Here is a 144179-nt window from a genome sequence, read left to right as displayed (position 1 = left end):
AGCACCCCTCCTGTATCAAGTGCTGAATCTTGGGCCTTGCCCGTCAAAAATATTTCTTTAATCTCATTCAAATTTACATCTTCAAACTATTTGGCCTTAATCTCCTCTATAAAAGTGGGTCTTAGATCAACATTGGCCATCACCCCACCCTTCTCTGAGATGCCTAGCCTTATGAATCTGGCCTCCAAGGCCTGAATCTCCCTAGTCAGGGGCCTTTTGCAAGCTCCAAAACAGACTAAATTGCCTTGCTAATCGATTTCTAGCTTAATGCATCTGCTACCACATTAGCCTTACCTGGATGATACTGGATGGTGACATCATAGTCCATGAGCAACTCCATCCACCTCCTCTACCTCAAATTCAATTCTTTTTTGGTGAACACATGTTGCAAACTGTAGTGGTCAGTAAACATCTCACACTTGATGCCATAAATATAATGCCTCCAAATTTTTAGGGCAAACACGACTGCTATCAACTTCAAGTCATGAGTCGAGTAGTTCTTCTCATGCACTTTCAACTGCCACGAAACATAGGCTACAACATTCTTAACCTGTATCAACATATCTTTGTCCTTCCACTCGAATGATACCTCCTTTTTAGTCAGTCTGGTAAAGTGAGTATCGGTAGAAGCAAAGTTCTTCATGAACCGACGATAATAATTGACAAGTCCCACAAAACTCTTAACTTTAATCACGGAACTAGGACAAGCCCAATTCTTAGCTGCTTCAATCTTTTGTGGGTCTACCATTACCCCTTACTTTGGAACAATGTGGCCCAAAAAGGCAACTGAAAGGAACCAGAATTCACACTTAGAGAGTTTTGCATACAACTTCTGCTTTCTCAAAACACCTATCACATTACAAAGATGATTGACATGTTCTTGTTCACTTCTTGAATATAGTAAGATATCATCTATGAACATAATAACAAACGAATCTATGAATGGATTGAACACACCATTCATCAAACTCATGAAGGTTGCAGGTACATTGGTCAATCCAAAAGACATCACCAAAAATTAATAGTGCCCGTACCTGATTCTAAAAGTTGTTTTAGGCACATCCTCAGGCCTAATATTTAATTGATGGTACCCATACCTAAGATCAATCTTTGAAAAGACTGATGCACCTTGCAACTGATCAAAAAGATCATCAATACGCGGCAAAGGATATTTATTCTGGATGGCAACCTTATTCAGTTATCGATAGTCGATGCACATTTTTATTCTACCATCCTTTTTCTTAACGAACAACACTAGAGCACCTCACAGAGAAACATTGGGATGGATGAATCCCTTATCAAAGATTTCTTGGAATTGAGACTTAAGCTCTATCAAATCTGTCGGAGCCATACGATAGGGAGGAATAGAAATTAGATGAGTGCCTGTCTCTATGTCAATGCAGAAATCTATGTCTCTGTTAGGAGGCATACCATGCAAGTCTGAAGGAACACTTCTAGGAACTCGCGCACAACTGGAATAGACTCAATAGAGAGAGACTCTATATCAACATGTTGAATATGGGTTAATAGGCCAAACAACCCTACTCTATTATTTTTCTAGCCTGAAGAAAAGATATGACCTTAGCTGGCTTAGGCTTGTACACCCTTTCCCACTGTAAACTTTCCCTACCCAGGATCTCTAGAGCCACAATTATTTCATTAAAATTAAGTACAGCTAAATAGGGGGACAACCAAGTCATGCCTAAGATTGCATCAAAATCGATGATGTCTAAAATCACTAAGTCTAAGTCTCGAATCTTATAAACATCACAAAACAAGCACGATAAACATGAGTGACTATGACAACTCTCCAACAGGGGTCAAAACATGGATAGGGGCATCAAGTATATCATACAATTCATCAAAATCCAAAGCATATTTCATGGAAATATATGAATAAGTAGAGCCCTGATCAAATAAAATAGTAGCCATCCAGTCACATACAAGAATAGTACATGTGATTAATGCGTTAGATACCTTTAACTCGGTCTTACTCAAGAATGCATAAAACTGAGCCCGATAATCTTGATGGGCCACCTCCCTGCCTGGCTGTGCTACACCTCGACCTACACTACCATTACTTAACCCCCACGACCTCTCTGGCTTCTTTCTCGTCCACTATATGGACATCCTCTACTATTGCCTCCCCCGACCATGGGTACTACTGCTCTGGACTGCTGAAATTATCCCGCGGGGGTGAGGACATTCTCTCCTTATATGTCCCTGCTCTCTAATATTGAACCAGTTGTGATCAAAAGATAGCCTACTACCTAGAATGATGCTCCTTGACCCTCAAGAGCCGGATACTATTATGGAGTACCTGAAAAACTACCAGTAGAAGTAGGCAGAGCTGACTAAATTAGCAGGGCTACAATTACCGGCCTACATGACCCTCTAGAATAGGATCCCTGAAAATTTCTTGTGCTCTTGGGCTTCTTAGACAAAGCCTTCCCTTGCCCATCTCGCCTCACATCCTCTACCTTTTTCATAAAATCAGTGACTTTGTTTAAAACTCCTGCCTAACGAAGTCATGTAAACTGACAACACCTGTAATTTAGGGTTTAACCCTTTTACAAAAAAACTTATTCTTTCTTCCTATGTAGTTACCAACTGAGTAGCATACTTGGACAATGCATGAAATTTGGCTTCATAAGCAGCCACCGACATACCACTCTATTCCAAGGCTATAAACTCATCCTTTTTGAGGGCCTTTAAGGTGCATGGAACATATTTCTCTAGAATAAGGCATGGAACTCGACCCAAGTAAGTGGGGGAAACATTGGCGAGTGACACTCCATATTAGCCCTCTACCGCTGCTTGGCATCGCCCTGCAGCTAGAGAGTCACAAATTTTACCCATGCTGATGTACAATGTACAGCTTGTGCAACCTTTCATAGCAATCAAGGATGAACTCATATGCATCCTCATTTTCAGAACCATGGAAAACTAGGGACTTAAGATTCAGGAGCTTGGTGAGCATGTCATGTTCTATGCCGTTCATGACTGGACCCATGCTAGGTCTGAAAAAGGTATCAATACCTACCACCTTATCTACCAAAGGGGCAGCCGCAGCAAATGAACGAGGAACAGGGGCTGGTGCAGCAAGTATAATGGGAATGGTTCCAGTACCAGTTAGCCCACTCAGAAAGGCCATGATCTGTTTCACTAGTATTGGGTACAGAGGGGGAAGACCGGTAGCCCCAACTTGGGTGTTCTCTACCTATTCAGTGTTTTCCTCCTCCTCCCGAGTCTCTCTGTTCTCTTCTAACTCATCCTAGGGTGTGGGAGGGACCTCTCCTTCAGGTACTTCCTCAACTGGAGCCTAAACTCTAGCAGGCGCTACTCCCCCTAGGCCTTTGCCATGCCTCCCTCTTCTGCCTCTACCCCGACCACATCCTCGTATGGCTGGCTCTTCCTCTGGCTCAACTAGATCCATGGGCCGAACAATATTATAGTGGGTATTAACCATCTGCGGACAAGGGAATAAAAGCTGTTAGATACCAATTTGGATCACCAGATACCAATTGAAATCAAGTCATAGCACAAATGAAAGAAGATAGAGAAACTTTTCCTAAAGTTTTGTAGCCTCTTGAAAAAAAGTACAAACGTCTTTGTACCATTTCACAAGACTCTACTAGACTAGTTTAGGTATGATGAGATCAATGAACCTAGGGCTTTGATACCAACTTTATCATGACCCCGATTCATCGTGATTGGAACCTACACTAACCCTCCAGTGGGAGAACCAATTATACAGCCTAAAAGACAATCACAGACAAGATATAATGAATTTAAAGATACGATAGTAGCTTAAATACAAATAATATGGCTAAGTTCCCATAAATTTAGCTAGAATCCAGTCAATAAACTTAAAATATATGGAAAATTATTTTAGGAATTGAAAGTCAATCGTACCAAAACTCTAAACAACTAACAGGTCTAGAAAGGGGACACAACTCCGAAAGAAAACATAACCATAGTGTCTGAAAGTCTAAGTCCCAAAAGAGAGAGACTAGGAATAAAGAGAGACCACCACAGCGTGAAATAAATACCTCACCCTTGAACTTGAACATTATCACTCCTCTAAGCAAGGTCTCTCCGCAGTCGGATGAATATGCCCTGTACTCAACAAAGACAGAGCAAGTATAGTATCAGTACACAAAATCAATGGTGTACTGGTAGGATCACACAGCTAGCCAGTAAGCGAGTCATGTACAAGTAAACCCAATATAATAAGCACATATATACAGAATAACTTAACCATTTTCATCTCAAACAGTACTCAACAAGATCACATTTCATCAATCACAATATCATGAAATTTTACATAAGGGCCCTCTCATAGGACCTGCAAACACTTAATTTATGTTGGAATGTGACACCTGATCTAAATTATATATTTAAACGTGACACCCAATTCAATTATGTATCGGAATGTGACACCCGATCCAAACATACAAAGAATTCACAAATTACCAATAATAGTCAATATTATATCACCAAGAACAGGTCCATCAAAAAACAGGCTAGTATTGATTATTTCACATATTTCATAGAATGTTTCCCTATTCATATACACATATGCATACAATGAAGTAATTTAGAAAGTACATGAAACACATACGAAAAATAAAACCATCACCTACCTCGAATTCAAGCGTCAACAACTCTAAGGTGTAGGAGCTTTCACTTTCCGGATTCATTCCGCTTGTTCTTCGCCTAAAGAAAGTAAATACAAACAAATGATCAATATAATGGTTTAATTTACTCGAATTATATTATAATTCCCTTTTTATACCAATCCAATCCTAAACCCCACCTAGATCTAATTTTCACCATTATCCATAGGCAAAAACCCTCTCACGATGATCATCCATCACAGTTTATGGGTTCTAGAAATTGAATTATGAGTTTAGGGAGTATAAGTCTTACCTTTGGAGTGAGAATCCGTGGAAATGTGATCACAAAATTCCTATGGTCGCCTGCTAATGTCTTAAGAACAATTTTTGTAGAAGCATACCATTTCTAGGGTTTTTTCCGACTTAAGTCGCGATTGTCCCACTCTAGCGGGATAATCTTGCTTTGGTGGCCTTGCCCTAGAGATACTAATTCCGCTTGGGAGGGATATGAAGAGGCAGAGAGGTCGGAAATTAAGTACGAAACTCCTATTCCATAACTCACCCTCATCTCATGACATCTTAAATCATACCCTTCATGCCAAAACAAATTCTGGAGTTTTACTCACCCAAAGTAATTTCGTGGAGCCGCAAATGCTCTATATCATCATGATATTAGCTAACTACATCAGATTATCGATTCGATCCCCCATCCATCACAAGGTCACTCTAGACCTCACCTGACTCAGAATTCATCTAAGTCTGGCTAAGCTAAAAAAAATTGAAGTTTCTACCCAAAGTTTTCTGGCCCAATTTTTTTCCCATTGGCCTATCCATAACGACGGAGATAGGTCATTACACTAGGATAATCGGATAATGAATAGGGGATTTAATCTATATTTTGATTGATTTAGTTGATATCTTAGATGATCGGGGCATGTATGGCTTTACAGAATCGTATTCATGCAAGTAAAACTCTCAAAATTGAACTTGGCGGGAAAGGTGTATGTCAAAATTCCTGAAATGAGGGTATGTAGTGACATGGGAGACCTTGATACTATTAACAAGATATCTGTTTCCACATATCCCGCCAAATCGGGATGGTCTCGCTATGGCGGGACAGTCGTGACTTAATACGAGGTAATACCCTAGAAATAATATTTTCTGCATAAAGTTTTTCTTAAGAGTTAAGAGGTGACCCAAGGCACTTTTTAATCATTTTTCCACAAATTCTCGCGCCAAAGACTAATTTGTATTTCGATTCCTATAGCTTAGAATCATGGTTAGTGATCATTAGGAGAGGGTTTTGGCGTGAAATTAATGGTGGAAAAAGCCTTAGTTAGGCATTATGATCATGGGTTTGGCCAAGGGTTGTAAATTTGTTATAGTTCAAGTGAATTGGGCCATTTTATTGATCTTTTTCATTGCATGTGACTGTTTTTAGACCAAGAACAAGTCAAACCAAACCAGAAAGGAAAAGTACCAACAGTTTAGAGTTTCCAAACGCTTGGTTTCGTGGTAGGTAATGATTTTGTCTTCCCGTATGTGTTATATGTGCTTCCTAAGTGCTCCACTGTATGCATGTGTATATATGAATAGGTAAATATGAAATGAACTATGTGAAATGACTGCTTACTGTCTATGTCATGCAATGAACCCATTCTTAGTAGATATGACTGTTAAACTATTCACTGTGATTGTGGTTGATCATGTATGCTTGGATCGGGTATCACGTTCCGACACGTAATTGGATAGGGTTCCATATTCCGACACATATATAGGATAGGGTGTCATATTTTGATACATATATTAGACCGCGTGTCACATTTCGACACACCAATAGGCGTTTGTATGTCCCATGAGAGGACCCTTTTATTGAAATTGCATGATAAATGGGGACTGTTAATGTGTGAGTATGCTTAATTACTGGTTATGATATGATTAGTGTTAAGGTGCTCTTTATTAATGTGTTTATTGTGTTGTAATTACTTGTTCATGTCTCGCTTACTGGCTAGCAGCATGATCTTACCAGTACACCATTGTTTTGTGTACTGATACTGCACTTGCTCTGTCTTTGTTGAGTATAGGAAATCTTCAGGCGAATGTCGAGAGACCTTGCATAGAAGACCGTTAGTTTCCAGAGTTCAAGGGCGAGCCAATTCTTTCAGGCTACCATGGACTCTTCTATATCTTGGTCTTTCATTCAAGACTTAGACTTTGAAACATTTATTATTTTTATGACTTTCGAGGTTGTATTAGACTTGTTATTTCTTAGAAGTTTTAGTACATCGACTTTCAGGTTTTAGGTGTTAATTTTTGCATATTTGGGTTGTTGACTAGATCTTTTTGAGTTTATAGGAACTCAGTCTTATTTCATTATTTAAACCTGTTTTCACAATTTTAATTTGTTTATCTCTTGCGATGACTGTTAGTTTGAGATGAAATAATGATTTTCCCACCGGAGGGATAGTGTGGGTATCAATCACGGCGGATCAGGATCGTGGCATGAAACTGTGCTCTTAATTTAACAATTTTGAGAAAACAACCTTACAAAAACTAATTTGTGATTTTGCATAGTTTCATAATTTGAAACTGTACTCTTAATTTAACAAATTTGAGAAAACAACCTTACAAAATTAATTTGTAAGTTGACAACAAAGCACATGTGACCATCCCGTATATGAACTATCATATAGTTGCAAATGGTCCACAGGCAGGTGAACAGACTCATATTCACCTTTTTATATGTTTCAAAACCTCATGGAATACAATCTCAACCACAACTGATTCAATGATCATTTTATCATGATATATTTTTATAAACTCAGTAAATAACCATTAACCCAATAACCAATAGTAATATATCAATAACATTTTTTCGATTCGATTTATCGATCGGTTCGATTTGTACACCCATAACTATCAATTAACCCCTCACCTGTAGTGGCGGATACATGATATCTCATAAATAATGTCAATATTAAAGAAATGACTAGTAAGTAAATTATTATACCAAAATCATATTAATAAAATGTGATTTAAATACATTAATTCAATTACTGTTGAAGTCGTAAAAAAAGCAAAAAAAAACAAAAAACAAACTTATCTTTCAAAGCATTGAAGTGTTTTTTTGAATTAGGATTCACATTTACCAATTTGTCATCCATTTTATATACTCAAATTTCCCCAAATCCCTGATTAAGTGTGTGACGGTTGTCTTTTTTTAGATATCAATGGCACAGATTTTTAAGTGATCACATGCCTTAATCACGATTAAAAGGATATATTATCATTTAAGTCTATTCAATTTTACCTAAAAAATCATCTCAAAATCTTTTTTGCACTACAGTAAATCATTTTTGTTTTTCATACATAACTTGTTCTTCCATTCACAAAAAAAATAAAAAATTCTTAGACTAAATTTCAGCCAATTCAGAATCAACACTGAATAATTTGTTTATGAAGAGGAACATTGTAAATTATAAATATAATTTCCAAAATTTAGATATTTAAAGGTATTGAAAATGTGTTGCCACACTTAAACATTTTGTAAATATGTTGTCACTCTTAAACAATTAGCCAAAAAGAAAGAACAAAAAAGTTTTTTAGTTGGAAGTTTCGGGAATGAGACAAGGAGGACATTTTATGCAACAATTTAGGGAATAGCGACCCACTCTAAGAAGAAAGGAAACTTCATTGTACCATATGACATGATAGGTTTAATTCGAAGATGTGTTAATAATATATCACGTTTGGTCATGATTTGGAATCATCATATGAATTATATGAGATAAAATTGATGTTTTGTTTGAAAATGTAATTTGAATTTTTATGTTGTATTTTTTATTTTTAAACATTAAAAAACTCATAAATTGTGAACACTTTTAAAATTATTCTAATTTTTTATACAATCTTACCGAGCAAAATTTTATAACAAAAGTATAATATATTCTCACAAAGTTATTCTAAAAAAATACAATATTTATTATCGAATTTTAATTAATTCAATAAAAAATAAAATTAAACATGAATTGTAATATACTATTTTTTAGTTTAAGCCATTTTTAATCAATATCATTAATAAATATATCATCATGTTCATATTTCGTGAATATTTTAGCCTTTTCTCCGGTTGATTTGTCGAAAAGTACATTCGAATTAGTTTTTGTTTTTGGTGGGGAGGACCATTTTGGTATTTTGTATTATTTTGAGACCTCTAAAGAACTTGTTGGACTTTTTGGCTTATATGTTTGTTGCTTGATTTAAATCAATTCAAAATAATGTTGTAAATATTACTTTCTTCATTTCAATTTAAGTCAACAATAATAACATATTCAGTGAAATTTTACAAGTGGATCTGGAGAGGGTAGGATATACGCAGACCTTACCACTACCTGTAACGCCTTGAAATTTTTCATGTCAAGACCCGAACCATTCATCATAGCCGTATAGGCTTGAACCCAACGACTACTAATTTCATATATGAGTTGGGATAAATTCTTAAGTATTTGAAGTGTATTATATGTGTTTAGGGGTCATAAGGGACCTCTAACACCAAGCCAACTCCAAAGAACTTCCACCGGCTAAATTTTCGTACGAGTCCGGAATAAGGTCAACTTCAAACGACCATATACCCGAAACTAGCCTTAGTAGTTTGGGTGCTGGCGCGGCACGCCAGCTATCGCGCCAGCAGGGTTTTTAGCTCGTTTTCCATATTTTAAGGTCATTTTAGTCTCTTCTTGTGTTTTAAACCAAAGTGAGGTCGTTTTGGGGACTAAATTGACCCTATCTAAAGATCCTAAACCTTCTAACTCTCTCATTTTCTCACAATTAGACTAAAACACTAAATCCTCTCCTCTTAAAGTTCTCCCAAGGGTTTCAAGAAGAAAATCTAGGGTTCCATTCAAGGTTCTTCAAGTCTCCATTACTCTCAAGCTTGCATTTGGGAATTTGTTCTCCAAGGTATGTAGGTTTTCATCCATGGGTTCTTCCACCCATGGAGCCCAAATGTTTTCTCAACTATGTATATCAATTTTAAATGATAAAATCTTATGGTATTTTACATGATGGTTCCAAATGCATAGATTATGGTATATTTTAAGTTATTTACTCCTATTGATATATATGTATATTGACTCTTAATTTCAAGTGATGAGTTGTTTTTATGAATTTTCATACTATGATTCCAAATTTATAAATTCTTGGATATTTGAAGTTTATTTACCTATATTGACTTATGTTGATTTTTATTTACATGAAATAGATTATTTATCAATGTTCTTATATGAAGGTTTGAAAGGTAGTTTTAAAGTGCATATGGTGAGTTGTTTTAAAGATGGTTGATTAGATGCATTCATATCATTCTCACGCATACAAGTATCCTTTAAATGTATTTGAAGGTCTCTTTTTGAAATGAACCCTCCTAGTTTCCTATAATAAAGTAAAGTTGAAATGAAGTTTGACTCCAATGAATGTTATGAAGTAAATGTTTACTAAGGGGAGTCTTTATGAAATGTTTGATTGATAAAAGGGCTTATTAGCCAAAGAATGGATTCAAAGTGAAAGGATAATTCTCACATAGTTGAATCAAATGAAATATTTAATGAGCTATTCCACCGACAATGATTTTATGTCTAAAGTTATACAATGCTTATGTTATTATGATATTTAAATGTTATTCTGTGGGATTGACCTAGCACCGAATGTAGCATGTAGATGGGGACTTGACCTAAGGGGTCCTTAAGTAAAGTCTCATGATGCATTAACTATGCGCTAACATAGGAGCCCTTGTAGGCTATTTAGGCTAGTGGATCCACAATAAGCCAATAACGTTAAAGTTAAAGAATGCTAAAGTTGACGGAAATCTACCCGGCAAGTAGTCTCCCCGTGCCAACTTAGGGGGTTATGTTGGATTCCATATAATATCTCTTATGGTCTTAAATGTCAGTTAAGGTCACTTCCCCACAAAATGAATGTTTTAAGGTTCCTTATGATGATGTCTAATGCATGCACGCATTATGCACATTGCTTATTCATATTCCTCTTATGTTCTTCACTTCGTAGCATATTCACACACTTAGTACATTCAAAGTACTAACGCATACTTTTGCCTACATGATATCACCATGTAGGGACCGACGTCTCTCCCCAACCTCCTCCTTGAGGATAGCTCAGGTCGATTGAAGGTTACTTGTGGTGAGTTCCCATGTTTCGGGAACAACCTTCTTTATATTCTAAGCTCGTGTTTTGTAAAACATTAAAACTTTTATGAAGACATTTCTTGATACTATTTTGAGGGTGAGCTAGGGACATGTCTTAGCCCCCGCCAAGTCTATTAGTAGAGGTATGTTGGGTCATGAATGGAAAATGTTTTTAAATTGCTAAGGGCTATTGTTCCACGATATTTCCCTTAGTCCCGGTTTCCTTTTTATTTATTTACTTTCCGCTTGTTATTGTATGCCATTACTAATGAAATGCTTAACGAATGCTAAGAGTCTTGGGTGAGGTACTTCTGAGTGTCTCATTCGCCATGTCACATCTAGACCCTAGGCTCAGGTCGTGACAAACATGGTATTAGAGCATGAGGTTTTGAATTGGTCCTCAGAGTCCAACATACCGCGTCAAATAGGGTCTTGTTCATGTTTGTGAAGTCTGCCACAATTATGAATAGGAAACTATGAGACGTTTAGGAAAGTTTTTCACTTCTTTCAAATTCATGTCGTGCCCTAGAGTGTCCTAAGCCTTCCTCTGACTAACGACCTATTTTGTGTTTCCTTAGATGATGCCTCGTGGAAGACCACCTCGAAGGGAAAGGGCACCATCTCGAAGGGCAAGGGTTGACGATGAGGACCAACCTCCTCCTGTTCGGGATATCCCACAGCATGAGGAATGGGTAACCCATGCCGAGTTCTGAAACATCATCAGATTGTTGGCTTAAGATTTGGCCAACCAATGGCATCAATGTGTCCCTCCTTCCCAAGTGCACAATCCGGCCATTAGGATTCGGGAGTTTTAAAGAATGAATCCGCCCAATTTTGATGGTTCTAAGCTAGATGAGGACCCTATGGAGTTCATTGAGGTGGTATATTGGATTGTGGCAATCTCGGGTGTTCCATCAAATGAAAAGGCTGAACTAGCGGCCTATCAATTCAAAGGTGTGGCTCGAGTGTGGCACGAGCAATGGGTTATGGAGAGGGGTGAGGATGTAGGGCCGATTGAATAGGAAGAGTTCAAAGGTGATTTCTTAGATTATTTCTTTCCATTGGAGTTAAGGGAGGCCAAGGTCCAAGAGTTAATCAACCTCCGACAAGGAAGCATGAGTGTGAGGGAATATGCCCTCAAATTTACAAGGTTGTCCAAGTATGCTCCCTTCATGGTCTCCGACTCCTGGGCAAGGATGAGTAAGTTTATTTTCGGTGTTTCAAGCTTGGTGTCCAAAAAGTGCAAAACGGCCATGTTGGTCAAGAAGATGAACATCTCCCGATTAATGACTTATGCCGAACAAATCGAAGAAAAGAAGTTGAGGGAAAGGTCTAGAGGGTTCAAAAAGGTTAGAGTGGATGGTGGAGGGTTCAACCCTCCAAGGTCCGGCTATGGTGGTATTAGCAAGGGCCAAGGTGGCCAATGGTTCGTAGGACAAGGTTCGAAAAATGCTCCCCCTTCCAAATTCAACAAAGACAAAGGTCCTAACTTAATGGTCCCAAGAGATAACATTGGTACCCAAGCTTTTCCCTCATGTAGGAAGTATGGGAAGACCCACAAAGGGGAGTGTTTGGCAGGCTCAAACGCATGCTTCAAATGTGGCAAGCCGGGTCATCATGCTCGGGATTGTAGAAGTGGTGGTAGGACTCAAGGCCAAGTTGCTCATGGCCAACAATTTCAAGGAGGTGGACAAGGCACCAACCATTTCTATGCATTGCATCGGAGGCAAGAGGTTGAGGAAGCACCAAATGTTGTTACCGGTATGTTAAAGGTCTTTACTTTTGATGTATATGCATTATTGGATCCCGGTGCAAACTTTTCATTTGTTACCCCATTCTTAGCAAATAGGTTTGATGTGTCACTTGAAATGTTATTAGAGTCTTATTTGGTGTCTACCCCCGTGGGTGAATTGGTTATTGCTAAAAAGGTCTATAGGGGTTGTCCCGTGTCTATTTTTCATAAAGTTATTCTTTGTGATCTCATTGAGCTTGATATGATAGATTTTGATGTAATCCTTGGGATGGATTGGTTACATACATCTTATGCTTCCATAGATTGTAGGACTCGTCGAGTCAAGTTCCAATTTCCTAAGGAGTCCGTTATTGAATGGGAGGGCCATGATTCGGTGGTAAAGGGTAGGTTCATTTCTTATCTTAAGGCTCGAAAAATGATTTCTAAGGGTTGTATTTACCACATTGTGAGGGTGAGGGATGTCGACTCCGAAAGTCCTCCTCTTGAGTCGGTTCCCATAGTCAATGAGTTCTCCGATGTCTTTCCTGATGACCTTCCCGGTGTCCCTCCCAAAAGGGAAGTTGATTTTGGTATCGATCTCCTCCCCGATACCAAACCTATCTCTATTCCTCCTTATCGGATGACCCCGGCAGAATTGAAAGAGTTGAAGGAACAATTAAAGGACTTGTTAGAAAAGGGGTTCATAAGGCCCAGTATTTCACCATGGGGTGCTCCTGTGCTATTTGTAAGTAATAAGGATGGGTCGCTTCAAATGTGCATAGAATACCGGCAATTGAATAAGGTAACTATTAAGAACAAGTACCCAAATCCTAGAATAGATGACTTGTTCGATCAATTGCAAAGGGCAAGTCACTTCTCTAAGATCGACCTTCGGTCCGGCTATTACCAACTAAAGGTGAGAGAGTGTGATATTCCCAAAACGGCCTTTCGAATAAGGTATGGTCACTTCGAGTTTGTGGTGATGAGTTTTGGGTTGACGAATGCGCCGATGGTTTTTATGGACCTAATGAATAGAGTGTTCAAGCCCTACCTTGATACTTTTGTTGTAGTCTTTATTGACGATATTTTGATTTACTCTCGAGGTGAGTAAGAACATAAGTATCACTTGAGGGTTGTACTTCAAACGTTGAGGGATAGACAATTGTTTACAAAATTTAGTAAGTGTGATTTTTTGTTGAAGGAGGTGGCATTTCTTGGTCACGTAGTGTCCGGTGACGGAATCAAGGTTGATCCTAAGAAAATAGAGGTTGTGAAGAATTGGCCTAGACCGTTGTCTCCTTCGGACATTAGGAGCATCTTGGGTCTAGCCGGGTATTATAGAAGGTTCGTCGAAGGGTTTTCTTCCATCTTATCTCCTATGAAGAAACTGACCCAAAAGAAAGCAAAATTCATATAGACGGATGAGTGTGAAAAGAGTTTCCAAACCTTGAAAGATCGACTTACCTCCTCTCCTATTTTGACTCTACCAAAGGGATTAAAAGGGTTTGTGGTTTATTATGATGCTTCAAAAATTAGTTTGGGTTGTGTCTTAATGCAAAATGGCAAGGTCATGGCCTATGCTTCTAGGCAATTGAAGGTGCATGAGCGTAACTACCCTACCCATGATCTTGAATTGGCGTTCGTTGTTTTTGCTTTGAAGATTTGACGGCATTACCTCTATGGGGTGCATGTGGATGTGTATACCGATCATAAAAGTCTTCAATATGTTATCACCCAAAAGGACCTTAATCTAAGACAAAGGAGGTGGCTAGAACTCCTCAAAGACTATGACATGAGTGTGCATTATCATCCGGGTAAAGCCAATGTGGTTGCCGATGCACTTAGTAGAGTGTCTATGGGAAGTGTGGCCCATGTTGATAAAGGGAAGAGGGATTTGGTGAAAGATGTTCACCGGTTGGCTAGATTAGGAGTGAAGTTGTGTGGTACCGATAATGGTGGCATGGTTGTTCAAAATGGGTCCGAATCCTCTTTGGTGGTGATGTTAAGTCAACTCAAGATCTTGACCTGATGTTTGTTGAATTAAAGAAGTTGGTGAAGGAAAAGAAGGTAGGGGTCTTTTTCCAAGGGGGTAGGGTGCTATACTACCAAGGTCGATTATCTGTTCCAGATGTGGATGACATAAGGAGCTTGATTTTGAAGGAGATCCATAATTCTTCATACTCCATTCATCCCGGTTCAACGAAAATATACCGAGACATAAAAGAATTCTATTGGTGGGGTAGAATGAAGAAGGACATAGCAAGGTTTGTGTCTGAATGTTCGAATTGCCAACAAGTGAAGGCCGAACATCAAAGGCCGGGTGGCCTAGCCCAAGACATTGAAATTCCTACTTGGAAGTGGGAAGATGTGAGTATGGATTTTGTAGTCGGTTTGCCTCATACCCAGAAGCGTCATTATTCGATTTGGGTAATTGTTGATAGAATGACTAAGTCGGTTCACTTTCTACCGGTTAAGACTTCCTATAGTGCCGAAGACTATGCCAAGTTGTATATTCGGGAGTTGGTGAGGTTGCATGGTGTGTCGTTGTCCATTATTTTGGATTGTGGTACCCAATTCACTTCTCACTTTTGGAGATCATTTCAAAAGGGCCTCGGTACTAAGGTAAAGTTGAGCACCGCATTCCATCCTCAAACTGATAGACAAGCTGAAAGGACAATTCAAACACTAGAGGATATGTTAAGGGCTTGTGTGTTGGCGTTTAAAGGAAATTGGGATGATCATCTACCGCTCATCAAGTTTGCCTATAATAATAGTTACCACTCAAGTATTGAGATGGCGCCATTTGAAATTTTGTATGGAAGATGATGTAGATTCCTGGTTGGTTGGTTCGAAGTAGATGTGATGACCTTGTTGGGACCCGATTTGGTACTTGATGCTTTAGAGAAGGTGAAGCTCATTAGAGAAAGGTTGAAGATGTCTCAAAGTCGTCAAAAATCATATTCCGACACTAGAAGAAGGGATCTTGAGTTTAATATGGATGATTGGGTGTATTTGAAGGTTTCACCCATGAAGGGTGTGGTTCGATTTGGTAAGAAAGGAAAATTGAGCCCTAGGTATGTAGGGCCGCATAAAATCTTAAGGCGTGTTGGCAAAGTTGCTTATGAGTTGGAGTTACCATTGGAAATGGCCATGGTTCACCCAGTATTCCATGTCTCTATGTTGAGAAAATGTGTGGGTGATCCTAATTCTATTATTCCTTTGGAAGTAGCGAATGTTGAAGAAAACTTGACCTATGAAGAGGTCCCGGTTGAAATTTTGGACCGGCAAATTAAGAGGTTGAGGAACAAAGAGGTTGCATCTGTTAAAGTCCTTTGGGAGAATCAACAAGTTGAAAGTGCTACATGGGAAGCGGAAACGGATATGATGAAACGTTATCCTCACCTTTTCCATTCTACTCAAGTCTAAGGTACTAAGTTACTCACACTCAATGTTTAAGACTCCTATGTTTCGGTTCTTTTAAGTCCTCATATGCATGCACATTCATGAAGTTTAATTTTAAAGTTATGTTTTATGCTTAAATTTAATGAATTCATGTTTGATGCATTACAAGTGTTATTGTATATATGTTTGGATGCTAGTCCTCATGCCACATTCCCCTCTATACTAATGAATCTCATTCGAGGACGAATGTTCCCAAGGGGGAGATATTGTAACGCCTTGAAAATTTACATGTCAAGAACCGAACCATTCTTCATAGCCGTATAGGCTTGAACCCGACAACTACTAATTGAATATATGAGTTGGGTTAAATTCCTAAGTATTGGAAGTGTATTATATGTGTTTAGGGGTCATAAGGGACCTCTAACACCAAGCCAAGTCCAAAGAACTTCCACCGGCTAAGTTTTTGTACGAGTCCGAAATAAGGTCAACTTAAAACGACCATATCTCCTAGAATATAACGAATTGGGTGGACTATGAACTATAAAATTAAAGTTCTTTGAGTCTTCTTTCCAGTGCCACCAAGTTTGCCTCAATCCGAGTTTGGAGCCAAAAGTTATGACCATTTTACGATAAATTATCACTACAGAAATATTTGGCCCGGCGCTGCAGTTTGGCCCGACGCTGCAGTGGCGCCCGGCGCCACTATAGCGCCCGAAACTAGCCTCAGTAGTTTGGGTGCTAGCGCGGCGCGCCAACTATCGCGCCAGTAGGGTTTTTAGCTCGTTTTCCATATTTTAAGGTCATTTTAGTCTCTTCTTGTGTTTTAAACCAAAGTGAGGTCGTTTTGGGGACTAAATTGACCCTATCTAAAGATCCTAAACTTTCTAACTCTCTTATTTTCTCACAATTAGACTAAAACACTAAATCATCTTCTCTTAAAGTTCTCCCAAGGGTTTCAAGAAGAAAATCTAGGTTTCCATTCGGGGTTCTTCAAGTCTCCATTACTCTCAAGCTTGCATTTGGGAATTTGTTCTCCAAGGTATGTGGGTTTTCATCCATGGATTCTTCCACCCATGGAGCCCAAATGTTTTCTCAACTATGTATATCAATTTTAAATGATAAAATCTTATGGTATTTTACATGATGGTTCCAAATGCATAGATTATGGTATATTTTAAGTTATTTACTAATATTGATATATATGTATATTGACTCTTAATTTCAAGTGATGAGTTGTTTTTATGGATTTTCATACTATGATTCCAAATTTATAAATTCTTGGATATTTGAAGTTTATTTACCTATATTGACTTATGTTGATTTTTATTTACATGAAATAGATAATTTATCAATGTTCTTATATGAAGGTTTGAAAGGTAGTTTTAAAGTGCATATGGTGAGTTGTTTTAAAGATGGTTGATTAGATGCATTCATATCATTCTCACGCATACAAGTATCCTTTAAATGTATTTGAAGGTCTCTTTTTGAAATGAACCCTCCTAGTTTCCTATAATAAAGTAAAGTTGAAATGAAGTTTGACTCCAATGAATGTTATGAAGTAAATGTTTACTAAGGGGAGTCTTTATGAAATGTTTGATTGATAAAAGGGCTTATTAGCCAAAGAATGGATTCAAAGTGAAAGGATAATTCTCACATAGTTGAATCAAATGAAATATTTAATGAGCTATTCCACCGACAATGATTTTATGTCTAAAGTTATACAATGCTTATGTTATTATGATATTTAAATGTTATTCTGTGGGATTGACCTAGCACCGAATGTAGCATGTAGATGGGGACTTGACCTAAGGGGTCCTTAAGTAAAGTCTCATGATGCATTAACTATGCGCTAACATAGGAGCCCTTGTAGGCTATTTAGGCTAGTGGATCCACAATAAGCCAATAACGTTAAAGTTAAAGAATGCTAAAGTTGACGGAAATCTACCCGGCAAGTAGTCTCCCCGTGCCAACTTAGGGGGTTATGTTGGATTCCATATAATATCTCTTATGGTCTTAAATGTCGGTTAAGGTGACTTCCCCACAAAATGAATGTTTTAAGGTTCCTTATGATGATGTCTAATGCATGCACGCGTTATGCACATTGCTTATTCATATTCCTCTTAGGTTCTTCACTTCGTAGCATACTCACACACTTAGTACATTCAAAGTACTAACGCATACTTTTGCCTACATGATATCACCATGTAGGGACCGACGTCTCTCCCCAACCTCCTCCTTGCGGATAGCTCGGGTCGATTGAAGGTTACTTGTGGTGAGTTCTCATGTTTCGGGAACAACCTTCTTTATATTCTAAGCTCGTGTTTTGTAAAACATTAAAACTTTTATGAAGACATTTCTTGATACTATTTTGAGGGTGATCTAGGGACATGTCTTAGCGCCCGCCAAGTCTATTAGTAGAGGTATGTTGGGTCATGAATGGAAAATGTTTTGAAATTGCTAAGGGTTATTGTTCCACGATATTTCCCTTAGTCCTGTTCCCTTTTTATTTATTTACTTTCTGCTTGTTATTGTATGTCATTACCAATAAAATGCTTAACGAATGCTAAAAGGCTTGGGTGAGGTACCTCCAGGTGTCTCATTCGCCGTGTCACGTTTAGGCCCTAGGCTCGAGTTGTGAAACTACCTCATGAAGATAAATAGATTATTTTCGAAAGACCCTCGGCTCAAAAGTCATAGCCCCAACTAAAAGAGAAAAACAATATATATAACATAACGGGAAAAAAAAGCAAAGAAAATTTACAAGACAAGAAAAATAACGATAGCAAAGTAATGTGATAATTAAAGGCAAAAACAATACTACTATAATGGCACGCCTAGACCCACAACCAACCCTAAATCGACACAAGGCAAGACATCATTCTATCCCTACTAGTCTTCTACCCTAATTCGCGACCTCCACTTCTTTTTATTTAAGGTCATGTACTCAGTGATATGGAGTAGCGTCATATCTTGTCTAATCACCTCTCCCCAATATTTTTTCTGTCTACCCCTACCCCTCCGAAAAACCCCCAAATCCAACCGCTCACACCTCCTAATTGGGGTGTTGACACCCCTCATCTGCATATGCCCAAACCATCTTAGTCTCACTTCTTTCATCTTGTATGCCACAGAGACCACTCCCACCTTCTCCCAAATGGCCTCATTCCTAATCTTATCACTCCTAGTGTGTCCACACATCCATCTCAGCATCCTCATCTCCGCAATATGCATTTTTTGAACATGAGAGTTTTTTACTGGCTAGCACTCCACTTCATATAACAATGCCGGTCTAACCACCATTCTATAGAACTTACCTTTAAGTTTAAGTTGTACTTTCTTATTACATAGGACTCTAGAGGCAAGCCTCCATTTCATCCACGCTGTCCCAATGCGATGCATGACATCCTCGTTGATGTCTCCACTGCTTTGGATGATGAATTCAATTTAAGTGTCTTACTGTTTTTTGATTTGTCTCAAAAATATTGTCTCTTTTTATATTTCGTAAGTTTTTTAATTTCAAAACATTCTACATAGGTTTAAGACTACAAAATTTAAAAGAACTACACACATCTTTAATTTAAGATGATAAGATTTAAAGATCTCCCTATAATTTAAACAAGGAGTATTATTGAAGGGCAGATGCTCATAATTCCCACCATTATGTGTCATTTTACGCCAACGTACAACTATCCTCTTGTATTAGTATAAATAATGATATGATAAGTGATTAATTATACACTTAAAGAAACTTGGAAAATACTCGAAAGAAACAAGAAATTTCTACACTCTCATCTCTTACCTCTCTATATTTATTTTGTCTATATTTCTTGGTTGTTATTATTTATAACAATTGATAATAATTGTTAGTTAAATAAATAAAGGTTAAACTAGGAAAAGTTACACATTTGTTTGGCTGGCAAAAAATAATTATATTCGCGAGTCAAATACATATAAAAATATATATACTATTATTTATAAATATATATTAATTTTAGATACCTCGCTGCACTTTTGACTTCATTATAATAATCTTTTTTGTGATTTAAGATATTATTTAAATTTTACGTAACAATTATTTTAACCCATTTATTATTAGTTAAAACTTTTATATATAATATAACTATTTTGTCTTTTCTAATAGAAACATTACACTATATGAGCATTGAGTATTACACTTTTTGGCCCAGCTTATTATTTTTACATGATGAAATGGCCTAATGTTTTAGCAAATTCCTCCGTGTTTCGCCTAAATTGCTAACTCCGTGGCCCAACTTCTAATTGATATTTTTTTGTAAACTTTACCTAAATCTCATAGTGAATAGGCCCAATTACAATGCATTCCTCGTTTTTCTTAAATTATCCGATTTTCCCTTTTTTTCAAATTTCTGATACATTACGTACTATGCGGTTACATCAGATTTTGGGTATAAAATAATTAATGTTGTTGGGTTATTTATGGGTAGTAACGTAATTCAAGCTATGATTGATTGTTTTAATCAATTAAAGTGCTAATTAAGGCAACTATTCCTTTAAAAAAAGAAACGGTTCTGAATTTAAAAGAAAACTCAAAAACAGAGCATAAGTTCTAACAAAAAATTCAATCCAAATTTAAAGTTCCATCAATCGAATCAAGATGAATATCGCGATACTACTGAGACATTTTGGAGTTTGGCAATCCGAGGTGAGTTATGAACTATACAAAAGTGATGGAATCGTAGTGGGCGACAATGTATCATACTCGTCTCTAAAAGCAGCAATATCTGCTGAACTAACCATAGATGAATCATTAAAAAATATTGAAATCCGATACATAGTTCAAGGAAACGCATCGCCAATGATGATTCATAATGATATGGGTGTTAATCTTTACATAGAGTTGAAAAAGAACGAGCCGGGATTCGTAAAGTATCCCCTATGCATAACAACATCTGATAGAAAGAGACGTGAGTTACAAACATTCAACGCTATATCTGGAGCAATTGTTTGTGTCAAACCAAATACGAATGAGTCACAAATTTTTGGTTTAGTGGAATCTGGTAATGATGCAGCTTGTTATATACTGGAATTTGATGTGACGAACTACATAACTGATACAAATGGTGCGGAAGTGAAGGAGAATCAATTGTATAAGGACAAAGCATTACTAGTTGATCTAATGGCCAAATACAAAATTGATAATGGATTCAATTTCAAAGTTAAAAGATCTGACAGTAAAAGGTATGTGGATATGCTGAGTTTGGAAATCTGATTTTGTAGAGATAATTTTCGTTGTTTAATATTCATGATACATACTGATATATACTAAGTATTATATATCAAGTAAAACATTTTAAAACTTGCTTTCAGAATGTATCAGATATATAAAAATTTCTGTGTATCTGGTACAGGGTAATATTTTTTTTACATGTCATGATACATCATAACATAATGTATACAACTAAATTCAATACCTTTTCCAGATATACTGTTGAATTTGTAGAGTTAATTTTACTGGTTTATATTCATGATACATACTGATACATACTAAGTATTATGTATCACATGTTAATATTTTTTAATTTTGCCTGACATTATACATCATAACATTATGTATATAACTTAGTTCAATACTTTTCCCAGAGGTACTGTTGAATTTGTAAAGTTAATTTTGCATTTTATATTCACGATACATACTGATACATACTAAGTATTATGTATCAAGTGCAACAGTTAAAAAACTTGTTATAGTAATGTATCAGATACATAAGAATCTTTGTGTATTTGATATATGTTAATATTTTTTAATTTTACCTGTCATGATACATCATAACATTATGTATATAACTCAGTTCAATACTTTTCCCAGATGTACTGTTGAATTTGTAAAGTTAATTTTGTATTTTATATTCACGATACGTACTAATACATACTAAGTATTATGTATCAAGTGCAACAGTTAAAAAACTATTGTAGGAATGTATCAGATACATAAGAATCTTTGTGTATCGGATACATGTTAATATTTTTTAATTTTACTTGTCATGATACATCATAACATTATGTATATAACTCAGTTCAATACTTTTCCCAGATGTACTGTTGATTTTGTAAAGTTAATTTTGTTGTTTATATTCACGATACATAGTAAGTATATCTGATACATGTTAACTTTTTTTTCTAAAATTATGCAGTTATGTGTTATATGCTATTCAGATAACTGTTGTTGGAGAATGAAAGCATCTTGTTGGAAAAAATCAGATATATTCAAAGTGAGATATTTCAATAGTGAATATTCATGTGCCTTAAGAGATAGGATTTTCAACAAAGTCCATGCTACAAAGGCTTTTTTAAATGCATTCATGATACTTAAATTGGTTAATCATAAATGAATTCATACCCCAAATGATATACAAGAGGATATTAAAGCAGCGTAGGGAATTGATATCACCTATCAACAAGCATGACGTGTAAAAGAACATGCTTTGGAGATGTTAAGGGGAAAACCTGCTGATGGATATAGACAGGTGCCTGTATACATACATATGCTAAAAACTGTATATCCAAATTCGTACATAAGTATGCACAAGTCACCAACTGATGAGTTCATGTATCTATTTATAGAGTTAAGGCCATTGATGAGGGGGTTTCAGTTTTGTTGACCTGTAGTTGTTGTTGACGGTGCTCATCTTAATGGACCTTATAAAGGTAAATTTGTATCATCTAGCACACTTGATGGGGCAGGTATTACTTTTTGTTACTGTTATATATTGAATACCATTTTATCATCTAATTTAACACATTTGCTATGATTCTGATGAATTCTAATAAATATGTTATCGCTGTTAATATTTTTTTAGGTTGCATATTGCCATTGGCGTATGGTGTTGTAGATACAAAAAATGATTCATCATGGACGTAGTTTTTCCAAAACTACAAAAATGCATTTTGTGAGAGGGACAATATATGTGTTGTATTAGATAGGAACGAAAGCATAATCAAGAGTGTAAAGATGGTATTTCCCAATGTCCCTCACTTTGCATGCATATGGCATATATGGAAAAATGTGTGTACTAACTACAAGAGGAGCAAAGCTTTACTAAGTGACCTCTTCTACTCGATGGCAAAGACATACCGAAAAGATGAATTCAAAAAATTAATGGCAAAAGTTAAAAAAATTGATCACCGGGTGACACAATATTTGAAAAATACGGATTACGAAAACTGGTCGAGAGTTTATGCAACTGTCAACAGGGGGAGAATGATGACTTCTAACATTGCAGAATGTATCAATGGATGTCTTGTTGAAGCACGAGAGCTGCCTATAATTGATATTTTGAAGCAAACAAAAATGTTATTTGGTGGTTGGAACTACAAAAATAGGGAAATAGCAGCTTATACAAAACATACTTTGGGTAGGAAATTTGAAGATATCTTGCTATCAAACACAATGAAGTGTTCGAGAATGAAGGTACACACCAGTTATGTTTTTTAAGTAGATATCTACTTGATACATATTTGTTTGATACATAGCTATATGATACATCAGTTCTGAATTTACTGATACATCAGTTCTGTATTTGATACATCAATTCTGATACATATCTGTAATAATTATTTACTGCAGGTTATTGATTCATCAAAATATCTTTATTCTATTTATGAGTCAAGTGTAAGATACATTGTGTGTCTTGAAAGAAAATATGCAATTGTGGCATGTTTCAACTAGACGAGATACCATATCCACACGCAATTGCAGTGTTGAAGAGCAAGAACCTTATAGATATGCACCCATACTGTTTTGATTACTACAAGCCAGAGGCATTGGCAAATACATATGAATTGCCAATGGTTCCAATGCCAGATAATAAAGATTGGTCTGTTCCGAAAGAAATTTTAGAAGAGATCGTCTTGCCACCAAGATACAAAAGGATGCCAGGAAGACCAAACAAAGGAAGAAAAAAGTACTCTAGTGAGAAGATAAGAACTAGCACAAATTCTTGTAGTCGTTGTGGCCATGAAGACCACAACAGAAAGACTTGTAATTTCATGCCCAAATAGAAATGATGTTTTGTTATCTCAGGATACATTCAATTTGTACTTACATCTACATATTTTTTTCAGTGTAGGATTGTATTTGATACGTATATCAATTAACCAAAATATTAATTGAATATCAATAATTGATACATGGATGGTTGGTAGTTATTTTCAAAGTAAGTTACTTGGTATTGATATAGTAATTTCGAAACTGATACGTGAGAATAGCGAATACATAACCATTCGAAGTATTAAGGGTTGATACTTTGAAGGTGGTTGTATTATTTTTCCACTGAATTGTGGTTGATACATAACATGTTATATTGATATAGTTTGTGTATGTATAAGGAGTTGTAAATGTTAATACTTGAATTTCTGATACATAATGAAGATGTATCAAACTCATTAAATCTTGAAACATTTGAATCTAATACATAAAGTAGATGTATCAAGAGCTGTAAAGGTTGATACATGAGTTTTTGATACATAAATGTATATGTATTAGAATCATTAAATCTTGAAACATTACCATCTGATACATATAGTTTGAAACATAAAGTAGATGTATCAAGAGCTGTAAAGGTTGAAACATGAGTTTCTGATACATAAATGTATATGTATCAGAATCATTAAATCTTGAAATAGTATAAACTGATATATATATATAGTATGAGCCTGTTTGGATTGACTTTAAGTTGGTCAAAACCAACTTAAAGCTCCTTTTTAGCTTTTGAACGTGTTTGTCTAATGCTAACTTTAAGCCATAAAGTTCTTAAAGTCAGCCAAAAATGAAAAGTTAGGATTCCTAACCTTTTTTTTCTAAAGTGCTTAAAGCCATTTTCTTTGACCATGTAAATTACTTTTATATCTCTTATATTTTAATTAAATTTCCAAACTATTCTTTTTTATTATTTTAACCCTAACATTCAATCACTTTCCTCATTTCTTCTTCTGCTAAAGTCCACCAAGAACAGAGACGCATAGCTATGAAGATTCCGACAGCGGAGACGAGTTTAATGCTCCCACGAGTTTGATGCTTCCACCACTGCCATTGATGAAGCTGCTGACATATTGTGAAATCTAATTTTGCTTTGGCTTCTAACAATTTTCTCTTTTGTCAATCTTGAAATTTTTGTTTCTTCCTCTGTCACTCCATAATCTCTCCATTGTATATCTCAGAAATCCCCTTTTGAGTTAAGTTAAATCTCTGCATATCTTCATATTTGAGCTTCTTGTTCCCCTTTTTTTGTTGAATGGAATGAAAAGAACTTTTGGATGTAAAGGTAAACCGTCAAAAAAAATTGCAATGTTTAGTTGATCGAGCAGAGTGGTTTGGTAGGGGTAACAGAATTATTTTAACAGCAAGAGACACGCACCTATAAATTAGTCATATTGGGGATAATGTGTATGAAGTGCAACTGTTACCTGAAAATGAAGCTCTTGAATTGTCCAGTAGGCATGCTTTTAGTGAAAAATCACCAAAAAAAGATTTTATGGAAATTTCCACATACCCACCTCAATGAACTACCCTTTATCTATCAAATATTTTCTCTGTATAGTTTCCAAGATTCAATTTTTGTCAGATATAATTGTTATTATATAAAGATATAATTTTTGTTATATAAAGAATGTTAAGGTTGTTTGATAAAATCTGTGTAAGAGGGTTCCTATTTATTTGAGTTGCTGATGTGAAGATTGTATATTACACAACATATACACAATCTATGTACATGTAATTTTCTTAAGAGGTCTATAAAGGCCATGTTTTGCTATAATTTTTAAAGTTGTTGAATAGAAGTGGTAATGGAATGTGCTTGCTTTGTTCCCCCTTGCTTGATAATTAAGCACTTGATTGAACTAAGATAATAGCCAACCAGTAAAAATAGTGTTTTGATCAATTATTGGAGGATCTGGATTACTATCTGTGGTCTCTATTAATGTTAACATTTCCCTTTTCTGGATCAATATCTAGATTAGGGACTTAAAAGTTTAAATTTTTATTAATATGCTTGATTTGACTTCTGATAGATTAGTTGTAGTTACAGTGATGCAAAATACCATTTTCGATATCTTGTATGCTTGAAGAATTTTTTGTTTGAATGCTTGTGGTGTGATATTGACCTGTACATCCTTACCCCTTTTTTTGTAAATACCTCTTGTGGCATCCTGCTAATTTGTTTCTCAATCTTTTTTATTACTGAGTTCCATATTGTGATGTTCTTAGCAGTTGCTTCTAATGTGATGTTCTTAACAGTAGTAGTAGCAGTTGCTTCCAATGGAGTGGTAATTCATGCCAAATGTCTATCCTATTATTTAATGGCAATGATTTATTTAATGTCAAATCTCCTTTCTTCAGATTGTTTACATTCAATCATGCCGGAAACTAGTAAAGCACGAAGTAATGCTAAGTGGGATGATGATGCCAATATTAAATTTATAGATTTGTGTGAAAATGAGGTTAGACAAGGACGTAGACCACACACTCATTTAAATAGAGATGAATGGAATAATGTTGTCGAAGAATTCAATAGAATCACGGGAAAAAATTACGATAAAAAACAAATGAAAAATTATTGGGATAACATGAAAAAAAATTGGATTCTTTTTAAGAAGTTGATGAGAGGGGAGACAGGTTTAGAATGGGATGCCACGAAAAATACAATTATGACAGATGATGATTGATGGGAGCGAAAAATTAAGGTACATCTCTTATATTTTAATATGTCTTTTTTTTGTTTGTATATATTAATATTCAGTCTTTAGGTCAAAGTCAATATATAACAGAAAACATTAAACAAATGATTTGGCTTACAATAATGCTAGTATACATATGTACATGAAAAATCATCCAAATTTCTCTTCATTTTCTGAGCCTCATATCCCCTTATAAAAGGATATAGAACAAAAAAATACTATAATTCTAGAGAACTACTATAATCAATCAATGGCCATTGGTGTAATCCTCTTTCTGGTAGCCTTTTTAGAAATTTATCACTGCCAATAATTTCTGGAACATTTTCCTCCTGTTTCTGCACATATGTTTTATCATCAACATTTTATTTTATCATCAACATTTATTTTGCACTATTTTTAGGAAGAGATGGGGATATGCATGAGAAGTAAAGAGCTAGTTTACCTGATTTAGGAATCTAACAACATAAGACATTAAGTATAACTAATTACTCTTGCTATATTAACATTAGTTATCTAACAAAAAGGAAGTGGTAGAACTGTCAGGGCACTCCTAAGTTGTTGATTTGGAGACTAGAATTTGGGTTGACTGCAGAACTTGAAGGATACTGCTGAGCATATCTGCTTTGTAGCTGGTTGGAGTATAGGGTATATGGAGAGGCTATGGGTATGTTTTTGTGAAGTTTCTATTTTTGGCTGTTTGATCACTTTATCAGGTTGATTTTTTGTGAATTAGATGTTGAATATCCCATAAATCTTGATTCTACTTTCTTGTTAAACTCTGATTCTTCACCATTCTGTCAGATTTTTTACTTTGGGAAGTGACTATGATGATATTAACTTGTATATCACACTATAATTTCATTGGCAAGATTTTTTGTTTTGGGAACAATAAAAGGTATTCTCTGGCAAGATTTTGTATTATTTTATTCTTTGATAAGCTGTGTGGAGAGATTTTCTTGAAAATACTATATGAGTGGGATGATTATACTGGCTTCTTCTTGTTGTTGTTGTTGTTTTATCTTTCTTTTTTCTTTCATTGTTAAATTGCTTTGTTAGTTTAAAGTAGTTTTTGATTTTTTTGTTATAGGAGGATGATCGATACAATAAGTTCAGAAAAGTAGATCTTTCACTTATATGGTATCGCTACGATGCGTTGTTTTCTGATATTGTTGCTACTGGAGAAAGAGCACATGCAGCAAATCAAAAATAAATGTCTGGCATCGGAGTAGATCTTGACGAAGAAGGAACAAATAATATTGGTGGCTATGACAAGGAACACTTGGTCAATTCTAGTGATGAAGGAAATGATGAAAGTGATGATATACAAAATGTGGAATCTATTATATTTCCTAAGTTGTCACTTAAAAGATGGGGTTCAATTGATGATACTGGAACTGGCAATCAAGTCAAAAGAAATAAGGCAAAATCTGGTGTGGCATCATTCAAAGAGGATATACACTCTTTAGTGAAGTTTATGTCTAGTAAAGACACTGCTACATCCCCTTCGGTAGATGATCCCGTCATCGATAAGTGTATGAATATGTTGGCAAATTTTTCTGATATTCCTCCTGGGAGTGGAAAGTACAACTATGTTTGCAACATATTTCTTAAGAAGGACGTACGTCAACTGTTTCTTAAGATGGAAACTGATGAAGCTCGGAAATCTTAGTTGGAGTATAACTATCAGTTACACCTGAGAAAATAGGATGATTGTATTGCTATGGTTAAATATTTTTATTGTTTAATGTTCGAACATTATAATTGTGCGTGTAAACTTTATGTATTGTTAATGTTGTGTTGAAGTTGTGGTTGTGCGTATAAACTTTATGTATTGTTAATGTTGTGTTAACATTGTGGTTGTATCCTTAGACCTTATCATTATTGTTGTTGTGTTGGCTTTTATGAATGTGGGAACTTTATGTATTGCTGTGATTGATTTTCTTTGATGGAATAGTAATTTGAGATTTACAATGTGATTTTTTGAAGATAGAAATGAGTGCACCGAAACGGTGGAGTTTCTAAAAAATCTTGAAATTTAGTTGTTGAAAAAAATTTCATTCTTTACTAATTTAAGGCATTTTCATTTTTAGTTAAATGGAGAGTTGGGATATTAGCAATGTGGTATCTCCTCATTTAAGTGATTTGTTAGATGATGAAGATCAAGAACTAGAAGAGATTCCGAGAGAGCAGAAGGAGTGGATGGCTTTATGTCATATAACAGGTAAATACATTTTGATGTATTGTGAAAGATACCTATGCAAAGAACCTTGTCGTACATCAATGCTCTCTGGAAATGAGTTTATCCAAGAGATATTACGAGGAAATGAGACTCGTTGTTATGAAAATTTCTGACTGAAGAAAGCGATGTTCATTGATCTATCCAATGACCTAACTGATAAATATGGGCTTAAACCCACTCGTGGAATGTCTATACATGAAATGTTAGGCATATTCTTGATGACTTGTGCACATGGAGTTGGAAATCGAATGATACAAGATATCTTTCAACATTCTAGAGAGACAATTCATAGACACTTTCATAGTGTTTTAAAGGCCGTTTGCAAGCTTGCAAGAGATATCATTCAACCACATCCAAATTATAATGATGGTTGAGATGCTCACAAGCCATGTAAACAAAGATATCTCCCTTTCTTTAAAGTAAGTACCCTGTTTATGATAATTTGCTATTCTGCATTATAGCTAATTTTAATTTTTTTTATAGTGCATACCCCTACTCCCCGATCAAATCCCTCTCCTCAACCAACCTGACGTATGTACACCCTTACTAGTATTGAATATATAAAAACTTTTTTTCTACCATCAAATTATCAATATATAAAATTAAATTCATTTAACTAAGATGCTTTACTAGTTATAGCTACTGGCCAACTGTATTAAATTTTATTTAACTAAAAAGTTCATGACATACTAACTAATTAACACAGAACAAAATGCACCATGCCTTATTTAAATTAGTAGTTTAAATATTAAATATTAAATAAATCAACATCACATAATTTTTCTTTGACTCAATCAATTCAATTAATACCCTACCTTCTTAATATATTTGCATCAAATTGACCAAAATATGGCATAATACTAAAAAATATCTCTTAATTTACATTCACTTCTTGTAGGACTGTATTGGATCAATTGATGGCACATATGTTAAAGCTAGATTACTGCAAGGTCAAGAGATACCATATATTAGACGTAAAGGTTATCCATCTCAGAATATTCTTGTCGTTGTTGATTTTAATATGTATTTTACATTTGCATGGGCTGGGTGGGAAAGAGCAGCTCACGATAGTCGTATATTTGCTGATGCCCTTCGTAGAGAAGATCTCAACTTTCCACATCCACGCAGAAACAAATATTATCTAGTTGATTCAGGATATTCACACATGAAAGGATACATGGCTCCATACAAAGGAAATAATGTAAGATATCACCTAGCTAAATTTCACCGCGGTGCAACTCGACAATTGCGAGAGCCAAGAGGATGTATTGAGAAATTTAACTATTTACACTCTTCTTGTAGAAATGTAGTAGAGCGCACATTTGGCGTTTGAAAAGTAAGATGGTCTATTTTGAGAGACATGTCATACTATCACATTGACACACAAAGGGACATCGTACTTCCTACTATGGCCATTCACAATTATATTAGAAAGAAATGCATTGTGGATGATGCATTCCAAACAGCCGAGAATGAGAGCTATATTCCATCGGTTGATTCTAATGATATTGGCACAACTACAAGAGCTAACAATGTAGATGTCCAAGATGTAGGAGAACAAAATAATGTCTATTGGATGGGGTTTCGTGATATGATTGCTAGTGACATTTCTAATGCTTGATGCTTGTATTTATGAATATTTTCCACTTCTTGTATTTATAGTGGAGTGGTTTCGTTTGGAAACAAAAGATACTAAAGCAACCACATTACTCCAACAAACTTCATTAGAAAGCGTAAATGAGACATGTATTTATAAAAAAATAAACCTAAATAAACATTTTATTTAAAAACATTTTATAAATTACTTAAATTAAAATTTATAAAAAAAATAACTTAAATAACTTAAATAAACATTTTATAAATTACTTAAATAAACATTTTATATAAAAAAATAACTTAAATAACTTAAATAAACATTTTATTTAGAAACATTTTATAAATTACTTTTGATTAAAATCAACTTTAGAGTTTAAATATCTTTTAAATATACTTATTAGGGTGTTAACAGCTTTAAGGGTATTTCAGTCATTTTGACAGAAAATAAGTGCTTAACAACACTTATTTGCCAAACACATCAACAACTTATTTTCAGCATAAACACTTTTATCCAAACACTCAACTGCTTATTTATAAAAATAACTTTCAGCACATAAAAGTTATAAAAACACTTCATACATAAAAGTTACTTTTTAAAGCCCATCCAAACAGGCTCTATATGTATCAGGAGCTGTAAATCATGATACATGAGATTCTAATACATAAATGCATATGTATCAGATTTATTAAATTTTGAAACATTATAATCTGATACATAAAGTATATATTTTCAGGAGATGTAAATGTTGATACATGAGATTCTAATATATAAATGTAGATGTATCAGAATAGTTAAATTTTGAAAGATTAGAATCTGATACATAAAGTAGATGTATCAGTAGCTGTAAAGGTTGATACATGAGTTTCTGATACATAAATAAATATGTATCAGAATGATAAAATCTTTAAACATTATAATCTAATACATATAGTAGATGTATCAGAAGCTGTAAATCATGGTACATGAGATTCTGATACATAAATGTATATGTATCAGATTCATTATATTTTGAAATATTAGAATTTGATACATAATCAAGATGTATCATAAGCATTGAAGATTGATAAATGAAACTCTGATAAATAAATAATATGTCTTATAAACATTCTATTTTGATACATCAGTATCTGATACATGCATATGAAAAAAGCTTAAAAGTCTGCTAAGTTGTTGAATAGAGAAAAAAAATACTATTGGTGCAAAAACAAAATTGTACATTCTACTACTACAAAATTAAAAAAAAAACTACTCGACGTCCATCGGTTCTCCTTGACTAGGAGAGATGAAATCTCTCTTAGGTTTTTTTGGATCGTCGTTTTCGCTAACATAACCATTCTTGGACTTCCGACAACCATAATTCCACAGTAGTGCACCATATCTTTCACGGAAGAATTCAGCTTGTAGTCCAGTAGTTGGAATAGAAATTCCATCACTAACATATTCGACAAAAATAGCCAGAAAAATACCACAATCCCTGCATAGAAATGAATACACAACTTTTTAAAAACAATTGACCTATGAATGATTTAAATATGAATACTTGTTAATACTCACAAGCTATCGCTTCCTTGTTGCGCAATACCTTCAACGTATTCAATTGCAAAAGGGTGATGTGATTCAAGCATATTTCCGATTGATTTATCCTTGTATGAATCAATCAATGACCAATCAGTACGTTCATTTTTCTCAAAAAACCACTATCCTGGAGATATGTAGGTAGCATTACTGTTATCTTTTGAATCTCTGGTGAAGGTTTGCTAGTTCTTCTTCTCGTTGATGAATCATACACGCATATCAACCTATGTTTCAGCACAACAACCGCAAGAACCCAATGAAAATCCCTATTGCAGTTTATTGGGATGTATACCTCATCTACCAAATGCTAGGGTAAACTGGCGGGAATTGAGAAATCTCTTATTATGTTCTTCACAGATCTCTCGTGATGAGCTATAACAGAGGCCCGTGCCATATCATCTTGTGTATAAATATTAGGTGGAATGTGATAGTATCGTGCGTGTGCAGATTCGATGAAAATTTTGAAAATACAGTTTGTTGTTGTGTATTGATACTGATTGCCAAACTGCATCTTTAATTTCTTTAGAAGGTAGTAGAATATTACATCGATATGCTGCACATTTTAAGAAATTATTAGTTATACAAAATGATACATAGTTGTTAAATAGATTAGAAACTTCTGTACTGGATGTATCTGATACATAATATTTATGTATCAGACCTTAAGTCTGACATGTAATAGATTAGAAACTTCTGTACTGGATGTATCTAATACATAGTATTTATGTATCAGACCTTGAGTCTGACATGCAACAAATTAGAAACTTCTGTACTGGATGTATCTGATACATAGTATTTATGTATTAGACCTTGTGTCTGACATGTAACAGATTAGAAATTTTTGTACTGGATGTATGTGATACATAGTATTTATGTATCAGACCTTGTGTCTGAAATGTAACATATGTTATATCAAAAAATGATTACCTTATCATTCCAGCATCTGTTCAACTGTGACATGAGGTAGAACCAGTTCTTATCTTGAGGAAATGCCAGTACAAAGTCTATTTTTTCGAACCCGAATGAAGAGAACTTGGATCTATAAAGTTCCTCCTTTGATTTCCTGAATGGAAACTTATATTAAAATGACAGAACATATATAATAAACAGCTTTTGTTGATATAAGTTGTAAATGTCATACTTACTTGTTTGGATGCGATTTTAATAGACCTTTATCAATCCATTGGGTGTATTCCCAAATAAATTCGGATGGGGGATTATAACATATGTCAAAACCTTCAAAAGGGTGTGTTTGATGGCTCACAAATGTCACTTTTTCCTTATCCTTTTTCACTCGATCCAAATTTTGTTAGATACGGCGATTGTAAGATCTTAGAAAGCAGCCTACTTCTTGGAAGAGGTGTCTTCGCATCATCTGGCAATACGTCGGGTTTTGATGGAAGAGTGGTAGGTAGCTGGCTATCACGTAGTAGACATTCATCCTAAACTACCTATTCATGACTAACAACAGTCAATGGCTTTGCAGGTAATGAAAGTCCGTATATTAGAGCATCTATCACTTTCATAGTTTCGGTCGATACCGGAGCTGAAGTATTAGATTCCTAATTTTGAAGAATTACAAAATATAATGACTTTACTATAATAAAATTTATTAAATTTAATGAATCAGATACAATTGATTCATAGTACCGATGCAGTTAGTTTGATTTTTTCTTTATCAGTTTGTTGAACATGCTCTTCATATTAATCAGTCTTATCAACAGCTTCTCTCACATCTTTCATGGCATTATTCTAAATTTAATGTATAACGTCAGTACTAAACTTATTAATATTTAATTTATCATAATAATTGATCTGATACATTACCTTTAATGTATCAGACTAAACAGTCACTTGAAAATGATTTGCTCTAGTTGGTTCCATCTGTTGTGCTGATACATCCTTTGATTGGTGTGGAATAAATGATGGTTTTGGTTCCTACAAATGTAATAATAATAATTATTTAAGAAAATGACTACTGAAATGATACATTATCTTTAATAACTTTGGTTCTGATACATTACCATCAATGTATCAGTTGAAGCATGTTGTTGAAAAGATTCTGCAACATCTGATACAATATTGTGTTCTGATAGATCATCCACCAGTTGTATCATATTGGATGGTTCTGCTTCTTGTAAATATAATGACATTTAATTATGATATATGAACATGAAACATATCAAGATCTACATGGCATCACGGGTTTAACAGGTACAATAGCTATGAAGCATCATCTTGGTAATATATTTGGTTCTGATACATTACCTTTAATGAATCAGTTGAAATATCTTGTTGAATATATTCTGCAGCATCTGATACAATGTTATGCCCAGATACATCATTCACCTTTTGTATCATGTTTGATGGTTCTGCTTTCTGTAAATATAATGACATTTACTTATGATATATGAACATGAAATATATCAAGATCTATATAGCATCACAGGTTTAGTAGGTACAATAGCTATGAAGCATCAGCTTGGTAATATATTTGGTTTTGATACATTACCTTTAATGTATCAGTTGAAACAGGTTGTTGAATATATTCTGCAGCATTTGATACATTGTTATGCCTAGATACATCATCCACCTCTTGTATCATGTTGGATGGTTCTGCTTCCTGTAAATATAATAATTATTAGAGTGATAAATACAATGATAATTGAATATCTGATAGATTAAAATGAATTATATCCAATAGTTTATAAGTATATCAAAATATAAATATCAATAATTACGTGATGTATCTACCTTAATATCTTCCTGGACATGAGATTGGACATTTGCCGAAGCGATATCAGATTTATTTACTGAAAATGATGTGCGAGTCATGTGGTGCACTATGTTGCCCATGGCTTTCAAAATATCAATGTGATTTGAATCAATTTTTTTCTCTAATCGCTTGAACTTCCGATCAACCTTAATACAATAATATGAAAAAACATAATGTATAAACTTATTAAAAGTATATTGTGTGTCTTAGTTCTTATAGTAATAACTTACGTATTTATTTAGAGACTTATTTATAGACTTATTTAATGCTTTGAATTCCACATGAATAATTTGATCCGAATGACCGAAAGATTCACCGCCTACCCCTGACTTTGCCGCAAGTTCCATAAAAGTAAAAACAGGCTTTTCTGATGGATTTGATGGTATGACATCCTTATCCATTTTAGTTGTTTCTACTTGAATGGGTTTTTTACCAGGGTAGTCTTCATTTTTTGGGGAGGAGGTGGAGAAGATGTATCAGCAGCATGACTGGATCTTTTTAATAATTCTTTAGGTGGTTTTGTTGAGAAGTCTTCAAATCCGGGGACTTTTTGAGGTTCTGTAAATTTAACCTTGGCAGTTGATGTATCAGCTTCATAATGATGTTCACTGCCAGGAATGACAAGTGATTTAATTTCATCTTGAGATTGCACAATATTGGAGCATTGATACTGCAGAAAAATTCATAAGAGGAATCATATGTATCAGAACAAATTCTATTGTATCAAAAGCAAGACTATACAGTGTATCTTAAATGTTATGTATAATGAGACAGTGTATACATGAATAATCTTTAAGTACATTTAATAAGCAGGAGATGATATGTTCATTTGCTATAATTATGAAAATAATTTCGTGAAATATACCTCATTGAAAATGGTAGACATGAAGGTCTCAAATTTTTGCTTGACGGCAACAACACGCCAATTAAGAATTTTGGGAATTCGATGGCCCACTCTTACAACAATCTCAGAAGGCACCTGGGATGCACATTCGTATATCCATGCATTCAGAGCGTATGGCATGCCGCCCAAATGATACATTTGTTTGGCATTTGAAAACTCCTGCCTAATTCCTTTTATCAATTTGGAATATGTTATTTTCCCCCATGGGTATTGCGCATACCTACCATCCTCTACCATCTTAAAATTATCAACAAAATTAGGTGAATCACCTAGTTGAGAAAAAATAAAAGTGTGGATGAAGTAGAGAATGACCATCTGAACAACGTCTTCATTTGTTTCCCATCCTCCAACCAGAAAACGCTGAACGAAACATCCTTTGTTTACCCCATTTTTTGCACTAGAGAAATATTTAGACAACAATCTACTTATTAGTGCATTTGGGTACCGAAAATCATTGATATTACCGGTACATCGTAAACTAGTAATAATAGCAAATTTCTTGATTGTGAATGTGAGTATATTACCCTGCATGTGACGAATGTGCAATTCCTCTTTATTTTTTTGCTCTACCTCAAGGTGTAAGAGACATTTGATGATTTGCCCTTGAAAATTACACTGTGGCATAACTAGATAGTGATCAAATATGGTTTGTCGAAATAATTATATAGCTTCATCGCCTATTGATGATTTGAAATCATCAATAAAATTAGTCATATATAAAGTGTCGAATCTTAGGGAGTGTGAGGGGATCTTTTTGATAATGTACTTCATTCCCTGCATTGACATTGAAACTGATTAAATATAACTTAATCTTAATACATAAACGGGAACTGGAAATAAAGATGTACATAGCTGAAGCCACATCTAGATCTCTGGAAACTGGCGACATGAACTTGAACACAACACATGCAACTATTGGACCAACCAGCTATGGATCTCCAATCATAGGTCACAATCATCCTCTGTATCTCCATCCTAATGACACTCCAAGTAGCTCTCTAATCTCCCTTCAGCTTACCGAATCTAAGAACTATGCAGTCTAGAGTAGATCCATGCGAGTTGGACTCCTAGGTAAAGGTAAACTTGGCTTTGTTGATGGTAGATTCCCTAAATCTCAGTTTGCACCTGAGTTGTTTGATATTTGGGGAAAATGCAATGCTGTAGTGTTGTCCTGGATAATGAATGTTGTTACACCTGGATTATTGAGTAGCATTGTATATGCTAGTGATGCTCATAAGGTGTGGAGTGATCTGAAAAGAGATTCGACAAAATTAATGGTGCACATGTGTTCTAACTGCATAAGGAAATTCATAGTCTCACTCAAGGAACTATGACAGTTACAAAGTACTATACTAATCTAAGAGGGTTGTGGAATGAGTTTGATTCTATCATGACATGCCTAGGGTGTTCTTGTGCTAAATCAAAAAGGTTCCAAGAGCACTTTGAATACCAGAGATTGCTTGAGTTTCTTATGGGACTAAATGAGTCATATTCAGCTGCTAGAGGTCAAATATTGATGTAGACTCCAATTCCCAGCCTAAACAAAGCTTACTCTCTGATAGTAGATCATGAAAGCCAAAGAAACCTGGCAAGTGCAGGTCATGAAAATATTACTTCTAGAATTGTTGAAAGCACTACTCTATTCAGTAAAAAGGTGGAGGTGGTCCTAATCAGGGTGGCAGCTTTGGCCATCAACCAGGAGGTGATGGTAACTCAGGAAGAGGACACTATGACAACCAATACAAGCCACCAAAATTTCAGAAACCACTTCTTGTGTGTGAGGTCTGTGGTTACAGGGGACACTCTAAGGACAGTACTTCAAAATGAAAGGCTATCCAGTTAGATGGAAGTCAAAGAAGAAGAGGGAAAACTCCATTTCCAATTCCTATGCTAATGAGGCTGAGGTTACTCAGTTTACAGGTTCACAACCTATTATTGACATACCTGCACCTACAGCCTTTTTGACACAGGATCAGTACCATCAGATCCTGCAGATGCTGGCCAAAAAAGGTGAAAATAGAGGAGAACACTTAGCTAAAGAAGCTACTGCAGGAGGTGCTCTATCTGCTTTAGTGTCTAAATATGTAGATAAAAGCTGGATAGTTGATACTGGAGCCACAAATCATATGACTTCTAAGATTGAGCTGCTAAATAATTGTCACACAGTACCACCATCTGAGAGGAGACAAGTACTTTTACCTACTGGAAATATAGTGTCAGTCTAACATATTGGTAGTACACATATTCTTGGTAATCAACTTATTGGCAATGTCCTGTTTGTCCCTGACTTCAAGTGCAATCTCCTATCTTTATCACAACTCACCAAAGACCTTAAATATATGGCAGCTTGCTTTCCTGACTTCTGTGTTTTCCAGGATCTCTTCAGCGGTCAGGTCAAGAGGATTGGTAAAGAGGATCAAGGTCTCTACATTTTGAAGGAAAGTGTTCTAAAAGTAGCGGTCAATAGTGCTACAACTCAGTCCCCAGATGTATCTCTTGCTCTCTCTCAAGGAACAGTGTCAACTCAGTTGGTAGTCCTGTCCCAGCTTCTCTATGGAATATGTGTAACGCCTTAAAAATTTCCATGTCAAGACCCGAACCATCCTTCATAGGCGTACAGGCTTGAACCCGATGACTTCTAATTTCATATATGAGTTAGGATCAATTTCTAAGTAATTGAAGTATGTTGGATGTGTTTAGGGGGTCATAAGGGATCTCTAACACCAATCCAAGTCCAAAGAATTCTCATCGACTAAGTTTTCAGAATGAGTTTGTATAAGGGTCAACTTCAAATGACCATATCTCCTGGAATATATTGAACTAGGTGGACTATGATCTACCAAATTAAAGGTCTTTGAGCCTTCTTTCCAATGCCACTAAGATTGCAATTTTTGGAGTTCGGAGTCAAAAGTTATGGCCATTTTACTACAGACTAATACTGCAGGAATTTCAAGCCTGGGCGAAATTCAGGCTTGGCGCTCCAGTGGCGCCCCACGCCACTATAGCGCCAGAAAACAGCCTCAGTAGTTTGGAACTTGGCACGACGCACCACTATCAGATGTGTAGGTTTTTAACCTATTCTGGCTTGGCGCTGCAGTGGCGCCAGCAGGGTTTTAGCCTATTTTCCGGATTTTTAAGGGGCATTTTGGCCTTTCCTTGTGTGTTACCCAAAGTGAGGTCGTTTTGCCTCATACCAAGAAGCGTCATGATTCGATTTGCATAATTGTTGATAGAATGACTAAGTCGGCTCACTTTCTACCGGTTAAAAATCCCTATAGTGCAGAAGACTATGCCAAGTTGTATATTCGGGAGTTGGTGAGGTTGCATAGGGTGCCGTTGTCCATTATTTCGGATCGTGGTACCTAATTTACTTCTCACTTTTGGAGATCATTTCAAAAGGGCCTCGGTACTAAAGTAAAGTTGAGCACCGCATTCCATCCTCAAACAGATAGACAAGTTGAAAGGATAATTCAAACACTAGATGATATGTTAAGGGCTTGCGTTTTGGAGTTTAAAGCGAATTGGGATGATCATCTACCGCTCATCGAGTTTTCCTATAATAATAGTTACTAGTCAAGTATTGAGATGGCGCCATTTGAGGCTTTGTATGGGAGACAGTGCAGATCTCCGGTTAGTTGGTTCAAAGTAGGTGAGATGTCCTTGTTGGGCCCCGATTTGGTACTTGATGCTTTAAAGAAGGTGAATCTCATTAGAGAAATGTTGAAAATGGCGCAAAGTCATCAAAAATCATATTCTGACACTAGAAGAAGGGATTTTGAGTTTAATGTGGATGACTGGGTGTATTTGAAGGTTTCATCCATGAAGGGTGTGGTTCGATTTGGTAAGAAAGGTAAATTGATCCCTAGGTATGTAGGGTCGTATACAATCTTACAGCGCGTTGACAAAGTTGCTTATGAGTTGGAGTTACCATTGGAAATGGCCATGGTTCACCCAGTGTTCCATGTGTCTATGTTGAGAAAATGTGTGGGTGATCCTAATTCTATTATTCCTTTCGAAGTAGTGAAAGAAAAATTGACCTATGAAGAGGTACGGGTTGAAATTTTGGATGGTCAAATTAAGAGGTAGAGGAACAAAGAGGTTGCACCTGTTAAAGTCCTTTGGAGGAATCAACAAGTTGAAAGCGCTACATGGGAAGCGGAAATAGATATGATGAAACATTATCCTCACCTTTTCTATTCTACTCAAGTCTAAGGTACTGAGTCACTCACACTCAATGTTTAAGACTTCTATAATACGGTTCTTTTGAGACCTCATATGCATGTTCATGAAGTTGAATTTTAAAGTTATGGTTTATGCTTAAATTTAATGATTTCATGGTTGATGCATTTCAAGTGTCATTGTATATATGTTGGGCTACTAGTCCTCATGCCAAGTCCCCCTCTATGCTAATGAATCTAATTCGAGGACGAATGTTTCCAAGGGGGAGATATTGTAACGCCTTGAAAATTTCCATGTCAAGACCCGAACCATCCTTCATAGGCGTATAGGCTTGAACGCGATGACTTCTAATTTCATATATGAGTTAGGATCAATTTCTAAGTAATTGAAGTGTGTTGGGTATGTTTAGGGGTCATAAGGGATCTCTAACACCAAGCCAAGTCCAAAGAATTCACATCGACTAAGTTTCCGTAATGAGTTTATATAAGGGTCAACTTCAAACGACCATATTTCCTGTAATATATTGAACTGGGTGGACCACGACCTACCGAATTATAGGTCTTTTAGTCTTCTTTCCAACACCACCAAGATTACAACTTTTGGATTTCGGAGTCAAAAGTTATGGCCATTTTACTATAGAGTAGTACTGCAGGAATTTCAGGCCTGGGCGAAATTCAGGCTTGGCGCTCCAGTGGCGCCCCACGCCACTATAGCGCCAGAAAACAACCTCAGTAGTTTGGAAATTGGCGCGACGCACCACTATCAGATGTGCAGGGTTTTAGCCCATTTTCAAGATTTTTAAGGGGTATTCTGGCCTTTCCTTGTGTGTTACCCAAAGTGAGGTCGTTTTGCCTCATACCCAAAAGCGTCATAATTTTATTTGGATAATTGTTGATAGAATGACTAAGTCTGCTCACTTTCTACCGGTTAAAACTTCCTATAGTGCAGAAGACTATGCCAAGTTATATATTCGGGAGTTGGTGAGGTTGCATGGGGTGCCGTTGTCCATTATTTCGAATCATAGTACCCAATTTACTTCTCACTTTTGGAGATCATTTCAAAAGGGCCTCGGTACTAAGGTAAAGTTGAGCACCGCATTCCATCCTCAAACAGATGAACAAGCCAAAAGGACAATTCAAACACTAGAGGATATGTTAAGGGCTTGCGTTTTGGAGTTTAAAGGGAATTGGGATGATCATCTACCGCTCATCAAGTTTGCCTATAATAATAGTTACCACTCAAGTATTGAGATGGCGCCATTTGAAACTTTGTATGGAAGATGATGTAGATTCCTGGTTGGTTTGTTCGAAGTAGATGTGATGACCTTGTTGGGCCCCGATTTGGTACTTGATGCTTTAGAGAAGGTGAAGCTCATTAGAGAAAGGTTGAAGATGGCTCAAAGTCGTCAAAAATCATATTCCGACACTAGAAGAAGGGATTTTGAGTTTAATGTGGATGACTGGGTGTATTTGAAGGTTTCATCCATGAAGGGTGTGGTTCGATTTGGTAAGAAAGGTAAATTGATCCCTAGGTATGTAGGGTCGTATACAATCTTACAGCGCGTTGACAAAGTTGCTTATGAGTTGGAGTTACCATTGGAAATGGCCATGGTTCACCCAGTGTTCCATGTCTCTATGTTGAGAAAATGTGTGGGTGATCCTAATTCTATTATTCCTTTGGAAGTAGTGAAAGAAAAATTGACCTATGAAGAGGTACGGGTTGAAATTTTGGATGGTCAAATTAAGAGGTAGAGGAACAAAGAGGTTGCACCTGTTAAAGTCCTTTGGAGGAATCAACAAGTTGAAAGCGCTACATGGGAAGCGGAAATAGATATGATGAAACATTATCCTCACCTTTTCTATTCTACTCAAGTCTAAGGTACTGAGTCACTCACACTCAATGTTTAAGACTTCTATAATACGGTTCTTTTGAGACCTCATATGCATGTTCATGAAGTTGAATTTTAAAGTTATGGTTTATGCTTAAATTTAATGATTTCATGGTTGATGCATTTCAAGTGTCATTGTATATATGTTGGGCTACTAGTCCTCATGCCAAGTCCCCCTCTATGCTAATGAATCTAATTCGAGGACGAATGTTTCCAAGGGGGAGATATTGTAAACAAACAACAACAAAAACAAACCCGGTATAATCCCATAATGTGGGGTCTGGGGAGGGTAGAGTGTACGCAGACCTAACCCCCACCTTGAAAGGTAGGGCGGCTATTTTCGAAGGACCCTCGGCTTTAAGATTGGACAAGATAAAAAGTCAGATAAGGAAAAACATATAGAAAACAAGATGAAAACAGGAATAGCAAAAGGGAAAGTCGTGGTAGAGTGGTACGGGAAGAAAGAGGCATAACTACAATAAATAAATAAATAAATAAATAAATAAGTAAGATAAGATAAGTAGGGGGGAGATATTGTAACGCCTTGAAAATTTCCATGTCAAGACCCGAACCATCCTTCATAGGCATATAGGATTGAACCCGATGACTTCTAATTTTATATATGAGTTAGGATTAATTTCTAAGTAATTGAAGTGTGTTGGATGTGTTTAGGGGTCATAAGGGATCTCTAACACCAAGCCATGTCCAAAGAATTCCCATCGACTAAGTTTCCGGAATGAGTTCATATAAGGGTCAACTTCAAACGACCATATCTCCTGGAATATAGTGAACTAGGAAGACCACGACCTACCAAATTAAAGTTCTTTGAGTATTTTTTCCAACTCCACCAAGATTGCAATTTTTGGAGTTTGAAATTAAAAGTAATGGCCATTGTACTACAGACTAGTACTGCAGGAATTTCAAGCCTGGGCGAAATTCGGGCTTGGCGCTCTAGTGGCGCCCCACGCCACTATAGTGCCAGAAAACAACCTCAGTAGTTTGAAATTTGGCGCGACGCGCCACTATCAGATGTGCAGGTTTTTAGCCTATTCTGGCTTGGCGCTGCAGTGGCGCGACGCACCACTATAGCGCCAGCAGGGTTTTAGCCCATTTTCCAGATTTTTAAGGGGCATTTTGGCCTTTCCTTGTGTGTTACCCAAAATTAGGTCGTTTTGGGAGGAAAATTCACCTAGTAAGAGACTCCTAAGACTACTTTCCTCATTCACTCTCACTCACACTCTAAGAACAAAAGGGAACAAAAGCCCTAACCTCCCAAGTGCTCTCAAGCCTTCTTCCTCCATCTCCAAGAAGATCAAGCCTCCATTTCCTTTCAAGTTTTTCATTCAAGAGTCGACTCCTCAAGGTATGTGAGCTTCCATCCATGGTTCCTTTCACCCATGGAGTCCAAAGGTTCTTTTAAAATTTATATTGAAATTTTAAGGGTGAATCTTCATGGGCTTTTATATGATGACTTTAAATGCATAAATTATGGTGTATTTTTAGTTTATTTACCTATATTGATGTATTTTGACTCTCAATTGCATGAATTGAATGATTTTCTAATGTGCCTCTATGAAGGCTTGAAGGAGGGTTTTGAATATGAATTGTGGATTATTTTGAGATGTTTTAAATTAATGCATTTCATCATTCTCTTGCTTGCAATAATTCTTCGAAATACATTTAAAGGTTTTAGGAAGAAAATCCACCTAGTTTTCCTCATGATTAAAGTAAAGTGACATGAGGTTGGATTGAAAGCTTATGAAGCAATGCCCATGATTAAGGGAGTCTTGAGAAATGATTGAATGATGATGAAAAGGCTTTTAGCCAAAGAAGAGATTCAACGTGAAAGGATAACTCTCACATAGTTGAATCAAATGAAATATTTAATGAGCTATTCTACCGAAAATGATTTGATGTCTAAAGTTATACAATGCTTATGCTATTATGATATTTAAATATTATTCCGTGGGATTGACCTAGCACCAAATGTAGCATATAGATGGGGACTCGACCTAAGGGGTCCTTAAGTAAAGTCTCATGATGCATTAACTATGCGCCAACATAGGAGCCCTTGTAGGCTAGTTAGGCTAGTGGATCCACAATTAGCCAATAAAGTTAAAGTTATAGAACGTTAAAGTTGACGGAGTCCTACCGGGCAAGTAGACTCCCCATGCCAATGTAGGGGGTTATGTTGGATTTCATGTAATAGCTCTCATGGTCTTAAATGTCGGTTAGGGTCACTTTCCCACAAAAATGAATATTTTAAAGTTTCCCATGATCATGTTTATTGCATGCATTCGCTTATGCATATTGCTTATTCATGTTTTTCTTATGTTCTTCATTTCATAGCATACTCACATACTTAGTACATTCAAAGTACTAACGCATACTCTTGCCTACATGATATTACCATGTAGGAACCGCCGCCGCTCCTCGATCTCCTCCATGTGGCTAACTCGTATTAGTTGAAGATTTGCTAGTGGTGAGTTCCCATGTTTTGGGAACAACATCCCCTTTTAGTCTAAGCTTTGGTTATGTAGAATAGTAAGACTTTATTTAAAATATTTCGTGACTCTTATATTGAGGGTGAGCTAGGGACATGTCTTAGCCCCCGCCAAGTCTAATAGTAGATGTATGTTTGGACATAAATGGATAAATGTTTTTATTGCCGCTTATTATTATTTATCATTACTAATGAATGCTTAATGAATGCTAATAGGCTTGGATGAGGTACCTTCGGGTGTCTCATTCGTCGTGTCGCGTCTAGGTCCTAGGCTTGGGCCGGGACAAACTTGGTATCAGAGCACGAGGTTTTGAAATGGTCCTTCGAGTCCAACATACCACGTCAAATAGGGTCTGGTTCATAGTTGTGAAGCGCGCCACAATTACGAATGGGAGGCTATGAGGCGTTTAGGAAAGTTTTTCACTTCTTTTAAACTCATGTCGTGCCTCAGAGTATCCTAAGCCTTCCTATAACTAACAGACTGTTTCGTGTTTCTTTAGATGATGCCTCGTGGACGACCACCTTGAAGGGTAAGGGTACCACCCCAAAGGGCAAGGGTTGACGATGAGGACCAACTTCCTCTGGTTTCGGATATCCCACATTATGAGGAAGGGGTATCCCATGCCGAGTTCTGAAATGTCATCACATTATTGGCTCAAGATGTGGCCAACCAAGGGCGTCAACGTGTTCCCCCTCCCTAAGTACAAAATACGGCCACTAGGATTTGGGAGTTTCAGAGGATGAATCCACCAGATTTTGATGGTTCTAAAATAGATGAGGACCCTATGGAGTTCATTGAGGAGGTGTATTGGATTGTGGCAATATTAGGTGCCCCATCAAATGAAAAGGCCGAACTAGCAGCCTATCAACTCAAGGGTGTGGCTCGAGTGTGGCACGAGCAATGGTTGTAGAGAGGGGTGAGGAAGTTGGGCTGATTGAATGGGAAGAGTTAAAATGTGCTTTCTTAGACCGTTTCTTTCCATTGGAGTTGAGGGAGGCCAAGGTCCAAGAGTTCATCAACCTCTGACAAGGAAGCATGAGTGTGAGGGAATATGCCCTCAAATTTACAAGGTTGTCCAAATATGCTCCCTTCATGGTCTCCGACTCCCGGGCAAGGATGAGTAAGTTTGTATCTGGTGTTTCAAGCTTGGTATCTAAAGAGTGCAAAATGTCCATGTTTGTCAAGGAGATGGACATCTCCCGATTAATGACTTATGATGAACAAATCGAAGAAGAGAAGTTGAGGGAGAGGTCTAGAGGGTTCAAAAGGGTTAGAGTAGATGGTGGAGGGTTCAACCCTCAAAGGTCCGGTCATGGTGGCATTAGCAAGGGCCAAGGCAGTCAATGATTCTTGGGGCAAGGTTCTACGAATGACCTCATTTCCAAATTTAACAAAGACAAGGGCCCTAACTTAATGACCCCAAGAGACAACATTGGTACCCAAGCTTTTCCCTCATGTGGGAAGTGTGGGAAGGCCCACAAAGGGGAGTGCTTGGCGAGCTCAAACGCTTGCTTCAAATGCGGAAAGCCAGGTCATCATGCTCGGGATTGTAGAAGTGGTGGTGGTGGTAGGCCTCAAAGACACGTTGCTCATGGCCAACAAGCTCAAGGAGGTGGCCAACGCACCAACCATTTCTATGCTTTGCAAGGGAGGCAAGAAGTTGAGGTGGCTCCAAATGTTGTTATCGGTATGTTAAAGGTCTTTACTTTTGATGTATATGCATTATTGGATCCCCGTGCAAACTTGTTATTTGTTACCCCATTCTTAGCAAATAGGTTTGATGTATCACCCAAAATGTTATTAGAGCCTTATTTGGTGTCTACCCCTGTGGGTGAATCGGTTATTGCTAGGAAGGTCTATAGGGGTTGTCCCGTGTCTATTTTTCATAAAGTTATTCCTTTTGATCTCATTGAGCTTGATATGATAGATTTCGATGTAATCCTTGGGATGGATTGGTTACATGCATCTTATGCTTCCATAGATTGTAGGACTCGTCGAGTCAAGTTCCAATTTCCTAAGGAGTCCGTTATTGAATGGGAGGGCCATGATTCGGTGGTAAAGGGTAGGTTCATTTCTTATCTTAAGGCTCGAAAAATGATTTCTAAGGGTTGTATTTACCACATTGTGAGGGTGAGGGATGTCGACTCCAAAAGTCCTCCTCTTGAGTCGGTTCCCATAGTCAATGAGTTCCCCGATGTCTTTCCTGATGACCTTCCCGGTGTCCCTCCCAAAAGGGAAGTTGATTTTGGTATCAATCTCCTCCTTGACACCCAACCTATCTCTATTCCTCCTTATTGGATGGCCCTGGCAGAATTGAAAGAGTTGAAGGAATAATTAAAGGACTTGTTAGAAAAGGGGTTCATAAGGCCCAGTATTTCGCCGTAGGGTTCTCCTGTGCTATTTGTAAGGAATAAGGATGGGTCGCTTCGAATGTGCATAGACTACCGGCAATTGAATAAGGTAACTATTAAGAACAAATACCCAATTCCTAGAATAGATGACTTGTTCGATCAATTGCAAGGGGCAAGTCACTTCTCCAAGATTGTCCTTCGGTCCGGCTATCACCAACTAAAGGTGAGAGAGTGTGACATTCCCAAAACGGCCTTTCAAACGAGGTATGGTCACTTCGAGTTTATGGTGATGAGTTTTGGGTTGACGAATACGCCGGCGGTTTTTATGGACCTAATGAATAGAGTGTTCAAGCCCTACCTTGATACTTTTGTTGTAGTCTTCATTGACGATATTTTGATTTACTCTCGAGGTGAGGAGGAACATAAGAATCACTTGAGGGTTGTACTTCAAACGTTGAGGGATAGACAATTGTTTGCAAAATTTAGTAAGTGTGAATTTTGGTTGAAGGAGGTGGCATTTCTTGGTCACGTAGTGTCTGGTGACGAAATCTAGGTTGATCCTAAGAAAACGGAGGTCGTGAAGAATTGGCCTAGCCATTGTCTCCTTCGAACATTAGGAGCTTCTTGGGTCTAGCCGGGTACTATAGAAGGTTCGTCGAAGGGTTTTCTTCATCTCATCTCCTATGACAAAACTGACCCAAAAGAAAGCAAAATTCATATGGACGAATGAGTATGAAAAGAGTTTCCAAACCTTGAAAGATCGACTTACCTCCGCTCTTATTTTGACTCTACCGAAAGGATTAGAAGGGTTTGTGGTTTATTGTGATGCTTCAAAAATTGGTTTGGGTTGTGTCTTAATGCAAAATGGCAAGGTCATAGCCTATGCTTCTAGGCAATTGAAGGTGCATAAGCATAACTACACTACCCATGATCTTGAATTGGCGGCCGTTGTTTTTGCTTTAAAGATTTGGCGGCATTACCTCTATGGGGTGCATGTGGATGTCTATACCGATCATAAAAGTCTTCAATACGTGTTCACCCAAAAGGACCATAATCTAAGACAAAGAAGGTGGCTAGAACTCCTCAAGGACTATGACATGAGTGTGCATTATCATCCGGATAAAGCTAATGTGGTTGCCGATGCACTTAGTAGAGTGTCTATGGGGAGTGTGGCACATGTTGATGAAGGGAAGAAGGAGTTAGTGAAAGATATTCACCAGTTGGCTAGATTAGGAGTGAAGTTGTGTGGTACCAATAATGGTGGCATGGTTGTTCAAAACGGGTCTGAATCCTCCTTGGTGGTGGATGTTAAGTCAACTCAAGATCTTGACCCGACGTTTGTTGAATTAAAGAAATTGGTAAAGGAAAAGAAGGTAGGGGTCTTTTCCCAAGGGGGGATGGGGTGCTATACTACCAAGGTCGATTATGTGTTCCGGATGTGGATGGCATAAGGAGCTTGATTTTGAAGGAGGCCCACAATTCTTCATACTCCATTCATCTCGGTTCGACGAAAATGTATCGAGATTTAAAAGAATTTTATTGGTGGGGTGGGATGAAGAAGGACATAGCGAGGTTCATGTCTGAATGTCTGAATTGCCAACAAGTGAAGGCCGAACATCAAAAGCCGGGTGGCCTAGCCCAAGACATTGAAATTCCCACTTGGAAGTGGGAATATGTGAATATGGATTTTGTAGTGGGTTTGCCTCATACCCAGAAGCGTCATGATTCGATTTGGGTAATTGTTGATAGAATGACTAAGTCGGCTCACTTTCTATCAGTTAAAACTTCCTATAGTGCAGAAGACTATGCCAAATTGTATATTCGGGACTTGGTGAGGTTGCATGGGGTGCCGTTGTCCATTATTTCGGATCGTGGTACCCAATTTACTTCTCACTTTTGGAGATCATTTCAAAAGGGCCTCGGTACTAAGGTAAAGTTGAGCACCGCATTCCATCCTCAAACAGATGAACAAGCCAAAAGGACAATTCAAACACTAGAGGATATGTTAAGGGCTTGCGTTTTGGAGTTTAAAGGGAATTGGGATGATCATCTACCGCTCATCAAGTTTGCCTATAATAATAGTTACCACTCAAGTATTGAGATGGCGCCATTTGAAACTTTGTATGGAAGATGATGTAGATTCCTGGTTGGTTGGTTCGAAGTAGATGTGATGACCTTGTTGGGCCCCGATTTGGTACTTGATGCTTTAGAGAAGGTGAAGCTCATTAGAGAAAGGTTGAAGATGGCTCAAAGTCGTCAAAAATCATATTCCGACACTAGAAGAAGGGATCTTGAGTTTAATATGGATGATTGGGTGTATTTGAAGGTTTCATCCATGAAGGGTGTGGTTCGATTTGGTAAGAAAGGAAAATTGATCCCTAGGTATGTAGGGCCGCATAAAATCTTAAGGCGTGTTGGCAAAGTTGCTTATGAGTTGGAGTTACCATTGGAAATGGCCATGGTTCACCCAGTGATCCATGTGTCTATGTTGAGAAAATGTGTGGGTGATCCTAATTCTATTGTTCCTTTGGAAGTAGTGAATGTTGAAGAAAACTTGACCTATGAAGAGGTCCCGATTGAAATTTTGGACCGTCAAATTAAGAGGTTGAGGAACAAAGAGGTTGCATCTGTTAAAGTTCTTTGGAGGAATCAACAAGTTGAAAGCGCTACATGGGAAACGGAAATGGATATGATGAAACGTTATCCTCACCTTTTCAATTCTACTCAAGTCTAAGGTACTGAGTCACTCACACTCAATGTTTAAGACTTCTATAATACGGTTCTTTTGAGTCCTCATATGCATGTTCATGAAGTTGAATTTTAAAGTTATGTTTTATGCTTAAATTTAATGATTTCATGGTTGATGCATTTCAAGTGTCATTGTATATATGTTGGGCTACTAGTCCTCGTGCCAAGTCCCCCTCTATGCTAATGAATCTCATTCGAGGATGAATGTTTCCAAGGGGGAGATATTGTAAACAAACAACAACAACAACAACAAACCTAGTATAATCCCATAATGTGGGGTCTGGGGAGGGTAGAGTGTACGCAGACCTAACCCCCACCTTGAAAGGTAGGGCGGCTGTTTCCGAAAGACCCTCGGCTTTAAGAGAGGAGAACATAAAAGGTCAGATAGGGGCAAACATATAGAAAACAAGATGAAAACAGGAATAGCAAAAGGGAAAGTCGTGGTAGAGTGGTACGGGAAGAAAGAGGCATAACTACGATAAATAAATAAATAAGTAAGATAAGATAAGTAGGGGGAGATATTGTAACGCCTTGAAAATTTCCATGTCAAGACCCGAACCATCTTTCATAGGCGTATAGGCTTGAACCCGACGACTTCTAATTTCATATATGAGTTAGGATCAATTTCTAAGTAATTGAAGTGTGTTGGATGTGTTTAGGGTCATAAGGGATCTCTAACACCAAGCCAAGTCTAAAGAATTCCCATTGACTAAGTTTCCGGAATGAGTTCGTATACGGGTCACCTTCAAATGACCATATCTCCAGGAATATATTGAACTGGGTGGACCACAACCTACTAAATTAAAGGTCTTTGATTCTTCTTTACAACGCCACCAAGATTGCAATTTTTGGAGTTTGAAATTAAAAGTAATGGCCATTGTACTACAGACTAGTACTGCAGGAATTTCAAGCCTGGGCGAAATTCGGGCTTGGCGCTCCAGTGGCGCCCCACGCCACTATAGCGCCAGAAAACAGCCTCAGTAGTTTGAAACTTGGCGCGACGCGCCACTATCAGATGTGCATGCTTTTATCCTATTCTGGCTTGGCGCTGCAGTGGCGCGACGCGCCACTATAGCGCCAGCAGGGTTTTAGCCCATTTTCCAGACTTTTAAGGGGCATTTTGGCCTTTCCTTGTGTGTTACCCAAAGTGAGGTCGTTTTGGGAGGAAAATTCACCTAGTAAGAGACTCCTAAGACTCCTTTCCTCATTCACTCTCACTCACACTCTAAGAACAAAAGGGAACAAAAGCCCTAACCTCCCAAGTGCTCTCAAGCCTTCTTCCTCCATCTCCAAGAAGATCAAGCCTCCATTTCCTTTCAAGTTTTTCATTCAAGAGTCGAATCCTCAAGGTATGTGAGCTTCCATCCATGGTTCCTTTCACCCATGAAGTCCAAAGGTTCTTTTAAAATTTATATTGAAATTTTAAGGGTGAATCTTCATGGGCTTTTATATGATAACTTTAAATGCATAAATTATGGTGTATTTTGAGTTTATTTACCTATATTGATGTATTTTGACTCTCAATTGCATGAATTGAATGATTTTCTAATGTGTCTCTATGAAGGCTTGAAGGAGGGTTTTGAATATGAATTGTGGATTATTTTGAGATGTTTTAAATTAATGCATTTCATCATTCTCTTGCTTGCAATAATTCTTCGAAATACATTTAAAGGTTTTAGGAAGAAAATCCACCTAGTTTTCCTCATGATTAAAGTAAAGTGAAATGAGGTTGGATTGAAAGTTTATGAAGCAATGCCCATGATTAAGGGAGTCTTGAGAAATGATTGAATTATGATGAAAAGGCTTTTATCCAAAGAAGGGATTCAACGTGAAAGGATAACTCTCACATAGTTGAATCAAATGAAATATTTAATGAGCTATTCTACCGAAAATGATTTGATATCTAAAGTTATACAATACTTATGCTATTATGATATTTAAATATTATTCCATGGAATTGACCTAGCACCGAATGTAACATGTAGATAGGGACTCGACCTAAGGGGTCCTTAAGTAAAGTCTCATGATGCATTAACTATGCATCAACATAGGAGCCCTTGTAGGCTAGTTAGGTTAGTGGATCCACAATTAGCCAATAAAGTTAAAGTTATAGAACGTTAAAGTTGACGGAGTCTTACCCGGCAAGTAGACTCCCCGTGCCAACGTAGTGGGTTATGTTGGATTCCATGTAATAGCTCTCATGGTCTTAAATGTCGGTTAGGGTCACTTCCCCACAAAAATGAATATTTTAAAGTTTCCCATGATCATGTTTATTGCATGCATTCTCTTATGCATATTGCTTATTCATGTTTTTCTTATGTTCTTCATTTCATAGCATACTCACATACTTAGTATATTCAAAGTACTAACGCATACTCTTGCCTACATGATATTACCATGTAGGAACCGCCGCCGCTCCTCGATCTCCTCCACGTGGCTAACTCGTATTAGTTGAAGATTTGCTAGTGGTGAGTTCCCATGTTTCGGGAATAACATCCTCTTTTAGTCTAAGCTTTGGTTATGTAGAATAGTAAGACTTTATTTAAAATATTTCGTGACTTTTATATTGAGGGTGAGCTAGGGACATGTCTTAGCCCCCGCCAAGTCTAATAGTAGATGTATGTTTGGACATAAATGGATAAATGTTTTTATTTCTGCTTATTTTTATTTATCCTTACTAATGAAATGCTTAATGAATGCTAAGAGGCTTGGGTGAGGTACCTTCGGGTGTCTCATTCGCAGTGTCGCGTCTAGGCCCTAGGCTTGGGTCGTGACAATATGAGACTAGGTCATGTACCTGTAGATATAATGAAGAAATCCTCCAGTATTGAGGTTTTAGACAATGAGCACTCTACTTGTACAGTTTTCCCACTTGCTAAGCAAACTAAACTTCCTTTTCCTGTAAGTTCTCATGTTTCAAATGCAGTATTTGTGCTGGTTCATTGTGATATTTGGGGCCCCTACAGGGTACCTACTCATGATGGGAAGAAGTATTTTGTGACTGTGGTAGATGATTACTCTAGATTTACTTGGATATTTCCTATAGCCTCTAAGTCAGATACCATTGTGGTGTTAAGAGATTTTTTCACACAGATTCACAATTTGTTCTTCACAACTGTTAAGACTCTGAGAACTGATAATGGGAGTAAATTCTTTAGTACTGTATTTCAGACTATGTTATCTACTCTTGGAATCCTCCATCAGAGTACTTATATATATACCCCTCAACAGAATGGTGTTGTTGAGAGGAAGCATAGAACTATCTTAGAGATGGCCAGGGCACTCAGGTTCCAATTTTCTATTCCCTTAAGATTCGGGGGTGAGTGTGTCACTACTACAGTTTATCTTCTCAACAGGATTCCCTCACAACTGCTACATTATAAGACTCCATTTGAGCTGCTTCATTTACAGCCTCCTTCCTTAGCTCACATTAAGTTTTTTGGCTGCCTTTTCTATGCTACATGCCGAAATATTCTTGAAAAATTTTCTCCTAAAGCTATACCAGTTGTTCTTATGGACTAATCCTCTTCCCAGAAAGGCTACCTATTATATGATCTCCACTCTTAGTCCTTCTTTGTTAATAGACATATTGTATTCAAAGAAGATATCTTTCCTTTCAAGGATGTGGACATTTCTTCTGATCTCATATTTCCAGTCCTCACTCTTATTGATTTTTCTCCTACACACCTCAACTCAGTTCCCACTCAACCCCTCACTTCTTCCTCTCTTGCAGAACCTCCTAATCATCTCTAGTCTCAGCTTCCATCTTCTTTTGTTAACTCTCCTGACATACTCTTACCTCTACCTGATCCTGTCCCTTCCAAGAAATCCTCTAGAGCTAGTAAACCCCCATTTTGTCTTCCAGACTTTGTTACCAATCAAAAGATAACTCTTGTTCTTTTTCTATTGCTAATCACATCTCTTATGCTCATCTCTCTCCATCTTACAGCACTTGTCTTGCTGTATACTCAGCCATCATAGAACCTACTTCTTATAAAGCTGCCTCTCTTGATCCTCAGTGGGTTCAAGCCATGCAGTTGGAGATTGATGCATTAGAAGCTAATCATACCTGGTCCTTGGTTGATTTACTGCATGGAATAGACCTATTGTTGTAAGTGGGTGTACAAGGTCAAATATAAGTCCACAGGTGAAGTGGAAAGACTAAAAGCTAGGCTGGTGGCCAAAGGGTTTAACCAATAAGAAGGCTTAGACTACAGTGAAACCTTTAGTCTAGTTGCTAAAATAGTAACTATGAGAACTGTTGTAGCCCTTGCTGCCTCTAGAAGGTGGTTTATCCATCAAATGGATGTCCATAATGTATTTCTCAATGGGGATTTGTTGGATGAGGTGTACATGACTATTCCTAATGGGTTTGCTAGATAGGGGGAGACCACTACTAAGGTATGCAAACTCCATAAGTCTTTGTATGGACTCAAACAAGCCCCTAGGCAGTAGAACTTGAAGTTGACTGATTCCTTACTGAAGTTGGGATTTCATCAAAGTCATCATGACTACTCCTTGTTCACCAGGCAAGTTGATAGGGATATACTTGTTGTGCTAGTCTATGTGGATGACTTGTTGGTCACAGGTAGCAACACAAGTCTAGTAGAGGATACAAAAAAGGATCTACAAAAGCAATTCAAAATGAAAGACTTAGGTGAGCTTAAGTTCTTCCTAGGTATTGAGTATGCTAGATCCAGTTAAGAAATTCATATATCTCAGAGGAAATATGCCCTGGAACTGATTGTTGAATGTGGCCTAGAAGGAGCTAAGCCTGTAGGAACACTATTGGAACAGAATAAGAAGCTAACATCAGTGAAGTATGATGAATACATTCCACATGAAAACAGAGTTGAGGATCAGATACTGCAGCAACCTGAAAGGTACCAAAGACTTGTAGGAAGACTCTTGTACCTCACCATGACCAGACCTGATATAGCCTTCCCAGTCCAGGTACTGAGTCAGTACATGCACAATCCTAAAAAATCACATATGGAATCAGCACTTAAAGTTGTCGGATACCTCAAGAAAGCTCCAGGCCTTGGGCTGTTAATGCCATCTAAAGATATAAATACACTCATTGCCTACTATGACTCAGACTGGGAGCTTGTTTAGAAACAAGAAAATATGTCACTGGATACCTAGTGAAGTTTGGTGGAGCACTAATCTCTTGGAAGTCAAAGAAATTAAACAAGAGACAGTGTCTAGAAGCTCAGCAGAGGCTGAGTTTAGAAGCATGGCCAATTGTGCAGCTGAGATCACTTGGCTAGTTAGTTTGTTCAAAGAGCTGGAAGTTCACATTGAATTACCTGTTAGTATGATCTGTGACAGCACGGCTGCAATCCAAATTACTGTAAATCCTATCTTTCATGAAAGGACCAAACATATTGACATAGATTGTCATTTTGTAAGGGAAAGGATATGCCAAGGAATGCTGAAAAGTGATTTTATACATACAAAGGACCAGTTAGCTGATATACTTACAAAAAGTTTAGGCAAAAATCAACATCAATAACTGCTGAACAATCTTGGAGTTATGAATCTATTCAAACCATGAGCTTGAGGAGGAGTGTTAACTATAGCTTAGAGTTGGCAATCTATCATGGTTAAGAGTGAGTTAGAGGTGGTTAGAAGTTTGTTATAGGTTGTTAGGGAGTAGTTACATTTTAGAGTATATAAATACATCACACTATACATGTGTGATTAGATGAGTGTAACATTTTGAGCTCTAATTCATAAATACACATTTTGACTTTTCTTCTCTCTATATCTTCTCTCTTTCTCTACACTCTTCTCTTCGTTTGTACATTCTGCCTCCTCTGTGCATTCTTCTTCTTTCTTCTTTTCTTTCTCTTCCACTCATGTCTAAGCTCCACTAATGGAGTTATCAATAGGAAGGTGCTGGAGTTGTAATTTGGGGACTTTTGAATGCCCTCAATTCATCGGAGGAGCTTCTTTTTTTTCTTTTTTTTTAATAAAAGATGTTACAAAAAGTTTGTTTATTCCAAATCGTGGCTTTATGTTTGAAAGAGGAGATGGCTTCAGATATGTTAGAGCAGTGGCTTCAGATATGTTAGAGCAGTTAAGTCAGCTAGACAAGATTAGTTTGGAGAGATCAAGGTGTGAAGTCCACATGGATTTGAAACGGAAAATTTAATTTATTATTGTTTTAAATTTTATTTTTGAAAAGTGATTTGAGTAGGAGATAGTGATCCGAATGAGTACGAGGTAGATGATGTACCTGCGCATCAAGATTTGCAGATAATTGCCATCAAGTCTTCCACCTTATAATTCTTATTGTGACTCTATATCTTTGATGACTTCTACTAAGTAATGTAGTTATTTTCCATGACCTCCCACTTCATTGGGGAGTTATAAGCTTCTTATATTTAACTTGGATGGATTATAAATTACTCACCACGGGTGCACCTTATTCCAACACAATATAACTGTATAACCTATTAAAAAATAAACACAAACCAATTGACTAAGCAAATGATAATATTAAAACTGTACTTATAAACTAATGAAAAAATGAAACTTTGGATTTTAAGATTCTCTCTCACTGTGCCCTCATTTTTTGGTAGAGAAGATAATTTAAAAGTCTAGGTGCACACAGGTAACAACATTTCGAATAGAGAAAAAGTTATGTTAGGATATTCTTGATTCATCTTTTAATTCCCTAATATCACATAACATCTCTGTTAAATAATGATACTTTCACGGTCACACTATGAAACTTACAAAACTATAAAGTAGAAATAATTCTTTAATTTGTTAGAATTTATGCTTACAAAGTTTTCAAAAAATATTATTTTAAAGCACAAAAAGGATGGAAGATATTAGCGAGCACTCCATTTACATAATAACATAAAGCACTCTTGATATTACGAACACTTGATTTACATAATAACATTACAAGGGAGGTTTTGTAAGGTGCCAAATTAAGATCGCCACAAAAAGTCTAATTTGTTGTAGTGGGATTAATTAAAGACCCCACAATTTTTCCTTATTTCTCCAGCACTTCCAACTAGAACATCAATACTTGCCATTTTTATCATTGCATTTGCAAAACTCTGTCTGAAGGCATTCTCGTTGGCTGCTAAACTTGTGACAATTGGAGCACTTGATTTATCCAAAGTAAGCTCTTGATCAATCTTCAGTATACCTTTTCGTAACGTAATTTGTCTAAAGTACTCATTGTCAATAATGAAAGATGTATTTTGATCCAAAAATGCCGTAGCGGTACTTTTAGCACAAGTTTTTAATAATTGGGCAGCTAATGTAGGATCCATAGTCTTATCAGGTACTGGTGATAGCCTATTTTGAAAAAAATTGCAATGTGCGACTCCAACCGTATGAGCCCCTAATAATGTCACCATATCATTTAAGGTAAGTCCTTTGTTTGTGAATGATTGAAGAGCTTGTGGAACTGTAAGTGATGGGCCTGGTAAATTTACATCTGCTACATTTGAAATTAGGCCATCTCGTCTACCTGTTGGAATTGGATAGCTTGGACCTCCAGCTAACGCTACAGCGTCTCTAGTTGCTACTGTTATTATGTCAGCACATGAAACGGTTGATGGGCAGGTAGTTTCTAGACTTTTCTTTATTGTATCGATCAGCTCGAAGCCTCGTACCGTTTGGTTTGGGCCAGCTTCTCTCTCTGATTTCTTAGAATTTGTTGACTTTATGAGTATCGATGCGTCACACCCCTAAAATCAAGTTATACCTTTAGGAATAATATATCATGGGCAATTTCATAAATACGATCTGATAATAATGAGATGTACACATATTTTATTTATATCTTTATTGGATAGAAATTATTTTCTATAAACGCTCGACATAAACAAAATTGTACAATTTCTTAAATATTACTCGCGTTCCAAATTAAATGACATTGTTTCCTTATTTGATGAAAATTAATTTACGTATCCCTCAGTTTTGAAATATTAACATTCCCCTTCCCTCATATTCTTTGTAATATCTATTATGTTTGTATTACCCTAAGATAGATATAATTTATTACATATATTAGAAAATAAAAAATATATATATTGTTAAGGAAGAGATAAAAAAAAAGATAAAGTTTGATAATATAAGGATAAAATATGCATTTAAATAAAAATCAATTAACATATGAAAGAGAGGGAATGTATCTTTGATTCCAGGCCTTGTAATTCCCTCCCCAATTTTACGGGTTCTCTATACCCATTTCTTTTTAAAGAAAATTTAAAGCAATTGAAAAAAAATCAAAGAAAATAAAATATAAAAAATAATGCAATAAAATTATGAGATACAAATCAACTACGATATCTTAATTTTTATTATAATTTAAAATATTTTTCATTAAAGAATAAATACAAAATTATATATTTTCAAATAGCAAAATAATAGAAGTCTTATAATTTTGATAGAGATATAGAGCTAAGACATGAATCGATTTAGTAAACATGCAATGTTACGGCACGTTATTTAAATAACTATCAACATGGGTTGTGGTGCTTCACCCTCGTCTCGGATTCGAGATCTAGGAATAAAAAAAAAAAATTTGGGAGTGGCACCATCGAATGGACCCTGCGGTGCGCGATCCGAATTTAGTCGAGGCTCCACGGTTTCGGACACCCGGTGGAAAAATCAAAAAAAATATCTCTTAGATGAATATAATTCTTATTAATTCTTTAAAGAATTTTGAGGACCTGCAATATTAATTAGGAATTTAACACACAACTTATGTTTGAATATTAAGCGTTAGAATGGTAAAAGAAGGTTGGAGAAAAAATAGTATAACTTACTCTGACAAAGCAGTCATGAAAATGCATGCGAAGCAAAGCTGCAGTGATGGAAGGATCGGTATTGAACTGCTTCTGCACAGCTTGTCGAATAATAGTTTCAGTTTGTGGACACGTAGAATTGTAAAAACCTACTTGAAGAGATTGGGCTGAAAGTAAATACGGGAATACACAACATTGAAATATTATTACTCCTATTAATGACCACGGTAATACCATTTTCATCAAAAATATATATAGATAGATATATGCTAATACTTTCGCAGTAGAAAATAGTTAGTGAAGAAGCTGAAAGCCATTCAAGACATTATATATAAGTGCTGGATAAGGTTTGTGATGTTAGGCCACATGCATGGTCAACAAACACCAACTGGAGAATATAATAATAAATAAAAGAATTCTTATAAGTCACATGATTCTCATACACGTTAATCACAATATGCATCCATTGGATTCTTATTAATAGTATATTAGTACTATAATAGCATTTAAATAATAGCCACTCTTAACTTATTAAGAACTTTCATTAGAGCGGTGATTATTTTAGAAAAATAGGTCTCACAAGCATGAAATTAAATAATTTGACTTTGATAGAGCTGAACATGAGGTTTGGTGTTAAAGAATAAATATGCCATATATCGTGATTAATGAGATGGGTGGTCTCCTTATATGAACTTGAACCATAGCTAACTTTTAGAGTTAAGTCCAAGATTCTCATTTTCTTAGTTCTTTGCTTGAGTCGGCTTTTCTTCTTTCTTTTTTGAGCTATGTATCATTGTAGTTGCAATAGGACTGTTTTTTCTCCCTTCATATAATAGATGTCGATTGTTTAGTGTTGTGACATGGAGTGTTAGATTAAGTGTGAAAGTCTTGTATTTATAATTAATTTAATCAATCTAATGAATGATGTTTACGGCATCTATTTCGACTAAGTTTCAATCATATCATTTTGTTATAAATTTGCCATTTTTTTTTATAATCATGTGAAGTGTGATGTAGTTATTATTCGAAAAAATTATTCTAAAAACATGCGACTAGTGAGTTTTTCTATTATCCTAAGGTATGTAGTTTGGTTTACTATTATCATCAGTGGCAGATCTAAGATTTGAGATCGAACCCCGAATGCAGAGATTTATTTAAAAGGCACTATCCACTATACTACACTTTGTTTCATATTTAAGGGGTTCAAAATTAATAAATATGCATAAATACAGAAATTTTATTTTATATATACAATATAATTTTTTAGCGAGTGAATTCGGATCCCACCCACTAGATCCGCCCGTGTTCATTAGCCCTACAAGGTTTACTCGGAAAGTCACCATCCCGTGAATGTTCCTTATTTGTTACGATTTTCCTTCTCTAATAAGCCAAAAGACTTGGTAGGCTATATCTATCTAGTGAGCTTAACTTATTTTGTACATTTTCACCGTAAGATTTTTATGTTATTAAATTATTTTAACTTATTATAGTAAGTTATTTATCTAATTTTCAAGATTATAATAATTTTCACACATTACAAAATATCACCTATAAATATCTTCAAATAACTTGATCATATGATTATTTTCTACACTAACAATATATATAACTTTTAACTTCATATTTAATAAATTAGCTAACCTTTCCAAGAAGGAGATCTATTGAATTAATAATTAAGAGAAAACAAAAGCAGAAGCCGATAAGAGAGAGTGCATAAGTACAGAACATATGAGTAAAGAGTAACTTGACATGAAATTTATTAAGAAAGAAAATGAGTAACTTTTAAAACTTATGTCTTTTTAAATATATGTCATAATATTTGTATGGTTACATACTTTTAATTTGAAATTTATAGTTTTTTAACTTATCATAAGACTTTGTGTTATCCCGAACGATGGTGTTGTGATTATATTATCAAAAAAAAGCAAGCAATTATTAAGTTCACAAAATGAAGTCGGCAATTTTTTAGGACTCCTTCAAATTAGTTCAAATAGAACAATCAATAGTCACAAGGCAAATAGGTAGATGATGCCCGTCATTTTCTTTATCTACGCGGCTGTTTTGGCATCTTCATAATTTATAAATGCAGAATATGTCTACATGCACATTCCGATAACTAAACAAATAAATACAAATGGTTTGTCCATAGACCAAAAGATAAACTTCGATCCGGGGTTCAAAATATAAAAAGCAAAAACACGTGAAGAAACTAAAAAAGATTCAACATCTATTATTTATACGTAAAAATAATTTTAACTATATATAAACAACGTAATTTTCAACTTAAAAAATTCGAATCAACTCCTCGATCTTAACTAACTTCATCCCTGAGCCTAGTATTATATATATATTTGAGGCATTATCCATTACTTGGAAGAAATAATGTCCAAATCACTGTCACTGCAATCAATATGCTATATTTTTATAGATCGAAGACATAATTGTATTATTGTCTTTGGGACCATTGAGCCTATATGGTCGTGTAAAAATATTAGAAATATTCTATAATAATTAATTTCCTTTTAGGTTTAGTAAATACATTAATGATAGAATATGTATTTTCTTTTTTTAGTTTAAAACTATTCTAAAATATTTATTTTCTTTTTAAGTATAGAATCTAGAGCTGTCAAAATGGGTTTGGCCCGTGAGACCAGCCCGATCCAACTCTTAAATTAAGTGAGGTTGGCTAAAAAAATTTATTATTATATATATATATATATATATATATATATATATATATATATATATATATATATATATATATATATATTAAGTAGTGTTTTATTTTGTCAAATCTTTAGCAATTAGGCAATTGAAGTTATTATAATTATGAATCTTTGACCTCTTTTACTTTTGTGTTTATGCCTAATTTTTCGTTTCTCCTTTCTTGTCTAGTTTCTGGAAAAAAATGATCATGTAATGTATGTTGTTCTGATGAATCCTATGAATGTTGGCGGTTGTATCTTGCCTATTCTGTTGTTTTGTAAGTATTCCACTAAAGTGTGTGCAATTCATGGACATGTGAATTTTTGACGTATTGTTGATGTGTTCATCCATGTTTGATTGTCTTTCTAATGGCCAATGTTGTCCATCTTTCATCAATGTTTGATTGTCTTTCTAATGAACAATGTTGTCAATCTTTTGATTGAAAGGTCGATCCGTCTCAACCCGTAGTTCGCTTAGGGCTGGGTTGAGCTGCTATTTTATAAGCCCTTTACTTAAAAGGGTCAGCCCGTTCTAACCCATTTAATTCGCTGGCTCTTTAGGGTTGAGTTGGGTTGGGTTGGACCAGCCCATTTTGACAGCTCTAGTAGCATCTATGTTAATAACAGAATATTTAATTTTTTGAAGTTTAGTATCTATGAGGAAATAATATATTTTATTTTATTTTATTTCTTTTAATTCTCTATAAATAGTGATTTATGTTTTTATGCAAGAATTGAGTTTTCGTTCCCATCTCTTCAATTTTATAAAAATAGTATCAGAGTTTTTATCGATATTTATGAATCTGTGAGTTTTGTTAAAAACAAAACAATCAATTATTTTTATGTAATGACTCGTTAAGTCATTTTGAGAAATAGTCATCTTTCTTTCATAGAAGACCCTTTTTTGTAAATTTAAATTGAGAAAACTTTGGAATTTTGTTAACTTCGATTAATTAATTGATGGATGATTTAAATAATTAATTTAATTGATGGACTAAAGTGTTAATTTATTTAATATCTATACCACTTTAGTTATTAAATAAAAGAGGAATTAATATTATTTGGTTATACCACAAACCGCTTGGACTCTTATTCTTCATTCTCAAAGCCGTCTGCAGGACTCACGAAAAAGTCAACAGGTAACTTAATAAAGTCCCACTTTTTTTTGGAGTTATGCATGTTGATAATTGGTGGGCATTGATTTTTGGTATTATTTTATTGTTTTAGTTACTTAGATTATAAGAATTATATAATGGGTTGGAAAAAGTGATTTTTTTTTGTTCAATAATTGTTACTGGTTCACGTGGGTTCCTAGGTTTTAGAATGAGACCTAACTTTGCAATTATTGCATCATGATGGTGGGCTAATAATATGAAAGGAATGGGTAGAATGAATTAAAATCAAATAGGGCAAGGAAAGTATACATTCTTGTTTACTGGCAGAGTAGCGCCACTGCCTGTGATGATGATCTCGACGTTTAGGATTTTAGTTTTCACATGCTATCATATTTTAATTCAAGTTTTGATATATTTGGTTGTCTAATTAAATATTAGGTGTATTATAATTTATGAACACCATTAAAGTTATGTTATTTGGAAGAATTAAGACTTAACCCTAGGTTTGAGATGTGGGAAATTAATTATATATTTGGGTGAATTCTTGGATCTAGGCTAGACATAGAGTAATATGGGTGTTGTCAGTTTCAAAAGCTTATTGTGATTATTTATATGAATAGATTGCATTGATTTGGAAGTCCAACGAAATGGGAAGGCTCAAGACTCGGAGTAATTATTTGATTATTTGAGGCAAGTGAATTTCTAAACCTCACTTTAAGCTTGTAGATGCTTGTATTTCCGTGTTATGTGTACTGGGAGTAATGAGAATTGGACTGGATTGTTGATTGTATGATTGGCCTTAACAATGGAAATGAAGGGTATAAAATGGTGATCTAATGACATGTTGTGATTATGGGGTTATTTTGGACATGTGAAATGACTATGCTGATGTGAGATAGGAAAAATTATTGTTGTTATCATGTTATTATCGTGATTCATATGAACATAAGTTGATTGCATTGGTTCTGACCTACCATGCTGAGACTGAAAATGATATGAAACAAAGGGGTCGGGCCACACGCTCCGTAGCAGGTATTATAAAACAAAGAGATCGGGTCACACGCTCCATGGAAGGATATGTATATTGAGGAGACAGGCCACACGCTTCGTGGCAGGTAACATGGACAAAAATTTCTCCCATGGGTTCCGGAATGTAATTCAGCGGATGTGTACCGATAGGACAGACATGCATCATCTCATTGCATTGCATCGCATTTTATTGATATTTGTGAAATTCGTGTTTACCATTTATTGCTCTGTATATGTTGAACTTGACTTGATATGATTCACTTGATGAGACTACTGATTAGTATTCGTGAACTGTATTATTATTATTGTGTAGAGTGCAGAATTGGGCTGATGTTATGCAGGTTGTAGTTAAGAAGGTTCGGTTGGGATGACAAGAGTACTTGTATCTATTAAGCTTTGTGTAGTTTTAGTTATCCACTTGCTGAGTACCATGTTGTTTAGTACTCACCCCTTGCTTCTACACTTGTGTAGGTTGTGAGCCCGGACCTGCTTGATCTCCTCGTGTTTTATACCACATCCGAGGCTATCATCTCGAGTGTTGAGGTAGTTGTTCCATCCATCTAGCGGACACCTCTTACTCCTTTAATATGTTTTAGTCCTATTCTAGAGACAAAGACATTGTGACTGTATTTTCTTTCGTACTTTGGTAATGTATTAGTGGCTTGTACACATGACAACCAATCTTGGGGGATTTTGAGTTTGTTTTATGTGTTTTCGGTTAAGTTAAAATTTGATTTATTTCTTTTTCTTCCGCATCTACTTTCCGTTGGGTAATAGGCTGACTTGTCTCGATGGATAAAGATAAGTGTCATCACACCCGTGTTTGGGGTCGTGACATTTTAACTCTTGGAGGCTTATATTTTGTAACCCTTTAGGGCTCATTTTAATCATTCAGGGCTCCAACAATTTTAATCAGTGCTTAATTTCAATGCATCGAGCTCTAAGTTTCATCATATCAACTTTTAATCATGACAAACAATAATCGATCTCTTTTTGAATGCCCCTCAATCAACTTTCACTGATGAAAATTATCAATTTAGACAGCTAAGATGAAGTTTTGTCTTCAAGCTTACTATGATCTGTGAAAAGTCGTAATGACAGATAAATCTATACAACTATTCTTGTCCAAATCAAAGTTCACTCAAAAGAGAATCAAACAAATACAAAGTCAAAACTTGTAATTTAAAATTCAGTTACAAATTCAAGTTTTTTTAAAAAAAAATTATTGCTCGGGTGTACATGATCAGGTTGGTTCGAATTTTTTAAATGTCAAATTAAATTATTTGTGTCGAATTTTTAAATCTATAAATCAAACCAAACTAATAAAATTTGAATTTTTTCGTGTTTCTCAAATTTTTGAGTTTTTCCAGTAACGTATTCTACCAATATATAATCAGCTTGTGCTTCAAATATTGCTTTAGTCCTATCAAAACAGAATTATGTAAGGTATCTTTTTAAGAAAATAACACAAAATATGAGATGAATGATGACACTAAAATATTCAACAAAAAATAATAATGAAATCGCATAAAATAAATATTGCAAATTAATGTCATAATGAAAATGATCATAATTTAAAAGTACTAAATCATGCTAAAACAAGTCTAATAAGTATTAATTACATGACTAAACATTAAAGAAAACCTAAAATTAGGTTATATATTTTTATTGCATAAACTAATGTAAACTAAAGAACAAATATTGAACATTATTGTCATTCTTAGTACTGACTAATTCTTTTTTTGTTAGCATTATTATTGATTTGATTTTGAATTGAGCTTTATTAGAGTTAGTACTATCTATGAACTATAATTTTCATTAACCACTCAAAATTCTAAGTTTCAAACTTAAAATAATATGTTAAAAGATAAAAACTATGAAAAAGTATAAGAAATATTTATAAATTATATCAAAGTAAATACTTTTATGTATAAAGTAAATTTTAAAAATTATATATATAATGTCGTGTTGATTTGATCTCGATTTGACTTTTTTTAGTTTAAACCAAACCAATCCAAATCAAGTCGAACCAAACCACTAGTCGAATTATTTTTGGTCGATTTTTCGGTTTGATTTCATACCCTCCTAATCATTGCATGCGAGACAAGAAAAGAAATTTGGGGAAAAGTCGAAAACGAGTATCAAGAAAGTAAAGGAGGTAGATAAAATCAGATTCTGAATTTGAAAAGAAATTTTGTATCTCTTAGAATGCATGGGGGTGAAACTTTCACTTAAGGTTGTCAGAATTTCTTTGGTTGTCAACAAAATAAGGTTGTTTTACGAGGATTTAAAGATAATAAAATGGTTGAAAAAATTCTTGTGACTAAGAGATTTGAATAAAAAATTTCAGTTCTAAAATATTCTAAACATTTCTCTACCTTATCTCTTGCATAAGTAATAAGTGGTTTTCAAGTACAAGAGCAAAGATGAAATTTCTGACAAGATAAATTGTCAAAGATATTTTTTCTTATGCAAAACACCAAAAAGAAAAAACTAATTATCCTTTGTAAAAAGACAACACACGTTGAATTTTTTTAGTGATGAATTTTAATGGAAATTGCAATAAAAAAGACCATATTACAAAAATTGTGTAAGTAGGGCATACTATTTTAGATTGCCGCAAATTAAGTGTTCAAATTCAAATAGAAAATGTTAAAATATTCTATAATAAATTAATTTCGTCTGGATTTAGTATTTACATTAATGATAAAATATGTATTTCCTTTTTTAAATATAATTTGGGAACGAGAATTATTAGAAAAAAGGGGTTAAGATGGAGAGCTTGTGTGTGATGATTGATGAAGTTTATGTATAGAATGAGTCTTGGATTCCGAATGCCACTATGAAGTTAAGCTTCATAGAACAATTGTTCCTAAGAATATGAATTTATAAGTGTTTGATCTAATAAATGTAAAATTCGATGGATGAATTGAGTGATTAAATTTCTCTGAAAAAGGAGTTTAAAGTTGTCATATTTATGTTACATAGGTGACCCATATATTATTACTTGTCCCCTACTATTTGCACTTATAATTATTGTTTGCTATGTTAATTACTACTATCTTATTACTTAATCTCAACTTTTTATTGATTGAACAAGGAATGGTTCTTGCAGATGATGTTAATACGTTGCGTTTCATAATTTCTCTCTGTGTTCTTAGGGGATCATTTCGAACAAAGGATAAGGATAATTAATTTTAGAATGAGTTTATCTCATGTTTGATTGAGATAAAATTGTGCGATAACTTATCAAGCCCTAAAGCTTAGGGATAGTGTCATTTTTACTATTTAATATAGGGATCCCTTTAATATATATCTATTTCCAAAAAGATTTCACAACAATTCTGTTATATTTTCATTTATGATTCAGAGATGAAGCAATGGAAAATAAACCAAATTTGATACCTCAATATTTCAGTTTGATACTTCGTTATTAATTCTTCTGTTGTTTCTGCTAAATCAAAAGGGTAATCTTTCACACTCTGGGTCATGAACTTCTTTCCGAAGAAGAAGCAATGACAGTATCTAGGAAATAAACATCGGCTAACTCTGTGCCATGTGCCAATAGCTGCAGTAATACATAAGATGCAAACATTATTCAAAATGATTGGGGGTAAAGCGTTCGTAGGTAGTTTTTTAAGCTCGGCAGAGGGTTTAAGAATAGGATAGGGCCCTGTCTTTAAGATTCAGATAAGAAAAGAGTTACAAACCTTTATGCTCTGTGCAAGCAGAAATTAGAAAAATGATAAACTGGAGGGGTTGACACCACAAATTCCACCTCCTAAAAACCATGTATTCTGCGTCATTTTTCCTATTATCTGTTGTTGACATTTCTTACTCGTGCTTGAACCCAAATAAGTCATCCATGCAAAGTCTTGATTGTGTATTTCCATCATCTAAATATAAGTAAAAACTAAATAAGCAGTGCAAGTCTCACCATATGGACTAAAATTTCACAATTATTGGCGTCAAAACACCAAAGCATATAAATGATCATCAGAGTTTTCCTTAATATTAATAGAGCTATCTTGACTCTACGCTCTAATTACATTCTGATGTGGAACATATTCTGGACTTTCTGGTGCTAAAGTTTAATACTCTACAAAATTTCTTCGATGTACAGGTGGTCCAGTTGCTCTAAAAGTTTATGATACACAGATGAAGTTGCATATGATGCTGTCCAGATGAACATCCAGTCTTTGCTCTCTGAATCATTTGGCCTTGTTCTTCTAATGTTTGCGGAATGTATTTCTGTTTCTGCAAACCACATGAAAACTTTAACTTCAAACAAAATTTCTATGGTACAAAAGTTGTTACTGGTGATTTAGAAAGTGATGAATTATCACAGTTGTACGACAAGTTGGTCTTCCACATCATTATCAATAGTGAATAAACTTGACTCCTTTTTGCAGACTTGGAATTATTTCTGGAGAATTCTCTAGCTTCAGTTCAGTATCTTTAATTTTTACTAATAGTCCCCCTTGTGTTTAGGTTCTTGAAATTGGGAAGCTCCTATTTTTTAGGAAAACCCAATACTACAGCTGTCTTGTTTCATCTCAGAAAGATAGGAGCATCAGATACGATTTACTAGAGGGAAAGCACGGCACTATCACTTAAAAGTTGCCCACTTTTTGCCTCCCACAACTAAAGAATTCAAAGCACCACGAACATCAGGATTATCATACATTATAAAATGTAATGACCATCCTTTTAGATAAAGTAATAAAATAAAATGATCTTTTTTGATAAAGTAGTAAAATAAAATGATCATCATTATTCTGCTCCCTTCAGAAATAAGCTGCTTATTCCTTGACCAGTTAAGGTATGTAAAAGCACTTCCTAAATCTCAAGGTAAATGGGGAACAAGTGATCGTCCCTTGTTTTGAAGCACAAAATATATTTTAATTTTAGCAAGTCTTGGTCCTGTTATCACGCATTTTGGTTCTCATTTTAGGCTTTCTTAGGATAATTAGCAGCTGGATTGTTCTTATCCCTTCTAACAAAGAAAGAAGCACACCTTAAAAATCACACATAGTGCGACAGGAGATAAGATGTAGAATTCTTCAATCTGCAACTCTGTCCCAGGTGAACATCCCCAAATAGATATCTGCATCATTGTAACCGGAGAAAGTTGGTGTAAATACACAAAAAGAGAATATTTTGCAAAATTAAATTGAAACATACTTACCTGTATTCACAATGTTCAGGCCATGCGCAACGAGCTTTTCCGTAATCCCAATAGCAGTCCTCATCCCTCAGAGGCCCACGCTTTGCTTTTTGTTGCAACACTTACAATGTCAATAGAAACTCAACATTCATAGAAGAAGTTAGTGAGGAATCAGACCCCACCTTTTGTAACAAAGTTAAACTTTTTATTAGGATGAATATCATGCCACATCTCAAGCCATAGCTCCCGCATCAAAGCTGGAGATCTGACAATGTTCCTGTGATTTGCTATCCAAGAAAATTTACAGTTGTTAGAATAGGAATATAAACAAGAAAAGTATATACAATCCTATTTAGAATAGGAATAGGAATAGAGATATGAATAGGAATAATATATAGAATCCTACTTCGAAAAAAATTATAATGTAGTGTCCTAGTTGCGAAAGGAGTCTAATGTACTATCTATAAATAGGGTCTCAATGTAATAATTTATAGACACAATTCAATAATATTTTTCTCTTATATTTCTCACATGAAATCAGAGCATCTACGATCTTGATAGATATTCAAAGAGCTTCCGCTGCCGATGCTACTATTATCCATATATGCTGCCTGTGTGGCGAATGGTTATGTTAATAAAAGTAAGGCCAACAATATATGCATGAACCACATATTTAGGAGAAGAAAACTTAGTCAGAAAGGTCATCGTGCGTCAATTTTCGGCAACTTTCTAGGGTTGTGTTGTGTCAACCTCGTATCGGTCAGTGTTTGTGTAGCACGTGTATCATTTCAGTGACTACTTTCTCATATCTGATTTGTGTAGCATCGTACATCATTCCGGTGACTACTTTCTCATATCTTATTTGTGTAGTACCGTGCCATCTTTTCGGTGACTACTTTCTTATATCTAATTTGTGTAACACCGTGCCATCTTTCCGATGACTACTTCCTTATTTGTGTAGGATCATGCAATCATTCCGACCCTACCTATATAATTACTCTTTTTCAGTAAGGTCGTGCCGTCAATCCGACCCTACCTATATAATTTCTATTTTTCAGTAGGGTCAAGCCATCATTTCGACCTTACCCACAAAATTTTCTTTCTCAATAGGATCGTGTCATCATTCCGACCCTACCCATATAATTTTATTTCTCAAGTTGTGAACACTTTCATTCATCAAACCGTCAAACACCACTTCAATTTCAGTAGGGTCATGCCATCATTCCGACTCTTCCCATATAATTTTATTTCTCAGATTGTGAACACTTTCAACTATCAAATCTAGTACTCCAACGCATGAGCATGTTCCAACTAGTTTTTCAGTGACTTTCTTGTTTAATATCGACTCTGAGACAATCGATATACTTTATACCAGATTTCGAGCATTGTTTTCGGTAGATATGAGTTTTTCAACAATATTCTCTCTATTTCATATTCACTTTTTCCAAAAAGGGTGATCTCGAAGCTGATGAGGGTTCTTGTTATTCTTATTCTTAGTTCTATTCCATAGCTTATAGGTCAGATTGTAATGATCGTAGGTTTGCTTGTGCCACCGAATCTGAGATAGGGGAAGCTATAGAGTCAAGGAGAGTGTCATATGATGGTTCAGTGGACTTCGAAAACGGAGCTGGTAATGAAGTTGCATGTGAGTAAAATCTGGAGAGATTAGGGTTGAGTTTACACTGGAATTCTGATTGGGTATAAAAAGAATAGGTAGGGGTTGGTAAAAGAGAGGGGGAAAGGTGGTGTAACAACCCAAAAGTTCTAGCCCAAATCAGACCTTGGATGAGAAATTAGAAGTTCGAAATTCTGCAGAAATTGGGATTTCCGAGCAGCATCTATGGACCGTAGATAGAATCACGGGTCGTAGATGAGGCTCGTAGATCATGTCCAGAGTTGGTGAAAATTCTCTTCTGACTTTTATGGATGGTGTCTACGGCTTGTGGAATGAACCACGGACCATAGATAGTATCCGTAGAAAAAGTTCTGAGAACACTAGAATACCATGAGTTTTATGGACTAACAGTACGGTCTGTAAATATCTCTACAGGTCGTAGATCAACTCGTAGTCCGAAGTATTGAAACTTCATTCTAGCTTAATTTTTACGAACGTGCAGGAAGATCCGTAAATGGAATTATGAGCCGTAAATTGAGCCCGTAAATTCAAACTTCAAAAACTCAGAAAACTTAGCCTGATTTCTACGAGATGCATTACGGCCCGTAAAAGCAACAACGGACCGTAGACGGCTTCTGTCAGTTTTTAAAAGGGGTTATTTCAGTCTTTCCCATCCCTTCTAAGCCTAAACCAAGATGTTTTTACACCTAATTAAGTCCTTATCGGCGTATTACCTTAGAATTACTCTCATAATCCTTCCCAAGGCTTAGAACAAGAAGCAAGAAGAGTAACCTAGGGTTTCAAGCACCTCCACCAAGTTTTCTTCAAGAACTCTTGTTCTCCCAAGTATGTAAGCCTATCATAGTGAGTGAATGAGTTCTTCCTCACACCCTACATCTAAAATTCAGATAGTAAGATTAAACCTAGGGGTTTTATCCCAAGTTTCATGGATTTGAAATTGTCCACCTTCCTTATCATTGATTCCTGATTCTTATCGTTGATTTTGCAGTTCTCCATATATTTATGTTCTTTGCTTGTTGTTCATGCTTAAATCACATGAACCCTATTTCATTGAGATTGTTTGAAAGTCTTGAGTCTTGACAGATCATTTAATATGCATTGTTTTCATATTCAAAGTAAATTTCAAATATATGTTATCATAAAGAAGAGTTTTAAGGCAACTTGAATCCTTCCAATGCATTTATTTTCATAGAGAAAAGCATGACTAATTTTAAAAGAAAGCATAATCAGTTTCTAAAGCAATTTCAGTCTATTTATGAAGAAGTACTTTGAGTAGTATTTCAAGACAGAGATTATCAGCTTCCTTTAAAGAGGGACCCCTTTTCCTAAAATGTTACTATTTAGTTATTGAGCACTATTGTATGTTTTGGGAGTAATATTGAGCACCGAGTTGGGTAAGAGTTTAGATAATCCAAACCTCATAAACTGCACCCTCAGCATAGGATATGGTCGTGTCGTTGATTCGGGCGACTCCTCATTTAGCCCCTGGTAAGGGCTTAAATGTTGGATCCATTAATTCAGTTTGTCTTTACCCTGACAAACTATTGGATGGCTCTGGCAACATAGGCAAGACGTTGTATCATCACGAGGCACATAGTGATGGTTATCGGTTAGAGAAACTCCCCAAAAAAAGCAAAGTATACTATCTTAGTAGTTGATATTATTGCATATATCTCAGTTGTAAAGCTTTATTGACTTCAATACATTTATGCTTTACTTTTATTTGAGTTACATAACAGTTTCCTTTCAAATGTATTTGTAAGACCCCGAAAATTGGAAAGTCGAAAAATGGAGTTTAAGATAGAAATCTCATAAAATTTGCACCAAATAAGTACCACGAGACCCTTCATGGGCCGTACTCAGCTTCACGGCCCGTGAGAGAGGCCGTATAAGTGGCAGGAACAGAGGAGAAGTTCACGAGAGGAACCACGGCTCGTGGTGAGCACCACGTACCGTAGTCCCTTCCGTGGAGTTGACCCCCCCAGACCCCTGAAGGGTAGTGAGGATCACGATAGGGACCGCGGACCGTGGTTCCCTCTGTGGTGGTCACCTCCCCCTAGTACAACTCGCCTTCATCACCACGACCCATGGTGAGTTTCACGGGCCGTGGTGCCCGACTCAATTTTAAGTTAGGGGTGTTTTGGTATTTTCCCTATTGGTTCATTAATGTATTTGGACGAGTTTTGAGCTAAATCATATTCTATTAAGTACCCTAAACCCCCCTAACCCTCTCATTCTCACCCTAACACCCAATTCCCAAAATCTTCTCTCTAAAGCTCTCTCTCAAGGGTTTTCTTCTTCCTCAAGCAAATTCCAAGAGAAATCAAGGTCAAGTATCCAATTCATTGCAATTTAGGGCTTCTAAAGTCTAAGGTATGTGGGAATTCATCCATGGAGTCCCAAGGTTTCCTTCAAGTCTCATTTATGAATTCTTCTTCTAAGACCTAATTTTCCATGGAATTGCATTGCGTTGGGTCTTCTTAATTATGATTTATCTTATGATTATTACTCAAATTAGGGATAATTCACATTACATTGTATGATTTCAAGTTGAATTTCAATGACCCATGACATATGGTGTTTTCAAGTATGTTTTCAAGGAATTATAATCATGAATTTCGAAGGATTTCAATGAATGATTATCAAGGCTTATGAACGACTCATGAAAGTAATGAATGATGATGAACTATGATTTTAATGATGTTTAAAGTAAGTATTTATAGTGTGAAAGGTAATTCTCACACATTCATGTTATAGAGGTGAAAGGACATTCTCACCAATTCATGGATTCTTATGAATCAATCATGTTAATGAGCTACTCTTATGATTATTTTATGATGAGGATTGATATCTATTATTGTTTTTCCTAATGATATTAATGACTGTTTTCATTAATTTCGTTGGGATAATGATCAAGCACCGAGAGGACTTTAAGGTGGGGTTCGGTCCGGCAGCCAAGTAGCTACCCAAGGGAATCCTAGTAGCAACCTTTAGTCCCTAATTACGTTGCTCCCGTAGGTTTATGATGCCAATATGGCCTAACTAGTGGATCAACATATAGTTCATAATGTTATGATGTTCTCACGGAGTCTACCTTGGCAAAGTAGCATCTCTCTTCTCGAGGTGGGAGTTATATCGGATTCCATATTATAGCTCGCATGGTCTTATATGCCGGTTAAAGGTTTAATCTCACACCAAGGAAGTTCTCATGATGGTTTTTGATGTATGGTCCAATTATGATATTTAAATGTTTTCAAGGTTTTACTCATGTTTTAAGATATTGGTCATGCATCCCATGTTCATAATGATTATGTCTTATTTTCATTATTCATGCATACTTCTCACATACTTAGTGCATTCCATGTGCCAACGCATACTTTTGCCTACATTGTATCATAATGTAGGATCGGACGCTCATAGCGCACCTCCCACTCGTGGTTATAGTTGAGCTTTACTTTCTCATAGTTGGTGAATCCTTATGCTTCGAGGACAAGACTTTTATCTTTTCATCGTTCATATGATTTTCATATGTTGTCATGGGTGAGCTAGGAGCTTGTCTTATGCCCCCATCTAGACTAGTAAAGGCATGTTAGATGTTCATGGAGCCTATGTTGTCGCATCCTTGATGTTGTTCTCTCCTTTATTGAGATATTCCTATTGAGACTTTACTTCCGCATCTATGTTTTGGCTTTATTGCTTTAATTACCTTATGTATGCTCATGTTATGCTTAGAGACTTGGTTGGAGTCCTTCAGGATTCCGATCGTCATGTCACACCTAGGGCTTAGCTTGGGTCGTGACATCATTCCTTTCAGCATATATATTCAGTTTAACCTGTTGTTTCATTCAACCAATTTTTAGATACCGTACATTCTATGTACCGACGCCATTCGATGCTGCATCTTTAAATGATGTCGATACAGGTGTTCAGGAACAACAACAGGCACTTTGTTGAGATCTTCCCTCATCAGCTTTTGGTGAGACCTCCTTGCTTTCGGAGGGCTCCAATTTATTCATGTTATTCAATATTTAGTAGACATTTTAATTTATTATTCAGGTAGACGTGGGCCTTGTCCCGGCACTTATCTTGAGTCACTAGAGGCTTCATAGACAAGTTAGTAAATCAAATGAGTCTTCGATATCCAGATGTTTTGCGCATTATCATTATCATTCAAATTTACTTTTGGACTTTTGCATAAAGTATCATTATCAGTAGTAAGCCAGTGGTTCGCTCGGAACCAGTAATGGTTCTGGGTGCGGCCACGCCCAAGGTGTAGACTCAACGTGTGACAAGTGGTAAAGTGAAAAGGGTGGTCTTTAATTGGGACAAGTGTCTTAGTCAATAAGGGCATGATGAGCCAATGTGGTAACAGCGACGACATAGGTGACCTACTATCAATGAAGAGGCAAAATTGTTCAATTTGGCATTGTTTAGGGGCAAATTTGGCTCTTTGCCCTAAAAATTAGGAAAACAGAGAGGAAAATAAGGAAATAATGGGTGAGAAATTTTATATCATAAAAGAACAAAAATAACTGCATTCCACAGCTTTTGGATATTAAACAGGTAAATCACAGCCACAAATGAGACGTAGGAAATCAGGTGGTGAACCAGAAGAAAGAAATATATGAGCCTGTTTGGATAAGCTTTTTTTAAGTTGCTTTTTTTAAGTTGGAAATCTCAGCTTTTCACTTTAAAAGGGCAGCCCGGTGCACTTAAGCTCCCGCTATGCGCAGGGTCCGGGGAAGGGCCCGACCACAAGGGTCTGTTGTACGCAGCCTTACCTTGCATTTCTGCCAGAGCCTGTTTGGATAAGCTTTTTTTAAGCTGTTTTGCCTTAAAATGAGTGTTCAAAAGCACTTTCTTCATTTTCTCAAACACCATAAAAGAGCTTAAAAGCTATTTTAACTTACAAATTACTTAAAATAAGCCTATCCAAACAGAGGCTCTATACATCTAGCCAACAGAGCGAAGTGAGAGAGAGGATTAAATAACCAAGAAATTCATTTAGGAAACTTAAATAAGAATAAGGAAATTATTTCAGCTACCTTTATCAAGCTCCCAAACTGCTGTTCTCGTTCCAGGAAAACTTTCAGAATCCTCATAATAGGTTATGTACTTCACCGTAGATAACTTTGTCATATTGGGAATGATATCTTCACCATGTTGATGCTCTATATTTTGATGCACTTGTACATCTGAGCCATCATGCTCTGACTGATGTTGTCAAAGACACAGAGTAAGATAGAGCTGCAGTTGTCAGTGAGTAACGAATATAAATGTTAAAATAATCCACAAGCAAGCTTAGCAGAAAACTGGAGTATGAGATCATGTGACTACATTTTCATGAATATGTTATGTTTCCCACATGAATCCAATTAGGTAAAAGGGATCTAATGAAATAACATTGAATAGCTTGGTTATTTAGGCCCTCGATCCGAATGAACCATCCTTTCCATGGAGGTCAATCGTTGTTCCATGAAGGATGATTAATTAGGATAGAGGACCCAAATCATTCAGTCGAGGTAGCTTCCGCATGATCTTTTCGGGATGAACTGCTGAACCGGGAAAAAATGGGTGTAGTTCTAACTGCACTCAAAAGTAGGGCTGTTGGGCCGACACTAACACTGAGAGATGAATGCTAAGGCCTAAGGAACTGTGTTGTAGGAAAAGGTGGGGATCTTTAAAATGTATTGCATCAAACATTCAAGTATCTGAGAAATTACTAACAATTGTCAGACATATCATAATGTATTAGGCAGTTCTTCTAATGTGTCTGTGTGGGATGGTGATATTTTGTTGGAGCTGTCATATGCTTAATAAGATTATAAGCCTTCCCCATAATTAGTGCTAGTAAAGAGGTAATAATGGTTGTGGTTTTCCAATTTGACTGAGAATGAGATCACAAAAAATATCAGATACCGAAAAGGAAGACAGATGATCTTTTTAGACAGGAACTTCAAAAAATATCAATTTGACCTTCAAAGTCATACAACAGAACTGATCAGGGGAACAATGGTATCTTAGATATCTATATCTATGATGGTGATACCTGCGGTGTCCTTGTTATGTTCACTTTTGGCCCCAGCCAATTCTTGCACCAGGATAGGGAATGGTATGGCACCTGCGAATCTACTTCACTTAATAAAAAAAGAATCCGTTGCTTGTACTCATAGTCACAGATATGAAAGTTATCATAATCAAACAGCCTGTTTAATTTAAAAATTACACTACTTCTGTCAGATTTTTGCAGCTAACTCATAATTCTAATATAAACGTTACCCCTTGTCACACATAATCTAGTGAAATTATTCCATATATCAAGACTACAATTATGTAAAGTTCATTTTAAAGATTCTATTATGCAACCAATGCACCATTTTAAGTCAATTTATTCACTAGTGGAAAGAACAGCTGAAATAACTTTTCAAACGTGCAGCCATTTTTTTTCAATGTGCAGTCATTGATTTGAATAATATTAGCTACTTCTTTCAACAACGGTGTATCTGTACTAGCTCGCACCTCAATAATCCACTAGCACATGCTACCTCCCACTAACACATAATTTCTTTTTCTTTTTTGGAGAACTCGTAATTTCTTATGTGGTTATATTACTAACATTTGAATTTTAGAGGAATCAATACATTCTTAAAATAAGTTAAATTGAGTTCAACTAAAGGTGATGAGCATTTAAAAGCATTAGGTAGTATGTCATAAATGTCGGATTGTCGAGCTAATTGTTTCCATTGTTGAATTATTGACTAACTCATCTAAAAGCTTAAATTGTTAAAGAGAGCACATTGTTATTTACTTAATTATGCTATCAACATGCCCACTCACCTGCATGCTTGATTCTTTTTTATGAACCAAGCATGTGAAAATTCCTCTTGATAATGGGTGACGGTGAGACTCAAACCTAGAACCTCTGCTTTGTTACCATCTTGAATTGTGTGACCATTTCATCTAAAAGCTTAAGTTATTGGAGATAGCAGACTATATTTACTCAATTATGTCTTCAACAACTATGAAGAATATTAGAAGAACATGTTCATTGAACTTGAATACACAAAATATAATAGAATATTATAGGATATGTTAGAAAATATATGTATCTTATTAGGCATGGAGTGAGCTCTTTTATGACCATAATGGCTAGCCGAACTCACTTGAAAGAGGGAGTCGGAGATGTGAACATGAAGTGAAGAAGTTTCCAGACATGCATGGAAGACAAGCTCTTCTATAGGGAGAAGTTTATTTTCATACCAAAAGTGTGCTTGGGATGCCAAGGAAGATGGATTATATGGAGAGGCAATGCGTATGCCTCTTCTTTATCAGTATTATTCTCCGCTAAAAGAAGCATCTCAAAATATGGTTTTGGTAAATGCATAGACGGTTGGGACACTCATCATTTTTTATTTTAAAGTAGTTATATCCCACTTTGTTTTGAGTTTAAATCTTTGTCATGTGATGCTTGTGAATATGCCAAGCACACTAAAAGCTCTTATCCTTTGAGTGATAGTAAAAGTATAATTCCCTTTTCGACTATTTATTCTGATGTATGGGGTCCTATTCAAACACTTCCTTTGTCCAGTAGTCGATGGTTTGTTACTTCTATTGATTGTTGCACTAGGATGACATGGGTGTATTTGTTAAAGGCCAAAAGTGAAGCTTTCTCCTGTTTTTGGTCATTTCATAAAATGATTTGTACTCAGTTTAAAGCTAAGATAAAGATCTTTCGAACTGAAAATGGCACATAATACATAATAAAACTTTTGGAGCTTATTTGGAGTCTTATGGGATAATCAATCAAACTAGTTGTCCTTACACTAGTGCATAAAATGAAGTTGCTGAAAGGAAAAATAGGCATTTATTAGGAGGGGCAAGACCCCTTATGTTAACCATGCATTTACTAAAACCATACGGGGGAATGTCATTCTAGTAGCTGTCTCTCTTATCAATAGAATGCATCTTAAAACCCTTGATTTTCAGAGTCAGGGGTAAGCTTTAAAGTGTAAGAATGAATATATTGTTCCTACAAAGGTGATTGGGTGTGTCTGCTTTGTTACACTAGGAACTCTGGGAAACTTGATCCCAGGGCTCTTAATTAAATGTGTCTTTATTGGGTACTCTCCAACACAAAAAGGATACAAATGCTATCATACTCCTTCCTGGAGATCCTTTGTCAGCATGAATATTACTTTTCGAGAATTTGAGCCCTATTTCAGTATTACACCATCACCTCTTCAGGGGAGATTTGTAAGGAAGTTGAGATGTTTTTCCCTAGTTCCATTGTTGAAACCACTACCACAAGGGAAAGTGAAATTGGAGAAAGAATTCAGGAGGAAACTATTGGGCACTTGAATAGACCTGATTGGCAAATTTACTTAAAGAGAAATATAGCAGAAACAGACGAAGTCATCATGTAATCAGTCGAAGCCGTCTTCTACTAGTGAGTTATCTACATTTCCTAATGAGTTAGATTTGTCAATTGCTCACAGGAAAGGAATCAGATCTTGCACCGAACACTCTTTATATAACTTTGTCTCTTATAATTTTGTGTTTTTTTCTAATAATACTCTTATAATTCTATCTCCCTCCTATAGAGACTTTGCCTTGTCTATTTCTTCTGTCTATTCCAAAGAACTGAAGGAAAACTTTTGCAAATTTTAAATGGAAGCAAGCTATGACTGAAGAATTGAAGGCCTTGTCAAAATATGAGACTTGGGAACTTGTCACATCACCACCGTCAAGAAGTTTGTTGCAAATGGGTTTTCACTGTAAAACATAAAGCTAATGGTTCCATTGAAAGATGCAAAGCAAGATTGGTGGCTAAGGGATTCACTCAGACTTATAGAGTGGATTATCAAAAAACATTTCCCCTGTTGCAAAAAAACACTATTAGAATTCTTGTCTTGTGCAACTAATCTTGATGGGGACTTTCGAACAGTTGGATGTGAAGAATGCATTTCTTCCTGGAAACTTGGAAGAAGAGGTGTACATGGAGATTCCTCCTAGATTTGGTACTGAACAAAGTCAAGGAAAGGTTCAGTTTTAAAAAAAAAAGTAAAGGAAAGGTATGCACTGGAAAAGCCATGTACGGACTAAAGCTCTCTAGAGCTTGGTTTGATAGATTCTACAAAGCAATGATCACTTTCGCTCACCAAAAAATTAATGTTGATCACACCCTCTTCATAAAACATCAAAAGAGTAAAAACTCATTCTTCTCATAGTTTATGTTGGTGACATAGTAATGACAGAAGATGACAAGGAGGAGATGACCCTATTGAAGAAGTTGTTCGCACAGGAATTTGATATCAAGGATCTTGGAAAACTATAGTACTTCTTGGGAATTGAGGTTGCTAGATCAAAATGATGAATCTTTATTTCTCAAAGGAAGTATATTTTGGACCTTTCAAAAGAAACCGATATGACAGGTTGCAAACCAGCAGAATCGCCCATTGGAAGCAACGACAAACTACAAAGTGGAGTTGGAGATATATAAGAGGTTGGTTGGAAGACTCATTTATCTGTCTCAAACTAGACCAGACAGAGCCTATTCCTGGTGAGTCAGCTCATGCATGATCTCTGAAATCCTCATATGCAAGTTGCCTTCCACATTTTGTGGTATCTAAAGTCTGCTCCAGGGAAAGGTATACTTTTCTCCAGACATGGTCACCTCTAAATAGAAGCCTTTACATATGCATACTGGGTCTAGATGACAAGATTTACATACAGTTACTGTACATTCATGGGAGGAAACCTGGTCACTTGGAGAAGCAAGAAGGAAAGTGTGGTTGTTGGATCAAGTGCGAAGGCAGAATATAGAACTATAGCCGAGGGTGTTTGTGAACTTTTGTGGTTACAAAAGCTACTAGAGGAATTGAAATTGTCTGAAAAAGGAAAACTTTCCTTGTATTGTGATAGCAAGCCTAGAATCAATATAGCTCATAATTCAGTCCAGCATACCGAACAAAGCATGTTGAAATTGATGGCACTTAATCAAAGAAAAGTTAAGAGTAGTGTCTTGATTTTGCTCCATGCGTCATTGGAAAAGTAGCTAGCTGGTATGTTTACCAAAGGCCTCAACAAACAGACTTTTCATTCACTAGTTTGCAAGTTAGGTATGTGTGACATCTTTGCACCAATTTGAGGGGGAATGTTGCTTGATATTGATTGATTTCCTAGAATAATTATAGCACTAGACTTTACCTTTATAGAATTATAAGAGTAGAATGATATTGTACTAAATGTAATTGATTAGTAATTGATTGAGTATATTGTCCTTCCTTATTTAGTCTTAGGACTCATTGTATAAGTACTCATTAACATGGGTTGTATATTCATTAAGAAATACAAAGAAACCTTTTCTTCTCCTTGAAATTCTTCATTACATAATCTAAGAATCCTAACAAGGAGCCCCTCTTCTACATCAGTAATCAATAAAGTCAAGAAGAAGCTTCTCTCTTTTATCTCTTCTACTTACACATGGTATCAAAGCATCTACGATCTTGTAGAGTTCTCAAGTAGCTTCCACTTACCAGCTGGTAGCTTTTTGTCACCTGCCTGACCAATATTATTCTACTCTCTTCTTTTCTGGTGACCGGCACCACTTCTCTCTCTAGCGATTAGCAACTAGAGCGCTCGTCGCCTTGGCGATAAATTCCTTTATGTATGTAGTGCAGTACGTGGTTTTTATGTGCAATTACCAACAACAACTTGAAGAAAAGATTCCAGCACCGCTTTTCTTTTTGGTGATTGTGCACTATTCCACTGGTATTTCAATGGCAACTTTCCATGTTCCCAGAATAAGTAATCCAAGTTGGTTTTCTCACTTTGCATTCCAGGGACGTGTTGAATATCAAGAGAATATGTGTTTAGATTCACACATGTCTAGATTCATTTAACTTGATTAAAGAATATAGAAAATTTTATGGGATATGTTAGACATTAAGTATTTGATTATAGAATATTTACTTACCATATGTATGTGTTACTCCTATACAAGAAGCCACTTCAGTACATTGTCAATCAGCCAAACCTATGCATCTCTTATGTTATTTCTGCTAATTGCACGTTAAAAAGAGAGGTTTCTTACAGTATATCCAACTAAAGAGAGCCTTGTAACGACATCTAAATTTAAGAAGGGAGGTCATTTCAATAAACCAAGACAATTATAAACTTAAACATGCATGATGTTATCCTTCATCATACCGTCTCATCTCCACTTGTTGCACCCGGGTTTCCTTCAACCAGATTTCCTGACCTAAAAGGAGAAAAAATGAGATACTGAGAGGGATCCAAATGTTCAAATAGTCAGTATCCAATCAACGAGGTTTAAGAAGCATAAGAAGAGGAAGACAAGTTAACATATCTCTTAGTCGGTGTTTTGATTAATATGCTCAAGCAAAGAATAATTTCAGATTCTATTGGAAGAACGATCAATTTAGTATCAAACATAGCATCATTCTCCTCATTGTCTATATGCAAATTAAATACTTTTTTTTGATAAGGTAAATGCAAATTAAATACTAGGACTAAACTTTGGAGCTTTGGGATTTTAAAAGAAGGATACAATGTCCTGCGTGCATTATTCAAATTTACATACTTTCACATCACAAATCATGCAACTTAATCCTCTTCTTTTTTTTCAACCCTTAAAACTTTCTGTCTCAGTGAAGCTGTGAAAGACCCCCATGACATGGATGGGGAAAAGAACATGATGAAGTAGAGCAATAATAACTGAAAAACCATGTTCAGATGTGCTGTTTAGAGAGATCTTTTCAAAATATGCTATCAAGATGCAGAAGACAAGTTACCGGGAATACAGAGATCCTTCAATTTCATATATCACATCTGTTATAATCCAATTATCAGGATAAGGCTTCCCACTTGGCATGGATGAGGAAAAGAACATGATGAAGTAGAGCAATAATAACTGAAAAACCATGTTCAGATGTGCTGTTTAGAGAGATCTTTTCAAAATATGCTATCAAGATGCAGAAGACAAGTTACCGGGAATACAGAGATCCTTCAATTTCATATATCACATCTGTTATAATCCAATTATCAGGATAAGGCTTCCCACTTGGTGCAAAATAGTAACCAACCTATCATTCAACATGAAGAAACCAGAAAGATATTCAGGATCACATATTGAATGAAGAGCATAACTAGAAGAGGAGAATATAATCACATAGAGGCAAGTAATGATAATGTGGACAAAAGACTAAAAGTTAGGGTCTATCGGAAGCAGCCTCTATACCCCAACAAAGGTCCAAGGTCTGCGTACACCCCAACCCTCCCAAAACCCCACTTGTGGGATCATACTAGCTATATTGTTGTTGTTGACAGAAGACTAAAAGTTATTAAGTGGGGGTAATAGTGGTAGACAGAGGTTGATGCATTGAGAAAAATAGCAAACTTGGGGGAACAATATAAACCACTTGTTTCTTTCCTTTTCTTTTTCCATGTCACTATTTCTTCAATCAACATTTTTAATCTTGCTTTTTTCGCTTTTCTGCTGCAAACAACTTATTGATATGAATATGGAAGTAAGCTCTTCCTTTAGAAAAAGAAAATGAAAAGAAAGACGGCAGCCGAAATTTTCAAGAAATCAAACATTATAGCAAATGTTTGACAATCACAGCTAACATGACATGGTTGTAAATAAAAATGTGCACTTTCTGTTTCTGATTTCTTAAATCACATATCAAAAGTGGTCTCTCAAAAAATTTCAAGTTGGAAGTTTCAACTGAATGCTAAAAAGAATTAGAGATCCAAACAGATACTTTCATCACAAAGTTTCCATGTGAAGCAATATGGACAAAGAATTATAATAGACAAGAATTATAATAGACATGCCTAGGTTGATCAACAACAGACAAACTTACAACCTTCTTGCTGTAAGTTTCATAAATTTTTAATACCACTCCAACTCCAAGTAACATAATATGCAAAGTTTGAAGGCTAATTTGAGGCTTTCTAGCCATCCTCCTATCAACTTCAGATGAAGGTCATCTAGATAACTAATTTTTTACTTTTAGGTTTGAAGAAGTTCACAAATTAATACAAGAACATAATGAACTCTCTGCTAAATGAGCGCAAAAAAAGTTGATTTAGTGTGTATGCCGATTAATTAGTGCAAAACAAGCAATATTGAGTTCAATAACAGCATATGCCAACAGCCTAATCATCCATGTTAAAATACATATGCACAATAACATAATGAATTCCTAAACTGGTTAAGCAAAAAATTAAACTTGAGAAGACAACAATACCTGAGTCTTCGAATCTACGCCATAAATGCAGAATATGTTCTTGAGAGGTGGTCTTTCCCAAGGCGTTAGAGGATTTAAAATAGGATCGTCATGGTAAGACCTGAATTTTAGATGTCAGAACATGGTATAGCTAGGAAATGTTAGCAAAGAACTAAAGAATAAATAAGCACAATAGCCAATAACTCACGGAAAAACAAAAAGATAAGAAAAGAAAGTACGCATTACCTTCTTAACCTGTTCCAAGAAGAATGACAACTGTCTAAATTTGGAAATAGGTTTAACTTAAATTTCTCATTTCACCCTTAATGACAAGTTTTTTTATAATAAGATAGATATAGTCAAGCTTTTATAGCCACACAAATGTTAAGGCATGTTTAAGACCACAAATTTCAAAAGTCTTATAGTCACCCAAATGTTAAAGCATGCTTAAGACCACAATTCAAAAGGCTTCATTTCTTTCTTGAACTCCGTGCCCAATCAAATTTTGCATATAAATTGAAACGGAAAGAGTAATAACGTAGAAAATCAGTATTCAATGATCTATCAAAAATAAAAACTTCTAAATATTATTCTAATAATTCAGTGGCAAAGTAGATACCCTATGCATCGACAGTAGGTCGAAACTGTAGCTATGCAATTCATGATAAAGTTGGTGTCTTTATATTGATAAAATATAGTCTATCTAAAAATATAGGATTCTAATGGCAAGAAAGTAAACTAACATAACCACCTTTTTAAAGCTATTATTGTTAGTTCATTAGTTTAACGGGTAAGGCAAGTGTAATTTCCCAAGATAGAGGGGCCCTCTGAATAATGGCAAAAGGAGAGGGGGTTCAGTGTAGTTGGACCGTCTATATACTACAATGTGTTAAGATAGTAATTTGCATGTATAAGAATTTAAACATATGACATCAAATTTAAAATGTGTAGCACTATAATTGAATTATTAAAGGTTAAGACTTTAATATGTTGAACTGTACCACTTCTCTAGATGAAGTCCTTTTTAAGAAAGCCTAAGTCGAAAGTATGACAAATAAAACTAGATGAAGGGGGTATTATTACAGATTTAGCTTGATATGTAGCCAGTGCTACATTTTACGCAGTTTTAAATATAATAACTCTAGTTTTAAAATAGAGATTAAATGTCTAAAATCAACTTTGGAATATGTTCAACTCGAGACGTGGCCGGGTTCAAACTTTGGTACTCAGGAAGTCCGAGGAACTAGAATGGTGTAGGCATTCTAGTAGATGGAAACCTAAGGGAGCAATTGGTAGATGTTCAGAGGGTCAACGATTGGATGTTGACGATCAAGCTAGTCATTGGAGGGCTAACTTTGAATGACGTCAGTGCATAGCTCCGCATTCAGGCTTAGACAAGGAGGTCAAGAAGCGATTTTGGGAGGAATTGGATGCGGTTTTAAGAGCAATACCGATCACCGGGAAGGTTTTTATTGGCGGAGATTTCAATGGCCACATTGGGGCAACTTTTAGTGGTTTTGACGATGTGCATGGCAGCATTGGTTTTGGGGTTAGAAATAATGGTAGAACCTCGCTCTTGGATTTTGCTAGAGCTTTTGAGTTGGTGTTAACTAACTCGTGCTTTCCGAAGAAGGATGATTACCTTTCGTAGCACGGTGGCTAAAGTTCAGATAGATTACTTGCTTTTGAGGAAAGACAATAGACGTCTTTGTAAGGATTGCAAAGTTATCCCAAGTGAGAATCTTACTACTCAGCCTAAACTTTTAGTGATGGAATTGGAGATTAAGTGAGGGAGGAAGAAGAAGAATGTATATGTCCAGCCTAGGACTAAATAGGGTGGTTTGACACCTGCTCTCTCCCGTGTAATTGGGGAGATGTTGATAGTGATGGGGACTTGGAAGAGTAGTGGCGATGCGAGAAGCATGTGGGATAAGATAGCTAGTTGCATTAGGGAAGCAGCTAGAGAGGTGTTAGGGGTGTCGAAAGGTAATTTTGGTGGATGCCGAGGGGATTGGTGGTGGAATGGAGAAGTTCAACGCAAAGTGGAAGGAAAGAAGGTTGTGTATGTGAAGTAGGTGGATTGCACGGATGAGGATGAGAAGCGAGTGAATAGGGAAATTTGTAAGGCGGCAAGGATAGAGGCTAAGTTAGCAGTTACGCAGCTAAGACGGCAGCTTTCAAAAGATTGTATATTAAACTAGGAGATAAGGGAGGAGATAAGTTGTATAGGCTCGCAAAGGAGAGTGAGAGTAAGGCCCGAGACTTGGATCAAGTGAAGTGCATTAAAGATGAAGAAGGTAAAGTGTTGGCAGAAAGACCCTCATTAAGCAAAGATGGCAAGCGTATGTGATCCACAAACTATTGAAGGAAGAAGGGGGCAGTGACACTGTGTTGGGTGAGTTGGAGAACTCTGAGAGACATCAGGATTTCGGGCATTAAAGGCGTTTTAAGATTAAGGAGGTGAAGCGTGCTATTAGTAGGATGAGCAGGGGAAAAAGCGACAGTACCAGATGAGACTCTGATGGAGTTCTGGAAGAGCACGGATAGAATAGGTTTGGAGTGGTTGACTAGCTTGTTCAATAGCATTTTTAAGACGGCTAAGATGCCCAAGGAATGGAGGTGGACTACAATGATTCTGTTGTACAAGAATAAAGGTGATATCTAAAATTGCAACAACTACAGGGGTATTAAGTAGCCAAGCCATACTATGAAAGTTAATGAGAGAGTGATAGAGATGAGGGTGAGAAGGTTTGTGTCCATTCCCAAGAATCAATTTGGATTCATGCCATGGCGATCAACAACAAAAGCTATCCATCTTGTGAGGAGATTAATGGAGAAATATGAGGAAAGGAAGAGGGACTTACATATGGTATTCATTGACCTTGAGAAGGCCTACGACAAATCCCGAGGAAAGTTTTATGGCGATGCCCGGAGGAAAGAGGTGTGTCGGTGGCCTACATTAGGGTGATAAAGGACATGTACAAAGAATCTAAATCAAGGATAAGAACGGTGGAAGGAGACTTGGAGCACTTCCATGTGGAGATGGGGTTACACTAGGGACCAATAATTAGTCTGTTTCTATTTACCTTGTTGATGGATGAACTGACACAAGACATTCAAGATGAGGTGTCTTGGTGTATGTTATTCGTGGATGGCATAATACTGATTGATGAGACAAGCTTGGAGTTGATGCTAAGTTAGAGGTGTGGAGATAAACTTTGGAGACTAAAGGGTTCAGGTTGAGTAAAACCAAGACAGAGTATGTGGAGTGCAAATTCAGTGATGTGATGCATAAGGTTGACATGGAAGTGAGGCTTGACACATGAAATATCCCTAAGAGTGACAGATTCAAGTATCTTGGTTGTCTAATTCAGGGGAGTGGGGACATCGACAATGATATCACACATTGTATTGGTGCGGGGTAGATGAAGTGGAGGCTTGCCTTTGGAATCTTGTTTGATAAAAAGATACCACCGAAACTCAAAGGTAAGTTCTATAGAGTGGTGGTTAGACCGTTATTGTTATATGGGGCGGAGTGTTAGACAATCAAACACTCTCGTCCATAAAATGCATGTTGCGGAGATAAGGATGTGGAGGTGGATGTGTGGTCATACTAGGAGCGATAAGATTAGAAATGAGGATATTCGGATAAAGTAGGAGTGGCTTTCGTGGTGGACAAGATGAGGGAAGCGAGACTGAAATGATTTGGATGTGTGAAGAGGAGAAGCATCAGTAAGGAGGTGCGAGAGGTTGGTTATAGAGGATATAAGGAGAGGCAGAAGTAGCCAGAAGACGAATTAGGGAGAGGTGATAAGACAGATATGACGCAGTTTCAGGTTATTGAGGACATGACCTTAGAAAGGAGGGCGTAGAGGACACGTGTTAGGGTAGAAAGTAGTATATAGTTTTCTTGCTTAGGGAGGTTGGTGTTTGACATTGTACTAGTTGTATTATTATAGTTTTTGTTTTAGATATTTATCATTGTTTATTATTATATTCAATAATCTATCCTAGTATGTTGTTTGTCGTGTTTCGATTACCGCAATATTTTGTTATTGTTTTTGCTCCCTTTTGGTAGACTTTGCACTGTTTACTTGTTACTTGTTATATTTTCTTCACTGTCTTCTTCTTTGTACCTAGATTTGCTACACTGGAGCCGACGTTTTTTTGAAAATAGTCTCTCTACCTCCACGAGGTAGTAATTGTGTATATTCTACCCTCTCCAGACTCCACTAATGGAATTTCACTTGGTATGTTGGTGGTGGTGGTGGTGTTCCCTTTGTTTATTGAATCAGGCCAATCTTTGTTAGGACAATGTCTAATTTGCCTTTGTTAATAAAAGAGAGAATACATAATTACCCCTTCAACTATGACACTATTTTTAAAATGAAAAAGGGTCAAAATTACACTTGAATTATTCGAAATAGCTCGCATATACCTTTCAACTATTTTTGGGATCAAATATACCCTCGTCGTTACCAAAAGAGACCACAAATACCCCTCCACTTAACGATTGGTCGTTTAAGTTGACTTGGCAGTGCCACGTGAATAAAATTATCCACATGGACGGCCACGTTAGCCTCTCTCCCTTTCTTCTTTAGATCAGAGGTATTTTTGACCCATTTTTATAATTTTAATTTTTTCTTCTAAATTTCCAACACCACCACATACCCCCTTCCTCCACAACCCCACCCACTTTTTTAAAAAAATTATTAATTATTATTTTTTAAATTTTTCTACAACACCCTACCCCCAACCCCCCTCGGCCAATTTTTTAAAAAGTTTTTAATTTTTTCCTGAATTTTCTACACCACCACATATCCAGCCCTCAACACCTCATCCCAAAAACAAATTCTTAAAAAAAAATTAAAAGAAATTTATTTGGATTTTTACACCACCCACCCCCATGACCCCTCCCCCCTTCTCCCACACCCTACCATCCCCTCCAAAATTTTAAATTTTTAACCACTCAAACTTTTAATTTTTATGATTTTTTTTATAAAAGGTAAATTAAATATGAAGTAGATTGAATTTTTATTTTATTTTTTACCCCATGACTCCCTTCCTCCACGATTGATACCCCACCACACCTCCAAAAAAAATGTTGAAAAGTTTTCATTTTTGATTCTCTATACCCACTTCTTGAAAAAAATTAAAAACTTTTTAAAAAAAATTCAGGTGGGAGAGGGGGAGGGTGTTGGGGGTATGTGGTGTTGTAGAAAATTTTAAAAAATAATAATTAATAATTAAAAAAAAAGTGGGTGGAGTTGTGGAGGTAAGAGGTAATGTGGTGGTATAGGAAATTTAGAAAAAAAATTAAAATTATAAAAAAGGGGTCAAAAATACCCCTAACTAAAGAGGAAGAGGGAGAGAGGCTGACATGGCCTTCCATGTGGATATTTTTTTCCATGTGGCACTGCCATGTCAGCTTAAACGGCCAACCGTTAAGTGGAGGGGTATTTGTGGTCTCCTTTGGTAACGGCGAGGGTATATTTGATCCCAAAAATAGTTGAAGGGTATATGTGAGCTATTTCGAATAGTTCGAGGGTAATTTTGACCTTTTTTTCATTTTTAAAAAAAGACACTTTTACTTTGTGGAGGTTTTATTACCCCCTATTCTTTTCAGAATGAAATAAATAACACCTTCTAACCCTATGTGGCATAGAGAGTGTAAATCACTCACCTGAAGAGCGTGATAAGTAAACATTATTAAATATTTATTTTTATCATTTCTTTTAAATAAATGTTAATATTTCTACATTTTTTACTTTTCTTTTTCTTTTCTCTCCTCTTTTTTTTCTTGAGAATGGAACTAAACATCAAGAATCGGGATAATCATGAAATGTAATTAGGGGTGGCAAAATCAAACCCAACCCGCCCAATCCAACCCAACCCGTTTAAGTATGGGTTGGCTAGTGACCCGCCCATTCATTAGCTCAACCCATTTCAACCCAACTCATTTCAACCCATTAAAAATGGATTGATATGTAAACCGAATTGGCTCATGGAAAATCTTGTTAAAATATTTTTAAAAAACTTTTTTTTTCAATTTGATATGTTATATATAGCCATAATAAAGAAAAAAAATCATTAGGTATTAAAATAGTTTAAAAGAACAAATAAAACAATTAAGCTTAGTAAAAATTGGGTTGGGTTGGGCCTTGATCCCGTTATATAACCTATTACCTAACACATTTTGACCCAACCCGTTTTGAATCAAATAAATTTGGGTTGGGTTGGGTCTTGACCCTATTGTCTTAACCCATTATGACCCACCCAAATTTGACCCAACCCGCCCAATTGCCACCCCTAAATGTAATATAATTAAGTAAACTATCAACCAAAGTGCAATTACTTAGAACACTAATCCACCAAAGCTATCATGAAAAGAAGGAAAATTATTCACATCTTATAGCTAATTCTGATGGCTAAATATCACTCCGAGAAGCCATAGGGATCAGACTTCTCACGTAGTAAACGCGATCTTAGAACACTAATCCACTAAAGCTATCATGAAAAGAAGGAAAATTATTCAAATCTTATAGCTAATTCTTATGGCTAAATATCACTCAGAGAAGCCACAGGGATCAGACTTCTCACGTAGTAAACGCGATCAGTCTATTGCAATTCCCCAAGAATAAATGCATCTTTCACTGCATTAGCATCCTTAACTTCAATTGTCAGAATAAAGCTCTTCTCTTGACCAACATGATCAAATTCCAAGAAACGGGGCTTAACGTAAGCTGAAAATATTCATCTTTTCTCTCCTCTACAAGATGGTTGGAAAGGATTTTGATCGGGTGACCTTTCTTTCCGGATCTGAATTAGTCCTTTAATATTAGGAGATGTAGTGGGGTGAGGGGAGAAAAAAAAAACTATGGACTGTTGGAAAAAAATCCGGCGACAAAATCATCTCTTTCTGGTCATCATTTCCGGCAACTGTCACTATTTTCAACCTAAAATAGTGGAAAAAGAAAGGAGAGGGAAATTAACAGGAAAAAAAAGGGAGAAGCCATGAATTCTCAGTTCCTATCACCTTCTCGGTCATTTTCTCCAGTCACATCCCCTCGTCGGTCATCTTCTCCAACGACAAGAGAAAGAAAGGAGCAAAAAGATTGGGAAAAAAACAATAAGAAAAAGAATAAGACAGATACCACTATTAATCAAAACAAAAAGAACAAAACAAGAATGATAAGAGAGTAAAGGTAGAAGAAGAAGTAATTAGTCTAATTGGGGATGTGGAGATACCTGTTACAATGGGTGGGGGAGTGAAGATACCTGTTACAATGGGTGGGGAAACTGGGGATTATTCTTTTGGGGGTGGAATCTTCCTTTAAAAAATAGTTTGTTTGTCTTTTTTTGTATTTTGACACATGTCCGCACCTGTCTGTCACTTAGTGCCCGTTTGGATAAGCTTATAAAAAGTAACTTATTAGTCAAAAGCTAAAAGCCATAAGTAGGGGATACCCTATTTTTGGCTTTTGGCTTATTTTTAAATTTTTTTGGCCTAAAGGTGAGGGCTTAAAAGCACTTTTTAACTTTTCCAAACACCTCCAAAACCAAAAAAGTGCTTAAAAGCCAAAGGCACCTAAAAATAAGTTAATCCAAACACCCCCTTATTGATCTTAAAGAGGGCCATTCCGTATAAGGGTGAAAAAATGTACTTTTTCAACAAGAATAGGGAGGTAATTGGACCCCCGCAAAATTAAAGTGTCTTTTTAAAAATAGTGTCATAGTTGAAGGGATAAATTATGTATTCTCTCTTAATAGAACCATGATATTTTTTTTTGGACAAGGAAATGACCAAAGTTATAAGTACAAGAAAAACAAATATTAGCAAAAACATGCTAGTTGGTGTGAGTGACTGAGCGTTGCAACACCTCGCTCATCCATGGACAAGTCAAGGAAGAAAATATATTTTTCATATGTTCCAACCTCTAGAAAGAAAAAATAAAACAAAATAAGCTCAACATTTTCATGGAAGATACAGAAAAATTGTTTCCTTCAACAAGAAGCTCAACTATATTTTGAATTTATAGAATAGGTTACATTATAAACATCAAGGACACTATCTTCTTATCACATTATCAGAAAATGTGGCATGGCATAAAAGGATTTGCTGTTAGACTCACGTTTTTAAAAGATGCAAGAGCCTTTCGCTGTCAGGATCATAATCCTTTATGGCTTTGAAAAAGGTACCGTCAGAGACTTCACGAGCAGAAAAGGACAATTGCGTCGGGAATCCACATTCCATTCCAGACGAGTTGGTTTGGGCAGTTTCTACAAATGATGGATAAGCCTCATTCCCTGCTAAGATATTGAAAGCCCATTAGCACAAGTTATGCTAAAGATACAACATGCTTGTTGGCCTTTTGATAATACCTCGAATTGAAGGAACTTCAATATTGATTATGTTTGTTGGCCAGCCAGAGTACTTCGACTGAAATTCATGCTCATCGCAATGGTAGGCATGATGGTTTTTTCTGTTTACGCCAGAGAAATGCCTCTGGTATACATTATCTGTTGTACAATATTTTGAAAATGGCAACATCCATATAGAAGATCCAAACGTATTGAACATCAGGCGAGCTGTCCCCTGATAACTTGGAAAACATAGACGTCATATCAATGCATATATCGAAAAGCATAAGATGAACTATAATCTTTAGACATTCCAAGATAATGAACAGTGCCATACATTACTCAATGAAGTGCAAAAGGGCTTGTAATAAAAAGAGCAAAGAGTAATAAATGTTTAAGAGTGTGAGTCGTGTATTCCAATTTTTCCTTTCCTTTTTTATTGTGACCGTGTCACTTTTACTTAAACATTGTGGAAAATGAGGCCTCTCCAGATTCCATCTTCTTCTTCTTTTTTGCATTGAGAAGTGTTACGTGCTATTTTGCAAAGAACAAAAACTGTCCTGATTGGCATCAATCTCTTATGTTTAAATATATTACAGGAAAAGAAAGAAAATGAATCGGGAAACATTCAAATTAAGCGCACACAGAGAAAGAAGGGAGCAAAAATGGCAAGTGCAATGCGTAGAAATGCAGGAGCACTATTATAAAGTGGAAGAAGCATCCTCTGTAGTCATAACATCCAGATCCCAGACCTTTTTTTCCAGGCAATGACTTGCGTTGAGCCCTCCTTACCTTTCTAATGTGCTCTCACTCTCCTATAATGTATATGTAGACAATATGGTGACATAGGCACCAACAGAGAGGTTGTCCACCAAAACACAGAACTAGCTGTCAACTACACCGGACATAACACTTTTCTGCCCAAATAGAAACAGAGTGGCAGGTGAGCTCCCATTTTTGGCACAATTCTTTCGAAGTGAAGGTAATGTGCATAAAAAGCTAGGAAGAAAATGTTCAATAACACAATTTGCTCAGGTCTTAATTATAAGTTCAAAGAATATATAGAAATACAACATACAAACACACACACAACATATACGTATTATTGTATATGTGTGTGCTGTGTGTATATACTCATTTTGCCAGTTTTGACAATATTTAATTCCAGAAATACTTGAACTAACAAGTTAACAATCACAACAATCTTGCTTCTTTACAAACAATGCCTACATAAATCTTAAAATGCAGTACAGCAAAGTTTGGAGCTTCATGATTTCAGGAAGATAGAGGCTAGCCAAGAGAAACAGAATAAGCCTTGAGAATCTACCGAAGAAGTAGTTTCTTGAATCTACCGGTATATGTGACCGGCTAGAAATTAGAGGGTTGAGAGGCTCTTAATAGCCAACTTTTATGAACTAATAAGAATGTCCAGACTTACAACTTCTATTAAGTGTTCTAATTTATGAAATAAATACTAGAACTTTTTTTATTGTTAACGAAACAAACAATTACAAGAAACTTTCAAAAAAAAAAAATCAAATTCAAATTTCTTTGATAAATAAAAAAGTTGTCTCTAAAGCTATCCAAGGAGTTAACAGTGCCCACGCAACCTAGAATTTCAATATCTAAACTACGCAACCTAAAGGTCCTAAACAGGTACAAAGGTAACCTACCGCATTGGAATTTAAGTTGGATTAAAAAAGTAAAACCTCTGAAACAGGAAGACCAAATGTAGCCCCAGATAATGTTGCTTTGACTGTCTCAATAGCACCAAGAAGAGGAGCTCCTGAAACCACAAGAAAGCAACAATTCCAGATAAGTACCAATCCCTAATTCCTGAGATAAAACTGGAGGTCATTAGCATAGGCATACCAACAGCAAAATAGGCATGAATGTGATCGTCTAACCATCTCCTATACTCTTTTGGAGCAATCTCTAATTTCAACCACTCCAAGAAGTATCTGAAGACATTGTTACCTAATGAATGAGCGAAAACTATTGAAGGTCCACCACGAAGTTTAAGAGCAGTTTCAAAAGTTAGCCTGCCAGAAAGGAAAAAGAGATTAAAATCCCTCGATAGATAGAACACATTTACCAGAAAAAAGTACAAACGGAAATGTTTGCACTCAAACACTTAATATGGCTTGGGCAATCCTCACCTCTTAAGCTAGCTTTTGGGGTTGAGTTAGGCCCAAGATCCATTTTTTAATATTTTTCTCCTATATTTCTCACAGGGGTTAAGAGATAAAAGGCAGGAAAAGAAAACTGTAAAGTCCCTTTGTTTTCGATGGTCATATATTCTTAGATATTTGAAGCAGGAAAAAAATTCCCCAGGCCTAAGAGTAAGCAAGAGGAACTTGTATCGGATTCAACCTCAGATCTTCAACCATTGTAATAAAGTTATTATCTTGCTCACAACTAAAAATTTTGCAACAAAATGAAAGAAAAAATGCATAATTCTACTTTCCTCTGGGAAAATGGAACTGGAAAGTTTAGACTTTTCTACCAATTAACTCATCATTTGCACTTAGGAAAGAAACTATGTAGTGAGATCATAACACATATATCTGTATTTAAGGCACAAACAATATTTCGAAATACAAACTTTAGTTTGTGAAAGTAAAGGTCTCTCTCCTCAAGCTTTGATGGAGACAATCTCCAGTCATATGGAACTGCGATGATTGCATTAGCCTCGATACCAAATTCTATGCACCACTTAATCCATTCTTTCCACACTGATGACAAAGGACCTGAACACGAATGGAATTTTGGATCAAGTAGAGAACCAAACAAGTAAAAGAATCACCAGCTATAGCCCCTACAGTAGCGACAATATCTATGCCAAATTGTCCTTCGCTGACCAGTCTCTGTTAATGACTTTGCAATTTAATATTCAGTATTCTTTAAGAAATGATGACAATAGAATCCCTACAATTGGCCTTGACAATCCAAGAAAAAAGGACAGCACACGAAGTTCATCGGTCTCAAACAAGAAAAATGGCTTTCAAGTCGTGCATTAAGAGGTTTTCCCTATTCAGTTCCATGTCTCACTAATTCAACAAAATAAAACAAAGGAAAAGAATGTGAACTCAGAAAATGCAGAAGAAGAGCAATAAAAATAACAAAGGAGCTAAATCTTCTTATGGCGAGCAAAGTTGTCATACTGCACATAACATAACCGTCCTCGGCTCTTTGCCCAGGTCTAGTTGCACATAACAAACATGTAAGAAAGAGCATCCGCAGGAATCCTGAACTTATAAATCTGGACACTTCAAAAAGAACAACACATATATGAATGCTTCCAATGGAAGGCTACTGGAAGCAAAATCCCAATGCATAATGCAAAAGGGTGCCACTAGTTTAGAAAAGCATCTTTCACTTATTGACTTGATGAAATTATGAGAGGTTGTTCTAACTTCTTGGTAGCATTCTGGATCTAGGAGCGTTAAAAGAAGCCAAAAAGTCATACCAAACCAAGAAACCACTCAAGCTGAGTTGATAAACTGATTTGTTCTTTAATTTGGTACTATTTGGTGTTAAACCTAAAAAGATAATAACATTGGGTTTGATTTATTATTAAGGAAAACGATGCTAAACCGGACCAAATCAACAATTTACGCATCACTTTGTGGTTTTGTATATACATTAACATATTTCTTTTACATATATATATTTTGATAGTATTTTTCCCTTTCCTCCTATGGGTTTGTGATTTTTTCCCCTCTGGCCTTTGGTTGCTTATACATATGAATAAACATTAACTCCCACCAGTGGCAGAGCCAAGATTTTCAATAAGGGGGTTCAAAATCAAAAGAAGTAGACACACGAACTAGCCGAAGGGGGTTCGACATCTACTATTTATACATAAAAAATTATTTTAACCATGTATAAAAATAGTATAATTTTTCGCCGAAGGAGGTTCAGATGAACCTCCTAGCCACCATGTGGCTCTGCCCCTGGCTCCCACTATAGCGATTAGGTGCTTGTTTTCTTGTTCTTTAGTTTACTTCTTTTACAACTACAAGAACAGATGAACATGATTGCTGCAAGGAATTGATTGAGCCTGCACATGTTGTCATCCAGATCCTGCTTGTAGTGGAAGTAAAGATCTTACTTGCCCTTAACCAAAAAGTTAAGTTCCACTTCTGTAACAACCACGTTCAATCAAAATATACATAGTGTGATAAAAAGGAAAACTTTGGAAGGACAGAAAAAAAAAACATCAAACGACTAAAACTGGAACATGTAAAACTCATTTCAGACTTAGCTGGTTGGTTTTTTTATATGTAAAATTGGCTCAAAGTTTCAAACTAAACAACAAAGACAAAGAACCTATCTAGACCAGTGTTGTCAAAGGCAAAATTGTAGGATAACGCCAAGGTCTCATTGAATGCTAAGATAAAGCACAATTAAAGCGTGGATTGAAGAAAGTGCATATAAAAAGAAAAAATGGGTATACACATACAAAGTAGTATATAAAACACAGAAAAAATAGCTACGACAACAAACAAAAATTATATGGATAAAGGAATTGAAACAACTGTAATTAAGTAAAATATATGAAGTAAAAACAGTGTTAATATTTTCTTAGTTTCTTTATAAAGTAAAAACAAGTAAATCAAGTTCAAATACCAACGAAAGAATTTTATTAGATGCAGCAATGCAAATTTTAAATTTCTAATTCACATCGACCAACCACTATATTCTACATTTTCTATCTCTATTTCTCATATTATGTTTCCTAAGGTTGCTTCTGTGAATATTTTACTATTTGGTGTCGCTCAAGACAGTAAACCCGGGGGTCTCCTAAGTTCTCCAGATTTTTGAAGAAAAAAAAAAGAAGCTACTTCGGTGATTTTTGCTAACACACTTTAGCACTTGGTGCCTACTGAAGTGCTGCCTAAGCAAGGGAAAGTACTCAGCCAGCTCTGCGCCTAGATTCATGTGGTAACTTAAGATGTTCACAGAGAAAAATCAGTTCAGTTTCACTTCTGTCTAATGGGGACCTAGCATTTTGAATTCCTTATTCCAGTTTAATAGAAGCGCAAATGATAATGCAAGGAGAATAACTCAAGAACACCTGTAATATAACCAGGATCAAGTTCTGTGATAGCAGAAAGGCCGCTGTCAGGTCGAGACTTGCACTCGCTGTGATCTGTTTGATTGTAAGGATCCAACATCATACACTTCAGCCAGCAATTTACAGCAGAAAGAAGCTGTAAGAAAGATAAATTATTAACTTACAAGAAGTTAATATAAACTGTTAGTACTTTTGTATCACAAAAGCAAGATCCAGACTGCAGATAGTCGATTTGTTATGACTGCAGAAAAAGCAATATCTCATGAATGGGTCTGATATCTAGTAATTTGCTGCAAAGGGTATTTCCCCAAATAAAATTACAAATCAAGATCATATCTTTCAATGTTGCATACCATAAAACCAAAAGTAATTAAACAAATAGTTAGTTGGAGTGGAATATATGAATCCTCTTTATCCATTCCGAATAATCGGGACCATTTCATTCCAATACAAAACAATTTTTCTTATACCACAAATTAGATTATATGTATTACCTATATTGATTATTTGCTTTTGTCGTGTTCTGCTCTTAATTAAATCTACATTTTTACTTAATGCATGAAATTTCCAATAAAATAAACAGTGAACAATAGCAACATCTCGACAGCCAATTAAAGAACACTGTGAGTCGAACATCAAATTGTTGAAGATTTACTTTAGTGGTGTCGAGCCAGACTAAATCGAGAGGATTGAAATCGAGAGGAGAATAAGGGCAGTCTAATATTGACCATGCTCTCAGTTGGGTGGACGCGAACCCCGGGATGATAATTCCCGACAGCTTGGAGTAATCGCCGGCGAACTCACCGCAAACATTACCGGCGGCAGCTAGGAGGATGAAAGTGACGACGAATCCAACGTGTCCTCCTCTCATTGGCTAGAGAAATTTTTTTATCCGTTTTTCACATGGAACTACTGCTATTATGGAAAGTGGAACCTTTGGGGCGACTGACTGACTGACTTTGCTGATGGGAGTTGGAAACTTTTCAATGTTGCGTTTTTTTTGTTTTTTATTTTTGTTTTTTTCTTGGTCACGGACTAAAACAAAACAAAAAAAATACAATTTTGCCAGTGTAATATCCGAAATTACTTAATTTTGTTTTCCGTTCATTTTTATTTATTTAATATTTTATTTGATAATTTTAATATGTCAAAAAAATTATTTTATTTTTAATATTAATTATTTTTTCAAATAATTTTTCAATACCTAACTCTATACATTAATTAATATGAATATTATATAATCTACGTATATTAATTATTATTTTTTTGAAGAGCGTGTAAAATGTAAAAATAGGCGGAGAAAACATAATTATTAGCGAATCTTCTCATATTTAGGCTTATCATTAGATGAACTTTAACTGTGTTCAAATTATTTTAGGAAACAAAATCATATTATCTCTTAATTTCTAATTATACTTTCAAACTACAATTAGATTTGATTTTCGTTAAAGAGTAAAATTTAACCGAAGTTTGATAGATTAGAAAGTTATAATTATGAACGGTGCATGAACAAACTTAACCCCTTTCCCAAAAATAATAGCAATGCATCTATTTTTCTCTAAATCTGAATATTATTTGCAAATTATTATTATCTAACTAGTGTTATCATAATATAGCGAGGTTTTGGATAGGAGACCACCACCAAGTACGGTGGGTTTTACTGACGTGAGAAAGTGACTCATGGCCACTTCTACAACCGTGAAAGATCTAGGACCGTGGATTGATTCGTAAAGTTGAGGTGGTGGGAAGTTTATATATATCTCAAATAAGGGGTGGGCGTTCGGTTCTTCGATTCAGTTTTGATAAAGTTCGATTCGGTTCGATTTTTCGGTGTTCGGTTTTAAAAAAGATTGCATCGTATTTCGAACCAAATTAGATCAGTTCGGTTTTTTCAACTTCGATTCGGTTTATTTTGGTGTTTTTAAAACGATTTTTCAATGCAAATGAAAAATAAAAGAAAAAATTACCCATTTACACATGTTATATTACCATATTTACTAATACTCCAACTAGTTGGAAAAATATCAAAAATCCCTATTTTTTTTAACTCTCTCACTCTTTCACTGATACATCACTTTTACCTTGTATCAGTTACCTAAATTCACGCTTATTCTTCAGCCTCCTCGATGGCAGTTTCTTTTTTTTCAATTTCAATCCATCTATTACTCAATTTCAAGCATCTAAGTAAGGTATATTCAAGTTTTTCCTTTAATGGTATCTCACTTCATTCTCACCTTCTTCGATTTCCTCTGTTTTCTTCTGTAATTTTTTTTTACTCACATTGTTCACTGATACACATGAAATCCGCTCCATCATTTAGTGTTGGTCTCACTTAGTTGAATAAAAATCAAGAAATTCTTGTTTCACCGGTCTCAACATGTACAACAACCTTTAAAGTATCAACCTTAATAAGTCGAATGTTTATATATCCGTTATTCTTATATATCAGATTCGAAACTAATATCAATACCAAGTAACTTACAATGAATATAATTACCAACTATCCATGTATCAATTATTGATATTCAATTACTATTCTGGTTAATTGATATATGTATCAAAAATAACCCATAATGTAAAAAAAAACTATGTAGATGTAAGTACATGATCCAAATAGAATGTATCATGGCATAACAAAACATCATTTCTCTTTGAGAATGAAATTACAACTCTTTTTGTTGTGTCATTCATGGCCACAACGACTACAAGAATTTGTGCTCGTTCTTATCTTCTCACTAGAGTACTTTTTTCTTCCTTTCTTTGGTCTTCCTGCATCCTTTTGTATCTTGGTGGCAAGACGAATTCTTCCAAAATTTCTTTCAGAACAGACCAATCTTTCTTATCTAGCATTGGAACCATTGGAAATTCATAAGTATTTGCCAACGCCTCTGGTTTGTAGTAATCAGAATAGTATGGGTGTATGCCTGTAATGTTCTTGCTCTTCAACACTGCAATTGCGTGTAGACATGGTATCTCGTCCAGTTGAAACCTACCACAATTGCATATTTTTCTTTCAAGACACACAATGTATCTTATACCTGACTCATAAACAGAATAAAGATATTCTGATGAAGCAACAACTTGCAGTAAATAATTATCACAAATATGTATCAGCAATGATGTAACAAATACAAAAATGATGTATCAGAACTGATATATTAGGTAATACTGATAACAAGAAATACAAAACTGATGTATCCTATAGTTATGTATCAAGCAACTATGTATCAAGTAGATAACTACTTAAAAAAAACAACTGGTGTGTACCTTCATTCTCGAATACTTCATTGTGTTTGATACTAGGATATCTTCGAATTTTCTACCCAAAGTATGTTTTGTATAAGTTGTTATTTCCCTAATTTTGCAGTTCTAAGCACCAAACACACCATTTTTGTTAGAACTTATGCTCTGTTTTTGAGTTTTCTTTCATAGTCAGATCTGTTTCTTTTTTTAAAGAATTCTTTGCCTTAATTAGCATGGTAATTGATTGAAACAATCAATCATAGCTTGAATTACGTTACTACCCATAAATAACCCAACAACATTAATTATTTTACACCCAAAAACTGATGTATCAGCACAGCAAGTAATGTATCAGAAATTTGAAAAAAAGGGGAAATCGCGTAATTTCATAAAAATGAGGGATACATCGTAATTGGGCCTTTTCAGTATGTGATTTAGGTAAAGTTTACAAAATAAAAAGGACATATATAAGTTATTGGGTCACTTGCGTTTTGGGCCTTAAGCCCAATTCTACTGTATATCGTGGATATATATACAACGTATATCAGTGTATACATTACTATTTTCATGCATATCGGATTGTATATACACCGTATACAGCCTATTTTTAGCTCCAGCAACTTGTAAATCAGCATCCCTTTTCATTTTTTATGAAGAGGATGACTCAAAAAAAAGGATATTTGGGCCTCCGTGGCTCAACGTTGAAATGCAAATAATAGAGAAAGTCCATATTGGACTCGGACGATGGTTCATACAATAAACAAAAAATATAAGATTAGTAAATGAATAGAGAGAAAGCAATTGAGATATGATTCTTATTAATTGAATAAAAGATACTTACACATCTCATTTTAAGTGCAATCACTAGGATCTAAAGAAAACCAATATGAAACTTGAATTTAAGGACGAGATACCTCATTAATTCTAATTAATCATGTGTTGCACTAAGAGACCAATTCATGCATAACATTTAATAATACAAATATGAGCTACTGTATATTAACAAACAAACACACATATATATGTCATATGCATTATAACTTCACAGTAAATGAATAGGACAACAGAACTCATGATTCAATTACCACTAAATTTAACTTGATATGGTGAGTATTTGAGGCATAAGAATAAAATATCAAAACACACATATGTATATATGCATAACATTTAAAAGGATCACATATGAACATAATAAGATAACATAATGACTAACAACATGCATACATGTAGAAAAAATATATATATAGAAATATATTCAAGTAACTAAAGAACATAGCATTAACCTATACATTATACTAACTCAATTTTTAAAGCAAAATTTAAATCAATTAAGCCATGAAAGTTCTAACTAACTAGTAACTTAAGCATATATTTATTATCTAAATCATGATAAAATAAAAAAAATTGAAAACATGAAAATCTATATCGTTAAAGAAAATTACTTGAAAAAATAATGAACGAAACTAAGATCTTTCACATATTTGATTAAAATATCACTACATTTCAAGCAAGACAAGAAATTTATATCATTAATTTAATTAATTATAATACATGCTAACTAAAAAAATACAAGATTACGAATCAACTAAATAGAAAATATGAAATAATTAAATAAAATAAAATTGAGAAAAGATTTTACCTCTTTTCGGGCAGCGACTGAAACAACGAATTTGAAGCTTTTTCACCACCACAAATGGAGTTCCGATGAAAGTTTGAATTCAAAAATAAATGGACTCAAAATCTTTTTGCTATAGGAATACTATTTTTTTTAAAAAAGAAATGTTGCTTCTGTGTTCTTATTAATTTTTTGAGTAAAATCCAGCTCCTATTTCTCTTCTCTATTTTTTTTGTTTTGTTTCTGCAGTATTTTTTTTCTTGCTTTTTTTTGTGTGTTCTTGAATGTTTTTTGATATTTTTGATGAAAAATGATGAATGTTGATTAATTGTCTTTTTTTTTAATCTTGTTCTCTCTTTCTTATGAAGAAGATGGAGGAATTTTAAAAAGAATGAGGTTGGTGGGAATAATGATGGGGTTTTTGAATAATGATGGATTTGGTGAGTTGAAAAAGGGAAAAAAAATAAAAAGGACAAGGGTGGGGGTAGGAGACTGGTGATTTTTGAGAATTTTTTAAAAAAAGGGGGGGGGGGGGGTAAGTGGGATTGGGAAGTAGGAAAAAAAAAAGAAGAGGTGGATTAGTATTGTATAAGTGTAATATATATATTATAGTGAGTTGGTGTTGGGCTAAAATTATTATAAGAATTGACCTTTAGGTGTATAAGTGTTTGTATGTTGTAGTAGTATAGGTTGTTGTTGTTATTGAGTTTGTAGAGAGTGGGATGATAAATAGGGCTGGGATGACTTTGGGCTCAAATTTGAGCTAAAAAATGACTTGAAACTTGGTTAAGGGTGGAGTGAAAAAATGATTGAATTTGTAAGGAAAATGACCACACGAAAATTGATATTTTAGTCAATTAAGCTTAACAAAATAGCCAAACTGATTTAATTGTGAATTCAACTAAAAATTAGATAAGACGAATCAACAATAATTAATTAACGAACTTCTTAATTCTAACAAAATAAATTAATTAACTTAATTATAAACTAATTAATTAAAAAATATAAAGCTACTAATTTACGAAACAATAATTTTCTTTTTTATTTTTTAATATTTATAGAAGTTAATAATTATATAGAACTATATATATATCATTAAAAATTATAAGAATGATAAAAATTTCTTTAAAAATACACTTGAAAATATTTTGGTATTTTATAAAAGCAATTACTTCAGATTGTTTAAAATTGAAGAAACTCAATAACTAATATACGTTTGTGGAGAGTTAAAATTAGGTATCAACATATATGAATAAGTAACTTTAAAATAAAAAAAGGTTAATATCTTATTTGATCCAACTATTGAGTAAATTTTTTTTAAAAAGCAATAAAAGAGTCCATGACTTAAATATTAGATTGTATATGTAAGTACTATTGAAAAAGTATTCTACAAGTTTTTTATTGGCTGAATCTATCGGTGACCTTCTAAAGTTGGCACCAACTTTTATATAGACATCTCAATTAAGCTTTATTCATTTTAGACACCTCATATCATGCCTCTCTGTGTCATTTTGATACTTTTTGCTGATGTCGCAAAGTGAGTGTGATACACTCATTAATGGCGCGTATGAGGCTTACTTAGCCTATTTTTTTTCCTTCTTCCTCATTTTCAGCCAGTACATCTTCTTACATTTTCTCTTTCTAGAATTTCTGGGTTTCATTCCAATTTTCAGACCTTCTATTATTTGCGTGGAAAAACATATTGTTAAAATTGTTGAGCACAATACATTAGGGCAAATTACACCCATCGGCCATTCGACCCTTTTGAAAAAATAGCCATGACTTTTTATCTTACAAAAAAAATGGTCAATGACCACTCGGCTGTGCTATTTAAAAAATAAAAATTTGCTGCGCTATTTAAAAAAAATCGTTGATTTAATTAATTTTTTTGCTCCTTTTTTATTTTTTTTCTTTTATAATTGTTTCACTTCTTTTGTGGAAAAAATGAATGTTTATGTCGTTTTTTTTTATTCTTTTATTTATTAAGATGAAAATGCATGATAGTCAAATAAATATTAATACATTACATAATTATTTATATAATATCGATACATGATTACACATTTAATGCACAGGACTGCCCTTTTTTATATATACACTACATAATTATTTATACATCACATATACATCATTTATACAATATTGATACACGTTTATACAATATTTATACAATATTGATACCTTACATACAGACTAGATAACTATTTATACAACATCGATACATTACATAACTATTTATAAAAAATCGATACATTACATATACACACATAATTATTTGTATATTATATATACATATGTTTTTACACCATTTTATACAATATTGATAGATGAAAAAAATTCAAAAAAATTTTATGAAAAAAAGAGATGATATTTTTTATTTAGAAAACGAAGCAAAAAAAAACAACAAAATAATTTATTTTTTTTACAAAAAAATCAACACTGCAATTTTTTGTAGCGTTGAACAAAATACATTGTCAATATTAACTTGCTGCGTTATGCCCAAAACAATTTTTTACTGCGTCAGGCCCAAAGCAAAAAAGTTCTAATGGCCTTGGGCCGAATTGAGCCCTATAGTGTTTAACACATGACCTCTTTTTGGCTATTTTTATGTAAATGAAAACATGACTATATTTTTTTGTAAACTAATAACTTTTTGGTACATATATGAAATTATCCCAATACATGATACATATTTGAGCTCACCAGTTAAAAGAGAAATTGTAAGAAGAAAGGTAGGACCAACAATCTTTAACTCCTTTTTTTAAAAAAGAAAAAAAAAAGAAATGGAGAATAAAATTAAGTATAAAAAAAGAAAAAATAATAATCTAGATTATAACTTCTCAAATTTCATATTTACACGTCTAAACATCAAATTAAATGAAGAATTGGGAGAAAGGTGCAGTGAAGAAAATAATGCAATCGAGTGGATTTTGTAAAAAAGACCATGAAAATGGAGGAATATGACGGAGAAGATAATTATGTGAATGAAAAAGGAGAAATTTGAAAAAGAAGATTACTGTTGTGGTGAAAAGTTTAATTTGATAGAGAAGATGAGGGAACGGGGGATGAGGGGTGGGAGGGGAAACCTTTTGTTAATTGGTCAAAGCCATTTAATTTATTTGATCCTTAACTTTTTCTCTTTAAAATGAGTTGGCATGACATAATTGGTCATTTAATCCACGTGGGCACGTTTGGTCAACACACGCATAGGGTCAATAGAAGATTGTGAAAAAGTGTCATAATGATACAGCGGGGCGTGACATGAGATATTTAAAATGAACAAAGCCTAATTGAAGTGTCTAAGTGAAAATTAACGCTAACTTTAAGAGGTCACCGATAAGTTCAACCTTCTTTATTTGTTGAGAAGATTAAAGATTTGAGCCTTCAATACTTCAAATTAGTCACATGACTGGATATTGAGGGGCTGTTGGATTGCTGATTAGAGTTATGTAGGCATTAATAATACATGTATTAGTTATGCAAGTATTAGTAATGTAAGATTTAGTTATGCAAGATTAAGTTAGGAAAGGTTTAATAATTTATTTGGGTGTTGATTTGTTATGTTAAAAATTAATAAACATTATATACTTATTAGAAATAAATTATTTATTGCCATTATATCCTTGAATCAAAAGTTTAAATCACAAAGCTTCCCAAGGTCCAGATGTTTGATCATGTGAGATTTTATTTCCATGGGAATGCATATACAACTGTCATGAATAGAAAAGTGTATATTGATCAAGTATGCTCACACTTAAATTAGCACAGCAGAAAATATCTCCAAATTAAGGGGAGTCTGAAAAGGCATCAATGTAACATTATGAATTCGATTTAAGGAATCCAACTAGACTGTATAAATCTAAGAAATATGTAAAAACAGGAAAGAAATCTTGCACTACTAGTATCTCATGCAAAGTTCTTGCAGCTGAACATACAAATAGCTAAACATCATCTAAATAAGAAATCAGAGAGACTACTGTGATGCAAAATGACATGATGCTACTTGTATTTATCGTGATGATGCAAACAAGGGATGTGATTTATCAGCTATCAAATGTTCTTTACTTCGTTGTAGTAGTAAATTCTCCAAATTTATTACCAATGTTGTCTTTGCTAATTATACAATAAATAGGACTTCAATTGCCTACCTCCTCCTCATTTCTGCAGCGAGCCAATAACACTTATTAGGTAGTCCTATTTCTGGTCAATTTGTTTTTCCTGCATGCTTAAAAGTTTTGTTTCCTGATTTTGCAGGAAACTATTGTCAGCATGGCATTGGTTGGTGCGATGATTGGAGCTGCTGGGGGCTGGATTAATGATTATTTTGAACGGAAGAGAGCTACTCTGTCTGCTGTTGTTGTTTACATACTGGGATCTTTGGTAATGGCTGCAGCTCCGGATCCATACATTCTTATAGTTGGACGACTCTTAGTAGGTCTGGGAGTTGGTGTTGCTTCTGTCACTGCTCCTGTTTACATCGCTGAAGCATCGGAAATTCATGGTGAAGGGTAAAGTTGTCAATTTATATTTTTATTCAGATATAACTTATTTAATCTTTTACCCGTATGAAATAATACATAAATTGACTCATAACTTATATATGTATTAGTCATGTGATTTTCTAATTTTCTAACCAAACATAATATTATGTGTGTTGAGTTTTATACCTTACACAAAAATGCTACCAAACATGGTAAAACTTATGTAATATTTTATACCTAAATAACTCAAACGCCCCCTAATAGGAAATTTCCCTGGTGAAAGCAAAAACCCTTGCTTCGCTCATTCCCACCTCGTATAATTTTAGAACCTAATTTTTTATTAGCATAATAAATAAACGTGTCATTTAACATGACTTCAATTGATATTTATGCCCTTTTAACTTTGGATATGGATAACTAAACACTTAAACTTGTATAAAATTGATCAAAATTTTAGGACATAAATTAAGATGAAAAATAAAAAATATGTTTATGTATTATGTCATTTTTTTCAAAAGATGCCGGCAGAGGCAATGACAGCACAAGGAAACGTGAAAGGAAAAACAAGAGAGATTCCGTCGGCAGTTTCTAACGTCAAAATCAAAGCTTTTGCCCCATATTTACAGATATGTCAAATGGCCAAATGAGTTTGTTTAAACATTAGTAGTACTACTCCCTCCAATAAAATCTCCTCATGGAAACCGCTACTGCTGCTTCTTCGACATCAAAGTTTCGGTTCAGGGATATCCCTGCCGATGACGATTCAACCGATGCTCATTCTGCCTCTGACTTTTCCTCTGTCTCCAGTGAATTTGATACTGATACAGAGCTCCAGTCCATGACTGCTAAGGTCTCATTTCCTCAACGATTAATTTTACCTTTTCATAGCATTAATTTTTATGTTACTGGTTCAACTTACTATCTGCTACTCCCTGAAGACCCACAAGACATGCTTTTTATCTTTAGTTTATCGCAGTTGCTTGGATTGTTGCAGCAGCAATTGTTGAATTATTGTAGCAACTTCGACAATTAGGGGTAGTTTTCTTCTAGAGAAATTAATTTTTGATCCGTATGTGCGCATCTAATTTTCGTTATGCTTCCACCACGTTGAAATCAATTTTTTGATGAAAGTGAAAATGAGACTTGAAAGCTAAACATCCTATTTGTGGTATCTAGTTAAACAGTGTAAACTCTTTTATTTAAAAACTTAAATTGTTTGACATACTTATATTTAATCATGTCTTTAACATGTTAATCTCTATGGAAATTTACAATCCTTTTTTTATACGTGTGACACTTAAAACTCCTTGTTGTTCAAAAATTCTTCTAATGATGTTTGATTTTGCAGGGTATTACTCACCTTTGTTCAGAACTTCTCGAATTGAAAAGAGAGTCCGAGGAAGATTTTCAGCAAATCATCTTCACAAATTATTCAGCATTTATTGGGTTAGTTATTTGCTCTATAAAACCGATGACAAAAAGTTTTTTTTGATGATTTCTTGTGATTTATTCTAGTGATTATACTTCGACAATACGATATTCTCTATTTGAGGGTCTATCGGAAACAACCTCTCAACCTCCAAGATAGGGGTAAGGTATGTGTAGACTCTTCCCTCTCCAGACCACACTTTGTGAGATTTCACTAGGTATGTTGTTGTTGTAATGTGATACTATCTATCAAGATCTTCCCTTGTTATCAAATGCATATGACCTATGGTTTAACAGACTTAAAAACTGCTATACTGGAGCCAAGGCTCTACTACTGATAAGAATTAAGGGTGTACGCGTCACTGTCTGTTTTGTGCTGCCACTTTATTGCCAAAATGTTCTTACTTACAGTCTGCAATCCAATAAATACGCTATCCCGACATGTATACAGCCTTCAGTACTAGAATGCAATTTTATGTCTTTTCCTGGCAGGATATTTGAAGGGACAAAAAATCTAGAGAGTGACTTATTGCAACTGAAGTATCAGGTTGCAAAGCAGAAAGGGCTCATTAAAGATCTTACAAATGGTGTTTTTCTAAAGTTTCTTGCAGAGGAGAAGATAGATTCAAATCTTGAAAACAGTTTACCGGATTATACATCTTTGTCCAGCATTATTGATGCTCACACAAAAGAGATTTTTGAAATTCTGGATGATCTTCTTTCAGAACATCGATTGGATGAAGCTATTTCTTTCTTGGAGAAGGAAGCTGAGTTCTTCAAAGATAGCCCGTTGGCGGAGAACCCTTTAATGGATGAATTGACGTGTTATAACTCTAAAATATCAGAGAAGACATCCATGATTGCAGATCAGTTAACAGTTGTAGCTAAAAATCCTCGCGTTTCTGCACCTGAACTGCAGAAAGCATTGGTTGGACTCTGTAGAATTGGTGAAAGTGATCTTGCAACTCAAATATTGCTCAAGTATTATCATTCACGTATTGCAGATGGCACACATGATTTTTTTTTCTCCAAGGCCTATACACACGAACTATATCTTCGAGAAGTCTCGAAGTTCTTATTTTCCATGATCTCCCAAGCAGCTAAAAGTTTCACCCTCTTGCATGGTGATAATTCATCTTATGAATCCAAATTACATCGGTGGGTGATGGAACAAACTGCAATATTTTCTGTCTGTTTCAATAATTATGTTATATCCATGGTAGAGCCAAGTACTGGCCTATCAACAGCAGCGGAGGCTGTACAATCCACAATGGCTTATTGCTCTTTGTTAGAGGCACAGGGAATTGAATTGCAATCATCTTTGATAGAGCATATCCGTCCCTGTATACAAGAGGTCTTACAGATCCATGTAAAACACTTTAAGAAACTGATTGGTATCTTTACCTCCTGTGAGACTTGGGTTCTGGGAAGATATCTAGTATCAGGAATTTTGTTGCCTGATAGTTCTTCCACCAACAGAGGCCAGCTGCTATCAGAATATTGTCTGCTTACCAACAGTGGTCGGAAGTTCATAACACTAAATCAGGTTTGTTATATCGATTTTGCTCTAATTATAGCATAAGTTAGTAGTAACTTCGGATACATATCATAGGCTATTCATAGTATATCAGGTCTGTGAAGTGTTCAAGTCGGTTGAGTATGAACTAGGATGCTCACAGTTAAGAAATCTGGTCAATACTTGCGTAAATTGAAGCCATATCTATAGCTACAATCTGCTTAGAAATAAAACAAGATGCAAAGCAAGAAGATAATGGCTTTCTGTCGTTTTATTGTAGGCCATACTTGAAGAAGTTTTTCCGCTAATCCAACTAAATATTGAAGGCTTACTTCTGAGAGGCCTTCTAGATCTTTTTACAGAGTATACTTCTATTCTCGAGAGCGCACTGATGAATCAGACAGAAATTGAGGAAGTCGATTCAAGAATCAATATTGCAGAGTCAGTTGAGCAACAAGTTTCTCTTATTTCTAACTTATCAAAACTAGCACAAATCTCCTCCAGTATGATTAGGAGGGTGTTCAGTGACACCTACCACTTGGAGTTTGAGATTGCTAATTATGAGCTCTTCATTAACGAGAACTGTGGTCGTCTAAGATCTCAATTCTGCAAGCAATTAATTCTTAAATCCTGGCCACTTGAAAGTGGCCATAGATGTAGTCCTCCTCCAGCATGTTGCACTGATCTAGAGCCCTCTATTTCTTACCAGGTATGCTTCCCTTTCACAGACTGAAGCATTAACCAAAGTAATGGCACAATTATGTGTTGTATGTAATGTTAGTTCCCTCCATCTCAAAATAGTTGTCGTGATTTTCATTTACATGCCCCTTAAGAAAGCATTTATAAGGATAGCCTTTTGACTATTTTACCCTCTTAAAATATTTCACCATGTGATCTATCCTCAATAAATATTTATTCTGAACTTTTTTTGGGACATCAAACTACCAGGAATTGTATTTTGCGTTAAGGAATCTAAAAGAACATGCCGATGACACTCTTATCGAAATGAATTGGTTAAAGGATCTATTCATTGAGCTGATGGAGATGATGTTTGATATGATTTTGGATAAAGAAGAAACTTCGAAAATCACTGATGAGAATTTTCCAGATGAATGGTGTGGCAAGTATATACAGGTACATGCATTTTCTTTTTTGCAGAATAAGCTTTGATACACACACACTGAACCTGCCTTTTTCTTTTTCACAATCAAATTCTAGTAATAATCAGTCTAGTGCTTCATAATCTTCTTCACATTTTCTTTAATGAAATACCCATTTTGACTCTTAAACAGCTTACTCTTGATATCCACTTTCTCCTTGAAATTGCAAAATGGGGAGGATACTTGTCTGATACAATCATGAATGTCTATTTGGATTCTGAATCTCGTATAAAATCAGCATTCCTCTCTGCTGGGATGGATCTTGAAAGGTAACATTTCTTTTTATGATGGTGATCTAAAACTATCATCTTTAACTTCTATAAACCAACAATTTAGAAGAAAACTTTTACATTATCAAGCCACCATAGGTTAAATTACACTGTCGGTGTATATAAAGTATAAATACCATAAAGCGAAAGTTCTCAAGTTTTCAGCATATTGCATTGTTCTCTTCCAGGTACATGATCTATGTCGGATGGGCGACAAAGACTGCTATTGAAACCTTGCAGAAGCTGCATGAACTTGATAAAAAGGAAATGCTTAGCGGTGAGTTTATTGATAATACTGAAGAACAAACAAACAGAGCTACTGAATCAGAAGAGGTATTAAGACTCTTGGCTCATACACCAGAGGTTACAAATTGTATCAAGATCCCTAAGATAGGTATTGTACATAAGGAAGGTGATGCAAGTGTTGAAGAAGAAAATGACTTTCATGACAGTAATATCGTTTGGTGAAACGAAACGGACTGAAAGAAACAAAAACAATCCATAAAACTCTCAAGAGGCAATTTGGAAATGTTAGCAATTGATATGGAGAATCGTCAATGGTACAAACTCATTAGTACATATTCTAATGAGTTGGATCACTTATATTTTAGTGGTAAGTAAGAACTTCAATCTGTGTTTAACCTATGAAAATATGTACAAAATAAAGAAGGGAAAAGAGTATGATATACCCCATAACTTTGCAATTTAGAGTTGATATACCCTTGTTAAAAAGTGACGTATATATACTCTTACTATTACAAATGGTCTAAATATACCCTTTTGGTTTAACAGAGTTACAAAATTAGTTGTAAATTTATTTATTTATTTTTTAAAATTAGATTTATTAATTGATGGTTAAATTTATTTTTCACTCATTTTCTTGTAAAATTTATCATAGATGTCCATTTTTGTTTTACAGATACAAAAATAAATTGTAATATAACCGCAAAAAAATTAGTTTAAAATTTTTCTCTTACTTTTTTCTCTTTTTTCATTCACACTTTTTTCTTTTTTATTTCTCATATTTTTACACTAAAAAATGATAAGAAAATAAATCTACGAGGGGGATATTTAAAACTCAAAATAGTCGTTGAATCAAAGAAGTAAAAAAAATCGTATATGAGAAAGAACAAATATACCCTGAACTTTGCTAGAAGTATCATATTTTCAGGCCCCTAACTAGAAAGGGGCGGACATCGAGGATTGGTACAAGCACCTGCTAATTATATGTACTAAACTCAAGTTAAAGTTGTAGAGACTCATAAGCAACAGAACAAATACCAAGACACATACTTAAAAATAGATAACAAAAGGATCCTCTGAGCTACTTTACAATTGAAACAAAACTAAATCTAAGAAGCCTTTAAAGAGTCTGCATTTGAGAATCTGATAACTTGCCGGGACTGATAGCTCCAAGTATAGGTGGAGCTTACCATCTGATAAATTGAAAGTAACTGGTCTACTAGAAATGTCTGCTATCCTGAGTAGGGCGGACCTACATTGATTCAAGTGGGTTCAATTGAACCCATTTTGTCAAAATTTTTTGATTTATACATGTATAAATTATTTTGTGAAATTGTATATAAAAATAAAATGAACCCACTCAATCATGTTGAAAGGCGGATCAGTGGCTTGTGATTTCAAATTCATCCTATGAATTCAAGATTGAGCCTCATGAATTCAAGATTGAGCCTCAATTAAGGCATAACTTTTGTTCTTTTTAGTATTTTTTTTAGTCACAAGTAGTTGGTTCAGGTACTTTTCCTTTTTAAAAGTAACTAATAGAAGTAGACCATTATAATTCTAGACTCCTAGTTCATGGGAAATAATAATATCAATATTTTAAAATTTATTAGTTCAATTTTCTTTTTATGTTTGTATTTGAGAATTATTTGAAATTTTTAATAATTTAGGCTATATATTTATAGTTTTTAAATCGTACTTAGTTGTAATTTTTTTGTAATATAAAAAATTGTGTATTTGTTTTCTTTTTTACTTGGTATACACGAAAGTTAGATTAGTGCATTTTTATTTATTTATTTATTTAGTATTTAATATTTTTTTATTTTTATTTATGATTTTTTAAAATTGCTGTAGTTTTATTATTATATATAAGAGTAATAAGTAGCATGTTAAATTGAAAGTATGTGAAAAATTTTCTTTTAAGTAGATAAGACTTTAATAGATTATATATTTTATATATAAGAGTAATAAGTAGCATGTTAAATTGAAAGTATGTGGAAAATTTTCTTGTAAGTAGATAAAAATTTAATAAATTATATTTTTTGTAATATCACCTCAAAACAACTTTTAGGTATATAACGAGAATTTAAAAAAAAGACGATAATTCTTATTATTGACTGTCGTCATGGTTTTGTGTAACTTGAACCGACTTGAATAAAATTCTAGATCTGCCACTTGTGTGGAAGACTCTAGCCTACATTGATAAAAATATAGTGTCTCAAAAATAGGGACGTTAGTACATATAAAACATGTACTGGTATGTAAGCCAAACTGACTGAAAAGTAAATATGTAAGAATGCTCAAATGAATCATATATCAAGATAGGCAATTTGAGCATATGTATGTAGGAAATATAATTCAAAACTGGAACTGTGACCAATCTCAATGCTCCACACCTAATGTCATGCGCATTATTCATTTATATATATAAAATTCTTAGAATTTGCCTAAGTGAAATCTTTACTTCATTAAATAGCTTCTTTGTGCTTTTTGCAAAACTAACCGGCAAAAAGTCACATGATGACCTACCGTTGGCGATAAGTGAACCATGTATAGCATCTACAACCCATTGTCATGACCATGTGTGAAATCTCATAGATTGAGTAACGAGGTTTGTCAAGGCACACCTACTAGGGCTCCTGTATGGTCTGCCTGTAGGCCTGTTAAGTAAGGTGAATCCACGACTGAAAATTCCAACCGACTCTATTTGAATTCTGTGCACAAAATAATATCACATATAGTAGCCCTAAAAATATTCACCAACGCTTTAGAGTAGGCTATAATCTCAGCCTTCATGCAAAGGCTTGTAATAAGTAACTCATGAATTATATAACTCACGATATAATTATTGATTATTTTCTTTTGATTAAGAATCATATATCTACGTTATCTATATACATACGGATAACCTGTGGCCAACTACCTCTTTTAAATTTATGATACATTTGGACCCTGTAACTTCTAAGAGTTTCAACTGAAGACACATATGGTGAGATGAAACATATGACTTCTTTGACTAAAAATAGAGTACTATAACTATATACGTTGACCTCCAACATGAAAGGATTTGTAAAATAGGAAGACTTTACTTATAATCTCTAACGCCATTTATAGTAGGAATATACGACTCTGGTTTGTGCCTTAATGGCGAAAGAGATTTTAGCTTTACATACCTTACTTTGGGGCTTTCTATCTTATGTCATGTCGTCGAAGTCCTTTGTTGATGTCACGATCCAAGTTAATCCCTAGGTGCGATACAACGATTAGAATTCCGAAGGAATCCAACCACGCCTCTTAGCATATTGTTAATAAGCATTCATAAGATAATTAAGACATAACAAGAAACATCATAAAAGCGGAATAAAAGTCTAAACATAGATGTCTTGATAAAAGAGGAATCAAACTCAAACTCCAATGGAAAGAAGACAACATAGACTCCATAACATCTAACATGTCTCTACTAATCTAGATGGGGGCATAAGACAAGCTCCTAGCTCACCCAAAATATGGAAGTAAACGTCATAAAGAATAATGAAAGATAAATGTCTTGTCCTTGAATCTTGAGGACTCACCAACAATGAGAAAATAGTATTGAACTCTAACCACGAGTGGAGTGCGCGTGAAGATTGTCCGGCCCTACATTGTGATAGAATATAGGCAAAAAAATGTGTTAGTACATAAAATGCACTAAGTATGTGAGAAGCATGCATGAACAATGATAATATGACATATTCAATATGAACATGTGATGTATGACCAATATCTTAAAATATGAGTAAAAAACTTGAATGTGTTTGAAAATCGTAAATATGTGGTCAATGCATCATAAAAAATTATCATAAGAGCTTATAGAACATAACATATGTAAGAGATATTAACCTTAACTGACATTTAAGACTATGTGAGCTATAACATAAAATCTGATGTAACTCTCAAACTGAGAAAAGAGAGGCTACATGCCAAGGTAGACTCCATATCATAAACGTAACATAATCATGGGCTATATGTGGATCCACTAGCTAAGATGTAAAGGCAAAACCTACGGTGGCATGTAGTTTAGGAACTAATGGTTACTACTAGGGTTCCCTCATGAATCCCTACCATAAAGTTCACTCGGTGCTAAGTTAATTTCAATACAATACATAAAACACAATCATTAGGAATGGAAAATCAACCAATCCAATATCATGAAAATACAACATAAGAATAACTCCTTGAAAACCATGATTATAACTTGAACTTGTGAATACTTACCTTTTCTAAGCATCCAAATCATCATAAACTACATATTGTGAGAAAGCCTGTCACAATTCATGATTTTATACTTGAAAATATATGTCACGCCCCGAGAGGGTACCCTAGGCGTGGCCGGCACTCAGAAACCATCTCTGGCCTCTGAGAGAACCACTTGGTCTCATCACTTATTCATTCATCAGCGGAAGACTTAATAAGAATACTTATATGGGCTCTCCATTAACAACATCTAATGAAAGAAGAATTTTTTTTTGAAGAAGTAGTTTCAAAGGAGAACTACTCCAATTACATCATTAAACTCTGTCTATGAAGCCTCTAATACTCTTAGATGGTGCCAATGACATATCCATGGCTACCTTAAAAGAAATATAATACTCAACAATAATTAAAGGATAAAAAGTTCCTCCGAATATAAGAAGGACTCACCAAATAGCTGAAAAATAATGATATTCAATGAAGCGCCTGTTGAGGATCTCTAACACCTGTATCTGCATCATAAAACAATGCAGGTCGAATGACGTCAGTACGTGGAATGTACGAGTATGTAAAATGGCAGGAAGGTAAGGACAAATATCAAGAAACTTCTCTAAAGAAAACTCAGCTCAGAACTCAACATCATCTCAACATCAATATGTAATGCAAGTTTAAAATATAATAATAAAAATAATAGTAACAAGCAACGCTTACTCAATTGGGAGTTTCTCTAACCGACAACCATCACTTATGAGCTAGCGATGATACAACGAAGTGATGTCGTTGCCACATCCATCCAATACCTTGCCAGGGTAAAGGACATCACCATCTTGGATCCACTCATCAAAGTCCTCTTTTTGGGACTTAAGAGGCATAGCCTCCATCCTACGCTGGTTACGTAGTTTTGGGGTTTGAGTTAATTAAACTCTTACCCAACTCGGTGCTCAATACTACTCCCAAAATATGTGCTCATATTAAACTCATCATCTAGTCTCATTGGACTTTAATTTAAATCATCAAACTCATCTCATTTCATGTTCATTAATCATTATACTTCCAAAAATATCATTTACATCTCATCAAAACATCTTGCTCAAAATATCATTTGCTCAAATTCATTTAAACTCAACTCTTTTGCTCTTTCAAAACTCAATAAAATACATATATAGTATTAATTCATATAACTTTATTTTTATCAATGAAAATAATAAAAAGCCAACATCTTTACTCAAAACATGTATAAAAATATTCATGAATATCAATTCAATTAGGATTCATGGGAAAGTAGCCATGAATAATAATTCCAATAATATGAGAGATAACAATAATAATATTAATGCATAAATATATCAAATTCAATAGAAGAAGAATTAATTTATTTAGAATTCAAGATTTGGATAAAACTCAACTATAACTCAATTATAATGAATTTAAATATTGGACGCATGGACGAACTCAATCCAATGCTATGAAAACCTTACATACCTTAAATCGAAAGCTTTACTTCGAATTGGAACACTCTTGGACCCCTAGCTTTTCTTTCTCGCCGGTTTGTTTTGTGTACTACCCGGAGTATAAGAATCACCAGAGTAGTATTTTTATACTACTAAAACTAAAACTATATTTGAGAAGGAGTAAAGAAGTATATAGAGAGAAGAGTTGCTTAAGAAAGCTTGGTGAATAAAATGAGGAAATAAGGTGAGTATTTATAGGTGTGGAGGAGGGACCTAACAATAAATAAACATAATCATAAAGGATGATCTTGAAAATTCAATGAAGAATTTTGATGTCATGAATGATGTCAAATTGTTCTAGATCTTTCTATGGTAGGTGAGATGAAATCTCTTTTAACGGAATATCCGTTTTTGAAGCTGCGTTTGAATAAGATAAATTCCTTATTAGGATTTGATGTCTTCATAAGAATTGTAGATATAGAAGTCTAGTTTCAGTTAGTTCAAGAATCATCTAATTTGGAGCATTCTACATCGAGATATGAATTTTATTCTACAAATACTCCATTCCGTCACAACACTATGTCTTACAAAGATTAATTTATTTGATCTATTTAAACTCCGAATCTTAAGATATGTTCTTCATAAAAGTTGTAGGTAATGATGTTATGGTTACTCAGAAATTTGAATCACCTAATTTGGACTATACTATGAAAAGTTATGCTCAAATTACTTTAGGCATAAGAGTACATGATCAAAATACTTTAGAACATGATCAAAATCTTTAGGCATGAGAGAACATGATCAAAATACTTTTAGAACATGATAAAAATACTTTAGAACATGATCAAAATCTTTTCATGCCTTCATATAAGGACTTTTGATAAATCAACAATTTAATGCATTTAAAAGCCAATATAAGTTAATATAAGATAGGTAATTAAATTTCAAATATTTAATAATCTATGCATTTGGAATCATGATATGAAAAATCCATAAAGTTTCATGCTTGAATTAAATAGAAAACTTTGATAAATTATTTGGACTTCATGAAAGAAAGGATCCATGAATCAATAATATTTAGGGGGTGTCATTTCTGGCTTTCAAGCCATTTCTGGCCTTCAAGCGAACCACTTGGTCCAGTCACACATTCATTCATTCACATTGTATCGGCGAAAGACTCTATTATAAGAATAATATTCATAATTTTAGGGCCCAAGGCCAAACAAATACCAAATCAGTAACTAATTAGAATAAAACTAGTCTAACAGACAATTCCACACTTCCACACTCTAGTCTATGAAACCTCTATCAACAATCCAAGGGGTGCCAATGACAAGTCCATGGCTACCAAAATCAAAACAAGAGAAATAAATCAAAACAATAAAGAAAATCTCGATATCCTTCGAAAACTGGGAGGACTCACCAACTAGCTGGTAGTAAGTGGATCTTCAACAGTACGTCAGTTGATGATCTCGAGTACGTATCTCTGCATCATAAAACGATGCAGGCCAAATGGCGTCAGTACATGGAATGTACGAGTATGTAAAATGGCCGAATGAATCAATATCAGAGAGAATCAAGCCAACTCGGAATCTCAACTCAGAAAGAAGAACAACTCAATCAAGTGTCCTAAGCCTAAACAAGAATATGGTTTAGACGGGACCAATCACATACAATTCAACTCAATCCGACTCAGAGTACTATCAAGACCTATATGAGAGTTTCTCTTATCCGACAACCATCACTTATGATCCAGTGATAGTACAATAAGCCGACGTTGTTGCCACGTCCATCCATACCTTGCCAGGGCATGAACGAATCAACCAATCATGGATCCAATCAAACCAAGTCCTATTATGTCAGGACAATAATTTTGGGGAATCATTCGACTTTAACGGTTCCATCCCCTCCTACGTTTGGCGACGTAGTTATTGGATTTGAGTTATTACTTACTCTTACCCAATTCGGTGCTCTATACTCCTCCCAAGACTCAATGCTCATAAAACTCCATCCAATCAACTCAGTCAAATCATATCGACAAGTCTCATTTACAATCTTATCAACTCATCAACTCTATCACAATCAAACCTCTCCCAATCATACTATCCGATCAATCCCGATCATATCTTTCAAGAGTAGATTAAATATGCATTTATAACAATATACAAACCTATCCAATCGTGCCTCTATTCATTTAACAAATCTTTTGGGACTCATCACAACTCCAAGGTTTTAAATCAACAATGTAAGATAAGCAACATATTAAGAAAATTAACATTCTTTATCATAATCAACATGTAGCACATCACTTTCTTGACTCCACAACATCAACATAATAAAAATTAGGTTAATAAATGAAAATGACCTATTTGGACCTAACTCTATCAATAAACTTCATCCTTATGAATAATCAATCCCAAAAAAGATGTAGGGCATATGGCTGGACTCAACCCATGCTTTGAGTAGCCTTACATACCTTGGTGAAGACTTTGAAGAAACCTTGATGCCAGGTCTTCAATGAAAGGCTTGAATTCTTGAAGTTCTTGAAGGCAATCCTTGTTAGAAAAGGATTTGAAGGGGAAGAGAGGGGATTTCTAGGTATTTTTAGAGAGAGAGGGGAAGGGGCTGAAATAATGGTACAAAACATGAACAAATTAGTGTATATATAATTAGGAAAAATATCCAATTTGCCTTTCCTCAAAAATCTGCAAAAAATTGGCTAAAACACTCTTGGCGCGATAGTGGTGCATCGTGCCACTGCAACACTAAGTCGAATATAGGCTTAAAACCTTCAAATCTGATAGTGGCGCACCACACCAAGGACCAAACTATCGAGGCTATTTTATAGCACTATAGTAGCGCGTCGCTCCCTTATAGCGCCAAGCCTAAGTTTTCTGGGTTCTGGAAAATAGGCTTAAAAACCCTGCACATCTCGTAGTGGCGCGCCGCGCCAGGGGACAGACTACTAAGGCTTTTTCCTGGAGTGATAGTGGCGCGTCGCGCCACTGCGGCGCCAAGCCTAGGTTTTCAGCAGTTACCACCCAAGCCTGAAATTCCTGCAATACTAGTCCGTCTTAGGATAGTTACAACTTTTGACTCCGAACTCCAAAAATTACAATTTTGGCGGCATTGGAAAGAAGACTCGAAGAAATTTAATATAATAATCGTGGGCCACCCAGATCGTCATATTTCAAAAGATATGGTTGTTAGAAGTCGACTCCTTATACAAACTCATTCTAAAACTTATCCAAGACGAATTCTTTGGACTTAGTTTGTTCTTAGGGATTTTTTATGACCCCACATCACGTCTAACACTCTTCAATTACTTGGCAACTCATCCTAACTCATTCACACACTTCACAATAGTTGGGTTCGATCCTACACATATACGAATAAGGGTCTGAATCTTAGTGAAATTTTTTTGGGGGTGTTACACTAGAACCTTGAATTGTGGATGTACGATTATGATTGGAACGTGAGTGTGATGATAGTAATGATAGTATCAACAAATTGATAGTCCTAAATATTGTCATAAATGATTGTCTAAAATGTCTTTTATTTACATGATTTAAAACAGTTGGGAAATTGATTGGTAAAAGGGATTGATTTGATAGAATGAATAAATTGAAAGAGTCCAAAAGAGACTTATTGATTTGGTTTGATTTGAATTGATAAAATTATGAGCTTAAGTCTTGGGAGGAGTATCGAGCACCAAATTGGGTAAGAGTAAGTAATAACTCGAACCCAATAAGTAAATTGCCAAACGTAGGAGAGGATTGAACTGTTAAAATCAGATATTTCCCAAATTACTGTCCTGACATGATAGGACTTGATTGGTTATGGATACATGATTATTGATTTGTTCCTACCCTGGCAAGTATGAATGGACGTGGAAACAACGTTAGTTTGTTTATTATCACTGGCTCATCAGTGATAGTTTTCGGATAAGAGAAATTCCCATATAGGTCTTGATAGTACTCTGAGTCGGATTGGAATGGATTGGATTGGATTGTATATGATTGGTATTGTCTAAATCATATTCTTATTTAGACTTAGGATATCTGTATTTAGTTGTTCCTTCTCCTGAGTTGAGATTCTGAGTTGATTTGATTCTACCCTAATACATATTTCATTCTGCCATTTTACATACTCGTACATTTCATGTACTAAAGTCCATTTGAACCTGCATCATTTCATTATGTAGAGACATGTACTAGAGATCATCAACATGCGCATCGTTGATGATCTATTCACTTCCAGCTAGTTGGTGAGTCCTCACTGTTTTCGGAGGATACCATAGTTATCTTTTCAGCTTTGAGTTGACTTTCTTTTATTTGATTTGTGGTAGCCATGAACCTATCATTGATACCTCTTAGATTGTTGATAGAGGCTTCATAGACTAGAGTGCTGATAATGTTGATTTATTTTGTTTTGACTAGTTTCATTCTTACTAGTTGTTGCTTGAATAGATGGTTGACCTTTGACCTTATTTATGAGTAGTATTCTTATGAGTTGAGTCTTCTGCTGATAGAATATGATTGAATAAAGGAGTGCTTGGACCAACTAGTTCTCTTGAAAACCAATAATGGTCTTCGAGTGCGGGCCATGTTTAGGGTACCCTCATAGATCGTGAAGAACTTTATATCAGAGCCCATAGTTTAAGAGTCCTAGGGAGTCTGTGAAGCTGTGTCTAGTAGAGTCTTGCTTATGGGTATGTTTTGAACCACACTTATAATCAGTAGGCTATAGGACATTAGGAATTATTTCCCTTCTTCATATTCTGAGTTCGTGCAAAATAGTTTAACTCTAAATGCTCCTTCCTAATTCGTGCTTTACGCATTTGCTGATAATTCCTCCTAAATACACCGCTATCTAGAGGAACGCCGCCAATACTGGAGTTCCACAATCTGAGATGCCCCCACTGTAAGTAGTAAGAATTAGGGGCCGACGTGCAAGGTCTACCGAGGCACCCAAGATCCTACTACTCAATTAGCTCTTACTTCTGAAGCTGAGTTTAGAGGTGCCATCACTATGCTCACCCAATTGATAGCAGTCTAGAGGGGTAGCCAGAGTTCACCGGCACCCAACTCTACCTTCCAAGAGCCGTCAGCTTCATCGAGGATTTGATACTTCTTGAGGATGAACCCACTAATTTTTACGGGTTCCAAGGTTGATGAGGTACCCCTAGAATTTCATTAATTCGATGTGAAAGATCTTGAAAGTGATGCATGCTACGGAGATCAGTGGGGTAGAGTTGGTGTCTTATCAGCTCAAAAATATGGCAAATATTTGGTATAACTAGTGGGAAGAATGTAGAGGTGAGGATGTAGAGCCTACTATTTGGGATGAGTTTGAGGAAGCATTCGTTGATCACTTCTTTCCCAGAGAATTGAGGGAAGCGAAAGTAGAAGAGTTTGTAAATTTAAAACAAGAGGGTATGACAGTTAAGGAGTATAGTGTCACGTCCCGGGAGGGTATCCTAGACGTAACTGTCACCCGAAGGCCATAAAACTCCATCAAATCAACTCAATCATCTTATATCAATAAGTCTCATGACAACCTTGTCAACTCATCAACTCTATTACAATCAAATCTCAATCACAATGCTCAATCTCAATCACATCTTCAAGGAAGTTTTAAATGCACATATATAACATCATTTAGATATAATCAATCATTACCTCCATCCATTTGAGAAAAACCTTGTGACTCATCACATCCTCAAGACTTCAAATCGACATTTTTTTATAATAAGCAACATGTTTAAGAAAATAGTATACTTTATCAAGTCTACATAATTAAGAAGACCAATAAAACATATTTAGCAACTCATTTCTTCATCATCTCATACTCACATAAGGGCTCATTTTAGGAACCTCTTAGCTCAACAACATCAATGCATATAGAATCAAATAAATATGGGATAAAACTCTTCAAACTTAGCCCATATCAAGAAACTCCATTTTCATGGACATTTAACCTCAAAACAAGAATAGGGCACATGGGTGGACTCAACCCATGTTCTGGTTAGCCTTACATACCTTAGTGAAGACTTGAAGAAAACTTTGAGGTTGGGTCTTTAATGGAGGAATCTAATCTTAAAGCTTCTTGGACTCCTTTGTTGGAAATGGAGAAGAAGAGTAGAGAGAAGGGAGAGGAGCTCTTAGGGCTTTTTTAGAGAGAGAGTAAGGGCTGCCAAATGAGTTCCCAAATGGCCAAGGGCTACATATATATAATTGGGTAAGTTCCCAAATTGCCCCTCCTCAAAATGTTTTGAAAATAGGCTAAAACGCCCTTGGCGCGATAATGGCGCATCGCGCCCTTACAGCGCCAAGGCCAATTTCGCCTAAAACCTGCACAACTTTTAGTGGCGCGCCGCGCCAGGGACCAAACTACTGAGGCATATTCCTGGCACGATAGTGGCGCGTCGCGCCCTTACAACGCTAAGCCTATTGTTCCAAATTCTGGGAATTCGGCCCCAAAACCCTGCACATTTTTAGTGGCGCATCACGCCAGGGACCAAACTACTGAGGCATGTTCCTGGCGCTATAGTGGCGCGCCCTTACGGCGCCAGGGCCATTTCCCCAGCAGTGGTAACCCAGACCAAAATGAAATCCCTATCGTGCTAGTTCGTCTTCGGATCGTCATATCTTTTGGCCCTGAACTCCAAAATCAACGTTCTTGGTGGCGTTGGAAAGAAGACTCGACGACCTTTAAATTGATAGGTCGGGGGCCACCCAAATTGACGTCTTTCAGATGATAGGGTCATTGAAAGTCGACCCTTACGTGAACTCGTCCTAAACTTAGCCACGACGGATCTTTTGGACTTAGCTCGGTCCTAGGGGTCCTCGATGACCCCACATCACCTCCAACGCTCTTAAACTCCTCAGGGACTCATCTTAACTCAAGCATGTACTTTGAAATAAATACGATGGGCCCCACACATGTACAAAGAAGGCCCGAATCTTAGGAAAAAGTTTGAGGGGTGTTACATTATCTCCCCCTTGGGATCATTCGTCCTCGAATGACGAGCAACCAAGAATAGACTCGGGGTATAAATCACAATCAAAATTCAGTCATTTAATCAATCAAATTCTTAATCAAATATCAATCAAAACTCAAAAAGGTACGAATGAATTCGAGTCAAGGAAATAGTCATTACCTTCAATGCTCTCCTCGGTAGGCACAAATAGATGTGGGTATTTAGACTTCATGGCTTCCTCCACTTCCCACGTGGATTCCTCAACAAATTGATTCCTCCACAGGACTTTGACTGAGGCGACCTTCTTGTTCCTCAATTTGCGGATTTGGCGATCAAGGATTTGGATTGGGACCTCCTCATAGGATAAGCTATCCTTAATTCCAATGCTCTCAATAGGGACTACCAGCGAGGGATCGCCCAAGCACTTTTTCAACATTGAGACATGGAACACTGGATGAATAGAAGCTAGTTCTGAGGGTAGGTCCAGCTCATAAGCGACACTCTCGATCCGCTTCAAAATTCAGTACGGGCCAATGTATCGAGGACTAAGTTTCCCCTTCTTTCCAAACCTCATGACCCCCTTCATGGGTGATACTTTCAAATACACCCAATCATCCACCTCAAACTCTAAGTCTCTCCTCCTCACATCGGTGTACGATTTTTGGCGACTTTGGGCTGTCTTTAGCCTCTCTCGGATAACTCGTACCTTCTCCATGGCTTGATGGACGAGGTCAGGCCCAATCAACTCGGCTTCACCAACTTCAAACCACCCAATGGGCTATCTACACCTCCTCCCATACAAGGCTTCATAAGGAGCCATTTGAATGCTTGCATGGTAGCTATTGTTATACGCAAACTCTATTAGAGGCAAGTGATCATCCCAATTTCCCTTGAAGTCAAGCACACACGCCCTCAACATATCCTCTAATATTTGAATTGTGCGCTCTGCTTGGCCGTCTGTCTGGGGGTGGAAGGCTGTACTCAAGTTCACCCTCGAACCTAATCCCTTTTGAAAGGATTTCCAAAATTGGGAAGTGAATTGGGCTCCTCTGTCTGAGATGATAGACAAAGGGACCCTATGCAATCTAACGATCTCCTGTATGTACAACTTCACATAGTCTTCTGTGGTGTCAGTAGTCTTAACCGCCAAGAAGTGAGCTGATTTCGTCATTCTATCCACAATTACCCAAATGGAATCATGTTGCTTTCGGGACTTCGGCAAGCCTGTAATAAAGTCCATGTTGATCATCTCCCACTTCCATTCTGGAATTTCTATGTTTTGGGCTAGACCACATGGTCTCTAATGCTCAACCTTCACTTGTTGACAATTTGGGCATTTGGAAACGAATTCCGCAATATCCTTCTTCATCCCGCTCCACCAGTAGATCTTCCTCAAGTCATGGTACATTTTCATGGAACCCGGATGAAAAGAGTATCTAGAACTATGCGCTTCGGCTATAATCCTCTCTCGAACCTCATCAATATCTGGCACGCACAATCTATTTTGGTATCGTAACACACCATCTCCCCCTTGGGTAAAAACCATTACCTCTTGTTTGTGAACTCCTCCCTTCAATTGGAGAAGGACGGGATCTTGGTCTTGCTTCTCCTTCACCTCTGCCACAAGTGAGGACGTAGACCCATCCTGAATGGCAAATCCACCTTCATTATTCTCTTCCAGATGAACTCCCAATCGGGCTAATCTGTGTACCTCCTTCGCCAATTCCCTCCTTCCTTCCTCCACGTGGCTAGTGCTACCCATGGACAACCTACTAAGAGCATCATCAACAATATTAGCTTTACCTGGATGGTAGAGGATACTCATATCATAGTCCTTGAGTAGCTCAAGCCATCTCCTTTGCCTAAGGTTGAGTTCCTTCTGGCTAAAGACGTATTGCAAGCTCTTGTGATCGGTAAATATATCGATATGCACTCCATACAGGTAGTGGCGCCAGATTTTAAGTGCAAACACCACAACTGCCAGCTCAAGGTCATGAGTTGGGTAATTCCTCTCATGAAGCTTAAGCTGTCTTGAAGCATAGGCTATCACCTTCCCCCTTTGCATCAACACACAACCCAAACCAATTCTGGAGGCATCACAATAAATCACAAAACCTTCTGTTCCATCGGGCAAGGTTAGAACAGGAGCAGTGGTTAGCTTGGTCTTCAATTTCTGGAAACTCTCCTCACAAGCATCAGACCATTGGAACTTAGCCTTCTTTTGGGTCAGATTAGTCAATAGTGATGATATGGATGAGAATCCCTCTATAAACCTTCGATAGTACCCGACCAAGCCCAGAAAGCTCCGTATCTCTGTTGGGGATGTGGGTCTAGGCCAATTCTTCACAACTTCTATTTTCTGAGCATCCACCTGAATACCATCTCCAGATACAATGTGGCCTAAGAAGGCCACCGATGCAAGCCAAAATTCACATTTAGAGAACTTTGCATACAATACCTGGTCCCTCAAAGTTTGTAGAACGACTCTAAGATGATAGGCGTGCTCCTCTTCATTCTTGGAGTAAACCAGAATATCATCTATGAATGCAATCACAAACATATCAAGGTACGGTTTGAATACTCGGTTCATGAGATCCATAAAAGCGGTGGGAGCATTAGTCAACCTAAAAGACATGACCAAAAATTCAAAGTGGCCATAACGAGTCTGGAAAGTAGTCTTCGGAACATCGCATTCTCTCACCTTCAACTGGTGGTAGCCGGATCTCAAGTCTATTTTTGAGAAACAAGTGGCACCTTGAAGTTGGTCGAATAAGTCATCTATTCTGGGGAGAAGGTATTTGTTCTTCACAGTGACTTTATTCAACTGCCTGTAGTTGATACACATTCTAAGGGACCCATCCTTCTTCCGCACAAATAGGACCGGAGCACCCCATGGCGAGACACTCAGACTAATGAATCCCTTATCTAACAAGTCCTTCAGTTGCTCCTTCAACTCCTTCAACTCGGCCGGAGCCATTCTATATGGGGGAATTGAGATAGGTTGGGTATCAGGAAGAACATCAATCCCGAAGTCGATCTCCCTATCAGGAGGGACTCCAGGCAGATCTTCAGGAAAGACATCCAGAAACTCATTGACAATCGGAACCGACTCAAGGGATGGAGACTCAATGCTATCATCTTTCACTCAGACAAGGTGATAGATACACCCTTTTGAGATTTGCTTCCTGGCCCTAAGGTATGAAATAAACTTACCCTTAGGCGCAATAGGACTACCCCTCCATTCTATGACAACCTCATTCGGGAATCTGAATGTGACAATTTGAGTTCTACAATCAATAGAGGCATACCAGACATAAAGCCAGTCCATGCCAAGGATCACGTCGAAATCAACCATGTCTAACTCAACCAAGTCAGCCAAGGTGTCCCTGTGATGAATTGACACAGTGCAATCTCTATAGACTCTCTTAGCTAAGACAGAATCACCGACAGGAGTGGCCACACAAAAGGGCTCAAGAAGACGTTCAGGGATTTTATTGAACTTACTAGCCACATAGGAGTTACAAAAGATAAGGTGGCACCTGGATCCATCAATACATAACAATCAAAGGAAGAGACTCGAATCATACCAGTCACGACGTTTGGAGAGTTCTCCTGATCTTGGAGATTACCCATGGCATATAGGCGGTTTGTACCTCCACTCGTACCTGGAGTAGCGCCCCTCTGCTTTCCTCTAGCTGGTGGTGCGATGGCAGAGGACTGGGCCCTATTCCCCCATGTTGGACACTCCCTCAGAAGATGGCCCATTTGGCCGCATTTATAGCAACCAACCCTTCCTGCTCTGCATTCTCCCAAGTGGAGCCTACCACACTTGCCGCATGGTGGCTTTCCCTTCGAACCCTGACTTACACTGGCCGGGGATTGAGAAACCTGGGGTCTGAAATTCTGGCGACTTTGTCCCTGCCGATCATACCTGTCCTGCGGCATCGGTGTGCTGGCGGTAGATGAGGCATAGGTGGAAGGCCTCTTCTGGAAGAAGGACCTGTTGCCCTTGCTTTGCCTCTGCTCATTCTCATGCCCAAATGACCTTGCCTTTTTACTCAGGTGCTCTTCTCTGTCTTTTCTCTTCTCCTCCTCTACCTGTTGAGCATACACCATTAATCTGGAAAGGTCCATATCCGAGATCAACAATGCTGCCTTGCATTCCTTTTTCACATGCCTCCCTAATCCGGAGACGAACTTCCTCATCTTCGACCTCACATCTGGAATCATTTCTGGAGCATACCTGGACAGCTGGATGAACCTTAGGCCATACTCCTTAACCGACATACCTTCCTGCTTCAGATTAACAAATTCCTCCATCTTCGCTTCCCTCAATTCTCGGGGAAAGAAGTGGTCAAGAAAAACTCCCTCGAATTCATCCCATCTAGTAGGTTCAACATCTTCACCCCTACTCTGCTCCCATTGGTTATACCAAATGTTTGCCACATCTTTGAGTTGATAAGACACCAACTCGACCCCCTCGATTTCTGTAGCGTGCATAGCTTTTACAATCTTCCACATTTCATCAATGAAATTCTGGGGATCTTCATCAACCTTAGAACCCGTAAATGCCGGTGGGTTCATCCTTAGAAAGTCTCTAATTCTAGTGGCAGCAGATGGCTCCTGGGAACTAGAGCTGAGAGTCGGCGAAATTTGATTGCCGCTTCGGTCGGCCATTAGTTGAGTGAGCATGGCAATTGCCCCTCGAAATTCAGCTTCTGATGTGGGTGCAGGTGGAGTAGATGGCACTTGAGGTGCCTCCGCATATCTCGCGGGTCAGCCTCTAGCCCTTGCTAGGCGTGCCTCCGACTGTGGCATCCCTGCATTATCAACATTCCTCTGGCTAGCGGTACGTTTTGGAGGCATTATCTGGAACTTATAAACGCACGAATTCAGAGTATGAAAGAAGTGAAACAATTCCTAATGTCCTATAGCCTCCTGCTTATAAGTGTGGTGCACAACACACCCATAAGCAAGACTCTACTAGACACAGCTTCATAGACTCCCTAGGACACTTGAACTCTGTGCTCTGATACCATGTTTGTCACGCCCTGGGAGGGTACCCTAGACGTAACCGGCACCCGAAGGCCATCTCTGACCTCCGAGCGAACCACTTGGTACAATGACTCATTCATTCAAGAACATTCTATTAGCAGAAAACTCAATTTAAGAAATACTTCTCATATCATAAGGGCCGAAGGCCAAACATTTACAATCAAGACGATAATCAAAATAGGAATCCTCAAGATGACCGCTCGACCTCCTCACATCTCAGTCTATGAAGCTTCTATTCAAGTCTAAAAGGTGCCAATGATAAGCCCATGGCTACCGATAATCTAAATAAAAAAAGGACAACCAAAAACTATACAAGAGGCCCAATATCCTCTGGGAACTAGGAGGACTCACCGACTGGCTGGAAGTGTAAGTGGATCTTCAACGGAGCGCCGGTTGATGATCTCTAGTACCTGTCTTTGCATCATGAAATGATGCAGGCCAAATGGCGTCAGTACATGGAATGTACGAGTATGTAAAATGGCCGAATACAACAAACATCAAGGAAGAATAATTCAACCAACTCGGGAGCTCAACTCAAAAGGAGTGACAACTCAATCAAATGTCCTAAGTCTAAACAAGAGTATGATTTAGACTGGACCAATCATATACAATTCAACTCAATCTGACTCAGAGTGCTATCAAAACTTATTTGGGAGTTTCTCTTAACCGACAACCAATACTTATGAGCCAGTGAAGGTACAACGAAACGACATCGTTGCCACGCCCGTTCATACCTTGCCAAGGCATGAACGACGAACACTCATGGATCCAATCCAACCAGGTCCTATAATGTCAGGACAAAAGCTCTCGGGGAAGCATCCGACTTTAACGGTTCAATCCCCCCTACGTTTGGCAACACAGGTATTGGGTTCGAGTATGGACTATACTCTTGCCCAATTCGGTGCTCGATATTCCTCCCAAGACTCAATGCTCATAAAACTCCATCAAATCAACTCAATCATCTTATATCAATAAGTCTCATGACAACCTTGTCAACTCATCAACTCTATTACAATCAAATCTCAATCACAATGCTCAATCTCAATCACATCTTCAAGAAAGTTTTAAATGCACATATATAACATCATTTAGATATAATCAATCATTACCTCCATCCATTTGAGAAAAACCTTGTGACTCATCACACCCTCAAGACTTCAAATCGACATTTTTTTTATAATAAGCAACATGTTTAAGAAAATAGTATACTTTATCAAGTCTACATAATTAAAAAGACCAATAAAACATATTTAGCAACTCATTTCTTCATCATCTCATACTCACATAAGGGCTCATTTTAGGAACCTCTTAGCTCAACAACATCAATGCATATAGAATCAAATAAATATGGGATAAAACTCTTCAAACTTAGCCCATATCAAGAAACTCCATTTTCATGGACATTTAACCTCAAAACAAGAATAGGGCACATGGGTGGACTCAACCCATGTTCTGATTAGCCTTACATACCTTAGTGAAGACTTGAAGAAAACCTTGAGGTTGGGTCTTTAATGGAGCAATCTAATCTTAAAGCTTCTTGGACTCCTTTGTTGGAAATGGAGAAGAAGAGTAGAGAGAAGGGAGAGAAGCTCTTAGGGCTTTTTTAGAGAGAGAGTGAGGGCTGCCAAATGAGTTCCCAAATGGACAAGGGCTACATATATATAATTGGGTAAGTTCCCAAATTGCCCCTCCTCAAAATGTTCTGAAAATAGGCTAAAACGCCCTTGGTGCGATAGTGGCGCGTTGCGCCTTTACAGCGCCAAGGCCAATTTCACCTAAAACCTGTACAACTTTTAGTGGCGCGCCGCGCCAGGGACCAAACTACTGAGGCATGTTCCTGGCGCGATAGTGGCGCGTCGCGCCCTTACAGCGCCAAGCCTATTGTTCCAAATTCTGGGAATTTGGCCCCAAAACCCTGCACACTTTTAGTGGCGCGTCGCGCCAGGGACCAAACTACTGAGGCATGTTCCTGGCGCGATAGTGGCGCGTCGCGCCCTTACGGTGCCAGGGCCATTTCCCCAGCAGTGGTAACCCAGACCAAAATGAAATCCCTATCGTGCTAGTTCGTCTTCGGATCATATGTTTTGGCCCTGAACTCCAAAATCTACGTTCTTGGTGGCGTTGGAAAGAAGACTCAACGACCTTTAAATTGATAGGTCGGGGGCCACCCAAATTGACGTCTTTCAAATGATAGGGTCATTGAAAGTCGACCCTTATGTGAACTCGTCCTAAACTTAGCCACGACGGATCTTTTGGAGTTAGCTCGGTCCTAGGGGTCCTCGATGACCCCACATTACCTCCAACGCTCTTAAAATCCTCAGGGACTCATCTTAACTCAAGCACGTACTTCAAAATAAATACGATGGCCCCCACACATGTACAAAAAAGGCTCAAATCTTAGGAAAAATTTTGAGGGGTGTTACATATAGTCTGAAGGTTATCTAGCTGTCCAGATATATTTCGGAGATGATCCAAATATGAGATCAAAGATGAGGAAATTTGTCTCTGGATTGGGAAGACATGTGAAGAAGGAGTGAAAAGCATCATTGTTGATCTCTGACATGGATATTTCTAGATAATGGTGTATGCTCAACAGGTAGAAGATGAGAAGAGGAAAGACAAGGAGGAGTACTTGAGCAAGAAGGCAAAATCAGTTGTACATGAGAGTGAGCAGAGGGAGAGCAAGGGCTACAGGTCCTTCTTTCAGAAGAGGTCTTCCAACTATGCCCCATCTGTGGCATGTGTACCTGTGCCACATAACAGGTATGATCAGTAGGGACAGAGTCACCAAAATTTTAGAGCCCAGGGTTCTCAATCCCAGGCTAGTGTGGCTCAAGGTTTGAGGGGTAAGCCACTCTATGGTCATATTGTATCCGAAAAGGGTATACGAGTTGATTTGCAAAAGATTGAAGCGGTTAAGAGCTGACCAATGCCTACATCCCCGACTGATATAAGAAGTTTCTTGGGTCTGGCAGGCTACTACTATAGATTTATTGAAGGGTTCTCATCCATATCTTCACCATTGACTAAGCTTACATAGAAGAAGTCTAAGTTTCAATAGTCAGATGCGTGTGAGAAGAGTTTTCAAGAGTTGAAAACAAGTCTGACTACTACTCCAGTGCTATCCTTAAACGAGGGAACAAATGGTTTTGTGATTTATTGTGATGCGTCTAGAGTTGGATTGGGATGTGTATTGATGCAAAAGGGGAAGGAGATACTTTATGCTTCTAGATAGTTTAAGATTCATGAGAGAAACTACCCGACTCACGACTTGAGTTGGTAGCTGTAGTTTCACTCTCAAGATTTGGCATTATTATCTTTATGGCGTGCATGTCGATGTGTTCACAGAGGATATGGCTCGAGCTGCTCAAGGATTATGACATGAGCATTCTCTACCACCCAGAAAAAGCTAACGTTGCTGTTGATGCTCTTAGCAGGTTATCCATGGGGAGTAGTGCTCATGTAGATGAGGGAAAGAAAGAATTGGCCAAAGAGATGCATAGGCTTGCACGATTGGGAGTTCAACTTATTGACTCCAGCAAATGTGGTGTTGTCGTTCGGAACGGGGCTGAATCATCTCTAGTTACAGAGGTGGAATGTGATAGATGGAATGTGTATGGATTGAGCCTCCATGTTTGTATTGCTTGAGAACTTCTTGTCTTAAAAATATACATGTTTTATTGATTATTGATGGAATATTATTTTTCTACGCATTAATTCCTCATACACATGAATTGAACTACTTGTTTTACTTAAATCCTAGAAGTATGTTGAGTGATATTGAATTGTATACATCTTAAGATTGAGTCTAGAGCCTTGAATTATTGATGTACGACTGTGATTGGAACGTGAGTATTATGATAGTATCGACAAATTGATAGTCCTGAATGTTGTCATAAATGATTGTCTAAAATCTCTTTTAATTACATGAATGAAAACAATTGGAAAATTGATTGGTTGAAGGGATTGATTTGATGGAACGAATGAATTGAAAGAGTCCAAAAGAGACTTATTGATTTGGTTTGATTCGTATTGATTGTCTTATGAGCTTGAGTCTTAGAAGGAGTATCGAGCACCGAATTGGGTAAGAGTAAGTAATAATTCGAACCCAATAACTACATTGCCAAATGTAGGAGAGGATTGAACCGTTAAAACCACTTAAATTTACTTTATGCAAGTAATACGACATAACAAAAGGATGAAGAAAGATCATAATTAAAGAATATGATCAGAGATTTGATGTCCAAATACGATCAAAGATTTGATGGTTTTGAAGAACATATCAAAATCAAATAGTATAAGCAAAGGAATATAATTAATTATGATGAGCTTTTTCACAAATTTGATTGAGCCAAATCTTTTTTGGGAAAGGAAATTTACAGCTCAAAATGATTGGGAATGAGTTTTGGGTAGTCTTAATTATTTACAAAGTATTTACCATTTATTATAATAAAAATATTGTTATGTCAGAAAAAGACGGTTTAAAATTAATTTCAACTTTATAGAGAGAAAATTAATTTTAGAAAAGAGGAGTCACCACTTAATTTTTTAAAGAAATTAAGAAAACTTAATTTAAAAGATCCTAACAGATTTAAGTCTTAAAAATTCAGAGAAAAAGATACAAGGTTCTTATTTCCACTTTGAGAAGGTATTAAGCATTCAAAGTGCCGCTAACGTGCGGTTATCCGATGATTTAAAAATTATTTGACTAACTTTTAAAAATATTAATTTAAAAGGAAATGAAGATTTTAAAATATTATTTTGGAAAAAATGATCAAACTTAAACATTGAAAATAATATATATGTATAAAAAAAGTAAAGTTTACCAAATGCCTATGTAAAGGTAGAAAATCATTTATAGAGTAAATTAACATGAATTGGTTTATCTTTAGGGGAGTCTTATTAAGTTAAAATAAATTAAAATTAATATCTAAGCAAGCATAAATAACATAAGTGAAATAATTATTACAACCTGAATTAATATAAATAAACAATAAATAACACATAAAAATATTGTCGGACACTTAGTTTCTGTACGCCTGGACTAAGGTATTGGACCATCTGCGTTTTGGGTCTTAAGCACAATTTCACTGTATATCGCAACTGTATACACACTATATATCGGAATGTATATACACTATATATCAGAATGTATATATACTGTATATCAGTGTATACAATATTATTTTCTTGCATATCAGACTATATAGATACTTCATATCAGTGTATACGACACTATTTTCCATCTGTATTCCATGTATACAACCCAATATCAATATATAAATCATGAATATTACCTTCTTTTCCATTTATCAACTTTCCAGCAATTCAAACAAGATGATGGGAGACTCAAAACTCAACGATATACAACGATGGGGTCTAAAGATGGCCTCGAATTGATGTCACATGCACCAAAATAAAAATACATAAGCATTTACTTATTTTAAGCTAAACCAAGGAACATATCATGATATTTTAAGTTATCAAATTGATAAGCATCCTTAAAGTGACTAACAACATGCATATATGTGGACAAAGGAAAGTAAAGAAGAAATATATTTAAGTAACTAAAGAACACGGATTTAATATATATGCTATACTAGCTCAAATTTTAACGAAAGAATTAAATCAATTAGGCCATAAAAGTTCTAATTGAATAATAACTTTAAGCATACTTTTGTTATCTAAATCATGTTAAAAGAAGAAATTTAAAACATAAAAATCTATATTGTCGAAGGAAACTATTTGGAAAAATAATGAACAAAACTAAGATCTTTCATGAAATAATCCTAACACATGATAGCTAATTAATTCTAACACATGCTAACTATAAAAAAATTCTATCATTAATCTAATTATTCTTAATACATGCTAACTAAAAAAACAAGACTACGAATCAACTAAATATAAAATATGAAATAATTAAATAAAATAAAGATGAGAAAAGACTTTACCTCTTTTCGGGCAGCAAGACTGAAGACGATGAGCGGAAGACAACTTCACCACCACCCAAGAGAGCTTGATGGAACTCCAATCTACAAAAAAAAAGATTAAAATTTAGACTCGAACCTTCGTGGGTTCGACGTTATAAAAAAACTGTTCTTAACCTAAATTTCGACTTCAATCTCCTATTTTCTTTGAAGAAAAATATAGATTGAAAGCTAAAAATTTTCACAACCTTTAGGCTGGGGACAAGAGTCCAAAATCCTAGCCAAGTTAAGAAAATTTCTAATTTTGGGGTGGCTAATAAACCTCCCACTTCTTCTCCCTTCTTAATAAGAATATGAGCCTTTATATAGGCTCTAAAACTTCAATTTTTCATATAATTTTCGATGTGGGAGATTGGGGATTTTTGTTTTTAGAAAAACTAAAATTTTCACAAATGCAAACTATAATTAAACTAACCTAACATTATATTTAGTTAAAAATGAAATCTTTTTGAGATTATTTTCGAATAACTACATAAATAGTAATCAAAGATATAGTTTATAGAAATATGTATATTATACTAAAATTTATAAAAAAATAAAAATAGTTAAGAATAAGATGAAAATATCTTTATTTTTATAAAAGCTAATTATTTCAAAAAATGTTTGAAATTCTAAGAAACTCGATAGCTAATTTGCGTTGTAGAGGGTCAAAATTGGGTGTCAACAAGGATTAATAACAACAACAACAACCACCTAGTGAAATCCCACATCGTGGGGTCTGGGGAGGGTAGAGTGTACGCAGACCAGACTCCTACCAATGTAGGACGGCTGTTTCCGAAAGACCCTCGGCTCAATAAAAGCATAGAAAAAGGTCAGACAAGAATATTAGAGTAAATAAGTAGATGACAAAAACGGTCCAAACAATAGTATAATCAAAGCACAAAAAACAGTAGATATTATTATTGGATAATAACATAAATACCATAAATAACATACAACAGAGTACAAGAAATCATAGTGCGTTAATACGCCTACGAATAAGGGAGAATAAAACCACTATGTACTAGCCTTCTACCCTAATGTGTGTCCTCCACACCCTCCTATCTAGGGTCATGTCCTCGGTAAGTCGTAAATGCACCATGTCCTGTCTGATCACCTCTCCCCAATATTTCTTTGGCCTACCCCTACCTCTTCTGAAACCATCCATGGCCATCCTCTCACATCTCCGCACTGGTGCATCTGGGACTCTCCTCTTCACATGTCCAAACCATCTCAGTCGAGTTTCCCGCATCTTGTCTTCCACCGAGACCACTCCTACCTTTTCTCGAATAGCCTTATTTCTGATCCTGTCACTCCTGGTATGCCCACACATCCATCTCAACATTCTCATCTTGGCAACCTTCATCTTTTGCACGTGGGGGACCTTAACTGGCCAACACTCCGCCCCATATAACATAGCTGGTCTAACGACCACTTTGTAGAACTTGCCCTTAAGTTGTGGTGGCACCTTCTTGTCACATAACACATCGGAGGCAAGCCTCCATTTCATCCATCCTGCCCCAATACGGTGTGTGACATCCTCATCGATCTCTCCGCTGTCTTGCATGATAGAACCAAGGTACTTAAAACTACTTCTCTTTTGGATGGCTTGGTCCCCGAGCCTAACTTCCGCGCCAACCTCTTGAGGTGTCTCACTGAACTTGCACTCTAGGTACTCTGTCTTGGTCCTACTCAGCTTAAACCCCTTAGACTCCAAGGTGCGTCTCCAATCTTCCAGTTTAGTATTAACTCCGCTACGAGTCTCATCGATGAGGACTATGTCGTCCGCAAAAAGCATACACCATGGCACCTCACCTTGAATTTGTCGCGTCAATCCATCCATCACCAAGGCAAAGAGGAACGGGCTAAGAGCTGATCCTTGATGCAACCCCATCATAACTGGGAAGTGTTCTAAGTCCCCTCCTACTGTCCTTACCCTGGTTTTGACACCCTAGTACATGTCCTTGATCACCCTTATGTACGCTACAGGTATACCTTTAGCCTCCAAATATCTCCATAGTATCTCTCATGGGACTTTATCGTAATCCTTTACCAAGTCGATGAACACCATATGCAAGTCTCTCTTCCTCTCCCTATATTGCTCCATTAGTCTCCTCATAAGGTGGATGGCTTCTATAGTTGAGCGTCCCGGCATAAATCCGATGATTATTTATCTTATTTAATGGAGAAACCTTTGGCATTAGAGGTTCAGTATTTGGCCAGACAGTTCATTTGACTTGATATTTTGGCACCTTATTGATTTAGTGAAAGATCAGTGGAGATACCATCCTATCAAGAAAGATACATTGGAGGTCGGGTACGATATGCGTTGTAGATACCCTAAGTTTTTCATCTCTTCAAGTATATTATTTGCTTTTTATTTGAGGACGGACGCATATTTTGGGTGATAGAGAATACTCATATTATAATCTTTAAGGAGTTCTAATTATCTTCTCTGCCTGAGGTTCAGTTCTCACTAACTAAAAAACTTGCTTAAGACTCTTGTAATCTGTGAACAAATCCACATGCACACCCATAGATAATGATGCTAAATCTTCAAAGCAAATATTATAGCTCCCAATTTGAGATAGTGAGTTGGATAGTTTTTCTCGTGGGTCTTAAGCTGCTAGAAGCATAAGCTATAACCTTACCATTCTGCATCAAAACACGACAACGACAAATTTTGAAAGCATCACAATAAACTACGAAGCCATATGTACCTTCTGGCTAGGTCAAGATTGGAGTAGAGGTCAATCGATCCTTCAACTCCTGAAAGCTCTTATCACAAACCTCAGACAAGTGAAATTTGACCTTCTTCTATGTCAATTTGGTCAATGGGCCAAGAATAGATGAGAACCCCTCTATAAACCTCCCATAATAATCAGCTAAGTCCAAAAATCTCCTAATGTCGGTCAGAATAGTGGGCCAAGACCAGTTCTTCACTTCCTCAATCTTTTGAGATTCAACCTGAATACCCTCATTGGGAATAATATGACCAAAAACTGCAATAGAGTTCAACTAAAATTTGAACTTAGAGAATTTAACAAACAATTGTCTATCCTTGAGGGTCTGAAGAACAATTCTAATTAATGTGACTAATATGCTCTTTCTTACTACGAGAGTAAATCAAGATATCATCTATGAAAACGATAACAAACACGTCGAGGTACTGTTTAAGCACTCTATTCATGAGGTCCATAAAAAGATGCAAGCGTGTTGGTTAGTCCAAATAAAATAACGAGAAACGCATAATGACCATATCAAGTTCAGAAAACTGTCTTCGGAATATCACACTCTCTAACCTTCAACTAATGGTATTCAAATCTAAGATCAATCTTATAGAAACATGTGGCACCCTGAAGTATGTCAAACAAGTCACCAAATATGGTATCACGCCTCGGGAGGGTACCCTAGGCGCGACCGGCACTCCAAATCCATTTCTGGCCTTCAAGCGAACCACCTGATTCAGTCACACTTTCATTCAATCATATTCACTCAGTGGAGGACTCAATCATAAGCACACTATTCATACTATAAGGGCTGAAGGCCAAATACTATCAACTTAACAAACAAGTATAATAAAAGCTATTCAATATAACAGTCCAATCTTCCACACTCTGGTCTATGAATCCTTTATCAAAGTCTAGGAGGTGCCAATGACAAACCCTTGGCTACCAATAAACAAGAATAAAGAAAACAAACTAAACGGTAAGGAAAGTCTGGCATCCTCCGGAAACTAGGAGGGCTCACCAAGTAGCTGGAGGTTTGTAGATCTTCAATGGTGCACCGGTTGATGATCTCTAGTACCTGTCTCTACATCATGAAATGATGCAGGCCAAATGGCGTCAGTACATGAAATGTACAAGTATGTAAAATGGCCGAATGAAACGAACATCAAGGAAAAATCAAATTAACTCGGGATCTCAACTCAAGAGAAATAACAACTCAATCAAGTGTCCTAGGTCTAAACAAGAATATGATTTAGACGGGACCAATCACATACAATTTAACTCAATCTGACTCAGAGTACTATCAAGACCTATATGTGAGTTTCTCTTATTCGACAACCATCACTTATGAGCCAGTGACAGTACAATAAACCGACGTTGTTGCCGCGTCCGTTCATACTTTGCTAGGGCATGAAAGAATCAACCAATCATGGGTCCAATCCAACCAAGTCATATAATTTCAGGACAATAGATTTGGGCAAACATCCAACTTTAACGGTTCAATCTCCTCCTACATTTGGCGACGTAGTTATTGGGTTCGAGTATGGACTATACTCTCACCCAATTCGGTGCTTGATACTCCTCCCAAGACTCAATGCTCATAAAACTCCATCTAATCAACTCAATCAAATCATATCGACAAGTCTTATTTACAACCTTGTCAACTCTTCAACTCTATCACAATCAAACCTCTCCTAATCATACTATCCGATCAATCTCAGTCATGCCTTTCAAAAGTAGATCAAATATGCATTTATAACAACATGTAAACCTATCCAATCGTTCTTCTATTCATTTAACCAATCTTTTAGAACTCAACACAACTTCAAGGTTTTAAATCAACAATTCAAGATAAATAACATATTTAAGAAAAATTAACATTTCTTTATCAAAATCAACATAGTTTGGAAATTAACAATATATGATCAATACCTTATCTCAATCAACACATAACAACATGAAGCACATCACTTTCATGACTCCACAACATCATCATAATAGAAATTAGGATAATAGATGAAAAGGACCTATTTGGACCTACCTCTACCAATAAGCTTCATTTTTATGGACAATAAATCAAAAGAAGATATAGGGCACATGAGTGGTCTCAACACATGTTTTGGATAGCCTTACATACCTTAGCGAAGACTTGAAGAAAACCTTGATGTTGGGTCTTCAATGGAATGCTTGAATCTTGAAGATCTTAGAGGCACTTCTTGTTGGAGAACGATGTGGAGAAGAAGAAGAAGAAGAGAGGGAAATGTTAGGGCTTTTAGAGAGAGAGAGAGGGGCTGAAAATAATAGTCCAAAACATTCTAGGGTTGATACATATATAATTTGGGAAAATTCCCAAATTGCCCTTTCTCCAAAATTCTGGAAATTAGGCCAAAATCACTCTTGGAGCGATAGTGGCGCGTCGCGCCACTATGGCACCAAGTCGAATTTAGGCTTAAAAACCCTGCAGCCCAATAGTGGCGCATCGCGCCAGGGACCAAACTACTGAGGCTATTTTGTGGTGCGATAGTGGCGCGTCGCACCCTTACAGCGCCAAGCCCTAGTTTTCTGGGTTCTGGAAAATAGGCTTGAAAACCCTGCACATCTCATAGTGGCGCACCGCACCAGGGACCAAACTACTGAGGCTTATTCCTGGCGCGATAGTAGCGCGTCGCGTCACTGCGGCGCCAAGCCCAGATTTTCAACAGTTGCAACCTAGGCCTGAAATTCCTGCCATGCTAGTTCGTCTTAGGATCTTCATATCTTTTGACTCCGAACTCCAAAAATTACATTCTTGGCGACATTGGAAAGAAGACTCAACGACCTTTAATTTAATAGGTCGTGGGCCACCCAGATTGTCGTCTTTCAAAAGATAGGGTCGTTAGAAGTCGACCTTTTATACAAACTCCTTCAACAACTTACCTAAGACAAATCCTTTCGGACTTAGCTTGGATCTAAAGGTCCCTCATGACCCCACATCACTTCCAACACTCTTTAGTTACTTAGGAACTCATCCTAACTCATGCATATACTTCACGATAAATGAGTTCGACCCTACACGTATACAAGAAAGGTCCGAATCTTAGGAAAATTTTTGGGGGGTGTTCTTCAAGTCTTCACTAAGGTATGTAAGGCTAACCTAAAATATGGATTGAGTTCTTCCATATGCCCATAGATGTGTTGGATAGGAGCTGTGAAAGAGTTGAACCTTCTAAGAAGGTTTTCTTGAAAGTTTTCCTAAACTATAGAATGTTTTTAGATACTATTAGTTGGTTGATGTTTGATGATGATGTGAATGATGATATTTGATGATGATGCGATGATTATGTTTGATGATGATGTAAATGATGGTATTTGACGATGATGTGAATGAAGAGGTTATGTTGATGAGGATGTTATGTGATGAAGTAGATTGGAGTCTAATGTGATTATGTGATATGTGATTTGCATAATTTGATTTGATTGGAGTCTTATGAGCATTTTGAAAATAAATGATCTCTTGAGAAGGAGTTTTAAATAAATGATTGTGAGTATGTCTGCATAAACTAGTTATACACTATTTTGAGTTTTAAAGAATGATTATTTTCATCTTTGATTTAAAAAGAAGTTTAAGTATGAGTTGAGTTTGACGAGCCCCTAAATGAGTTGAGTATTTTACATTAAAGTATCTATTTTGAGTTTGAGTTGAGGAGTTGGAATTATATTTTTAATGTACATAATATTTTCTACATCCATTGAGTTGAGATGGTATCAAATTTGAAGGGAAGAGTTTGAGGATTGAGATGAGTCGATTTGAAAAGGAGTCCAATGAGACTTGCCATTATGACTCGATTAAGTTGAATTGAGGATAGAGTTGATAAGTCGGCAAGGTTCTAAATGAAACTAGCCGTGAGTGCTTGTTTGAGATGATTAGATAGAGTTTTATGAGCATAGAGTCGTGGGAGGAGTATCGAGCACCGAAGCGGGTGAGAGTATAGTCCATACTTGAACCCCAGAAACTATGCCACCAACGTAGTTAGGGATGGAACTGTTAAAGTCAGATGCTTCCCATGGGATCGAACCGTTAAAGTCGTATGTTTCCCATTTTATTGTCCTGAAATAATAGGACTTGACTAATCGATGGAATCCATAATTAGGGAGGCGTTCATGCCCTGGAAAGGTATGGATAGACGTGGCAACAACGTCGGATTGTTGTACTATCACTGGCTCATAAGTAGTAGTTGTCGGATAAGAGAAACTCCCATTTAGGTCTTGATAGTGCTCCGAGTCAGTTGAGTTGAGTGGCATGTGATTTGGTCCTGTATAAACCATTTCTTGTTAGACTTAGGACACTTGAGTGAGTTGTTACATATTTATTGAGTTGAGTCCTTTGAGTTAATTGTTAAGTTGAGGGTATATGATCGGATTGGGTTAGACGAGTTGTGATTGGATTGTACATGATTTGGAAGGATATGTGAATTAATTGGATTAGATAATATGTGATTGACTTCGAGTTAATAGTATATGATTGAATTGGATTGAATGATTTAATTGCACTGTATTATACATGATTGGATTGGACTATATGGTATATGATTGGTCTTTGTCTTGTAAAAAAAATGTTTTCTTACTTTAAACTTATGATGCCTTGTTGAGTCTCTCTTATCTTTCTGAGATGAGATATTTGGACCGATGTTATTCTTCCTTGAGGTATGTTTCATTCCGCCATATTACATACTCGTACATTCTACGTATTGACATCCATTCGGACCTGCATCATTTCATGATGCAGAGACAGGTTTAAGAAGCATGATTTGATGTAAATTGCAACTCAAGGGAGAAATAAAATCACAAGGCAACTAAAATATACTACAACAGCGCAAATCGATATCATAGAGTAAGGACCTACACTTTTCCCTCCAAAAACATGGAATGTATTTGGCCAGATAATATGGTACGCGACAAGTCCACGTCGCGGACCTTGGACATAAAGAATCAACAAACAAAGAAAGGAAATTATTTCATGAGATAGTGTGGTCCGCGACAACTCCGTGTCACGGACTTTGGAATTATGTTTATCAAAAATCAAAGTGTGAAAATATTTGGCAAAACAGTGTGGTCCGTGATAAGTCTGCATCGCGGACCTTGGTAATATGTTGATCAAAAATTGAAATGTGAAAATATTTGGCCAGGCAATATGGTCCGCGTCACAGACCTTGGATATATGCAAACTGAATTCATCCTAAAAGCGGGAAAATGAAATGTTATATTGAAACAAGATAAGTCCGCATCACGGACTTCAGTTCGATTGCTTTAACAACGCATTTTCTGGTGCTATAAAGAGCACTTTTACATTTTATATCATAGCACTTGTTCTTGTCGGGAAAAGGCTGAAGAAAGATGAACAAAGACCTAGTTAGTTGATATATTCTCCCTTTTTTTTCTTCTTAGATTCAAATTTATGTGAGAAATATTTTATGTAATCATCTCACAAATTATGAGAGGCTAAATCCCCTTGTTCTTGGGTTGTAACCATAAGATGAAAGTTTAATTCTTGTTTCCTTTGATTGAAAATGGGTTTCGTATGAAGTTACTCTTATATTCTTGTTTAATTATTTTAATGTTTGATCACCATTGGAATACATTGGTTGTCGATCCTTAACTCGAAAGATGAAAGAAAGATAGAACACTAGAACATAAGGAACATGTTTGTTTTAGAGTTGTCTAGAACAATTAGTGTATAGAATGATTGTGACACATATCTATACACCATGTTTGGTTGTTAAACAGGATGAAAAGATTAAGGTATTTTTTGGTTCATTGCTTATCCCCGCTCAACGATGTAGTTAAGCTGTCAACAAGAATAGGCAATTAGAGATTGGAAAATCATAATTTTAAAATGAACCCTGTAAATCAGTAATTGGTAACCTCTTAGATAACAAGGTAATGAAGATTAAACTGGAAATCTTAAATTGCTACAATCCAAGGACTCTTCTTTAAATTGATAAATTCTATTTGACATCTTTTAAGTAGGTTGCACCTAGTTTTGATAAAATCATTAGTAGATATAAACAAACTCAACTCTTTGAGACACATACTAATAATTCAATTCATTATAAGGTTAAATAAGTCTAGTTGCATATTCCTTGTAGGTTCGACATACGGCTCTCAAAAAGAGCCACTATATTACTTTTGAGACCACATATACTTGCATGTGCGTTTGGAGAGCAACAATATGCATATGAATAGAGAAACATGCTTGATTTTATGTGAAGCGATCACTTACTAGCTTATTTTATGATGAACTTGTTCTTGGTAACTTGAAGTTGAATACTAAATGTAACTGTGGCTTCTTTGTATGTTGGGATCGGGTGTCATGTTTTGATACATAAATTAGATCGGGTGTCATGTTCTGATATATATTTGGATTGGTTGTCACGTTCTGACACAAACCTTGGATCGGGTGTCATATTTTGACATAAGTTGAATGTTGGTAGGTCCCATGAGAGGACCCTTATGTGAAGTTATATCCTTTTGAAGTTTTTGAACTGTGATCTTGTTGAATATTGTTTGAGATAACATTGGTTAACTTATTCTATATATATGTGCTATTTTGTTGAGTTACTTGTCCATGATCTACTTACTGGCTAACGGCGTGATCCTAACAATACATATTCAGCCGATTGCGGAGAGACATCGCTTAGAAGAGTGAGAAGTTGTTCGAGCTCAAGGGTGAGCTAAATCTTTCAGGCTGCCGTGGAACTCTCTCTTCTTTCTATTCCTTTTTCAAAGACTTAGATTCAAACACTGTTTAGTTCATGACTATGTTTTCTTCTTTATTTGGGATTGCATTCCCTTGTCTTAGACTTGATGTTATTAGAGTTTTGGTACATCAACTTTTAGTTCCTAGGAGTAAATTTCCGCGTGCATGTTAAGTTATTGTCGACTTTCAGTTCCTAGGAGTTTTGATAACTCGTAGACACGAGTCACAGACCCCAATATTTTCCAGCTAAATTTCATAATGGAAGACGATGACCTATAGGCATTTCTACGAGTTGTAATGACGACTCGTAGGCGACTATATGCCCATGATTGTGATAGATGGAATGTGTACGGATTGAGCCTCCATGATTATATTCCTTGAGAACTTTTTATCTTAAAAATATACATGTTTTACTGATTATTGATGGAATATTATTTTTCCACGAATTAATTCGTCGAACACATCAATTGAACTACTTGTTTTACTTAAAGCCTAGAAGTATGTTGAGTGATATTGAATTATATACAT

At 36.0% G+C, this 144179-nt stretch overlaps 3 protein-coding genes and 1 pseudogene across 3 annotated transcripts; 2 read left to right on the top strand and 2 right to left on the bottom strand.

The window, feature by feature from the left end:
• The first annotated feature begins 26158 nt into the window (after positions 1–26158).
• On the top strand, positions 26159–28365 carry LOC129881697 (L10-interacting MYB domain-containing protein-like; annotated as a pseudogene).
• Positions 28366–56278: 27913 nt separating this feature from the next.
• LOC129883619 (peroxidase 57-like) lies at positions 56279–58486 on the bottom strand (the record flags this gene model as incomplete). Its single annotated transcript, XM_055958243.1, has 2 exons — positions 56279–57136; positions 58220–58486. Coding segments are annotated over 2 exons (999 nt in total), but the record flags the coding sequence as incomplete, so codon positions are not given.
• An 8483-nt stretch (positions 58487–66969) lies between these two features.
• Positions 66970–97535, bottom strand: LOC129882729 (phospholipid--sterol O-acyltransferase). The gene is made up of 16 exons (XM_055957158.1): positions 97200–97535; positions 96545–96680; positions 94070–94214; positions 93337–93506; positions 93174–93250; positions 91486–91699; positions 91236–91410; positions 83125–83224; positions 81860–81954; positions 81059–81110; positions 75900–75971; positions 74896–75064; positions 68397–68501; positions 68236–68320; positions 68065–68154; positions 66970–67304 (listed from the first exon to the last, which is right to left on the bottom strand). The coding sequence occupies exons 1-15, from the start codon at positions 97413–97415 to the stop codon at positions 68073–68075; spliced, it is 1893 nt and encodes a 630-aa protein (XP_055813133.1). The 5' UTR covers positions 97416–97535; the 3' UTR covers positions 66970–67304; positions 68065–68072.
• An 8871-nt stretch (positions 97536–106406) lies between these two features.
• Positions 106407–110940, top strand: LOC129882728 (exocyst complex component EXO84A-like). Its single transcript, XM_055957157.1, has 7 exons — positions 106407–106733; positions 107232–107329; positions 107804–108857; positions 109108–109536; positions 109776–109961; positions 110120–110256; positions 110445–110940. The coding sequence occupies exons 1-7, from the start codon at positions 106578–106580 to the stop codon at positions 110722–110724; spliced, it is 2340 nt and encodes a 779-aa protein (XP_055813132.1). The 5' UTR covers positions 106407–106577; the 3' UTR covers positions 110725–110940.
• The last annotated feature ends 33239 nt before the right edge of the window (positions 110941–144179 follow it).

The sequence above is a fragment of the Solanum dulcamara genome, chromosome 3 (assembly GCF_947179165.1).
Source record: "Solanum dulcamara chromosome 3, daSolDulc1.2, whole genome shotgun sequence".
In the NCBI taxonomy this organism is placed as follows: Eukaryota; Viridiplantae; Streptophyta; class Magnoliopsida; order Solanales; family Solanaceae; genus Solanum; species Solanum dulcamara.
Note: the sequence above shows the minus strand (reverse complement) of the source record. Positions and strands in the feature narration are given on the sequence as shown.

Coding starts and splice junctions, on each gene's coding strand:
- LOC129882729 (XM_055957158.1), bottom strand. CDS start 97,415: ATGAGAGGAGGACACGTTGGATTCGTCGTCACTTTCATCCTCCTAGCT. Junction 91,700..93,173: donor TTGGTCTTCCTGTTTCAGAG/GTTTTACTTTTT, acceptor CCAAGTTATCAG/GGGACAGCTCGCCTGATGTT. Junction 75,972..81,058: donor CAACAAGTGGAGATGAGACG/GTATGATGAAGG, acceptor GTAGATTCGCAG/GTGCCATACCATTCCCTATC.
- LOC129882728 (XM_055957157.1), top strand. CDS start 106,578: ATGGAAACCGCTACTGCTGCTTCTTCGACATCAAAGTTTCGGTTCAGG. Junction 109,537..109,775: donor AGCCCTCTATTTCTTACCAG/GTATGCTTCCCT, acceptor TCAAACTACCAG/GAATTGTATTTTGCGTTAAG. Junction 110,257..110,444: donor GCTGGGATGGATCTTGAAAG/GTAACATTTCTT, acceptor GTTCTCTTCCAG/GTACATGATCTATGTCGGAT.